This window comes from Oreochromis aureus, linkage group 19, assembly GCF_013358895.1.
Source record: "Oreochromis aureus strain Israel breed Guangdong linkage group 19, ZZ_aureus, whole genome shotgun sequence".
Classification (NCBI taxonomy): Eukaryota; Metazoa; Chordata; class Actinopteri; order Cichliformes; family Cichlidae; genus Oreochromis; species Oreochromis aureus.
The window spans coordinates 19787899-19909794 of record NC_052960.1 but is presented as its reverse complement, the minus strand read 5'-3'; the positions used below and the strand labels follow the sequence as shown (position 1 = coordinate 19909794).

Genomic DNA, 121896 nt, shown 5'->3' with positions numbered 1-121896 from the left:
TTGTTCTGAAAATCTTATCTCACACAGGTTTATAGACCCACTGTGCAAATAGGAAAACACAGTTTAGCTGCTATTTGTCCTTGGGGCCCTCATGGAGCCAAAATGAAAGGGATGACAAACAGAAGACAGGTCAGTGTACTTCAAAAGGATCGATTAGGTTTGACCTTTTACAATTCTTCCCTAAAACTGCTTTTGTTTTGTTTTATTCCATTAGTTTGAGCATGCAAGCAGCGGTCATTTAGGGAAAGCAGAAAAGTTTCAAACTGCTTTGCATTTGGACACTGCTTCACCTCCACACACCCATACACAGAAACACAAAAACTTTTCCTGGTAGTACAAACATTAACCTTTTTGAAGTTGACACACTCTAAGAGTACTAAAATAGTACCACACAAAGTGCTTTACTCCAGTAACTACTTTGATAGTGATATGAAATGTGCATCTGCAGCTTTATAATAGAAAAAGATCAGTTTCAAGCTGGTTTGACCCTGAAGATTTTTAGTGTGGCTTCAGGGATTTTACTGTAATAATATGAAATGACAACTTATGTTGTATACACATAACTACAAGGTTATAAGGCTACATACCATATTTTATGTAACTATTATTTAGGTATTACAAACGCCACCCTCACAAATGTATTCTACACTCAAGAGACACAGTATATTTCAACAACTTTATTGCAAACCGTTAAGTAACAACGTAAGTTAAATCGCCAGCATGATACATGTTGTAACGCAGGAACAGGAAAAGGGAGTCAGAGTGTCATTGTACTCGCAATATTGGTTGCTATGGTTATAATTCATAATTAAATCATAACCGTATCAGCCAAATAAAATATTTCCATATAAAGATATGAACTGCCTATATGAAAAGCGAGAAGACCACATATATGGGATGGGTACACGGTGTCAGGAGACTGTCCACATAAAGAGTTTACATTTAGGTCATTCTTTACCTTTTCTACAGAATTCTTCACTGCGTAGAATTTGTGGATCAGCTTAAATAAAAATTCCTTGAACAAGGACCAAAACTTTATTACTGTCATTACTGCTAAAAGAGACACGTGCAGAACACGCCCACCTCATTGACGTCAGAGTGCGCGATGCGGCAAAATTGAGGACTCCGAGAAGTTGAAGAGTTTAAGTGGGTGGGGAAATTAAAAGATAACGGTAACAATGCGTCCCTCCTCTGTTTACTAAGCCGTTTTAGCTACGATGAAAGCCGCTTTCCGTGTATAAAGGCAGACGAGGCTCATGTAATCCTGCTAACACTAAAGAAACCCGGGTTTTGAACACTTTTCTTAGCTACCGTATTTAAAGAGACAGCGCCGGGGCTTTCGAAAAGCATCATGGCGGACTCCAGCGCCAATGGCCTCACATCTCTCGCCCGGGCTTTGTCACAACCATCTCTGGATCTGATAGAAGTGAATGATGTTTCCCCTCCACGAAGTCTTCAGCTTCATCCAGGACGAAGGAGAAAGTTGTCCAGTTGCAACTCGATTGAGAACGCCGACCTGATAACCTCACCCTGCGCCGCGGAGGCGCGGGTCCTCGTTATCAATACTGGAGGAACTATCGGCATGACTCTTCATGACGACGGTAGCTATGGCAATCATTGTCATCAATTATTCATTATTGTTCTCTGTAGCAGTTAGCTAGCATAGCCGGTGGCTTCCTCTTATTGCATGTTTGCATGTAGGTCTGAACACGAGGGGTGACAATCTGCACGTGCATCCGAAAATAGACTTGGGGAAAACAGCTTACCCTACACAGCGGATGCCATGTGCGACTGGCGACCTAAATAAACTACACCGGTGTACGCATGAGCAGACTTTCTTGGTCTCGGTCTTGTGAATGAACATGAAAATGAAGATGCTAAATGAAGCTTGGTTTTAGTGAAATGCAGAGACGAAAGTTGAGAACAGAAGTATGTCTTTACTCTATCTGCGCATGATTCAGCGTTTTATAACAGACTTCAGTTTCAAAACAGGAGAGTAGCCAATGCAAATTGTACTACAATGAAAACAGGTTCTCTCAATGAATAACTGGATGTTGACATTAGTCACTGTGTAACATGGGGTATTCGGACTTCGCCACCTGTCCCTATTTTTCAATCCATAATAAGCGACCTACTCATGTTTGTGGTTTATTCATTGCTTTGACATTTGCAATACAACTAAATATTCTTATATGTTATGGCTTTTCTAAATAAGCTGAAATTGCCTTAACTATATTTGGACAAATACTTTTCATAACTTTGTACACAATAGAGTAGATATGAGAATGATACAAGGCCATGCATGTTCTGGTAGCAAAGACAAGAAAAAAAGCAGCCATAAAGCCATTTAGGCGAGGGTCATCATCCACACTTGTATTATACATATATTATACTTATAACTAAATAGAGCCCAACAATCAGAGAGAACTCATAAAACAGAGCGCTAGATCAGTCGCAATGTACAGTAGATCAAGGTGGTTTGTTGACCAACTGAGATATTGACAAGTGATCACAGGATTTATACCAGAGCAGAAAGATCTTTTCCTCATCTAATCTCTCCCCACACCCTGGCGTTCTCCCAGCTCAGGCTTCATCAATATTCATGTCACTAACACCCCAAACCAGTTTTTCTTCAGTTTTTCAACAGATAAACAAAAGTTAAATTAAATACACTCTTTAGACATTACAATTAAGAATAAAATTGTTTTATAGATTTTATATGACACTGTTATACTTACATCAAATAATATAACTATCCTTCATTGTAGCATAGTAAATGACTGAACTGTTTTCAGTGCCATCACACTGCTTTCATTGTGTTGTTTTGCTCGGCTCATGCTTCCAAGCCTTCTCCATCACTCTAATTCTAGCCTTTCTATTTTGAACCCAGTGAATAGTTTGGAGCTTGTGATGAAGGTCTTCCGAGGTCTTCTCTTAATGGCTGACTTGGATAATGATATGCTTGCCTTCTGGAGAGTCTTTTTCATTTACATGGATTTTCTGAAGTGTTTTTCTTTGTCATGGAAAAGATGCTGTGACCATACACACCTATGGTGATCTGTGGGGGGTCCAGGCCTTTTTATTATTTACAGAGCTGACCAGTGTATCCTTTTTTCTTAGGATGTCCCACACTTTTGATTTGGCCACTTATAATATCCCCATTGTCTCTATGATGTTTTTTTTGTTTTTTGCAGCCTAAGGATGGTATGGTTTTTGAATCGAGAGCTTCTTTGATTATATATTGTGGGTTTTATAGCAACTGCTTCCAAATACATTATGCCGTTAGAGCCGTAATTACTGTACTCTTCCTACAGTTTGGATGTAAACAGCCTCAAATTAAAGCTGAAGGTATTACTTTAGTCATATTTTAAGCCCATATTGGTTGTAATTGTAACTTGAATATGTTTTGATAAAAGGCTCAAATAACAAAAATTGCATGGACTTAACTGTAGGTCAGCTCCCTTAATATACAGTCTTATGAAAAAGAGTTTTCACATGACTTCTTTACAGCCCTGTGATAATGTAACGGCACCCTTGTTGCTTCTGTACAATTTAGAGGGAAACTAGGAGCCAGCCACTGCTGACAAATTGCACTTGATTAATTGATCATCATGAAGTGCTGGTGTGGAGGATTAAGTTTGTGTTAACACAATATGAATGATCTTAGAGAAGAAATCTGTTGCTGCCCATCATTCAATCGGTCCATCATTCTATAGTAAGAAAGATTATTCACAAGTGGAAAACATTCAAGACAGATGCCTGGTTCCCCAGCAAATTCAATCCAAAGTCAGACTGTGCAAGAGAGAAATTGCAAAAAACCCAAGAGCTACCTCTCAGATGCTACAGGTCTTAGTTAGTGTGTTCAATTTTAAGTTTGTTAAGTTCTGTGCAGTATAAAAAGGCTGAACAAATATGGCTTTTTTGGAAGGGTTTCCAGAAAAAGAACATGGCAGTATAGCGTAGGTTTGTCAAATTCAATCTGAACAAGCCACACGACCTCTGGAACGATGTCCTTTGGACAAACCAAACCAAACTGGAGATGTTTGGCCATAATCCAGAGCGTCACATTTGGTGAAAACCAAACAAAGCACATCAACCCAAACACCTTACCAACCGTTAAGCACAGTGGTGGAGGGGTGATGATTTGGGCTTGTTGTTCACTCACAGTACGTAGGCAACCTTTCAGTCATTGGGACAATCAGGAACTACTCTTTATACTAAAGTATACTAAAATCAAATGTGAGGCCATGTGCCGGACAGAAATGGTTGTTAACTGAAATAGGATAATCATCACTTATTCAGATTGCCAGTTTAAAGCTGTATTATGTGTGTGAGTTCAGTGTATGTGTTTATTTTGCTTGACAGTTAAGATTGCATGTCCATATTATATTCTGTCTCCTAACCTTTGTGTTATTGTTTCTAATAGTACATTTAATGTTGTCCTTATATGTTAAACTCAAGAAGATCATGTGTTTTTAAAAGTGTGCTTCAAGTGTATTTCCAGCCGTAATGTTATTTTTTACAGTAACCACTAGGGTTCAGTATGAGAGTGTTGTTGTGGTGTTGAGATGCCAGTATATCCACTGTGCTCGCTTTCTATTAATAGTAATCCCACTAAAAGCAAACTGTTAAACATTAAAAATCTCTGTTGTTTTTCTGCTCTTTAACCCACAGTTCTTGCCCCACAAGCCAATGCTTTTGTGAAGAGCCTGCGTAAGCTGCCCATCGTCCATGATGAAACGTATGCTCAGCAGACCCGCATGTATGAGTACTATGGATCTGACACCTTGGTCCTGCCGTAAGTGCACCCATTAGTCAACATGTAGATATATATATTTGTATTTAACAAAAAGAAACCACATGCTGTACTATTGGTTGCCATATGTATCAGAGGAAGACTACATGCTTAACTGTGTTTGTAATATTTTAAACATGTTTCCTTATACTTATTTGGAAACAGAAAATTAACAGTATTTTCTGTTGTCACAGCCATGAGGCATGAGATTGTTTAGCTCATATTTTGTCTTCAATATTAGCATCTTGTGAGGCCTGTGTTACTGACAGAGCAAAAGTAGGTCGACAACAAAGAAAAGATCACTTGTAAATTTGTAATGTTGCTTATTTTGAACTAAAAGTTTGAAATCCTGTGTGTTTTTTTTCCCTTATACCTAATTTATTACATTAATTATGTCGTTCATTTAACTCGAGACCGTGCAATGTACAGTGCTTTTCCTGAATGGCTAAACCTGACCGCTATTTGGATCTTTATAGATCCAAACTTTGTGTTTATAGTATGTGCAGACCATCCTCAGGACAATGAGATATAATGTATTTCAGGTGTTTTTGCAAGAGCATTCGTTATGCAGGCTAAATCGCCTCACATCTTGTATCTGCTCAAGATGGTAACTGCACACAGTGCAAGATATGTTTCTTATCTGGAAAAGCAGAGACTGAAAATAAAACAACTCACATTCCTGTTAAGAGATGCACTTATTTTTATTACCCTTAACTGCTTTTGTCACTTTAACAGGAAGCCAGCGCCACATCCCGACCTGCAGTTTCACGGGTGTTGTAGTACTGGTTGCATTGTGTTTGACTTCTCCCTGCTTGAGATTGGTTTGACGTCTCTGCTGTCCTTAACACCACATGCTTGGGTGTGCTTCCCTGATGGGAAGTGCATGCCCACGTGTCTTTCGGCAGTTGGAAAAAATGTTGCCTGAAGTAATTCTGTGTCTCTTACTCCGGCTAATTTTGAACTCTGTAACTAACAAGGCAGCTGTACAGCGTCTCGTTCCTGATATAAACAAAAGATAGATTGCAGTGTTGCGTGTTTAACTTTATTTCGTCTTGTTTTCTGATGCTTGTGTGCAGTTAAGTGAATTGGGCTCTGAGCCCACTGACATGCCCTTTAGGGTCTTCATCGTAAGTAAAAGTAGCCTTTTCCAGAGACACTAATTTCCTCACTGCCCTCATGTTGACTGCTATTATGAAAGTGGGTTTAGTCCTATATTATAGTAAAGATATCAAGGTATATATGGCCCTTCAAATGGTAAGTATTTTCTAAAGATAGGTTGTTAGAACTCCCTCTTATTTTATTATCTGTGAGATATATATACATATATAAGCCATCTTCTTATGTTTTTCATTAATATTCTACTGATTGAGTGTTTTTAGGTGTTCAGCACGTCTTAACACTTGCTCATCCTTGAGTTTGTAGTGTTCATATCAACTGAATTAAACTCACATGCAAATTTAATAGGCATACTGTTGATCCTATGCAATAGCTGATCCTACGTTATTTCAGAGGGGAATTGGTTTATTGATTAACTGAAAAGCTTTATTCATGTGATGTTGAGAGGCAATGCCACAGGGCTGTTTGCTTCCACCTCCAACCTCCTTCCATGCATTTATTATTCTGAGCATATAAAGTGTCTTAGCATGGGTATGGTAATGTGTGGCTTTGCTAAACCTTAGGGCACACTGCCAGATATATGAATAATTGGTGATTTGAATAGTGGGTTTTTTTGAGGCACTTTTCTTCTAGAAGATCGACAACATATGTTCTTGGGTCATGTGTCGACTTGAGGCTAATTAGAAGAGTGTCTATAGGACCCCTGCTTGGATGGACTGGGGCTCACCCGCTCTTCCCCCTGCTGTTCCATTCACCTCCTATCTCTATGTTATAAGACTGCCCTATGGTAATGTGGGGGGGTGTTCTATGGTGTTTCTTTAAAAGGGAGATTAAAAAGAAAATCACTTCATGGCCTTTTAGTCAGTCACGCTGCCTTACATGGAGCATGGCAGGTGGGGCTGTGGGACGCCTGGGTTAAACTCCACTTACAGGCAGCATAAATATGTATGCAAGACTCCTTCCCTATTATTTGTAATGAAAAATAAATACAGGCTTTTGCTCATACATGATACAAGTCACCAAAAAACCTTCAAAATATATCAGATAAGCTATCTTGTATCCATAAATGTATTTGAAGTGTTCAGTCATGTAGCTGTGCAGAAAAGTAGGACTGTGCTAAACAAAAATGCTTAACTTTAAAGTGCTGCACTGTTTAACTTATGTGACTTTGCCCCTCCCTTTTACTCTTCGAAAATTCTTTGTGTGTGTAAACCTAAAACAGGTTTTGGCGCCCTGTTGCTCAGACAGAAGGCCCAGCTAAACAGACTTTGAAGTCAGCGTTTTTAACATTCCCTTACGCTTCTTTAAGCTCACATTTCTCCTTTAATCAGAACCTGATCCAACTTTTATTAAATGTGCACCACAATACATAATACGTAATGATTTGTCCGAGTAAAGTCTTTAATCGCTTGTTAACTGCGTGAACTTTTGGAGTTGAATATTTGCTCTTGGAACGACTAACACCGCTGCTTTAGTATTGGCTGTATAATCTGTCACTGTTTAGCTTTGTGTAAATTTCATATAGAGGATGCAGCTCATAGATAAACTGGACTGTTTTCTCTTCCAGACTGAGTAAACAAAATAAGAGGATAGTCTACACTATCTTGGAGTATAATCCTTTATTGGACTCTTCCAATATGACCACAGATGACTGGGGTAGAATTGGAAAGGACATTGAGGTACTTGCTACTCTTTTTAATTTGTTGTTGTGGCTTTTATATTACTTAAATCCTGCTTTTAAAACCTATCTGGCCATTTGAAATTATCTCCATTATGATCATTTTTTTTTCTTATTTCACCCCAGAGAAACTATGAAAGCTACGATGGTTTTGTGATTCTTCATGGCACAGACACTATGGCTTACACAGCCTCTGCCCTGTCCTTTATGTGTGAGCATTTGGGCAAACCGATCATTCTCACAGGCTCACAGGTAAGAGCTGCTATCCTCAAGACACTAACTAACCAGCAAATAAACAAGTGTTTACTGCTTTGTTAAAATGAGACACTTTCTGTCTTCAGGTACCCATCTATGAGATGAGGAATGATGGCAGAGACAATCTACTTGGGGCATTGCTAATTGCTGGACAATTTGTCATTCCTGAGGTGAGATAAAGAAGATGGCTTATAGCTGCTAATTGACTGCAAACCTTATTAGAAATGCTGCATTGTAAGAGAGAAACTGACTGAATGTAATACCCTGATTACCAGTTGTTGCTTTGTTTTCTCTTAGTTCTGTTATATGTTAGTGAATGTTAGTGAATTAATGAATCAAGAAGTAAATAATGAAGGTCATCTTATGAACATGCATTTGTTAGGTGTGCCTGTATTTCTACAACAAACTCTACAGAGGGAATCGAGTGACCAAAGTGGATGCTGGGAGTTTCAACGCGTTCTCATCTCCTAACTTGCCCCCCTTGGCCACTGCTGAAGTGGATATTGCAAGTAAGTAACCAATAAACTTCTTATGTAGAAAATAAATCACTTTTTTGTTTCTAAAGGATTATTTTTTAATGGAGTTTCTTCAACTTTCCACCAGTCAACTGGGATACAGTGTGGAGGGCAAACACCACAGCAAAGTTTCAAGTCAAGACTGAGCTGAACCGCAACGTAGGCCTGCTTAGGCTATTCCCAGGAATCACTGCGTCTACTGTAAGTTTCAGGGAAATATAGTCTATTTAACTTTTTATGAAAGTGGTATAAAATGTCCTTTTTGTTTAGTGCTACTGGTGTAGCCTGTGAAGTGGACCATGGTTGTAATTTTGGAATATTTACCAGATGTTCTGAAGCTACCGCTTGTCATTAGGCTTATTTGGATAGAAGAATAAAAATTATAAAAACTAAACAGCTTGCTCCATAGAGTGCCTCACTAATCACTCAGAGCGGCCGCCCCGACAGTTGTGTATAACTTTAAGTCTTAAATGCAACCTTGTACAACCTTACAGCTAAGGTCACAAAAAATATTAAAACACTCATAGCACCATAAACAAACAGCTAGCTTCATGTAACGCAGCAGTCGTATTGTCTCCTCCGATGTTGTCCTTTTAAGCATGAAAGTCTGTTTTCTCACATTTTGAGACAGCCTCATATGGCTGCTTGAGGAACTGCAGCATTTGGACTCGAGCCTTGGCTTCATTTCTAAGCCTCAGAGGTTCCAGCTTGCTTACGCTGTTTCCAATTAAAACCAAATGACATGCAGTCAAGTGATGAAATGAGTATGTTAAAATTGCCAGCATGCTGCAAATCTTTAAGCCGAGAAAGTTGTAATTGCCTGCTTTTTTTCTGTTGTACTAAAATGTAGTTGAGATCACCTGTTCTTCAAAGGTAACAGACTGTTGTTTTGTCTGCAATAAAATATAGTTAACTTCAATTTAATTGCGCTATTAGCCTTCTTCTGTTACTTTCCCAGTCATGTAAGCTGCCATCAAAGCTCAAGCCAGAGAAAGATGAGACGGAGTTATGGGCCATGTCCAATCACCCTGTAAAGAGGGAGGGTTGCTACAGATACTGTAACATTTAGCTGCACCTCCCCCTGCAGCGCCTGCTGGGGGAGCGACTTTACTGTCTCAATCTGCTCCCACTGCCCAACTCTGCTATCAAGGCTTTCTTACAGCCTTTAACTGCTTTTACGAGGCACCGTTTTGATTAGGCACTTGGCTCTCGTGTGTCCGCACTCTGCAGTACGGGAGCTTCATTGGTAATCTGCGTCACACCTTTCTTGTCAAACTGCTTATCGCATCAAAAAATACTGAGTGAACCTGGAACTTTTAATGTCACCTTCTTCTCGCATTTTACGGTAACGGCCACGAACTTGCCAAGTGACTTTATGCTTGCTAACACCTTCAGATTAATTGCTCTCCTTTCTGCCATTTGAGTCATCTGCCATTCTAGTCATATGCCATGGCTAATGATGTGGTATAGGGCTTCCCAGTGCCAACCAGCCAACCAGTGACTGAGATACTCTGGTTGCAGAGATGGCACCAGATGGGCTTTTAGGGGAGTGAATGGGTTGCATGGAGTTAAAGGGGCTGCAGGAAAAATAACACGGAATACTAATTTCTCATCTTGATTCTGCACAGTTGAGTAGCCAGTTAAGATGGCCATAAATTTTGGGTGTTTATAACCTGAAACTGCGCTCATCTTTGTCCAGGTAAAGGCTTTCCTGCAGCCACCCATGGAAGGAGTGGTCCTGGAAACCTACGGCAGCGGAAATGCCCCCGATAACCGCCCTGACCTCCTGGAACAGTTAAAGAAAGCCACTGATGCCGGTGTCATCATCATCAACTGCACGCAGTGTCTGAGGGGGTCGGTGTCTACATCCTACGCCACTGGCAAGGTAGTTCATGACACTTGGTACAGTTTTGTTAATATGTTCAGTTTAGTTGAGTTGGAGAGAGAATGAATGAATGAATCAAGTCACTTATTCCTGTGATTTATACTACAGGTCTTGATAGAAGCCGGCCTGATAGCTGGAGGTGACATGACTCCAGAGGCTGCGCTGTCAAAACTGTCCTACGTATTGGCCAAGAAGGAGCTTGATCTGGAGGCGAAGAAAAAGGCTGGTGGCGCTTTCAACACTTTCTTTTCTATAATGTGGAAGTTTTTAAAGTAACAAAGTGCTAAAAGATTATTATGTTTTTGTGACTCTGTCCAGATGATGGCAGAGAACTTGCGAGGTGAAATGATCGCTGACTTGGCAGGAGCCAAACTGTGCCTGAGTGACAGCCGTTTCATCCAAGTCATTGCCAAGTCTCTAAGCGTCAGCTGCAAAGAGGTAAGAGTAGCAGTACATTTCCGCAGACTTTCAGCTCTGGGGCTAACTTTAGGTTATTAGGAGCTTGTCATTTTGCCATACTTGATACTTTTCATATTCAGAGAAATTGCGGTTTTTAAAATTCTTGGAATCTGGTTTCAAAAGGAGCTGGAAGCCATCCGAGATGCTCTGACTCCCACGCTGGCATGCGCCGCTGCTAAGATTGGTGACATTGAGGCCTTAAAAGCTCTAAAAGAAATGGTAAGCAATCCTACGACCTTCACCACATGCTGTAAAGTTAATCATTATTTCCTGTTTTTGAGATCTCCAAAAACATTTTACCCATTTCTTTCCTGGCCATGTTTGGCTGTAAGGTCATTGAACTTCGGTAAACCTTTCCCACTGGTAGATTTTCAAAACATTTTCAGGGTCACACTTCCATTTTGTATTAGAGCAGTGTAGTAAACACGGAGGCCCTCAGACAAGCAGAACTAGAGGACAGACTGGTAAGGCAAGCCTAGAGTTGTCTCCACAGTCGCATGTACATGTCTGTATGTGGATTGACTGATATGCAACTGCTGCCTAGATTACCTTGCAGTTATCAAAAATATATTCAGCCCTTACATAAGGGCATTGGCTTCTTTTCACTCATTTTCGGTCCCATTCTTGTTTATTTTTATTTTTTGTATATTTGTTAAGCCACTTAACACTGACCCATGAATCATTCAAGCATAAAAAACCAGCAGATGAACAGTATTGGAAAGTCATGTCCTTAAAAAATAGTAAAGAAAATCCAGCAAAAACCTTTCAGTTGATGATCCCTCTAATGTTCACTGAAGGCTCTGCAGAAATGGTCTCAGTAGAAGGGTGGCTGTCAAGCAGTCATTCTCAAGGAAAGTAAGCAGAGAAAAAGGACTGAGATATACCACATTAGACAAGAAATTGAGTAAAAATCGGTAACAGCAGGTCTTATGAAGTGATCAAATTGAAATCTTTGGTTCAAATCATTGTCGGTATCTATAGAGGAGATCAGGAGAGAGCTACAGCAGTGAGTGAATATAGCCATCTATATAACATGGTGGATGGTGACGTTGTCAAAATTGATGCAGTTATAAACACAGAAATGTACTGTCAAATTTTGATCCGATGTAATACTATCTGGAAAGCATCAGATTGGCAACGGCTTCATTTTTTCAGCATGACGGTGATCCCAAACACACTGTCAAAGTAAAAGCATACATGGATAAAGACAAACAAAAAAACAGTGGAATGCTACCAGGCATGGGCTGGCCCTCTCAGAGCCCAGACATCAACATTACTGAAGCAGTGTGGGATCATCCTCACAAAGAATGGAACAAAAAGCAGCAAACATCCAGAGAAGAGCTTTGAATGTCCTTCAAGAAGCCTGGAGAAGTATTCTTGAAGACTACTACTCAAACAGTTTGTCACTTTAGATCCTCAGATGAGTGGAAAAAAAATCAGCCACAGATTTGGCATCGCCCAGTGCAGTGGTGTAAGGCTTTTGGATCATTCTAGTTGTACACTCAAGTTTTAGTCTTTTTCATGAGATTTGTTATTATTATTTTTGTAATTTTGTTAGGCTGTCTGAAACAGGTTTCTCTTGTGATTGAGCAATTGAGTCTCACTGGGATTACCTTTTATAAATAAAAACAAATAAACAAAAAGAACAAATATAGATTAGAAATAAAATCAATACATAATCTCACCACACTAACTTTTAAACCACCAGCACATACACTGATTATTTTCCCTTTCCACAGGGCAGTAACTTATGTCTGGGGGACTACGATGGACGCACACCCCTTCATGTTGCTGCCTGTGAGGGCCACCTCAAAATGGTGCAGTACCTACTGAGTCATGGAGCTTCAGTCCACGCTAAAGATCGCTATGGCGACACACCCCTATGCAATGCTGTGCGTTTCAGGTAAGACTTGTCTTGTTTCGAAACAGTAAGGGCCAGTGTGTCTGTCTTTATCTGGCTGTTAAAGTAATATTGTCATTTATGAATTTGCTAACACAACAATTTAGATTCCCCCTCTTGGCCATAAGACATCTGAGGATCTCCTGCAAATATGTTTAATAGCTGCTACAGAGAGGACTTCATTACATGAGCTGCTGATAGGTTCTGCTCAAATGGCAAGAAAGCAGCAGCAGCTGGGGGGAGGGTGAAACCAGGAAGGGGCTCATAATGGAGTTTAGAGGCCAGGCAATAATTATAAACTAATTAGGCTAATTGTCATCTGACAATTTAGGCAGTGTTTATTTTTACCAAAGCTGTATTTTTAATTTTGTGTCATTCACTGAGGTTGCTCTAAACGTCTGTCAGGGAATAGCCAGGCGTAATATTTCAGGGCTATGTTGAGCCTCAGGGTGAAAACGTTGTATGTGTCAGAGCTGCGACAAATGGCTTGTCTCTTTCAACGGTTGGTGCTGCAAGTGTGGACTTGTTTCCTTTGTGATGGCAGAGGGATGCACTGGAGCGCAGACACCTGTTGTTACACTTCCTGTAATGTGCTGCACAGCTTGGGTAGCTATTCCCCTTCCTGATATTTTCACTGAAATGACAATAAGTAATAAAAATGGAGTTTTAAGTTGCTGTCAGGGATGTGTGAGCACATTGTGAGCCACATTTCATACTGTAGTAAGAGCCTCATGCCCATATAAGGAGAGGCAGAGAGGACAGAGAGAGAAACCTGAAAGAAATGTGGGGAGTGCCCTCTGAACCAGTCCTACCAGCTTGCTCCCTGGTTCACTGATGAGAGTTACTGGCTTCTTTATGCTCCGCAGGAAGTTCCTAATAGCTTCTCTGGCTGTTGCTCTCCATACAGCTAAACAATTAGGCATAAAATTGAGCTCTTAGTGGCTTACTCTGTCGCTTTGTCGCACAGTTCTTATTCAGAAAGTCTGCGGGTCAGTTGTGGAAACTTTTCGGCCTTTGCTTTTAATTCACATTTCTTGTCACAGTGAAAATCACTGCAGGTGACTCCTGCGTGGGCGGCTCTTTGCAGGGGACAACAAACTTGTTCGTACTTGCCAAACGATGACTACTGCCACACTGACTCTTTCGCTCCAAGTCTAAATTACAGTGTCAATGAAAATGTTGTTTAAAATTAGCATTATATCTTTCCCCTGAACTGTTAATTACACTTAACAGGTAATTATGTCTGTTTGTTCTGATTCAAACGAATATGCTTATTAAACATAAGCCCTTTTTAAATGAGATATAGGCTCTCTGGCATCTCGCTAAGTGAGGGAGATGGAGTGCCCGAGCATTATTTGGTTCACGTGCAAAGGACTTGTCACACTTGTTGTAACAGAGATTATCATCATTACTTCTCGTGAAGTCTAGCCAAACTTCTGAGTATTTCGGCCCGTCATTAATAGCAGGGTCTATGTGCGTGCGCTGCAGCAGCTGCTCTCGATTGGACACAAGCACCGAGAGGGGAAGATCTGACTTTTCAATTGGGAATAGCAAAAATGCACCATAATCTAATGAGAGATTTATAGTCACAATGTTGTGTTATGTCATTACATTCCTTGAAACTTGTGCCATGTGGAATATGTTACTAGCTCTGTCGTTTAAGGTTTGCAAACATTACAGAAAAGTGATCAGTTGTGATGCCCTTTTATTAATAGAAAAAAGTGCATGTGTGAAAGGTGATATACAGTAACAATAACTCTCTGATTACATGCTCTCTAACTTAGACGCAAGGAAGTTGTGAAGCTGCTGAGAAAGACTGGAGCCCATTTCTCCAGACATGAGTTGGAGGAAGCAGGAACTGAAATGTGCAGGTCAGACACATTAAAAAAAAAGGAAGTATTGAAACAATTGTACACAGCCACAAAGTTCTTCATCGCTCCACCGTCACTAATGACCCATCCTACATAGCTGACACAGGTACAACCAGTTGTCCCACTCTTACACAAACTGTAGGAATGCTCCCTAACAGCATAGCTTTTTCTGTTCTCTGTCTGTAGTGTCAGTGAGTACGTGTCACACTGGCTGGCCCAAGTTGTTGGGTATTTTTTTCCTTTCTTCCTTTTTTTTTTTAATCTGCCCGAGACACTAAACAGGTTTTGTTAAGACCGTTCCAATTTCCAGTTTCAGGAACACACCTTTCATATGATAAGCATTGCATGTGTCACCTTGAAGATAAACCTCAAGCTCCTGTGGCTCCTGTGGCTCAGTAATACTGTATGTTCCACTGATATGCTTTTGCAGTCTTTCCACAAATTTCCTTTACACAAGCTGTTCTTTGCCCAGTGTACATTATATTAATACTGATTTTGGAGAAATGAACCCCATTGCTGTAATAATGCTTTTACTTTGTGTGCGTCAGCCTGGCAGCCAATGGTGACATGGATGGTCTGGAAATCTGGAGCCTTGCCGGAGCAGACTTAAATCAACCAGGCTATGACGGGCAGACTGCAATTCAAGTGGTGGGTTTGTAGTAAGGCATCTTTCTATTTTATTAACACTTAGCAGTTCACAAAGTTACAAAAAACCTCTCCATCATTGCCTGTCACAGGCCCAAGCTATCGGCAAAAAGGATGTGGTAGCATTTTTGCTCCGACTCATGAGCAAAAAATCAAAGGTATGCTCTGTTTTCTCCATTTTTCAGCTTTACTCTTCTGCAGGGCCCGCTTGGTTTCTCTGTCTATAATTTTCTCTCAATTACTTTGTTTAATTCCAGAAAGTATTGGGTGAATTTAATGATGATGATGATGATGATGATGAGGAGGAGGAGGTAAATAAGATGTAGCCCAAGTGTGTGTGTTTCCCTGTGTCTACATTCTCCATACTCAGCATGAGATCAAACCCTGTGCATGACTGCATTTGCTCCCTTTTTTCTTTGTCTACAATACCTTTTGCTTATTATCCATCACGACCTGTTGGCACTGGGTTGTGTGTCCCAGTGCAAAGTGCTAAAGAGGAATTGCATACACTTGGAATGGTCAGCAAATTGGGTGGGAATAACGTGCCGAATCTACAGAGAAGTGGCTCTGATCTGGAAAGCCATTGGCTAGCATGCTGATTGAAAACCTGGGGGAAGCAGGCTTTTTTTTGTGGGTCTGGGTTTCTGGTGTAACCAGGACATCCAACAGAAGTATATTTTAATAATTCCATACTTCCTGTTCAGTTGTAGTTTACAAATAGATTCCTTTTGAAAATCAAATTAAAGCCCTAAATTTATGTCAGGTTATAGGCGATTATGTCCACATAGCATTTTGGTCAGTGCACTCACTCTTTGGGTCTTCACACACCTTGTTCACCTGCATGTACCCACCCCTGCTCAGATCCCATTGGTTGAACTGACACACAAGCTCCTAGTGCCAAAAATATATTATATTATAACCAGGTTGACTGTGGCTCAGGACATAGAGTAGGTCATCTGCCAACTGGAAGGTTGGTGGTTAGATCCAGTCTGCATGTCAGATTAACCTTGGGCAAAAATGAGCCGTGCGTTTGATTCATCCATGAGAGTGTGAGTGTTAGGCAATGTGTTTAGGTATAGAGAAAAGCACTGTGTGAATGTGTGTGTGATTAAGTGCATATGGCTTGTAGTAAGAAAGCGCTTTGAGTGCTCACTTAGACTAGAAAAGCAGTATATAGGGAGTAGTCCATTTACCAGTTCTATTATTTTTTTATATATATATATATATATATATATATATATATATATATATATATATATATATATATATATATATATATATATATATATATGTAGAGAGAGAGAGAGAGAGAGATATAGATATATAGAGATATAGATATATAGAGATATATATATAAAACGCCAATAATTACAATTTGTAATACAAAAAGAAAAACAAAAACCCACAGCACAGATAAAATGCACAACCCTGAAAAAAGAAAATCTCTTCAAAGGGTTAGGCAGCTGGATAGCCTTTGGAGCAGAGGATCGCAAGTTCGATTCCTGCCTGTATCCAGTAAGGGTCCTAAGGCTAGACCCCCTATGCTAAGCGAGCCTACCGCAGATATGAGCGAGACAGATAAATATGAAGGCATGCCGGCTCGGACGTCGCCCGGATCAACAAGGTCCGCGTCAGGTGTTGAGGAACCAGGGCACCCTGACGAGAAGTGGGCTACTGGAACAAGAAGGCATCGGTGGGCAAGAGACGAAAACAGGGCATTGTTGGAATGCTACTACGCAAGTAACCCTGGCGGAAGGGGCTACATGAATAGGATGAGGGAACTGTGGATTCTTCGATACCCAACATCCACAATGACGACGAAACAACTAGTAGCTCAGTGTTCCAACATTCGAAAGAAGGGACTGCTCTCACAGCTAGAGATTGACGAGGTACAACATAAATGCTACGGCAAGGGGGAGCCAGGACGCCAGGTCAGGGGGGAGATATCATCACCCCCACCCGAGATTGGGTACCAAGCCCCAAGTGCGATAGGAGAAGGATTGTTGAGTGCGAGAGGAACTGACCTGAAAGATAGGATCATGGCCAAGCTTGAAACCTGGACCCCCCGTAGCTGGTTACCAAGATTACGTGAAGTACCCTCATAAGGTCTGCTAGATGACGTTAATGCAGCACTATGGACGATACCTACAGCCACGATTAGCGAGACTAACAAGCTGATCTACAATACGGCAGCAGTGATCAGTGAGATGCTTGGCTACAAGTTGAACAGCCACAAGGGGCAGTACCCTCCATGGAGAAGGAGGCTAGAGGCTAAAATCAAGGCAGCACGGAGGGAGGTCAGCCAACTATCGGAGTTGCAGAAAGGCACAATGAAGAAGGTGCCTAAGAAGCACAGCAAGCTGTCCATACCTGAGGCCTTGGAAACTGCCAAGCAAAGACTCACAGCCTTGGCCAGCCGCTTGAGGAGGTACACCAGAGAGATAGAAGGCAGGAGAATAAACCAGCTGTTCTCCACAGAACCAGCAAAGGTGTACTCTCAGTGGCAAGGGAACAATAACAGAACAGCACCACCAAGGCTGGAGACGGAGCAATACTGGAAGAGCATATGGGAGAAGGACGCAACCCATAACGGCAATGCTCAGTGGCTAGTGGATCTGAGGGCAGACCATAGCAACCTCCCTGAACAGGGTCCAGTAACCATCACAGTGGCAGATATCCAAGAAAGGGTCTCTAGTATGAAGAGTTGGACAGCACCAGGCCCCGACATGGTTCACGCCTACTGGCTGAAGAAGCTGACTGCACAAATGAACCAGCTGCTAGTTGACGAGAGACACCCGGAATGGCTAACCGAAGGTCGGATGGTCCTGATCCCCAAGGACCCCAAGAAGGGACCGGTCCCATCCAACTACCGATCCAACTCCTCAGTACTACATGGAAGCTCCTGTCAGGCATCATATCGGCTAAGATGAACAGACACATGGGTCAATACATGAGCGGGGCACAGAAAGGGATTGGCAAGAATACCAGAGGCGCAAAACACCAGCTACTGGTAGACAGAACAGTCAGCCGAGACTGCAAGACCAGGCTGACCAACCTGTGCACTGCCTGGATTGATTACAAGAAGGCCTATGACTCAATGCCCCACAGCTGGATACTGGAATGCCTAGAATTGTACAAGATCAACAGGACCCTAAGAGCCTTCATCAGGAACTCAATGGGGATGTGGCGTACAACACTAGAGGCCAACCCAAGCCCATAGCACAAGTCACCATCAAGTGCGGGATCTACCAAGGAGATGCTCTGTCCCCACTGCTGTTCTGCATAGGCCTGAACCCCTCAGTGAGATCATTAACAAGACTGGCTACGGATACCGACTACGGAATGGAGCAGTTGTCAGCCACCTCCTGTACATGGATGACATCAAGCTGTATGCCAAGAGTGAACGAGACATCGATTCACTGATCCACACTACCAGGATATACAGCAATGACATCGGGATGTCATTCGGGCTGGAGAAGTGTAGTCGGATGATAACAAAGAGAGGGAAGGTAGTCAGAACTGAGGGGATCGAGCTACCAGAAGGCAACATTGCAGACATAGAGGACAGCTACAAGTACCTGGGGATCCCGCAGGCGAATGGGAACCATGAAGAGGCCGCTAGGAAAGCTGCAACCACCAAGTACCTGCAGAGGGTCAGGCAAGTCCTGAGGAGTCAGCTGAACGGTAAGAACAAGATCCGGGCTATCAACACCTTCGCCCTGCCCATGATCAGGTACCCAGCTGGTATAATAAGTTGGCCAAAGGAAGAGATAGAAGCCACTGACATAAAGACAAGAAAGCTCCTTACCATGCATGGAGGGTTTCACCCCAAGTCCAGCACCCTGAGGCTGTACGCTAAGCGGAAGGAAGGGGCCGGGGACTGGTGAGTGTCAGCACCACAGTCCAGGATGAGACAACGAACATCCAAGAATACATTGGGAAGATGGCCCCAACTGACCGAGTGCTCAGTGAATACCTCAGGCAGCAGAAACCCAAGAAAGAGGAGGGAGACGAGGAACCATCATGGAAGGACAGGCCCCTGCACGGTATGTACCACCGGCAGATAGAGGAGGTGGCTGATATCCAGAAATCCTACCAGTGGCTGGACAAAGCTGGACTGAAAGACAGCACAGAGGCACTAATCATGGCAGCACAAGAACAAGCTCTGAGCACAAGATCCATAGAGGCTGGGGTCTATCACACCAGGCAAGACCCCAGGTGCAGGCTGTGTAAAGATGCCCCTGAGACAATCCAGCACATAACAGCAGGGTGCAAGATGCTAGCAGGCAGGGCATACATGGAACGCCATAACCAAGTGGCCGGCATAGTATACAGAAACATCTGTGCCGAATATGGCCTGGAAGTTCCGAGGTCAAAATGGGAGACGCCCCCAAGGGTGATGGAGAATGACTGAGCTAAGATCCTGTGGGACATCCAGATACAGACGGACAAAATGGTGGTGGCTAACCAACCGGACATAGTGGTGGTAGACAAACAGAAGAAGACGGCCGTAGTGATCGATGTAGCAGTTCCTAATTACAGCAACATCAGAAAGAAGGAACACGAGAAGCTAGAGAAATACCAAGGGCTCAGAGAAGAGCTCGAGAGGATGTGGAGGGTGAAGGTAACGGTGGTCCCCGTGGTAATCGGAGCACTAGGTGCGGTGACTCCCAAGCTAGGCGAGTGGCTCCAGCAGATCCCGGGAACAACATCGGAGATCTCTGTCCAGAAGAGCGCAGTCCTGGGAACCGCTAAGATACTGCATGAGGACCCTCAAGCTCCCAGGCCTCTGGTAGAGGACCCGAGCTTGAAGGATAAAAACCGCCCGCAGGGGCGTGCTGGGTGTTTTTGTTTTTTTTTGTGTGTATATATATATATATATATATATATATATATATATATATATATATATATATATATATATATATATATATATATATATATATGTGTGTGTGTGTGTGTGTGTGTGTGTGTGTGTGTATGTATATATATATATATATATGAGAGAGAGAGAGTAAAATGACACATTTGAAAATCATTTAATCATTAATAGAAGTAATCAGGAAAAATGTTCATGAGGATAACCTGCTTCCTTACAGAGAAGACTTTTCCCTCTGGCTCTGAGAAACTATAACTGGCAGCTTTACCAGACTAAATAATAACTTAATCATTGATTAAAACGAGCTAATTGCCAGCTTAATTTGTAATCTGCTCACTTTATAAAACAACTATTGCATGAATTTGAGCCAAACGTGTGTCAGACCCGTTTATCACCAGAGATACATCAGATAACATCTGATCATCTGTGTGTGTAATTGTGGTTGGAGATGAAGCGTTTTATTGAATTCTGCTGAAACGCCAGCCACCCTTGCATATTAATCCTGTCTCTGTTTGTCCCCGTGGCAGAGCGGAGTGATCCAATTCAAGGCTACCCCACCGGCACTGTGAGCTGACGCTACCTGAACCAACAAGAACTGTCCTCTGTTGGCATCCATTTAACTGCCGAGGCGTTCTCTGCACAATGTCCAGCTAATTTTCACAAAATTGCTCTCTTCTTGAATGTCATCTGATTGCATGTGTTCTTCAAAGCCATCGCTGCTGCAGTTTTCCTCTCCAAAAATATTAATAACACAAAAGATTGTGTAACCGCTGAGGGCATGGTGCCCAGAGAAAACAAGTGGATGTATGTACATGAAGTTGTTGCAGACTTGTCTGTGTATAAGGAAACTGGTTACAGTGCTGATTGTTTTAATGAAATGTTTTATTTCTATGTATGTAGTAAATATGATGTCCAATCAGGGAATTATGCCATTTGAGCAGAACCTATATATACACACGAACATTACAATATAAAGTAGTATTTTCTCCTTATGTAGCAATATATGTGTCATAGCATAATATCTGGATATACAGGGTACATTCACAGATTTTTATGCTGTTTCTTTTATAGTGACATGCTGCAAAGTCTCAGTTCAAATGATTCTGGGGATTTTATTTTATTTTATTTTATCTTGGATGGTGTCCAATTGTACTACCCATGCATTTCAGCCAAAGTATACCTCTGCTCCCAGAGCTTTTCATTTCCTCCTGCTACAACAGGTATTTCAGAAACCTGCAGTTTACCTTTGCAACTCATCCAGCGTGTTTCTTGTTCCGATTGTTGAGCCTGAAGTGTCACATATCTCTTTCTTTAAGATGGAAAGGGGAAATCCAGAGTATTGTGTGAGACATAAATGCTTTAAAGTGTCACGGTTTCTGTTTTCCTTAATGTGTTTTAAATGTCTTTTCGCATTCTTTACATTTGTGATCACAAATGAATAACATTTACTTATTCGTTACTTTAGTTAAACATGAGGAAATGTTAAACATTGCTACTCCTGTTTGGTATTAACTTTACTGAAAACCAATCTGGGTAAAAGTCGTTCACATGTAAATGCTTTGTGATTACATGTGTGTGCATATACATCTTAGTTACTTTAAATGTATCCTGTTGTTTCCAGTGCTGCTGTTGCCTCTGCTGTCCGCTGCTGCAAATCAGAAACTCTGGGAGATTTAGTTTGTTCTATGGATGAAAAAAGAGGCAGAAATAAATTTCTTCTTTCAGAGAAATGTCTCCTGTGATCGCTCCCATGTTGCACAAAAAAGAAAAAGAAAAATAATACAAAAAAACACATGCACTGCTCCATGCCTGATTCTTGAGTAGTTATGACTTTTACATGATTCTTTTGTATGTATTCATGCTGGGCCTTTGTTGTATACTACACACGAAATGTGACATGACCAATAATTAGGCTTCACAAAGCAGGGCGGATAACTCTGAATGTCAAATCTCACACCACTGAAACAATAAAATATTTTAAAAACTTAAAAATGAAATTACAAAACAATAAAAAAAAAAAAAGGCTGGAAAGTAAATGATTTTAAAAGGCAAGGTTTAGTAAAAGCCTCATCTAAAAACATAGTGGGGTTTTTCCCCCTATTTTTTTTTTTTTTTTAAAGAAAAGTCAAGTGAAACAGAGTCCCTCTGAAATGCAGTGCCTATGAAACTCCCATCTATAATTTATCTCGTGCAGGCCATTCAGTGATTTAAAAGCTAGTAATACAATCTTAAAACTGACAGGTAGCCAGAGTATCTGCTCAAAATAGGTGTTACATGACATGAAACCCAAAGACAGCCCTTAAGCTCACACAATGTAAGACTTTGTGAGATAATTGATAGTTTCATCAGAAATTAAACAAACTACAAAGACAAAGATAACATGAAATTCCTCATGTTCATATGATAGCAGTTGCTATCTTTGTCTTGAGCGTGGCTGCCCCGTCGTGCTCCTACTGGTGGAACCCAGCTCATCCGGTTGGACCTGCACGGGCCTCATTCCTGTCTGAATGTGAGGCTTGTACGAACCAAGCCCCAAAACGCTATATAAAGAGCTCTTAACCCTGCAGTTAGTCAGTCTGGACTGGGATGACACAAAGTAACACCACCGCGAGGAAAGAAGTATCTCTAGGTGAGTCTTCTCGGCGCACTTTGGCTGAAACCCCTTGTTAGTTTTTGCGTATTTGCTCTCCATCAGGCCCAGTGTGAAATCTGCTGTCGTGATGTGTTTGACTTGAGCCTTAACTGAAGGATTAACAGAATCTTACTCTGTCTGTTGTTGTTTTTTTCTTTCACTAGTGAGATCAACAGTTTAGATGACGGACCTTGCTATGAAGACGTGCGTAGTCTCTCTGATTAAGTGGTTCTCAACAGTTCAACAGTTCTTTAACAAAATTGTGAAATGTTTAGGACCACTTGACCAGTACGACAAATGCTCCCACCTTTGGAAAAGAAGCTGCACTGTTCTCGAGTGACTCTATACCAGAAAGGCCTAACGTTTGACTTTTTTTTTTTTTAACAACAGAGTGAATTGCTCTGCTTTTCTTCTTCCTTAATGCATGCCTTTGTCTCCTACTCTCATTGTGCCCCCTTGTGTTGCAATCACACCTGCAATCCAGGAGCTGCGGGGAGCTGTAAAAATCTTCAGGGTTCAGTAATTTCATTCTGCTGGCGCACATACAAATTTTTTAACAGCTCTGCTGCTCCTGCTGCTGTAACACCCGTCTTTTTCACTGCTTTACTGTTGCTGCTGTTCAGAAGTCAATAAAGAACCATTTGTCTCTGATGGGTCTGCGTGGGATTGTGTACTTTACGTCTGGAGGGATGGTCGCTGTCCAAAGTACTGAAAATTGCAACTGTGGTAAATATGGAAAAATCACATCTGTTGCTATCTAATTTGCCAAAACAGAGAAAAATAATTGCTGGTAAGACATTTTAATCAATGCGGATAAATAGTTAAGCGTGGGGCAGCTATTTCCACATTTTACTTGGTTTCAGATCATTTTTCCTGGGCTGTTGTTTTCCCCTCTGTATTATACTGATTAAATAATTTATTAGTCTAGATTAGTTTTTAAAAAAAAAGCCTCTAAACTCAGATAGACTTAATTAAAGCCACAGGTTTGCATTCAGGTCTCTTATCTGCTTAAAAGTTTGATGAGAAAACCAAAGCTAAGGACTCACAATCTGACACAAGTAAATCCAAATGCTTTTTCCCAGGGAAGGGAACAGGCTACTCTACATTGCATAAATCATTCATGAAACCACTGTGCACCATTTATTCCCCCTCTCCTTTTTAGACAGCCCCCTTCCTTTTTTTTCTTTTGATCTCCTCCATGCGCCAAGAACTATCAATATTTGCTAAACGTTTCTCACAAAGCCTGTCCGTGCACCGGGAGAAGCTGCAGATCGAGGTCTCACAGTCAGAGGATAAGACATAGGAGAGGACTTAATGAGATGCCCAGAGCGATTTCCCTGTACGTGCGCAAGGGCAGCAGATGTAGCAGCACACGAAGTCCCAGGGGATCCCGTCTTTGGAATTTCATCAGCGGCCAGAGGAGACTCAACCCAGACCTCCTCCAGAGGGGAGGGCTGGGTGACGGACGTGGTAAATCATCTTTACTATGAATTGCAATTATTGCTTTTCTCACAACCCCTGTCTCTCCATCACACAAAAGAAGGTGTCTGTGTTTGCTTGCGTGCATGCGTGCGTGCGCAACAGCGGGTGTGATGAGTTGCGTTGTTTTGGGGATAAAACAAATGATTAACCCCCCTCTGCTTTGCTGTCAAGTCATAATTGTTGCACCAGAGTCACTCTTGATCTTCTCTGCCCTCCTGAAAGACAAAGAAAAACTTTACTCCAGCCGCCGCTCTCTCCCGGTGACCTTGCAACTTTCCAGTAGTCAGATCAAATACGTCACACTTACACTTACCGCCACTGTGAATAAAAGTTTACAGCATTTGGGCTCTGATACTAATGAGCTAAACTAATAAAACGATTAAAGGTAAAGATAAATTTCACCCCAAGATATGATTTCCCCTCAGCTATTTCATTTGTTAAGTTAAAGGAACAATTCACAGATTTCAACCTCAGCCAACAGGTGTACTGCTGTTTCCAGTGGCTTTGAAGGCACCTTTTAAAACTCAGAACTAAATAAAGCTAATCATGTCTTATACCACGGAGCCCAAAATACCGCATACCACACCAGCCTGTGGTGTTTCTTAATTTAAACTGCACTCTCAAGTGCAACATATAGCCTATCAAATATTTGTTTCTGCTCTTACGGGCTTAGGTGGAGACACTTAACCCCATTATATCAATTTAATCCAAAAGAAATAATGCGGATTCTTACAGCTGTAACATTCAAAAAAACATACTTTGTCAATTTGAATTCAGTTTTCAACAACAGATAGAAATGCGAGCCAGTGTTTCGGTGAAACCACCACGGGTGCCGCGTTTCACAGTGACACGTTGCTCACCGAGGAGCGGCTCCATGTGCATGACATCATCACTACAGTTTGTTTCCGTGCAGTCCAGTCTGAGAAGAAAAACTGGTTTATAGTCATAAATTAAACCCGGGCAGGACAACGCTCTGATTATTCTGTTTTAACGCCTGTTTTCATTCTAAAAACGAATCGTCTCTAAATTGTTTTTACTTTTGTTTCTAAAAGACAACTCATTACTTTTATAATAGGTCCGCTGGATCACAGGGAAATCACCCACTGGCCTCATTCTTAATCTCACTATCTTATCCGCAGCTTGCTCGAAGAGTTGAGGCTATTCGCTGAATATTGATTGGCAATGCGATCTTACTCAGTTATAACTGTTAGTTCCATTTTTAAGCAGCAAACACCTTAAATTATCAGGAATTTCAGACAGCACTCGAGAGATTTTTCCGCCTTGGACATCTCACAGGAAATTTGAGCTGATCTGATTTCGATACAGACTGTAATAAAGTAAAATCAATCAAGAGCTGATCTGTTTCAATCCAAACAAAATTGGCTATCGCTGCAGATAACCGTCATCACAGTAAACAAATCAAGTGCCTCATATTTGATTATATCCCAGACTGGCTTCTACAGCAACACTTTAACCACAGAGCCGCGGTACATTCTGCTGCAGGAAGATTATAGGAACATTATATATGTATATAAGACAAACATATAACATAGAAGCTTTGATTGGGTCGTTACTGCAAGCCCCTACATGAATAATACAGGAATATTACAGGGGGTCTGTCGTTAGGGGTTATAGCCGGATTGTCATTGTGTTTTACGTGTTCGTCCAGGAGGATGACAACGACGCACCAGCAAATCGGCTATGAGAACAGGTCATCTCTATCTGAGGGGAACAGAGAGAGAGAGAGAGATGGAGAGAGAGGGAGGCTGAGTGAGGGGGAGAGAGGAAGGGAGGGAGGGGGAAAGGAGATGAGATGAGAGCGCAGCAGATGCACAAGGTGCTCCTTCTCTCTCAGACCTGCAACAGCACTCAAAGATCATGGATAATCTTCCTCAGGATGGCTAAAAAAGTGTTTCAGTGGATATAAACACCTTTTTGCGCACCGGATGGATTGCAGTGCTTGTTTCCCTTCCTCTTATTGGGCTGCTGGAAGTCGTGGCTATTTTACGCACACGTGCGAGCGCTCAGCTTGAATGACTGAATGTCCGGATTAAAAAACCCTTTGGATCTTTTTAGGGGGTACAAGACATATGAAATAGATGGCTGTAAGAATCAAATAGGTTTTCCAGGGAGTGGAATATTTTCTAGGGTACACTTGCAGCCCACATGGCTTTACCAAACTCACCGGGGTCTCCCGAAGCTGGGAAGCCCAACCCCAGTGTCATAGACCTGGGGACATTCTTCGTCGACTCGGACATTATATTTGGGTTTACAAGTCACCTGCTGAAGAGAAAAACAAAGGTAAGAGTTTTCTCAAGGGATGTTTGAAACAAACGCTATCTCAAAGAGCATGTTCTTGCTGGAGCGCTGTTTGCACAAGTGGGAAACAGTGACGAGCCAGACAAATGATGCGCGTTTGACGGCTCCTGTCCGCTATTCAGGACCGTGAACAGCACCTCGTAGCATCTGCGATCCCTGTTAACCTCCAGCTTCATTCACTGATTTCAAGAATCTCCAGTTTTCCGTATCAATGCTTTCTTCGACATTTTGCAGCAAATAAAAGTGCCTTAACTTTAATTCTCTTTAACTGCTGTTAAAGTAAAGGAGGAAAAATATAAGGCTTGGCAGACAATTCAATGACCACTCACTAACATATTTAAATATGACTTATAAGCTGGTGTGGAAAAAATGTTTATTACACGGTGTATTGTTTAATTTAAGTCTTAATTTTCAAATAATAAATCTTCCAGTGTCTTTTGACAAGCCCCTTTCAGCCCCGAGAAATGTTGCAGCCGACGATAAAAACATATATTGGAGGTTATATTTACGTTTAAAACGTCACCTTTGGCTGATATGACTTGTGAAAAAAAAGTGGAAGAGAAAAAAGTGAAATAAATTAAAATCTTTTTATGGGGAGAGCAAAAAGAGAAACCGTTTCTTATGTACAGGACAGCAGGGCATGTGGCCACTGTCGCTTACATCACCCGCATGAAATATTCAAAGTTTACCAATTAAATATTTAACCGTGGAGAGCCCACCCTCTTCAGTTTGAGAGATGGTGTTCTGTATTTCTGACGGAGGATGGCGCCAGAGTAACATCAGCGACACGCATCTCTGCTCCCGGACAGGCAACAGTTGACGGTGCACCCTGAAAGTGAATACAGCACAAAATCCTACAAGAAGATTCATATTATCATTATCATTCATGTAAGATGTTGTTTTTGAAAGCGCGTAGTTTAATTAAGCTCCAATTTATAGATTTATATAGCCCTAACTACCAATTTTACTTTGTTATGTGACAAAATCCCCCCAAATAACAGACTGGGTGCTTTAAAGTGATTAAGGCATCTAGTGTTATATTTTTTATATATAATATCTTTATATCTCTTAAGATACTTTTACATTTAACACAGTTGTAAAACTTTAAAACCGTACTCTGGGGTATGGATATTTAAATCCGCGTATGATAAACTGAAGAGAGCAAGCTGAGAGAGCAACTACTGAGATTTTCAATAAAGAAATAGTGGAAACGTTTTAAATTAGTATAATATTCGATCACGGTTTACTTCACAGACAGCTCATATGCCGCATGAGCAGGAAAGTTTCTTTATCCCTCCCATTCGGAGAGTAACACCGCCTCCTGCGCACGGCTGAGTGCCCTCCTGTACCAAAACTCCTCCACAACTTTGGAGCTTCATGGGGCGCACTCACAAGTTGCCTTCGCTCAGCCGCCGCCGGTCCGGTGCGATGTGACAGATGACTGATAACCTTCAGTCCGGTCTTCGGTGCAGCCTATGGCTCGGTCTCGCATTTTTCAGCCACAGTATCCGTGAGTTTCAAGACGTTCTCCTGAAGGTGCAACCTTGAGTTGGGAGAATGAGCTCCCCTTGGGGCAGTTCAGCTTTTGATGGTGGAGACCATGACAACCGCTTGTTCACTGTAAGTGTCTCCCTGCACAGGGTTACGTGTAAAAAAACTAATTTGCTTATTCTTTAATACAGTTTGCATTGTTTTTATTTACATCTGCTTTGTGAGGTGCGCACTTGAGCAGGTGCTCTGTATTCAAACGGGTTGTCAAGGTACAGGCAAAACAGTTTCACCGTCACAGTTGGACGCTTTTTAAGTGCAAACTGCTCTTTTTTGAAACCTCAAAAGTTAACAAAACCTTTGCTTGTTCCGAAGGTGGAGGGATGTCCGGGTGGAGAGTCTCCCGCGACCCCCAGGAAAAGACTTCACTCCGCGGAGGAAGCGCAATGCAGCAGCCGACCTCCTCCTGAGGGCGCCGGGTCGGTTCCCATCTCCGAGTCGGAGGAGAAGGGAGGCTTTTGCCAACAATGCCAGAAGAAAGTCTCAGAGCTGAAGAAACAAGCGCTAGCTCTGGCTGACCAGAATTCACTGAAGGTTGGTGTTATAATTTGTAATCTTTGCAATCTTTTAGCCCATTCTGTTGCTCATATTTTAACTTTTTTTTCGTTTGCATTGAAAAGTACTGTGATCACCTAAGTTGCACTAATGCTTTACAGTAATTCATGGTAAAATTTTCATAAAAAGCTATCAAGCAAGCAAATTATAGTAACTATTACCACAGAATAGTGATAAGAGCTCTGTAGTGATGCTTGTGTCCACCTGCACCTGCTCTTCACATTGAAACATGAACAGTGAAATTAGATCCAGCTAATGTTTCTGACTGCACCAAGAAAGCTCTCACAGTCCACTTGCAAAGTTGTTTATTGCTATACTTGACTTCAAAATGCTGGCTCTGGATGTGAAAATGGAAGCTTTTGAGACTTTGAAAGTGGCCTATTGTTTGGCTAAACAATGCTTATCTTTTTATTTTGCTGCTGGGTGTGGGGGGGTCGAAGGGGCCGAAACAAGCAGGCCCCGCTCACGTTGGAGACTGAGGAGGAAGTTAAGTCCCAGTCGACCTTCGCTGTGCATTGAAAGTGTTCCTGTGCTGCTGCTCCCACAATTCCCACCGCTGTTAAATATAGGCCCTGAGACCACTGTTGTTGTGGCGCGCTGGTTTTGCCCCAGGGTCGGTTCTCCTTTGTTGTACCATTTTAGAGGGAAAGTCTCAAAGTTAGATTGGATTACTGCTCTTCAAGGTTCACCCTGAATATGCCTGCACCTGATGTTCATACAGGAACAGAATACATAAGGGAGAAAGAGACATTTGGACAGCACCTGTGCTCCAGTTTGAACCACCTGTATGTGTGGTCTAATCTTTAAAGGTGGTTTTGAGTGTATCAGATCTATAGTCAGATCTATTATTATCTGCCCTGGGAACTGACCCCCCCTCTTTTAGTGTGGGACCCTCCAGCAGTACTTTGTGGCCTTCAACAGGTGCTCTGGGCTGAAGAAAGAGACGGAGACTTCCTCTCTGCCCCGTATTTTGCACTTGTTGATGGCTAAATTGCGCCTTAATTCCGGGGTGGCAAACAGTGATGGCAGGGTGCTGTTATTGTACCAGCGTTATGGTATGGGTTTCCCCTAGGTGAAGGATAATAAAGCCATTGTCTTTGTGAGTTTGAGCTGCTCACCTGTTGGGCCTCATAGGATGGATGCAGTTATGGATGATCGCTTCCAAATTACTTCCTCCATGGAGGGAAGAAGGTCAACACGGTTATTCAGGTGGCCTGCTGGGATACCTGCTAGAGTTCAGCCAGTGTTGTGTCTGCGGTCGTCATGGGAAAAATGAGTGCGGAGACTGTTTACTGAGGTCACACTTCCCCTCCCTCCCCATCCGCCCGCCGTCCCGTTTTTGAGAGGAGGAAGTCAGCTTGGTCCCCAGGCATCCCTCCCCCCCCCCTTCTCTGCCGTAGACTTATTGTTTGAATACAGTAGTAGTAGTGAGTAGATAAAAATTCAAGGAAAAGTTTTTGGGTCAAGTGAATGTGCTTTCAGACATGAAGCCACTGGAGGGAAAGTTGACTTTTCACACACAGTGAAGTCCAGACAGCTTTTGCATTTTCCTGTTTGGGTCTAAAGGAACAAGAAACTCAGGGAAGTAAAGCCCTTCTCCCCTCCACGCCGTTGTTTATTGTGGCTCTGTGGAGCCCAGTGGTGTAAGTGGACAACTGCAGCAATGCAGATGTTTTTGTGCACAGTCTACTTGCTTTCAATGTTCAGCAGCAGAAGCAGCAGCAGCAGCGATTTTTGCATAACATTTACAATGAATTTCTGATTATAACCATTTTATGACATCACGCTAAGGGGGTCAAGCCTAAATTAACTTTTCTGAAATTGGGTCCTCGAGCTACTACCCCTACATTTTAACTGCCTTGACACATTTTATGTTATTCAGAGAGAAGATAATGAAAAGTCTCGTGGAAAAGTGCCCTTTCCTGAAAGGACAGGTAAAAAAGAAGAGACACTGACAACCACCAGACTTTATTTAATCAAGGCACTTCACCTGCTTAATTTGCATAATTAAAACCTACAATAATGAATGCCTTGACTAGAGAACAGCAGAGTCTGGATTCGCTAATTCTAGCATGCTTATTGTGGCCGGACACAGCAGTTAGGTGAGGTATGACACAAAGTAAAACGATTGCTTGAATCTCAGTTTCAAAGAAACCTGTTAATTTCTTACTGTAAGCTAAATTAGCCAGCTTTCGGCCAAAGCTTAGCACCATATGGAGAGGTGAGGTGTCAATTTCCATCTAGCTTTCAGCAAGAAAGTAACTAAGTGCATCTGCAAAACCATTAAACTATTTTTAAGATCAAATATAAAAACTGTTATTTGCAAATGATGTCTATGACTTTTGTACTTTTACTGATAATATAAATTTTGAGTCGTGGACGTACTTTAAATATTTCCATTTTCCAAACCATTGCACTGAGGTTTCACTGCAGGTCAGTGCTGACAGACAATCATAAATACAGATGCCTATGAATGTAAAAACCAGCCTTGGACCTTGTGGAGTGCACAAGTGTGCTGACTGCTTAACAGAGAATGTCCTGCAGGCCTGTGAGGGTTTGAAGATTTGGATTAAGATGAACTGTTGGTGGCTATTATTGCAGCCAGGCCTCACCTCTGCCATGAGGGAACTGAGACACTGACCTCTGCCTCGGCCACCATACAGATCAAAGTATAATGAGCAAGTGAATCAAGTTAAATCTTGTTGATAGAGAGCAAACCACAAGCTAATCAAGAATACAATGCACTGCTGATATATGCACAATGTGTTCCAGCCTATTTTGGATAGGGTGAGTGAATGTGACTATGAATGTGGCTGCACAAATTAATTTGAACCACGAGGCCTTTTTGCCAGGTTTTTCATGATGAATTCATAAATTACAGGAACGGTAATTTTCACAAATGACTCACTGGGATTCATGTTTGATTTGTTCCTGCTTTGCTCTCTATTTGACCCTCGATCCATTTAAAGTGCAGCCTCGTTAGTGAATCCATATAACTGTCTCGGATCAGGTTTTATTTCCTGAAACACTGCAGAAAGGAAATTAATCAACCTTATGTCATCCAACAAATGTTTCCAGACCAAACAGTCACTGGCATAGCATGTTCTGAGCATGCTTGTCTTTGATTTGTGATGACCAGAGATAGGTGAGGCAGAATACACAGCTAAGGAGTCAGGAATGATATTTTGCTATTTTGCACAAACGAGCATGTGTTTAAAAGTGTCCAAAACATATAGGCGAGAAATGGGTAAATGACTGCAGCTCTGCAGGCCTGGCTCCCGTTACCTCTCCTTTGTTGACTGCCCTCTGACCTTTCTGTCACTTCTCCCAGCTTTTATGGTGGGTTAAGGTTTCAAGGAGCTGACCTGTGCAGGAACAAGAGCACGCTGCAGCTTCGCTGTAGGAGGGCAGACGACAGATGACAGAGTGAAAACCCAAACTGACGTAGACTTAAGACAGAGCAGGGCCATATTATTCTATTCACCTCTAAGCACCTGAGCCCCCGAGGCCCTCGCTGATACGTGTACGTGTGTGCCTGTGCGGCTGCTCAGCAGTGCGAGCACTGCAACGGGCCTGGGAGGAGATGAGAGACGAGGCTGGAGAATAGAGGAGACTGAGCTGAGCTGTGCTCTTGTTTTATCCCTGCATGCGGTGTGACTTCTGCTTTATGGCATGTGGCTGTATTAAACTGTAGGGCAATAATCTGGTGTCAAGTGGTGCAGAGACCATAGACATCAGTCATGCTGGTACCATGCTGTACTATATATGGGAGCCTCAGCAGCATGCAGTTGTGTACTGCCACTTTACCCAGTCCCCACAGCTTCATTTATCCAGTGCTGGGTGTTGCGGGAATGGCAATACTTTTTCAGTATAGACCGAAATTTGTCTGAGACACAGAGTATTGACAGGCGCCTTTTTCTTTTCTCAGTGGAATAAAGCACAACATTAGTACTGTGAGCACTGCAGGAATTTAATTGCCTTGAAAAAAACTCCCAAAACCTTCATCTCCATTATTTTTCAGCCTGTTATTCATCTTCATCTATACTTCTGAACTGCCCAGTGCTCCCAGAGCCCTTTAAATTTGAACAGTGGAACAACTCTGTCAGTAGTTAAGGGAGTGTAAAGAATTTCTCATTCACTTTCTTGCTTCCAGATTTTCACAGCTGGTCCTGCTTTCAGAGCACTTTTACTGGCCACAAACCTTATTTTTTAACCTCCAGGCAACTCTGGAATGAAGGCCACATCTTCACTGTGTCTGCTGCAGTTTCATTTTACATCTTTAATTTAGTGAGCTGAAAGTGAATTGACCCCAATTGTCGCTGGCCAGTCTACCACTTATCACAATTGCAAGGGTAAATTGGTATGAGGCAGAGAGCAGGAAATGGGTTCAAGGTGCACAGATTCAAAGTCTGATGGGTCTGGATGGAAAGTGAGCTGCAGTGAGGCTGATGTTCATCACCTTTCATCAGGAGGAGACCGCAGGAATCTGTTGGAGGAGGTTGCGGAATTCTCCACCTGGAACTTCCATTCCTCAAGTCTGCATGTCACTCCTTGCTCAGAGGAGCAAGATGAAACAGGAGCTGACTGAGGCTCCCCAGCAGATGCCCACTAACACACATACACGCATAATGTATGCACACAAGCAGGCACATGCACATATTTGCTTGAATGTGTCCTCCTTTGGCCATCTGGCCCTTTCTGCTGCTACTGCATGTCATTGCAGTGTCTACAGAGAGCTGTGCAGATGTTCCCACAGTTACCTGTCAAGGTGAGCAAAGCTATTTAGAGCTGTTTAGATGTGGGGATTTACCCTGCTGCTTCCAGTTATCTCTTTCCATCTTAGATCTTCACTGTAAATATACACTCCCAATAAGTGGGCTTTGCATTTAGAAAGAGATAGAAATGTAGACAAGAACAGCTCTGTTTAATAAATGACCTGAATCTTTTGGTTTCTAACCCATCTTCTGTATGAGTAAAAGCAACTACCAAGCTTCTGCAGCTGTAAAATCATTATCGGCAGGGGAATATGCGTTATTAACAGTAACAAGACTTAATTTAAAAATAATTGCACGCCTCTATTAGAGGCATTTCATTTGTCATGTTTTGGCTGGCCATAGTTTTGTCACTATTTAGAAAAGATCACCTTAAATGACTCAAAAAGAGCTTTCTCTGGCTGTGGCTTACCTGGAAACGAAGAATCGCAGCACCGTCAGTTTTGACCTTTGGGCCTGGCCTCACTAGATAGTGACTTTTTTGTCCTAACATGAATCTTGTGCCCTTAATCATGGGCTAATATGCTGACTAAATACAAATTCTCTTTTTTAATAAAAAGCAGGAAATCTCACTTTTCCTGACACTTCTTAATTTATTATCTTGCAAGGAGTTAAAGGTGAATGTACCCTTCTTATGACTGACATGTTAGATATAAAGCTGCAAACCGTTTGCATCGTGGCATAACACACCACCTGAAAATAGGAGGTGATAAATGAGCATGCATCTCATTTGTTTTATCTGCAAGAAAGGAACAGTGTAAAAAATGACAAGGCAATGTTTGACAGGAGTAACAATTTCTAAAAACTGGATAGAATTATAGCTGTTTCCACCTGCTCCAGTCGCTTTGCCAAGCTAACCTGTCTGTAGTGGCATGAGTAATTGAAATTAATGAGAGGGAAACAGAGATGCTCTTTATATCCCAAAAAATGTGAATAAACATATGTCCCCTGGAATCTAAATACTTTGTACCGCTCTGTGTTCTTGATTGGATGTTAATTAAGTGCAGTAATATTTAAAATGTCTGTCAACAGTTGTTCACAGATACATGTTTACTTTACTACGCTAGTATCCAATTTTTTTATGATCAGTCATCTTTACAGGATTAAGCTGAATCAAAGCACCCTGTAATGCTCCGACTCTGACAACACCTATATCCCGTGTCGGCTTCTTATTCTTAGTGGGTTTGAAAAATAATTGCCATACATAATAACATGTGTCTGAATGGGTTTGCTGCTATTTGGTGAAGGATCATGTGTTACACTGAGCCAGACTGAAATGAAACAATGGATTTGCAGTCTAGGCTGACAGGCCAATGTGTTACGGCACGGCACAGGTCTGCAGAGCATGAGAACAGAACAACAAAGGCAGAAATGTCAGTGAACAACGAACACAAATGCAACAAGAAGTCTAACCAGTGGGAATTAATCAGTTTGACTTGTTCATTTAGGGTGAGGGGCGCGTGCGTAAATATGAGCGTGAAAAAAAAAATGCACGTGTGTGTTTGTTTCACGCGCTCTTGGTACTCCGGGCGCTTGGATCCATATGTCATGTTGAAGTGAGATGTACACAATCCGGGCAGACTGCACTCCATTATTGAGTCTGATTCAGAGTATTGGGGGGGAGAAAAAACATAGTTGTTGAGATAAATTTTCAACATGGTACACAGACACTGAGGAGCACTGAGTTGGAGGTAATCTCCTGCTGGCTCCATAAAACGCACTCAATTGACAGAAGGCCTTGTGGTAGCAGACAAATCGCCTGGCTTATAGCAATGTGCTGAAAGAGAATGCCAGCACTGTGTATCCTTGCCAAGATGGATGTGCAGACAGCAAACTCGGGGCTGTTTTGGGCGTGGCTCTCTTGCTGACAGCAAACAGTGGATCAGTTGAGTATGGTGCCTGAGTTAGACTTGACATTGCCTTGTTTGTTTTCCTCTTTGCAAGATGTTAATGGAGCATCTACTTCTCACCTTCCAGTTCAGAAAGTTGCCAGTGTGTGGCCTCTTTGGGAATATTGAGCCACTCAAAGAGTTAGATGCTACAGAAGCAAGTGAATAAGAAGATTAGAGATCACTAATCAGGACGTGTCACTTTACATATTACAATTTTTTGAAAAAAAACAAAACAGGTAATTTTTATCCACAATTGGCTTGTTCAGAGAATTTAAAGCAATCCTAAAAGACTTTTCTGCACCTCCAAGCAAAGTAATTACTCTCTGCAACATGCCTACAATCATGTTTGTTGTTTGGACAATGTAATATTTCTTTCTTTTTATTCCCAGAGGAGCTCCTGAGTGGCCAAGAGTAGTAAACTGTGGCTGCGGTTTGCAGCTGCTCCATAAGTGCACCAGTCTGCTTTCATGTCATATTTCTCCATATGTGTCAGAGCGATAGCGTGCATGCATCTCTCTCTGATTCTATTTGTGTTTGTGTAATAGCAGATGGATGGCGACGAGTTGTGTTGTGATTGGTAGATGGCTTGTGTTAACTCATCTCCCCCGGACTCCCCAGCTATGCTTTAGGCTATTCTTTATTGTCAGGAGCTCATTCAGATACGTATATAGTGCTCCATAAATCCTGGCGCGGTATAAAAAAAAAAGATGCCAGTCAAAGTTCACGCTGCTCATGTTCATTTCATGCTTGAGTGTCCCGCTCCATGTGTGAGGATGAGCGTGGGTATTGATGATGTGTGAATGTGCGTGAAAGTACCAGAGGAAAAAAAGATAGAGATGAAGCACATTCAGAGTCCCTCCATTCTTTCCAGTTTGCTGCTGAATGCATCCATCTTTCTGATCTTAACCACTACCAATTTATGATTGCTTTATTACTGTTGGCATTTTATCTTCACAGGCCTGGTGGTGGTCATGGAGAAGGTGACCATCCAGTAGCATTACTCTAGTACTTGCTGGGGTTAGTTATGATGAGCTTTCTTTACCCCTTGTGTTTTATCACTAGCTTATATATCGGGGTCTAAAATGCCATTAAGCATCTAAGTATTATTATGTATATGAATATCAATAATGTCAGCTTAGCATCAAAGCAGGTAAACCTTCTGTAGTGAGAGGAAGCTAAAGTAAAGGAGAAATGTGTTTCAATTTGGACTTTTCTCTCATTATCAAATGACCTGACTTGGCAATTTGTCTGCTGACATTTGAAAGGAAATGGCATAGCCCTGCGTTCGACAAATGGCATCAAAGTTGCTTTTATTCCAATGGAAAATTGTTGTCGCTGAATTTTTCAACAGGCAGAACAACGAAAAGGTCAACCGCAGCTGTATGGATTTTCATAATGGATTTTCAACTGAAAAAGTCATAAAATAGCTGTGTTGTTTGTCTGTGATTGGCAGCTGGAGTCCTTTTCCTTAGACTTTTATACTTTGGGAAAATGTGAAAAAAAAAAAGTTTTATTGATTTTGTTTTGTAAAATCAACATTAATATAAGACAATGATGTTTTGCTGCTAGACAAACTTACAAAAGTGTGATTGCAGACCTTTTTTTTTTTAAGCTCTGTGACCCTGCTGATGATTCTTCCTGATGAGCCACAAAAAAATGATAAAAAAGATAAAGAAAAAAGTGCTTGAAATCTGTAGCAGTGTGTTTTGAACAGGCTGCAAAGTGAAAAGAGTAAGAGCTAATGTATAAGCTACAGTGTATCACGATAACAATCACTTTAGAGGTCACTGGTTGGAAAAAAGAAAAGAAAATGAAGGGTAATTAGATTTATATTCAGATCAGCAGATATGTACTGTCTTGATAAACTGTGCCACCTCGAGCTTGTCATTACTCCCAAGCAGCAGATGCTCGTGGAGTAAACCTTCCCCTGCCTCTCTCCTATGAACCATCTCTCCCATTAATAGATCCGTCCTTTATGCTTCCCCTCTTGTTACGGCCGCTCTATTTTATGATGTCACTCTCTTTGCTGAAGAGCTCTGGGCTGTTTTATCTCCTTCGTGTGTGTCGGGCACTTAAACTTAAACCTCTCTGTTTACGAGTCCCAAACTGCCTCTCCATCCTCTGCGTTTGCTGCTCAGTATCAGTTCAGTACCACCTATAAAAGCAGAGCCGTCCTGGCTGTTCTGGGAACTTGCCGGGGAGGCCTCACAGTGCAGACTCAAAGCTAAGTGCCCAGCTACCATGTTCAAGTGAGTGTTTGTATATGTGTGTAGATTTACCGATAGCATTGTGTCTTTGCCACATTCTCAGTTGACAGCAGCTTCTACCCCTGATTACTGCTCTGTGGCTTAATTAGAAAAAAAATCACTTTCATTCAGAGATGCTTTCAGTTTATATTTTGTTCCTACATGCTGTTGTTTTGTTGCCCGAAATTGTCATCATTAACGTGCCGTCTTTTAGGTACTCAGCTGTATTCGCTTTGCCAGTGGCTGTTTTGGCAGTGTTCACTCCCGGTGCCTCTATCAGGCACCTCTAAATCAACATGATAGATGGCAGCTTTTTGTTTACCGCTCTAAATTTATGCATCAAACAGAAAAAACATTGCTGGAATACCTTTGAACATGTCTGTGCGACGCGGAAATGCTGTCCCTCCTCAGATGAAAAGGAGGGAAGCTCCTGGGGAGAACACCTGCACTTGTAGCCTTGGCAAATTCCTGCCAAGTTTTACTGTTCGGAGCAGGAGTGGATGCTGTAGTTGTGTTTCGCGCTCTGATCCTTTGCTCTGTTCAGCTCAACCCTCCCCTGTGTCTTTCAGGAGATGCAACAAGGAGATCATAAACGCCAGAACTCACAGTGCAGGATCACGCTTTAATATCATTCAAAGTCAGCCAGAGGGGCTGCTATATGGTGTTAAACACTACATTTTATTGTTTATTTACAATTTTTGCCATCTTTAGTTTCACATTTAAGCAATCCTGTTTAAGCTATGCTGACCTGACCTCAAACGCATCTCTTTTTACAAATTTAATTTGGCTATGAATGATAGTTTGAACTTCTCTCTCCATTTTTTCTTTTTCATGTGCTTTTTCTGACCTCTCTGCACCTGTTCACCACCACGTGAATGCATTCCTTCCTACACAAAATCCACTCTTCTACTCTTTATTTACTGTGAGCAATCTTCCACAAACTCCTTTGCTGCCACACGGTCATTACCACATCTATGTAGTGAGACGGTGCCCTCCTCCTGCTTTTTCTGTCCAGCCACTGAACCCTTAACCTCACTGTCCCACGCTGGGCGTTTATGTCTTCATCCCTTTTGTGCGAGAGGATCTGTTTGGGTTGTGATGTCCAGGGGAGAGGTGAAATTGGGGTACACTTGAACTCCCAAAGAAGCAGTAACATTTGAACTGAATTTGACCTGTGGGACTACACGTGATGTGTCTGTTTTCCTCTCTTTTATGCATTTTCTCTTTTTCAGCTATTGCCAGGCATTCAGGCACACAACATATGCATATAGAGTTTGGTTCCCACACTAGATTGCAGTTTAGAAAGTGGTTTATACGTTAGTGGTTATGTTATTAGGGGTGTTGTAAAAGCCCTACAGTAACCATTCAAAGTCATCATGGTGCTATAGGGATGGGGGGGACTCGAGGTTCCTGCCGCAGTTGAACAATGCTTAATTAGCTCGTAAACAAAGGCTACAGGGGAATCAGAAAGGGCAATCAAAGTGTCCTGCGCCTTTGAGCTTCTCACACCATCAACAAAGCCTTCTCTAATGGCCCCATCACTCCACTTGTTGTGTCTCACCGCAGTGTGCTTCCTGACAACATAAAAGGCACACATTCCAAAAAGAGCCTCGGACAGGAGACGCTACTCATCTTCACCTCCCTTTGCCTTCAAAGCTACCCTGCTGACGCCAGTGCCACTCCCCTCCCTACCCTTTCCCCCCCTGCCAGATATTGACATTGCTCCTCTGCTCACGTCCTCCGTGTATGTTTGGTTCCCCGTGGCGACCACCGCAGCTTTCATCTTTCCTCTTTCAGTCTTGTGTCCGTGACTTTGGTGGTCTGTTTTATTGCAGCTCTTTGTGTGACGCTGTGCTGGCACGCCGCTGGGATCCTGTGAGGAAGTGCTCAGCGCACAGAAGACACCGTGCCAGGCTTTGGAAAGGTTACTCAGGCTTGATGTAAAGACAGGTGTGAATTTGATGTGTGTGTCAGGTGTGCCTGCGCGAAAGCCCGTGCGTCACGGCGGCCTCATGCTCACGCTCGCGCGCCAGACAGCGAGTGCATGTTTTCCTATGTTCGGACACGAGGCCCTTTAAAGAAAACAGACATTCGCTGCCACACGAGGACAGCACGGCAGCAGGTCGGAGGCAATCTCTGCTTGTTTGTGCGACTATGTTATCATCTCCTGTTTCCTGTCAAAACAGGAAAAGAGAGGGGCGAAAATGGAGGCTTGGAAAGTGCCGCCTTGATGTGTGTTGGCTGGAGGTCCAGCTCTGTCTGACAGTGACCCTCCCGGCCAGGAAAAACAGACCCGTTCTGGGCGTAACCCACAGTGGGGTACTTCAGTGTTATTTTTATCACTTTCGCAAAGCAGGGATGCTTTTCCCAGCTGTTGACACAGGTCTGGGTCATTTTTGTCTCTCAAACAGTGCAGCACAGGAGAGAGGGAGACGTCCCATCTGGTTGTGTCCTTTTGGCTATTGGCCTCACATGATTGTAATGTCTGTTTAAGAAGGGAAATCCTTTTCGACATTCTGTTAATCATGAAAGCGAGACGCTCTTTTTTTGTTTTTTTTGTTTTGTATGATCCCTAGACCTCAATCACAATGGCTTTTTCATCAGGCAGGGCTCGTCAAGTGATTTATCCATCCGTCACACTTATTTGTTAATTCTTTTCAAAAGGATGACAAACACACGCGTGCACACACACACACAGCAACTATGGGTACATTCCAGCAGATTCACTGTGGTTCAGGCTGCGGCTTACTGCTGATTGCATGGCAGGTAAAAGCTCCAGTGCATGCATCAATATTGCTTAATAAGAAGGTATGGACAGGCGTACTGCACAAACACCTGATTAGGGAGCGAGCTAATTATTGACTGGTGAAAAATGATAATCATCTCTCTCTACTTTGATGAGTCACTGTGTAAAACTGAGAGTTGCCCTTGTGGCATTCCAAGAGTTTGAAGGCAGGGCTAAGTTTAGCTCTTTATGGCGTTTCTAAAAGCGAAACAGCTCCATGCACAGGAATCCTATTGTTACACCGAGTGGGTTTTTCTGCTTTTGTTTTCCTGCAATTTGTGTGCACGATCAGGCCAGTGGAACCACAATAATTCTTTAAGTTATACATGAAGGAACGCACCAGAGTGCTTCCTTATTGAAAAAAAGAAACACAAAGCATCAGCAGTAGCGCCCTTGTCACGTCACATCTGGATCAGCGGCAGCCGTCTGACCCTGTCTCCGAGACCCAGATTAAGATGTGGCGTGTGCTCGCTGGCTGGGGTCGATGTCATCAGCAGTGGGGGTCGGAGTTCATTTGTCTTTCTTGACAGACCTTCAGGTGGTGTTCCAGTGCTTTGGCAGGAGGCCACACCAATGCTGACCTCCATGAGTCGCGCAATTAGTTACCCTTTGACCCCTCAGCCCTGCAATCAAACCCCGAGCATGGACCGGGCATGCTTCTGCATCCCCAGACCCACTTATGTGGGAGCGTGTGTTTCTGTGTGTTTGTAGCTCAAACACACACTGGCGTAACAGCTGATTCAGTCTTAAATGATGTAATTGCCAAGTCCCACTACCGGTTTCAGTTTACTTCACAAAATGAAAATAAACTTGCATGAATTTTGCACCATGAATTGAGTGTATCTGACTCTTTTGCATTCTCCTCCATTCATAAATATTTTCATTTTTCAATGGAAGCGAATGAAAAAGGGTCAGATACATTCATTCTGCCGTAGACTGTATAACTCCTCCCGCCTCGCTTAGTGTCTTTGGAAACAGACGGACTCAGATCTATGCCATTGTGCCCTTGAGCCAAAAACACACGGACTGTGCCGACTCTCCCACTGTTCCTTTAAGGATCGTGAGCGTCTCAGTCAAGCTGAATTCCAAAGCTTTTACTGAGATTTGCAGTGTTGTGACATTTCATACAAAAAACACCCCTAAAAATGTGAAGAGCACAATTTTAGAGACATAGTGAGAATTCAAAAAAGTTCCCAGCAACTCAAAAGTTTATCCACTGATTTCATTATGTGAAGTGACAGCAGCGATATCCTTGTCCGCCCATGCTGACATCCCAGACATGATAATAGGGACAGTTTTGTAACTTGTTTTGTCCCTGGTTATGCAGACAAAAGGCTAGATTGGCACCAAGCTAAGCCATTCAGTCCAGACAATTTCAGGAGAATCGTTTTGGCATTATGTGAACTTGCTTTTCCTTAAACATACCACACAGCAAAAGATTCTCTGTGTTTGATGTGGTCCTACTAACTGGAATTACTGCATTTGGTTTAGGTAAGGGGCGACACCTGTGTAGATGATGCAGGAGGCCCTCTTATTGCTGTGAATTCTCGGGAAATTTAGCTGCACCGTTCATACGCGGGCACAATCGTGTGTTATGGTGTCCTAGGGAGACATTTACATTCAGTTCCTCTGTGCAATGTTTAGAAAATTAGGCTGCAGTACATGTGTGAAAATAGCTTGTGTATTACTTTCAAATTGCTCCACTATTTCCTGCATCTGCAAGTCTTGTTTCAATTTAACTTCACTGCATCTCAAAGGATTACAGAGTTCATCTTAACATAATGTTAAATCTGTGTTTTGACTCAAATGGATACTATAAAATTGAAAAAAAGGTTGAAAAATAATTTAAAATCGCCTTTCACTTCAACTAGTCCTCACCGGCTCATTTGAATATTAAGTGAAACTGCCGGAGTAGCTTAGTGTTGTAGGCCATAAGGCCATTTGCAGGATGCTATTGTTCCTGAAAAACAAAGTGGCAAAATGTGCATGTGAAAGAATTTTGATAAGCTAAGCATTTTCGAGGCTTGTGAATGAAAATCCTTCAGACTCAATAAGTGGATTAGTATGCGCTACGCTCCTCCGAGATAGTTCCGCCTACCTCCTTATCTTGCTGAGATTCAACTGAATGTGTCTAGACATCTCAATTAGCAAGAACCCCCCCCCCAAAACAAAACAGATACTGGTTAGTGCTTATCTTTGTGTTTTCTTCTATCAGTGCTCTCACCAATGTCTAGTTTGGTGTCTAGTTCTCATAAACACAACAGTTTTCCATTAACACACCACTTCCTGTCTGAAAGCCCTGCGCTGATGTTTAAATTTCTATTATTAGCGATGATTGTGCTCTCTGAGAAGTCATTGGCATGGTAATGACATCTTTCATGATAAATTAGTATTCCCCCCCTCTCTCTCTGTGCCGTACCTACACGAGGCTGTTGCGCCAGACTGATTCCGCCTCTCGCATCTCTGCTGCTCCATTGTTCCTCCGACACACAGCAGTTTTGTGAAAACACAAAGCGTGTCACTCTCTGAGATAATGCTCTGCAGACTGGGGAGCGGATGGGACAGGAATGCTCAGCACTGCTCACCTTGGTTCAGGATTTGTTCTTCACGAGGCAAAAATGTCGGCCTCACCTTTACCTCTTTTTATACTCCCTGCACATTTGTGATGTTAATCGGTTAGCCTGTTGCTCACAAAATCCTGCACTGGCTGAGAATTTAGATATCTGCCAAACGCAAAAGTGCCACGCTCATCAGTAACCAGTTACTGCGGCTCAATACAAAGATACAGAATCCGTCTATGAGGAGACAGAGAGGGGGAGGGAGACCGAAACTCACAAACACTCAGGAACGGAAAAATGAATAATAATTATCCACATGGCAGCCTGCCAGCATAATTACTGTACAGTCCGTTCTAAGGGGAAAGTGGGCAGAATTATTGTTGGAGGATGCTCAACATTTCACCTTGTCATCACTCCCCGTCACTTTCTTTTTATATCACTAGGAGTATGTATAGCTTTGCATTTTCTCCAAAGGGGAGGGACGAACTATTGCAATGAGGACATAAGATGAGGTGCAGAGAGACCTTGTAGATCCATATGTTATACCTCATGCATTCTAAATGTGCTGCTTGGCATGAAAAAAACTACTTAAATGTTGATCTGAAAATGATTAATTTTAATTATGTTGTTGATGTTTAGGCCCAGAGTTTTTCCATTATGCGATCTGGAGGATGTTGATCAAATGCTGTGTGCAATTACTTCTGTTTGAGCATGAGCAACTCCCTTTGCATTTTTTCTTTGATAATTAACTACTCATATGCGCACTCCACGCGTCTGGCTGTTCGCTGCTGTCACACTTTACCCCTCCGGTGGAGATTAGTTGCCGTGAGCTTTTAGCAGCGGTTTGTTTTTCTCTCTAAATAAACTGCGGGGACCTGGGAGTGCTCGTTTTCCAGTCGAAATGAAAATGTTCCCCCCGTAGAACATAACTGCAGCGACTGCAGCTCTCTTGGTGTGACAGTTCAGACAGAGGAGAAGCAGGTGGCTGTCATCGCTGCGTTTAGACTGAAAAAATGTTTTTAAAAAAAGGATTTTGAAGTGAAGTACAAGTGAAGTAGCGGTTTGGACTGTTGGAGAGAACTATTGTATCAGGATCATGTGCTCTGTGGTGAGAGTTTGGAGTAGGTACTTGGACAAAAATAGATCTTACAACGAGCTTTAGTGGACCGTTAGGAATACTGATTAGAAGTTCAGACCTGCACACTGTTGAGGACTTTACAAATGCATGGAATAAATTCAAATTTCCACTCTTTTTTAAATGTATAAGAGTTATATGCCTCATGCTGTAATCTACTGGTGAATGTGGCCCTTTTAGCATTTTTCTCAACATCTTACTTACAAGAATTAAATACAAATCAGATAAGCATCGATTATACAGTGTATAAGTGTATTCAGTATATAAAACAAAGATTGGAGGCAGTAGGATATTCCTTCCTATGCATTTTCCTTTTTTTCCCATATGGAGAAAATGGTAGAGTATATACTTTTCATTATCCCTGCAGTCCGTGTAGCTGCCAGACTATTTTAACCCTCTTCCCCTCCCTCTAATCTCACCTTCCTCCCTTCTGTCCTTGCTTTCACCTGCAGTTTACAGCAACACCTGGCTTCTGCCTTTACAGCTTGCCTGTTGAATTTTTCATTACACACTCATTTTGGCAAGTCTGGTTGGGGGAAAAGAGGAACTACCTTGAGAGCATCTCTGAGCCAAAAAAATCAGCCATTTTAATTAGAAGTGCACAATCGCTTGTGCAGGTATACGTAAACACAATTCACTGTGTCTCTGGCGAGGACAGCATAGCAAGCAGCCCTGCTGCCGCCGCCGCCGCTGCCAGACAGCCTCTGCTGTAGCACTGGGCAGGGGAGTGAGAAATATAATGTTTTATCCTGCTAAATTGAAAAATACTTTTTCCACAAATGCGAAACCTTCAGAGGTCGATGTTGTTCTCGCTGTGCAGTGCATCAGCACTCAGATCAGTTGCCGCTGAGTTTAAGCAGTGATCATTCACTACCGGATGTCTTATGGAGACCTGTTAAAGTCTCTCACTGCAGTGCTGCTGGATTCAGTTTGACCCTCCCGGCACTCTGACCCGGCCAAAGCTGATGAAAGCTTGACGGATCTTGGGCAGTGAAGGCTGCCTTGTGTCCACAGAGGAGAGAGGAAGAAAAAGATGTTGGAAAGGGGGCGGCGAGGGAGAATGAAGTCTGTCCAAACAGTCTGAAAGGGGCTTGTTTTCTTTATGTGCGTGAGTGAACAGGAAAAGGTAATTAACTGGCCAAGTGGCGAAAGGCTGGAGTGATGGATGGGTGTGGTGTAAAGAGACACACAAGGGGCAGCAAACATAGACACACACACACATCGACTGACAGTTTTCACCCATTTCTCCTTCTTATGTAAAGACGGGGTTAGTGAACCTTTTATGATATTACACGTCTATAAATGGGACGAACATATGGAGGAGTGACATATCATTATATGGCATCATTAATGGTTACAGGGTGGTTTGGAATACACAGTCATGAATGATTACATCTCACTCTATCTGTTTGTAACCTCTGGGTCAATGTGTGGTCCTTTTTATTACTGATTGACAGCAACATCTGGTTTTGTGGATGACAGAGAATCTGTAGGATGCGATGTAGTGTACAACGAGCTGTATCGTGCTCCGAGTAATCCCCAAACAAAGCAAAAAATCCACCCAGACCTCCACGATCTCAAAAAACTGCATTTTATAGGCTGTCTTGTGGCAGGTTATTTGCCATCTTGGGTTCGTTCATCAAAGAGTCTATCTCTGTGATATTGTGGACAGGTGGTGCTGAAAGTGTCACTAAGGGGGAAAGCCTATTTGCATTTTCTGTTAGCAGTGCACTGACGGTTCAAGGCAGGAAAGGACTAAATCACACAGGGCAGGCAGACTGACATCAGTCTCCTCCTCACATAAGCTCTTCTTGAACAGATGCGCAATACAGGAAATTTTGGCTGCGCTGAAGATCAAAAATTGGATGCACTTTTCAAAACAAGGTAATCTTTTTAATTTTTATAGGGAGACATTTGTTCATTGTAATTTTATTTTTGGCATTGTTATAAGCAGTTTTTCATCATGATAGCTGGAGAATTATGTAAAGCTGTCTTTTTTTTCTCAGCAGAATGCAAGAATGAAACGACTTTTTGCAACATCACATTTAAAAGACCGTAATTTAGAACATAAATAATACCGGACTTTCAAGATATCTTAATTGGTATTCATTCCTTTGGCATTTTACATTAATAAAACCACAGGGCGTTCTTGTGATTTATAGAAGTTATTCAGCTTAAAATATGGGATAATCCCAGGAGAGTAGGAGGCAAAGAGAAAGGGGAGCGGTGAGACCCCGGCTTCGGAAAGGCAAGAGCAGAATCGATTTTGTAACCGCATCTCTCACAAAAAGCTTAAACTCAGATAATGAGATATGTGCCTAAATGTAGCCGCGCTTAGACAAAAGCCAGATTTCGCATGAGAAATGCTGGAGATCTACCAGAGATATTTCATCATCATTTCATGGAATCCTATTGTGCTCCAATAAAATCCCAGAAGAGCGGCTGAAAAATGAAGCATTCAGAGTTTTTCACACAGCCACAGAGGATGAATGACTTCATTACTGTATTGGTGTATGCTTTTGTGTGTGTGTGTGTGTGTCTGAGGTGGTATTATCAGGTAGGTAATGACAGTGTACTTTTGTTGCTGGAGATACTGTTGCCTTGTTTGGGGGAAAAGCCTTATTACAGGTTTGTTTAATCTTGTCGAGTCAGCAGACGGGGACAAGCATCTGTTTGATGTGATTTGTTGAACCGTCCCATTTTGTGTTCTACCAAAGGCATTCCCACAGAGTTAAATAGCATGCTAGTGTGACATCCTGAGTCATTGTCTTCTCTGCCTCCGAGCAGGCAGTGGTTAAATTTAATGGTCTGTATCCTAGATATGCTGTGGCACTAAAAGCTCTACCTGATATCTAATCAGAGTTGCAGGCCTTCCGGGTCTCCGCTCCTTCAGGGGATGTGAGTAGAGTCGTAGAAGTGGAGGTGGTGGGGATAGTTGAGAAGGAGCGGAGGGGAGGGCGAGAAAGGGATTACACCACTGTGGTTGCTTTTATCCTGGGAATGTAATCTGCCTTAATGCCCAGTGCTCACTCGGGGCAAGGCCAGCAGCTGTGCTCGTTTTTCTCCGACATGGCTGTCAGATTGAGCCGTGCTACCTGTGGGAAAGCGGGCTTGGTGGAAGCTCTCGTCCTCAACCTGGGATCTGAAGCGGGCTCCTGTGGTTTATTGGGGGGGCAATCTGTTTCAGGAGGCCATGTATGGTTTAGGTCAACACTATCTCAGGCTGGGTAAACAGAAGTGGCTCTGTCACATCCTTACAGAGAAGGAGAGGAAGGGAAAGTCAGGAGTTGAAAGGGCATTAGATTTGGCAGCTGCTGTGTGGTCTTGATTTTACAAGAAAGTCAGTAGGAAGTACTTAAGAATTGTGATGTGTAAATAGGACTGGTGCCGGTGAGAGGACAGATATAAAGCAGCACGACATTGTACTGACTCGTATTTAGGAATGCTTCCAGTGTTCACAGGATAATAAAATAAAAACCTGAAAGAACAAGGTAGAAATCTTAAACTGAATTTAAGAGTTAACCTGGCAGGTCTTTCAGTTTAATGGATGCTTGAGGTGAGCACACAAAGGACTTCGGAGTAGTGAAGGACTTCACAGATGTTACGAGTATGAAAGCAAATCACCGACAGCAGAGTGCTGGCTGCTCTAAAACTGCTCAGATATGAGCTGACAGGCAGCTGGCAGTCGCATGTCAGAACTTTCCACTTTATTTTTCCCATCATCGATACATGTTGGTACGATTTTGCTTTGTTTTTATTCTGCCGGAGCTGCAGAGGGTCACGGGGTGCTTTTATGTCTGGGAAATATCTGTTGAGCTCAACTGGAATAGAAAATATGGTTTCCCAGAGTATTTTACTTTCAATGGAGCGTGCCTAAAAGTGTCTCGGCTAGCGAGGGGCCTCATGCATTTCAAATCACTGTGACCTTCCCTTGATTTAAGTCAGCCTGCAATATCTGGCCTCAGCGCTGCACATGAGAAGCACATCAGAGACAGAATGCGGAAACCGTTAGATGGCAGTTTTCCTTTGTCTGGTTAGAGTGAAGGCGCTCTGACAAGGCAAGGTAAATGAGGTGTGATTTGAGGAAAAACCTATGTGTGACTTTGACCAGTTCTGCTTCTACCCTGAGGACACACAGGAGTGAAATCATGCACATCTTTCTCCCTGTCGCCTCATCCATAAGTGGTTACGGCTGAGCTTGTTTCCATCAGCCTCTGGGCATGGGATGTCTGTGATGACACTCTCCATCAACCCAGAGAGCTAGTCAGCCGGGTGGCTCATCGCTCCTGCTGCTGCTATCCTGCTTTTCATCACAGTTAGTGTGAGGGACAAAGACAAACTTATGTCTCTAAGGGCTGTGAAAGGTTGAATCCACAAGCAGGGCTTCTCTCTAGTGTGCTCACCACAGCTCCTTTCCATAATAAGGCTGCAGCATCTGTCCCCAGAGTTTAATAAAGATCCATGCTGTCAGGCAGTAAACCAACACAGCCACCCACAAGCCTCCGGGCTAGGGCCACAACCCTGGCCTACCTCCTCCCACTCCTCACTGTCTTTTTATCCTTGCTTGTGCTGCTTAATTTTTCAGTGGACAGGCCTTGGGTTGAAAAACCAAAACCGTCTCCCACAGTAACAACGGCCAAGAGGTAACAGCCCCAAAGTAGCTTCCATGCCTCTTCTCCAACCAGAATGATTTGAGCGTTTGAGTTGTGTTGATGCAGAGCGTTGCAGACTTCTCTGCAGCAGCGCTACTCCTCGCTGCCACTTGCACCTGTCAGTAATAGATCAAATGGATAATAAAAGAAACAATATGGCTTTGGGGGTGGGTGTGCTCATGTATCATACATTTCATGTTTTCTCTGATATACTTATCCACAAGCTCTCACAGGGAGTTTGCCTAAATGTGAAGGTACAAACCTGTAGGTGAAATAATTCGATGACTAACTATGGCCACTTTTAAGCTAACTTGAGATATTTTTACATCCAAACCTGCATTCTGATCTGTGTGTGAAATATGTACCACATAAATATGGATTTGGCCTTGTGTTTCCACATACCCACATCATTCTCTTCCATATACCCATCATCATCATCTGTGCCATCAACCTCATAAGCCTTCTGGCCCTGACCCTTTATTCACTCCAACGAGCATACGTAAAGCTTACAGACAGCTTTACAGGAGAAGCCTGCTCTCTAACCTCCAGAATCCTAACTGAATAGCAGATGGGCTCAGCTTTGTGTGTCATTTTATTAGCTCCCCTAAATCAACAGCTAACAATGCACGCTGAGAGAGAGAGAAAGAGAGAGATGGGGGGGTGGTGTTGATTTCTTCGATGTACCAGCGCCCTGAGGTGGGTAAGGAGTGGTTGAAAGGTAAAAGGGTTAAGGGGTGGAGTTGGTTTGTTATGACTTTGGTTCAATTTCCTGTCTAAGAAGCATATACATGAACTCAGACTAGACTGTGGAAACGGCAGCCAGCGGTGCTTTCTCTCGCTCTGTTTCATATTTCACTCCAATTTGTCGTAGACCGTTTGATCTTATTTCAGCAGAACTGTCCTGTCTTGTGCATAAATATCCTGTCTGAGCATAACAGCCGGGATTGTTCACGTGTCAGGATCAAAGAGCATTAGATATCATTTTTAAAGCTCTATCGTATTTCATATATCTTAAGCTTCTTACATTTAAATCTTTTCCTCATTGGGATGTACACCAGCATCAACAGCCATTTGATAGACAGCTGATCAACCATAGACAGTTGTCACCCCAGAGTTCTCATTTAGAGTCGGATTTATGGGATTTTCTGACTGCATTTCTTAGCCGTGCTTGCATCCTGCACACGTTTGTCCATGTGTAAAGTAAGTAGCCAATATAGCAGATCATTAACCAGAATGGTTCGGTTAACATTAGCCCAGTCCAACTGTCGTCCCTTTGCATGATTGTGCTTTAGGTAAAGAATAAAGCAAAAAATAGATTGAGCGTGACTTAAACTATATTGCTTTTTGTGTATTTATGAGATGAGAGGAAATATATGGCATAAAAGAGTCTGTTTTTATTTGTAAGGCTGCAGAAGGTTCCCTTGGAACGTTGCGTGATCATACTATTAATGCTGTTTGCAGGGAAAGGTAATCTAAAAGTCCGTGTATTGAGTGGCTTTCATAGGGAGGAGATTTAGAGTCCCTCTGCCTGCCTCTTTGGTCTCTGGGCCCATCTTGGGTTAGCTGTATTAAGTGGCACTGCATTAGAGCAGTGGATTGTTGTTTCCCCACAGCTTCACTCCTCCTGATCACCTCCGAGGTTCTAAGGAGCAAAGGTCTCATAAACATTTATGTAGGGGCTGTGAGCTCCTGTCTTAGGCCACGACTCCTCTGGGCAGAATCCTATAGTGCCTCTTTATGCCTCTTAAGAGACTCTCTCTAGTTCTGTGTGTGTAGGTGTGTGTGTATATTTCTGTGAAGGTTAGTTTCACTAAAACAGACAGAAAGTTATATTCTTTCCCCTCTTATGCCTTTACTTATGATAGGTCTGTATGCTTCCAGCTTCCTGGAGAGTAGCTTGTCATATGTTTTCACAATGGGACACTTATTATATGTAAATTTTATAGCTTTAGGCGCAGAGTCCCCAAGGCTGTTTTATACTTTTGTTAGTTCTCACAAGCAGCGATGGAAACCGTAGGAAGCCTTCTTAGAGAGGAAGTGAGAGGACAAAGCTCTACTGGACACCATCTCTAAAAGCAGTAATAAGCTGAAGTCTGTATGGTGTTCTCTTTTAAAACTGCAGAAAGTAAATAGCAGCCACATTTCACTTGTTTTTTTAATGCGAGGAATGTCTCTGTGGGATGCTCGGCTAATCCCTCTGAGCATTATAGAGTGCTGCAGGGATAATGTATATTTTTTCAGGCCAACATGTTAACAAATACTTTCTCTGGGACAAGTACAAACTTCAGAATTCAAATATTTGACTTTGAATTCATGTTGAGAAGCAAGAATGTGAAAATGCATAGAGCTGATGCATTATTTCATGCATCTAACAAGTTTTTAACAAGTAGAAAATGTTAACTAATTTCTCAGTTTAGCACTAATTTCTGCAAACTCTACTTGATGTCTGATTTATTTTGGGGGGATCAGCAGTTTTAAGTTGCATGCAGGCTGGGCATCAAAACTAGAATGACCTTGCAGAGGGTGCAATCATCCACCAAAGGTTGATGCCTTATCTTGCAGTTTTAAAGGTGATTTGGATAAGCAGCACAATTTAATGGGTTCTTCCTTTCCCCATGCTGTGCCTCTTCACCAAGTCTCAGGAAGTTCAGCCTGGTAGTATTTGTGTAGCCCTAATCTCGCTGACAGAGAAACAAACAAATGGTACTGAAAACACACCTCTACCTTAGCTCTCTGCACCGAGGCCACTCAGAGAACAAACAATCATCCAAGAGAGGGAGTCGGCAAAAGCTTAGTGAGGGTCTCAGAGGGCAGTCAGGGACTGCTAGCAGACCACTGAGACAACAGGAAATAGATATATACAGAAAATTGTAATGTGGTTATGCTTTGGAAAAAACATGTTTCCTTCAAAGTGTTTCTGTTTCGAATGTTGTGCTTTGAGCTAAAGCTCATTTCTTGTTTTTCTCTGCAGGACCCCGGATATGCAACCTTCCTGTTCGAGCAGCTCCAAACTCCTGGGAATCATGAACCTGGATGCTGCCAAGTTTGCTCTACACCTCTCCACCAACTGAGGCAGGAGGCCTTGCAGACACTCCATGCTCCTGTCCTGGCCTTCAGCTCCAACATGGCTGCCTTGCCCAAAACATCTTTTATACCACAGCCTTCTAGATTCACTGTGTCGTCCTCCAGCATCCAAACAAAACAACTCTCGAAAAGTCAGCCCTCTCCCCACTCTGTCCTGCCAGTAGGGGAGCGCCATGGGGTACCAAGCTGGTCCCAGAACGCAGCTAGCACTGGGCCAAAGACCAGTGTCCAGGTGACAGTGGCAGAAGGGCAGCTCACTGGATCTCTGAACACCGTCACCATCCAGGCCCAGCAGTACCTCGAGGGCATGTGGAGCATATCCAGGGTCAACAACTTTCTCCCTCAACCCAAGTTGGTATGTGTTCACTTTGACCTTTTTTTCCCTCATGCAACTAGCATTTAAAAGCAACTTTAGAAATAGTATAGACCGTTAGAAGAGATGAAGCCCTGGGGGAAATTTGTGCCGTAGAACTGGAGCGCTGACCTCTTATTCCTCAGAAGTCACAGAGCCTGAGCGATCTCCTGACGTCTTCCTCAAGGGCATTTTAAATTATCACAACACAGAGTCACCATAACTCCTCTCTCATTTTAGCTAATCAGTGCTTTAATCTGTTTTGTTTATGCATGGAAGACATGCAGCAAACCAAACATTTTCAGGAGCTTTACCTTAAAAGGTAAATGCTGAGGTTTCTATGTGCACGTTGTAAGTGATACGAGGGCATCTTCCTGTGATGACGACCTAAGTGACAAACCTCTGTGACATTCTACACCAGGCGGGTTCAGTGTACAAAGCAAACAGCATGTGCTAACATCATCTAGTCCTTGCACTTTAATATTTTCCATCTGCTTCATAAGCTGTAAATTGTGCCATTTCTGTTTTAGCTGCGCTGATAACTGCAGTCTATTGCAGGTCTTGGCAGTGTTATTCCTTCTTCCTGCTTGAAAAATTAAAGACAGATTTTCACTCCTCCCCTTAATGTCAACAAGTGCCTCTAGAGATGGTTTATGGGAGGCCATCAAAAGCTTTTAACTGCATGTACGCAATCTAGGGCAAATCAAACAGCCTGGCACTGAAGGGAGAGGCGGGCTTGTGTTCTCCATCTATGTGTCTAAAAGCAATTAGCGGCCCTTGGAGCCAGGATGAGTTGCTCGGTTTCTGTAGCTGTGGCTGAAGCCTTCCCTGGACAGAGAGAAATGTCCCTTCAGGACATTAAGTTACAAACACAGCAGAAATGGTGTTATTTTCTCAAGCTGGGTTCTTTCATTAAAACCAGATCCTTGAGAATGACAAAAACCCACACACGCTCTCGAGGATTGGAGGTTACACAGTGCCGAAAGGCACAAGCTTTAATTCATGATTCCTTCTTGGTTTCTTTGTGAGGAAAGCGTGCAAGAAGCAGAGATGGACTGTGTGTGTTAGACAGAAATTCTTCAGAAAGTGTCAAGCCTGAGGCACTCCCACACACAGACCATTATAGAGCACCTTGACACTCCCATTTGGGAAAAGGCTCTGGTTAACATCTGAAGCTATGTTTGTGGTTGTCTATTGAATTGAAAACTATGTGGCTCCATCTTTATAATTGGCTGGCAGTGGTTCCTGTGAATGTAGTTGCCTCGAACTGGGCAAATGAGAAACATGTGCATTTTCTGAAAGAGTCTATTGCAAGTCTAAGAGTCGGATACAAAAACCAAAGTTGACATGCTCCAGCTTCACAGTTACTCATGTAATCCTCACTGTTATTGGCAGTTTGAATAAAGATCTTAAAGTAGTTAAGATAATCTGTGAAATCACATTACGAGGAATGTGATGCTGCTGCTGCTAACTGCAAAAATTGATTGATCCAAATCTGCATTTCTTCCCTTTGCTCACTTAAATCCACAACCACATGTGCACTAATCTGCAAAAACCAAGTGTTCTTGACTCATGAGGGTTTCCGTTGTTGGCCCGGTGGTTGCCTGCTGCCATGGTGTGCTCCATTGCCACCAATTTGAAGCCCAGCAGATGATCTTGGCTTCGGCTGCTTCGGTGCAGCTGGGCTCTGATGGCAATGCGCCACAGAATGAGAGAATGACAAGAGAAGAAAATGATACAGAAATGAAGGGGAAGGAAATCCCCACTCTTCACAGATTAGGAAAGAATTTGAATGCTGTGCTGTTACACTATATTTTCTGAAAGACGCTAGAGAACTTTTAATTATACCGGCACTAAATGAGAAGGTGTGGTATGTTAGTCCTACATGGTAAGAACTCAGCTTTCACCTCAGTTGGTTTCTGGTGGTTACAGAAGCCAGCCAGGCACGAAAGCCAGATTAACGCAAGGCCTATTTCGCCTCAGCAGTAATCGTCTGTTGACTGCTGGGATCAAAGGTCACAGAGGAGTCCTAGTAGTCTAGGGTGGAGAAAGAGCTGTCCTACTCTGCTCACTTCACATTTCATAGGAAGCATTCTCCCAAACCCTTTTCACTCTTGTGATTCTTCACTTTTTTCCATTATGGTTACTTGCTTTGTCTCATTCCCCCCTTCCCTTTTCTTCCTTTTCTTTCCAAGGCAAAAGGATCAGGGAGGGCTAGGGGTTAAAGGGTGTAAGGCCAGCTCATTACTGACTTTGGGTGCAAACGGCTGAACACACATGGCTCCAGTGACACAGCCTAATTACTTGACCAGGGGATAGATTGTACTTTTCAGCCAGAATCAGGGCCAGTGCAGCCAGTGCAGGTCCAAGGCTACAGAGAGCAGCTTGGCTGTGGAGCTTAAGTCCTCAGTTTTAATACCGAGGGGAATACTATTTGAAAGGCACTGTGCTAAGCTTGAGTGTGTGTGTACGAATGTACATGTCCATTTCAAGGACACGCTGAAACCCCACCTGTGACCAGCTGTCCTTGTGTGCTCCTGAAACTGTCTGCCACTTGATTTTTAAACCGGCACTGCACCTACTCAGTCAGCGACAGATTTGATAAGCTGTACACATCTGCTTCCTGTATGGCTGTGCGTGAAGTGCTCTAGTCATACATGACAAAGTGCAGCAGGTCTACTTTGCTGGTATGCACCAAGCTAACACCAGCAGTGCGCGGCCTACTGCTGTGGTTTGCTTTCAGTGTGCTGCCTGGTTTTCAAAACTTTTGAACGCCGCAGCTTGATATCTGACTTAGCCTCTATGATGAAGCCCCAAGAGAGCAAAAGTAGACCTTTAAAGCAAGGCTATGGCTCTAAAATCTGATAACAAGCTCAAAAGGAAGAAAAGGGAAAGTGGGAATTCATGAAGACCAAACACCACAAGGCTACTGTTTGACAAATGGTCAGTGGAGCGTTTCCGGGAAAAGATAATGCAGCCCTGCTTTAATATAGCAGCACATTGTACTGCATGTAAAGCTAACAGTAGCAGGAGTCCAAGCAAGAGCCAAGCCTGTCATATATGAATGTAACTATGTCCTCACATCCTGATGTATGGCATTCTCATGTCAGGCTTGGCATATAAATAGTGCAGCTGTCAGTGTGTGTAGACAAATGGCAAATGGTGGAAGGCCACACACTTTATAAAAAAGATTGTAAGGGGTGTTATTTTTGTTGCCAAACATGAGTCTAGGGCAAACCCCGATGTGGTAAATATGCAGAGGGCCTGAACTGTGTTTATAATACACTTCCTGTCAAATGGCACTGATGCTGCTGCCCTGTGTTGGGCTGAATTCAAGGTCGGTGCTGATTACAAAGTGTCGTGTGTCAGTTTCATAAATGTTTTTATGAAAAGCTTCAGCCTGTCTTTAATTTCTGATGCTAAAACCTCATAGAATGGGTTCTCGTCAGCTAGGATAAACGTGAGGCTTCAGTGAGGATTAACCTTTTGTTTGCATGGTGACTCCAGCTCCAGTGTCGTCTCAGAGTCAGCTTTTGACTTGCATAATTAGCTCTCTGCACTCCATGGCTTGGTGTAACCAAAATAAGTGGATCAGTGAAGGCTCCAGAGCTCCTGCTCACCATTTCTGCGCTCCAGCTTTCCAAAAATCCTGCAGTATTCCCCTCAACTTTAAAAATGAACTTAAAACCTGAATTCTGAGAGCTAAAAGGTAATACTGCATGTATTTCATTTTTGTTACATGATGCATCTCAAACTTTGTGTGAAACCTTTTTCTTACACAATAAACCAATGCCAGTGCCATTAGATATAGCTAATGTTATTTTTCACAGCTTTATGTTGCAACAATTTTCACAAAAATCTCGTCAAAACTTCTTCAATCTATTGTTAATTTATTACGCTGTAGACGCACTTAAACTGCAACTGGTTTTACTGCAGAATGTCTTGCTGCAGAAAATATTTTAAAAAATATGAAGACACACAGGTGCTATATCAAGTTTAGCTTTCTATCTTTAATAGATTTGGCATGAGTCGTCAAAGCCGAAGGGTTGAAAGAGATGCGGCTTGTCTCAGTTTTGTCCTTTTCGTTTCCAGGGTAAGGTGAGTCATTTAAGCACAGCTCACATGCCTCATAAACATTTAAGCTATGGAAAAAATGCCACCTGTACACCACCTGTTGTTACTCCCTGTGAAACTCTCTCAGATAGCTTTACTGAGTCTGCAGGATGAAACGTTCCTCATTCCTGAGGAGTGAAGTGCTAAACTTGCAGGTATAGATATAATCAGGAGCAAAGTGAGGTAAATCGCTAGTGATTTAATTACTAATTAAATGTGGGTTACCACTTAATTACAGTAGACTGCAGCCAGAGGAACCTTGTAAAGTGTTGCCAGAATCAATGAATGGTCCCGCATCCTTGCTGTTCTGTGGGGAGCTATCTTTGGATATTGCTGACTCCCACTAACTGGTACTGGCTGCAGCAGCTGCCCATCCATCTGTGGCAGAGGGGGAGTAAATAAAGTGGAAGGAAGGTGAGCTGGAGTGGTAAAACCATTAAGTGGCGGTTGTGGTCTTATCTCTGTATCTGTGTGTACACAGGCCCATGGGTTGATGGGAAATGCAGACAGGGATGTCACAGCCCTGGAGGCCCCCGTCACCACCATGACCAGCACCAGCGGCAGCACCTTGACGCCCTGCAGACTGAGGAGCTCCAGTCAAGCGGGACTCCCAGCGCCCGTTACCAGTACATCAACCTCCCCGTCTCCTTCCTCATCTGCAGCAGCCTCCTTCTTCATTAGGTAAGCACCTCCCCCATGCTGTCAAGTCACTGCATGGTTAATTGAAATGTGTTTGCATACACACCTGCACGCATTCAGTCTTCAGAGAGCTGAAGAGGAGATATGCACAGACTCGCGTGGTCTCATGGTTTTAACCTCCATGTGGGGCACTTATTCACTGGAGATGTTGTTCTTGCCATGCTTGAATTATAGCATGCCTTGGGATACACATCATGGAACTAAATGAACCTTTTAGTTGCAGGCACCAGTGCCCATGAATAGAAAACAGAATTGCATAATTTGATATGAGGAAGGAGTGCCTCACAAAAGGGGTTTAGGTTAAAGCTAGGTATTGTCCTGAGGTATTTTATGTTTAGTTATTTTTTTCTTTGTTTTGCCTCGCCAATTTAAAACGGATCTTGCAATTTTCCAGCCATAGACTTACTGGATGCTCCCACAGGTGTAGCGCAGGATGTATTTTTTGTAAAAGCGTTTTGGTCCCTGTGTATCCAAGGCTGAAGAAGCCTGTTTTTAAAGCAGTGCTTGGCTTTGGTATTGTCGTTGCCCTGGAGAAGACTTCACCCTCTCTGTGCGGGAGCATGGTTGGGGAAATATATATTGTCAATGACAGATTCCCTGGCAGGCCAGTGCATACATTCCCTGCCTCATCTCTCCAAAGAGTGCTGTGTTGTAATGAGCGTTTCTGAAAGGGAAGCTGGCTAAGAATGATGCATAGGACCATTGACGCTCTGCACCACAGGAGACAGAGAAAACCGGTGAAGGGGCTTGTGGAGTGTGACAGGAAGCCCATGGGGGATCAGTATGTGGCTTAGCTTTTCTACAAGCACCCCAAATGGAGTTTGTGTTGCCAGCTTTTACAGGGTCCAAGTATATCAGTGGGACCATGAGGTCTTTCCTTTGACTAAGGGGATGTTCCAAATCCTCCACCTAATATGCAACTTCCTGTGTATCTTGCTTCCTGTTGCAGGAGCACGAGGTTTAAACAACAGTGAGGCATGACCTTCTGCTAGACAGGTTTAATTCCTGACATTGATTTATTAGCTCTCATGTTTTCTTTGGACTTGAGCTAAAAGAAAAAGAGAAGCATAAAGAGCTGCGTCTAGCCATTCAGTGTGGACAGGAAAAAAGAGGAAGGTGGACTTGTTCTTTTCCCTGCAACAGGGCCTGGTGGAGCACACGGGGTGTAGAGAGTGCGCTCCACCACCACCTTTTATTTTATCCAAAAGATAATTTGCTGCCAAGAATGTTTTGTTTGACTTGGCCCGCAGAAATACGATAATGATAGACCAGCCTCAAACAGCATTGGGTTCTGCAGATAGAAAAAAATAGGGTGGAGGAGATGCACTGTTCTCCATTTGAAGCACACCCACTTCCTGACCCTCTGCAGCTATTATCCCTGCAACAGGGATGATCAACATCATCGTGAAATCGTTGCTGCTCATTTTTTTAAACATCATTGCTGATTGAAACATAAAAGAGTCAAAACGAATTGACTCATTCAACAATATTTCCCATTTGCTCTGGTAGTGCTGTAGCTGCAAAAAAAAAGCAGATGAAATTATCGTCCCTCATGTTTTAGACATGATTGAAAACTCAGATCTGATTAGTATTCTTTTTTTGTTCTCCGTAGATACAATTAGTGAGATGCACGTGCAAATCCTAAGAGCCCAGGGTGTAGGAGCAGAATAACCAAACAGCAGTTTTTTTTTTTACCCCAGTGGCGTGGAGACAGCTCCTTGGACACTTGTCTGACATTCACTAACACTATTCCATTCACAGATGAAATTTTAATTAGAATGCAATTAGCCGGAGTCTAGGTGTTCTCGCTAGGCTGTTGGTGAGAGGAAAAGGAAAGCGATTAACAATGTTTAATTTTGCAGCGGAAAAATAAGTCAACCATTCAACTAGTTAAAGAAGCATTTAGTTTAAATATGTCTGGTAAAAACACTGGTTTGATAACGACACAGCATTTGCATCTCCTTAGATGAATTATTTGTGCCTGTGAATTGACTAATTGTGCCTTCAATGTTTTATTATTTTAATTTATTCTAATAGTGTCAAGTTTACAACAAGTAAACTTTGATATTTTTATGGTTAGATTGTTCTAAGAGCAACAGCTTTGCCTCAGATTTCTAGTATATTTGGGGATTTTAAATGTTAAATTCAGTCTCTTCTCGCCACATCCCTAAGACTTATTTAAGTATTTAATGAAATTTATGGACAGATCATTTATTTGATAGATTATGGAAAAGAAGCTACTCATTAATTTAAGAGACCAAATGACTCATTTGTTCACATGAATTTATTTGATTAACAGCATTACAGAGATGCCTTCCAGGCTGTGTAGACAAATGCAACTAAAAAAAAAAAAATCCAAGTGTAGCTTTTATTCTCTGAATTTTCCCATTCCAAGTCCATCAGCCTTTTATATTATCTTGATGCTTCTTTTTCTTCCACTTCCAGAAAATAGGAAAAGTCTTTGATCATCTAATGAATGCTTCTTTCAGGCTTATGTGAAATTCCAGCTCAAAAACAGTTCTTTTGCCCCACTTCCTGTTTCTGGTAATCTTAGGAAATAGCTTGAAACCAAAAGATGACCCCGGGGCCAGTAACGACCAGTTAGCAATTAGACTGACTTTACAGTTGCAGAGACAGGAAGAGTCAGGGGTCAAACTCTGACTGGATGGTGTGTGTGTGTGTGTGTGTGCATATCATTATGTGTGTTTGGCTACGTCAGTGTGTTACTTGGGGTAATGAATTTAGAGTCATGTGTTCAGCTGACTAGCACGTTAACCACTGATTGCCTTGTGACAGAGCATATGATTAGTGTATTGACACAGCGCTGTGTAATGAAACCAGGCGACGCTCACAGCAGGGGCTAGACAGTGCGGCTAACTGCTGCCTCGCACAACCTTCTCCCCATCTTTCTCTTCCATTAACACCTGCTGATTGTGGCAGTGTGTCTATTACACACCAGGCCCATGAGATGAGAGGAGCTGGCTGCTCAGTTTGCAGCCAACTTTGATCAGCGGGCACATTTTGTGTATAGCAGTATGAGATAGTGTTGTCTTACATTGTTGGGCCACTTTTAAGTTTGTCCATCTACCGTCTCTTATCATACCCCAGAGATGGACAATGAAGTCACTCTTAAGATGCAAGGAGATAATGAATAGAGCAGTATAGAGGACCTCAGAGACACAACAGTCGGTGGATGCAGACTTTAGAAGTGGCACGCAGGATGACGGGTCGGGATTTGCAGGGGTTGGGCGGACAGCTGTTTGCTGGAATGCGAAGGAGGAAGTGGTTTCATGGTCATCCACCGGTGCCTATAGCTGCTGCCCAGGTGAGTGTTTGTGCACTAATGACTGTGATTGTGCAGAAGGAATCCTCCTGTAATTGTGGCAGCAGGGCCATTTAGCCTCGGCTCTCCTGCACACACACACAAGACCGTGCCTTTGTGTCAGGAACGCTCACTCTGCCCTTCATCCCCCTGGCTGCTCTGAGTAACCATAGAAACAAGTCATTAGCTTGTGGGAATAAAATGTAACTGATTTTTCTTTCAAAAGTGAAGATTGGAAATCAGGAAGTTGAAACAGCCCTCTCTACTCCACTGGACTATAATTTAGTCAGATGGAGGGAAGAGCATCTCTTCAGTAATGAGTCCTGCATGCTGCAAAGTGGAAGCGCAGCAGGATGGCAAGTAGCTGTTCTTGCTCTGAATAACAGATGACTTGCTGAAGGCCAGTGTCCAGTTATGTTTATTCTGGAGTTTGCGCGAGAAACTGTGCCGGCCTATTCGGTTTGCTTGTAAAGGAGACAGTAATGCAGTCGTATGGCATCTATAGAGAGGCTCAGAGCAGACAAAGCAGCTCACTGCTGGCTTTGGTTGGCTGTGCTGTGATCGACAGCAGGGATCTCAGTGAATGACAAATAGGCAGGATAGATTATGTGAAGCAGAGGGGTGCACCGAGCACAGCTGATCTGGCCCACATGGCAGGGAGGATAAAGAGTGGGGCAGTAGCAGCTCAGGATGAATGTCCTTATAAATGTTGTCATTCAGACGATGTGCTCGGGCTGATGCTCCTTTCTGACAGCACCAAGAGCAGGAGGCCTGTACCTGTGGAGAAGAATATTGGATTCACTACCATGAGAGTGAAGTAAGCTATTTTGTGCACAGACATCATTGAGCGCACTTGGATATGTGATATTTGTATGTGTTTGTGTGAGAGAGGTGGCCTGTTTTCTTTCTCTTCCCCTCCCCTCTCACCCCTTTCTCTCTCTTTCTCTTTCTCTCGCTCTCCCTCTCAATTTATCTTTCTTTGTGTGGCACGTGCTCTTTTCCGCTCTGTGGAATGTGCAGTTTTGTGCAGTTGGAGTTGGACTGTCTGATCCCTGGAGGTGAGAGGCTAATGGTTTTGTTGTCAAGCCAGAGCGAGATGGATTCCACCACGAGAGCAAGAGTGTGAGTGGAATGTATAGCATGTGTAACATACTGTAGAAACCTTGGCTCCATTTTGAGAAAGTAGCCACAGTGGAGCTGAAATGTTAATACTACCTCTGTCTCCAGAGCCTGACAAATGAGAATTGATTCATATCAATCTGTTGAATCTGAGCAACACATGCCCAGGGCAGCGAATGGCTCATCAGAAGTATTGAGTGGGTGGTAGCTGGGATGGTTGAGCTGCTCTCTGGTATTTGTCTTTGTTTACTGTTGGATAAAACACCAGCTGGTATTTTCCTGCCATAATCTGGCTGATGGGACTAATGGCTGCCTCTGTGCAGCGGCGGACCCAGTGGCAGCTGAGGCCACAAAAGGGCTGGGGCTCAGTAGATAAACCCAGGTGTGAACCTGTGAACCAAGGCCTGTCGGGCACCGTCAAGGCTGAGGTGTTGATGGAGATCCTGCCTGGCCTCGGAGCCTCGGGCATCTGTGTCGGGTAGATACATCTCACTACCCACATCCACCTTTTCATCCACCCGCAAAAAGCAAAATGCCGCTTCACTCTGACTCATAATCCTCCATCGTTCTCAGGTAACAGAAAATTTGTCTTTTGATATAAAGACTGACATAGAGAAAACTGTGTTCAGCCTGGGTGGATATAACAAATAAATAGAAGTACTGATTTGCATTTGCAGAACTGCTCTTGCATTTGCAGATTCCCCCTCACTCTCTGGGCATCTGCATCTTCCCTGGGATATGATAACATGGCGTGATAGTGCTGTGCCCCCTGCAGCAGCAGACCGATGTGCTGTGGTGTGATGGGCAACATAGAGTCACTTGTGCCTGTCATTATGAATGGCAAACAGCTCCACTGAAAGAAAAGCAGAGGGTTTGTCCCAGCCTTCGTGATAGCCTGATGCCTTTTCCCCCCCGGTACGCCAAATAAATCCCTGAGTCAGGAAGTCTGTCTGGCCCACTCACATAGCCTGCAGGGGGGCAGTTAAAGTGGGAGGGGGGTGACAAACAAAGAGCTGAAGTGCTGACTCAAGTCTGTGTGCTCACCCTGGGTCCACGTGTCCTAAGCCCTGGGGGAGAGGGGAAAGCGCTGCCATCCTCGCCTGACAGATTGATAACATACATGAATAAATGTGGAGCATAGACCTCTGTCCTGCAGGCTTCTCACTTAACACAGGGCTGCTTTTGTCACTCAGGATGGTGACAGAGACAATAAATAAGGTTTAATTGTTTGCGATTGCTTCACGTGGGCAGGGCGAGGTCACGCTCCCAGCATCAATCCATTTCCGGCTCTGTTTGCCTGCCCACGTCCAGCATTCCCCATTTAACGGCATAATGTTTCTGATAACTGCCCACTGGGCTCCGTGATCAGCGCATTAGCGTTTAGTTATCGCGTTAGACTAAATTCTCTCAGCCCCAGCCTGTTGAATGGATATTATGCATCATGCCTGTAGGGGCTGAGGGATGCCATCTAAACCTCTTTAGTGCACCTCAGTGAAAAGTGTCATGCAAATGGAGTCTATTATCTCTGTCATTACAGCCACTTCCTCTTTAACATTGTGGGTGTGAGACACTGTGTGAAAGTATAGAGGAATAAGAAAGAGTAAACTGCAATAGCTGGTGGCAGGGAATATGTGTTGAGGAATTTTATGACCTATTGTGTGCAGTTGTAGAGTGACGCCCGTGGCCTCGTGAGCTCCCACGAGTGCCTTTTTTTGCCTCAGAATCCAAGGAAACAAGGATGGCTCCTAGTGGGGCTTCTCAGGCATCACTGCTCCTCAATGCTCAGCCACGCCACAGACTTCTATTCAACATGAATAACTAATATCTGCCTAAACACTGGTTGTAGGCTGATTTCCCCATGTGCTAGAGCTTTATTTTGTTGTGAAACACATAAATATACATATGCACAGCACCACCTTGCACCCGCTGTCCTTCGATAAGTCAATTGTGAGGCGCTAGCTTTCCATGGATGTAGCTCGGATTACCACTGAGGATAAGGGCATTGTTAGGACAGGTTTCCCTCATTACCCACAGCCATAGTAGCTGAATCATTTCATTCAGATAACACTGTCTTTTTTATTTTAATCTCCATCTATATGTAGCTTGGCTCCAGGAGGTTGAAAGGGTTCACACGGGTTGATGGTAGCTGTGGGGAATTTAAAACAAGTAATCACAGGGCTTGTAAGGAAAATTAAACATAAAAAATATTGCTGACAGTTTATTATCAGAACATTTTCAGTATTAACTTCTGGCTTCACTACAGTCTGCAGCAGTTAATGCAAAATAAGCTACATTAAAACAGGATGGTCCTTCTAGTACATTGTCCATGTCTTATTTGCACCACAGTCTACTTCTTAGTGGAGAATTATGAAGATTAAGAGTAATTGTATAGGATATTGTGCCCCACCTTTTCATGTCCACTTATGTATGAGACAAGCGAGCGGCTTGGACGTGCAAAACCACCGTATCAAATTAAAAGCTGCGAGGACGGTTGATCTCCCCTGTGTTTCTGTCACTGTTTTCTACATGCACGTCGTCTTGAATGGAGAGGATTATAGCCTATAATCGGTTCACGACCCAGCGCATGAGAGCCAGCTGTGGTGTGCTAAAATCCCCTTTTCCCCATACGCTCTATGAGAACCAGCGAGTGTAGCTGTGTGTGTTTCGGTGACTCAGTTTATCAGTATGTGATACAGGATAAACTGCTTAATTTGAATAATGTGGCTACAGTCGCTGGCATCTTGGTGACTTTTCTCAGCCATGCGGTTTCTTTGCTTTCCCAGCTTTGATTTTCAGATTGGTCTCCACTTTTCATTTGATTTACGTCGTCTTTCGTGACAGTACAGCCAATTTCACCTGATTTGGACGTTTTCTGGTTTTAGTTGGGTTACCGGTTGACCAGAATATAGATGAAAGATTAGGAAACACATGTAAGACCTCCCCTCCCCCTGCTTTCTGTCTCACCAGGCCGCCCACTGATTAATCACTCCCAAATGTTCTCATCAGCCTGTGGGCCTGTTTGTTGTGATAGCCTCTGTGTGGGAAAGTGCAAATAAATAATAGCTAGGTGTCTTACTCAGGCAGCAAATGATTAATGAAGTGGAGAAGTGATCCAGAAGTATTCGGACTTTTCCCCCCGTTGCCTGTCTCTCCTAAAGTTATCACGCTCTCACGTTAGTTTCCCCTCTGACAGCGTTACGCTACAGGGGCGTTATATTTGATTGAGGAATTGTCTCCTAATTGTCTGATAGCAGACCTCATTTGTTGCTTGTCTATCAAATATCCTGCTTCTATAAAAGCACCGAAGCGATTTCCGAGACAGGAAACGTCACTCAGTCAGTGATAACTTCATGTGTGTTCCAAAAGTTGTGTTTGTGTGCCCTGAGTGCAACAGCCTACCTGATGTTTTGAAGGCAAGACGTGGGTGGGATGACGGGTGAATCGCAGTTCAACATATGAAAATATGGAGTTATTCCAGATTCTCTGCAGCCTGGGAGAGGAGCATAGCAAAATACCTGGAGCGGTGTCTGAGGAGCAGAGAGAAAATGCTCTGGAAGAGATGAAAGCAGCTGTTAATCTTTGTCAGCAGTGCCAGAGGTGGGGAGACTGCAGTCGGCGGAGCAGGGAAGAACATGTCTTCATTATCATCTGTCACCCATCAGCTGAAAAGCGAATGTTCTTCCAAAGACTTTTACTTTTGCTGCATGAACCAATTTTGACACATTAGCGGAGCATTTTACTGACGCTGCATTTTTGGAAAACTCTTGTAAACAATTTAGAGTCAATTGTTAGAGATTTCTGTTGGATGACCTTTGAATTTCAATGCAGTTATTTCCAGTTATTTTCACAAAGGAGTTTAATTGGCCCATTTATCAAACAGGTCAATTTAACAAACAGGTCCTGCAGAGCTAAAACCCCGTGCTTTCTTCACCTCGTCATGGCCCAGTGTTCAAGCTAGTTAAGGCCATATTTGCAAGACTTGATCCTCAATGTTAGAAGGAACAATAAAGTGAAAGTAAATGCAACAATACCCTACCATTTTCCTTCCTTTGCTCATCTTAAGCCTTCCTTAAGACCCTAGCTTGGCAGCAGAGTTTTGCGGCCTTTCACTCCGGGGTTGAGGTGAATTAGTGGGTGTGTGACTGTGCAGGGTGTCTGGAGACACAATGCTTAATATTCAGCGTGTTAAACACAAAAACCCTGTGTGTTTGTCTGCCAAAAATATTCCCACCTCTCTTTAACCTTATTGGCAATGGCACAGAGCGCCTTCTCTGTACCGCAGTGGGATAGTGAGGGTCTACTGGCATGAGCCAGTTCTTCTTGATCTGACATCCAAAAGCACAGGAGACAAATCAGCCTTACGTAGTTTCTTTGATTTTTCTCAACAAAATCAGAGTAAAACCAACAAAGAAGTTCTTTTTACATCTGCGCTGGTAGAAGCCACTTCTTAAATTTGTGTTGTTTACCCTCATGTACTGAATCACCAAACCAGGTTTTCTTGAATATTGATGAGTTTTTTTCACTTTCTGGGCCAACTGTTCCATTTATTCTTGGCCGACTGGGAATTCCCGTCTTTGGGAATAAAGTAATTCCAAGATGGCTGTGGCATACCCCCACCAATCATTTTTTTCCCTGTTTCTTTCTCAGGCAGAAAATGATTTACCTCCTCATGGACAGCGCTTCACTGGCACAGAGCCAGGCCCACTGATCGAAGAGAGGACTTGGCTCTACAGCCTGCTGCTCCCTCCCTCGCTCTCCGTCTTTCTTTCTTCCTTCCTTACGCTTCCTCTGCAGCTTTCTCTTACTTACTATCCCCTCAATTCATTTTTTAATGCCTTCCTCACCTCTACAGTGCTTTTCCCTCCATTTACCACTCACAATTCTTCTCTTCCCCCATGTTCCAAATGATCCCCTGTTATTCAAGCAATTCTCCAGAGGATACCCTAATCCCTTGTTTTCCAGCTCAGTCCACAGACCGGTTGAAAAGAGTTCTAAGGAGATTGCAACAAAACAGGTTTACAACCTCCAGGAAGAATTTGGGATTTTATTTACGGAAAGCTGCACTCTTTTTTCTTCTTCTGACAGGAAACCTCCCTGAATCCACATTATGATACAAATGCGACAAGTCAATTGCAAAAAGGCGACATCAGTTTTTGTGCGGAATCCTTTCTTTTCTGTGATGACGCATTGTATCCACAGATGTTACATGAATGCATTTGGCCTTACTTAATTGGCTGCGGATTGGTGCAGTGAAGATGCGCAGCCTTGGGCCGTCAGCAGTCAGCACACAAATAATGATCCATTTGATATTCTGTGTCCAAGGCCAGACGCTAAGCAGGAACAAAAGGCTTGTTGAACACCTTGTTGGAACAAAGAGCTTTCCTGAAAAGCCTCGGTCCGATGTGTTTGGAGCGTGCTGTGCAGGGTATCGCTCAGCTAACTGGACATTGCATTCATTGCCGTCTGGTTTTGCCGGGATTCGTTTATCTATTTCTGAGGATTTATAGAAAGTCTATAAATCTTAGCCTGGAGGTGTTTGGCCACTTCCAGCAAACTGCTGCTGTGTAAGCCAATACAGCACAGAGGAGCTCTACCTTCAGTATACTATTAAAACAGCCAAGCAGGAGAAAGCAGCCTCGCAGTCAGTTGAAAGCTTCAGAGCTTTGGATTGATAAGATTTAACTGACAGCCCGATAAGCCTGATAGGTCTCTCTTCCATTTTAATGTATCTGGGGCTGCCAAAGGAGAGAGGAAACACATTTTTCAAAACTACTGGAAAGATCTTGGTTTGGAATGATGCTCATCTGAATCTGAATCTGAACGATAAGATAACCATGCTGAACAGAGGAGAATGTCTGTTTCCGTAGCTCCAGGTGGGAGCTTTATTTTTTTTTTTTTTAGCAGCGTCTGTAAAATAAAATTGCATATTTCTGTGCTTCAGTTACATTTTTTTAAAACCATATTCGGCATTAATTTCAGTGTCCATGCTGCTGTAGCCTCAGGCAGTTGTTTTGAGTGATTTAGGATAAGAGGGAGGAAGTGAGAAAAACTAAATGAATGTTTATAGCAGAGGTCTTTTAATTGCAGGGAGACTTTCGAAAGAAAATGGGCTCATTATCAGACTAAACGTCTGTGCCACACAGGAGGCTTTGTCATCTCTTCAACAGCCAGCTCTAAAGCATTCTCCCCATATGTTCAGTGCTGCGTCTCAGGTAACCCAACTATGTCTCTGTGGGGCAGCTGTGACTCAGGGAGTGGAGCGGGTTATCCACTAATCAGAGGCTGGTGCTGCATTTATTGGCTTTTCCGCGTCCTTTGGTGTGTCTTTGCACAAGATACTGATTCCCCAAAATGGTCCCTTAGTTACATATTTATGTAAAGTACAAGTGCTATATGTATGAATGATGCTTGCAATGCTTTAAGTATTCAGCAAGGCTAGAAAAGGGGTGTATAAATAAAGTTCATTGACCATTTCTCTGGTTAGTTTAAGAACCTACCTTATGTGACCACCGGAGCTTTTAGTGTTAGGTTAATGCATATGTTTATACTCTATCATCTGAACGATGGTGACACTTACAGCTTCACAGGGCAGTCAAAGGGTCTTTTCTAATCCTCTGAAATACAGCTACAACGGATGAACTCTCAGGAAGCTTTTATGGCATGGAAGCATTTGTCTCATTTAATGATCGGCATCCTGACCTTGTTAGCAAATCTTGTCTGGGTGGGCCTTCTCGCTGCCAGCGCTGGTTGGCAGAGTATGACATCACCTCCTCTCGTCTGCACACCGTATGAATGTGTGTGTATGCATGTGTGTGTGTTCACAGGCTGATGTCATGGTCACTTAATCACTGCCGAAGCTTAACGAAGGCTGGGTCAGGCTGTGGGTGACCTGGGACCGCGACCAATGAGGCCAGTGCAGAGATGCAGATTTGCTTTAATCCTACCTAAATGTCTGCCTGCACACAAAACTTCGGTCTGGTGCTCTTGTTTTAACACAACTAAGTCTGTATTTCTCCTACAGACAGTAGATTTATGTTATACCCCCACACCTTTGGGGCAGAGAGCTGTTTGATCATGTCAAGGGCAGCCCATCAATAAGACAGCCTGTACTGATTTTAGCTCTGGGGAGGTTTCCTAATGATTATCTTTTGACTCAAAAACACAGTACCTGCTCTGATATAGATCAACAGACATCCAGCGCAGTCAATCATGACCATCTGCTGATTTGGCATTTATGGCGAGGGCAAAATACTCAGTATATACAACAGCAACATGGCTATGCCGGCTTCAACTAAAGAGAAAGTCTCACGAATGCCGTCACTGGTTTGGGGTAAATTCTCAGTGTCTCTAGCAACCAGTGAGCGAGTGAACTCATTGTGCCGTAGTCATTATCCCTGCATGGTGTTGAAGCTGGCTGTAGCCCCAGTACTCCCATCTCCCATTCGTGAAGAGCTATGCCAGCCTGCTAATCAGCAGCAGTGGGAGACTCGCTGTGGGTGGGGTGGCGCGGGTAAAGCACTCTCATATCAGCCTGAGTGATCTGATCCGCGCATGAATGGTCAGAGCGGCCTTATCTTGTCTGCAGAGGGGAAAAAAGGAGATTCACAGAAAGGAAGTGTCAAGGATAGTAAATGCAGCCAACATGGTAATTAACCACAGAAAAGAGGTACCTAAAGAGCTGTATAGCTGGCGTGGAGAACAGAGACAAATTTGTACAAACAAGCTAATGGGCGCACCAACTAATGTCTCTCTGGGTCAGAGGAATTTCTCTTGTTAATTTGACAAAGCAAAGAAAAAGGGCTGGGAACGTTATTGACAGGCTACAGTGAAGCTTTGAATCTAGTCAGAAAATACAGCCTAACCATTCTTTCTCTGTCGTACCACCATTGACCACCTCCGCTCCTCCCTCGCTCTCACTCCCTCCTTAGGTAAAGGATGAAATCTACATGTCCTTTCTCGAACAAAGGCACCGGGAGACCTTTTCATTTAAAGGGTTCTTGATTTTACATCTGTCTTGCTTCAGCTCATTTATATATATTACTCTGATTATCTGTCCCTAAGGTCTGTTCATAAGAAGACAGTGATGGAGCTGAAAGACTATCAGGACAGTTCCAACTGTGGCTGTCCCCTATTTTTATGTCAGTTTGATGTATAACAGTGAAAAGCACACTGGTGGTAGCAGCAGTAGGGATGAGAATAATTACCGGTTGCACTGTCAGAGTGACCAATGCCGACATTAGTATTGTCTTTTACTCATCATCTGTTGCCAATCATTGCTCAAAGGGATTCGATGGTGGTGAAGCTGTTAGGAGACAGTCCTGGCACTTTAAAATAAGCCCACCTCAGAAAAGCAAACACTGCAGAAAAGCAAAGGTAACCATGCTATGGAAGGGCAAAAAGGGAAGAAGGAAAAGGTTATGTGATATATCAAACAGCTTTATTACTGTACGAAAAATGTAGGTGGTGTTGGTTTTATTGTTTGCCTTCAAATTTAATCCAGCAGAGTTCATATAAGGGGCACTGTGTCAGAAGGAGAGGAGCCGATAGAGCTTTGTGCTGCATGTACTTTCATCTGGCAAGTCTCACACCCACTCTGTTTGCCGATATGTTGTAGTAGGCACTCTGCAGCCAAAGTAGCAGCCTTTCAAACAAGACTGGCTGGTTGGGGGGGCTGAGAGGGCTTACTGGTAAATTGGCAGCCCGGGGAATACAGGGTACTCTCACCCCAGCGCTCACCCACTCACATGCTTTCATTCCCCTTTTTACCCTTGACCATTGACTGACTGTATTCTCTCTCAGTGGCCAGCATAAATCTGCCTTTCTAAGATGTCATCTGTTCATTGTCTGTCCTCTTTTTTTTGTTTTGTTTTTTTAAAATCTCCCTCAGCTTTCCAGTTGAGTCAGAGCATCACTCATTGAAGAAATCCATTTTTCTCCTCTTAAGTACATCCTTCCTTATCCTGTCTCGCTCCTTATGATTAATACCGCTCTCATTCTTCCGGCTAATTACATCTGTTAGCAACGACAAAAAAATAAATAAAATAATACAAATATGTAGTGTACACATGCTACTCCAAAAAACACAGGAACACACATGCACACTCGTGCTCATGGATGCATACACTGTAGGCATACTAACCAAATCTGTTTGAAGTGTGGGACCCTAAAAGAAGAGAGGGCTCCTGCATGCATTAACTATTCATGTGACGTGTGGTGGGGTGCATGCATGTGTGTTTGTGCAGAAGGCTGAATGAGACAGTGAGTGTGTGTGTGTGTGTGTGTGTGTGTGTGTGTGTGTGGGTAGAGAAAGAGAGAGAGGGAGAAAGAGAGCACTCGCAAATTGCGCCGCAAGCAGCCAGCAATCGAGCGCTGACACCTCGTCTGGCAGTCGGAGGGAAAAGGGGCTGGGCTGAGGAAAGAAAGGGAGAGAGAGAGGGAGAGGTGGGAGGCAGGGAGAGAAGAGGGAGTGTGTGTGTGTGGATGTGTGTGTGTGTTAGAGAGAGAGAGCCAGGGAGAGAGAAATAGAGAGAGACACGGCAGGACAGCTGCCAGAATTTCTCCGATTGCAGGAGAAGGACCAAGAGGTGGAACAGGAGCAGGAATTCTTCTCATTCTCAGCTACTCAAGGAAATCTTGCAGCCCAGCCAGGAGCGCTGATTATTTTCCCTGCCTTCTGCCTGTAAGCAGCAGAGCGTCTGGGAAGGACCGAGGCATAAGGATCTGTAACCACTCACAGCAGACAAGTACGGTGGATTAACTGGATGAGGGAAAAAAAGCAGCCTGTGGGATGACTGAAGAATTGGATGCGAAGAAAAAGTAAAACTGAGTTGGAGGACAGGCCAGGTTTCTGCGGTTTCTGAACTGCATCTGAACTTTTGCAGGTGGAAGAGACACGCAAGGAGTTAGAGATGCTTTCGTAGTGCATGAACACAGGAGGTGCACATCCTCATCCTAACCTCGTCCTCACCTTCTCTTAAGAAACTCTCTGGATTACACCTTCACTGCGCACCTACTGGTTTTCCTGAAGGGCACTCATCCTGCCTGCCCACCTCCACCCAGCCCCACCTGCCACTTTTTCCATTCAGTTACTATGACGCCCACGCCTCCCGCTCGTCGCTCTCCCTCTGCCCCCCGAGCTTCACGCAAGCCTCTGTGAAATTAAGTGGAACGTTGATGACTGTGATCGTAGCGAAAAGGACCTCTGTGCCTGGAGTAGCGAGCAACCCCACCTCGCTGTGTAATTGCTGAGTGTGCCGGCGTAGCAAATGTGCAAATAATGGAGAAAAGTGACAACACGGACAAGGACAGCAAAGTTGAACTCTATCAGTTGCCTGTTTTTTGACTATGAGCATAAACTAGATAATGGATTGGAAAGAGCTGTAAGTACCTCACTATGTGTGCATGTCGGGGGGTGGGGGGTGAAGCTTTGGCTCACTTTTCTAACATTCAACAGAATTCATAAAGCATGAGTGTATGTTCAAGTGTTTTCGGGCTTCGCTTCCTCATCCATATAGAGTCTCCTTTGAGCATTTTAGAGAAAGTTGTGAAGGAAAACAGCTTCATTAGCATAGAGATTGAGTGAACAGGTGGACAAGCTGTTGTGGGCAAAGAAATCTGAGCCTCTCTCTCTTTTTTTTTTCCAATGACTGATCATATAGTTGTGTAAGGAGAGGAGAGAGAAAGAGTGTAGGAGAGAACGTGGGAGGGAGAGGTGGGGAGAGACAAGCAGTTAATTTACCTGTGTACGTGTGACTGTGTTGAAAAAAACAAAGCCCTAGCATAATCATCCCTCACCTTCCATTCATGAACATGTGCACTGATTGTCATTGTGTTGCATGAATTAAAGCTCAAGGTTACAATCGCAGCTTTGGGCTGTGAACGCTACTCGCTGGTCAAAACAATTACAAATGAAGTGGAGTGGCTTTTTTTCTATGCAACTCTATGGGTGCTGCATGATTTATGTCTAAACTGAAAGAGAAGAGAGAATGAGGTGAGGGGTGAGAGAGGGAGAGAGGTAGAGAGAGACAGAGAGACAGGGTAGATTTATCTTGAATGAATGTGCTGCGGATACCTCTCATAAATGCGCGTGCACACTCGCAGACTCGCGCAGCCACGTGTACTCTGCTATAGTTTCCCCTTTCTTTCTCTCCATCTCGCATTCATCTATTCCATCTCACTCCGTGTCACACGATCCGTCTCGCATGCTATCACACATAGGCAGCTCCCCGGGGAGCGGCTTCTCCTGTAGTCTTCTTGGATGCAATAATTATTCCATCAGCAAGCAGTGTGTTCGCTGATTGTGCTCTTGGGCTGTCACTGCAGGGGGTGTACAGTGGAGAGGGGAGGGGGTGGAGAAGAGGAAGCGGGGTGGGTTGTCACTCCAGGACACAAGGAGATAGGGACGAGAGGGGGGTTCTGTTTTTGGCAGCAGCCCACCCAGTCCTGTCCAGAGGAGCCCAGAACACGGCTAATGAGCTCAGGCTGGCCTTTTAGAAAAATGCTACTCACCAGGACATGGATCTGTTCCTTTTTGTATTCCAGATTTCCTCTTTTCTCCTTTTCATGTTCTCTATGTATTCTACCTCGCCTCAAAAGCCTTGCTCTGCAGATTTTTCACATTCTATTCTCCACTTCAGGTCTTCCTTAATTCTCCGCGCCACACTTTCCTTCATGTTGACAACCGCCCCTTTGTCTTCCCCGTACTTCTCTGAAATCTGACTGCTTAAATGAAACCCATTTGAGTGCATTTGAATTACCTTTGGGTATTACTTTCCTTGCTGACCTTGAATTACTGCCTGAGGTGTGTGTTAACTGTTCTAGGGCAAAGCAAAAACTAGAACCACTTGGACCGGGGTCCCTGCAGGCCAGGCAAAGATTTTGGTGTTGCCTATAAAGTTGAAGAAGTTTGCACAAAAAAGAATGACTCCTTCTGATTGTTCTATGGAGATCTTCTCCTTGACTTTGAAAAGAGACCAGAATGACAGTGGAGTTTAAACTGTGAAAAAGCTCAATTCACTTACAGAACTGGGCTCTGTTTGGTATCAGCAGAACTGTCATGTGACTATCTAGATATCACTAAACTAACATCTGATTATCGAGGTTGTTTACAACTCCCAAAATACATAATTGTTTCAGGTTTGTCTCAAATATTAAAACGACTGGGTCTTATATTGCGCTTTACTAATGCTTTTCTAGCTAACAACTACACATCAGGAGAAACTCAGTGCTCAGTATCTTGCCCAAGGGTACTTTGGGATACAGCCAGCGATTGAACCACAACTTCTTATTAGTAGATCATCTGCTCTACCTTCTGAGTCACAGCCACCCAAATGATACTGTCATCATTGCTTAGCTGCTATGATTAGCAGAGAAGGACACGAGTATGTACTAGAGGGAAGTGTTTCAACAGTCCTCAGCTGTCATATCCACAACAGTTTTTCTGCTGTGTTTGATCAAAATAAGTGCATGTATTTCCTGTGGCTTTCTGCTATGTCTCTACAGTCTGCGTCTGGTCCCTTTGAGCAAAGAACCTGGTGATCATTTGTCTTAGAGAGCTGTTCTGTATAAAAACATAAAGGTGTAAGAGAATTCCACCTTTAGTTAAAGTCGAGAGCTGAAACATTATCCTTCTTGGTATGGGAGTATGAGTTGGGAGTTGAGGGAAAAGCATTTTTCGAGTGGAGAAGGGTTGGGAGTGGTGGCATAGTGTAACTCACCTCCTGACTTTGTTTACTTTGGCAGACTAAGAGCAGATTGTTGACCTTTATGTTAAAGTGTTAGTGTGTGGTTTTTGTCAAGGTAGACATTTAAAATCAATAACCTCTTGGTAGGGTACCTCCCCAAGAAAACATTACCTGAGAGAGAGAAAGAAAAAGGATTTGCTTAACTTTACAGCTTGGTAGTTTTCTAAGTATAGCTTTACTTTCAAGGTTTTTTTTTCTTCCCACCTCCAGGGCAGCTCAGAAGCTGAATCTTTCCTCCAAGCGGAAGAAAAACCTGCCTTCCCTGCTTCACCCGCAAGAACCCTCCATCTACCCGACCAACTTCAGCGGTATCCTGCAGGTCTCGCCACCCCCTGCCCCGCCATGTCTGCTACGTGCTGTTTCCAAAGTGAAGGAAAATCCAGGGATGGGAAAGGTGAGAAAAGACACACACAGAGGCACCAAAGACAGAATGCTTTTAATGCACAACAGCTATACAACACGTGCTCTCACAAGCCACCGTTCCCTTCCTCCCCTGCAGAACTGCATGCGCCAACATTTATGGATACACACAAACCCCTATTTGGAGGGTTGAATGCAGAGTGGCGACAGACTGGTCTGCAGGCAGCGTGCTGTCTGGTCCAGTCCATGCAGATGCAGCCAGATAAGCCTGCTGGAATGTCATGAATTCGCTCAGTTTGTGTGACGAGCATTCCTCTCTGTGAACACAGAAAAGACAGTAAAAACTGTAATTCACCAATCTGTGGTCACGTTAGCGTCAAGACTCCTAATTCCATTTTAGGTGCAGTGTGCAGTGTTGAAAGTCAGGCTGCCAGCGATAGGGCAGTCATTAAACAAAGCTGTATAAACACATCTCTCTTCCTTTGTGGTTTATTGGGTATTGTTTGTCTGAGCTGGCGTCCTGTATTTATAAAGCAGAAGAAGTCCCCTAACAAGATTAGATCCCACCTGGACAGGAAGTGCTCGCTTCTGTTGCCAGGTATCCAGACGGTTGAAATTTTGCCACATATTGTAAATCTCCCATTGACACGCGGACTTCATAAAAAACCTGTGCTATTAACAAGCCTCCTCAAGCTCACACCTGATGTATATGATCCATCTGTGCTGTTTAAGCAGCTGGTTTTCAACGGGAGATCAGGATTTATGATATTTTATGATATTGTTCCAAGTCTGCTTGAACAGATTTTCAGGTTTTCTTATAGTAAAGTAAACAGATCCGTGTGCTTTCCGGGTCCCTTTGTGTCTGCCTCTCTTCCACCTGTGGAATTGCACGTGAAATAACACTTTCAGTCACTTTCACGGCTTCCCCGGATCTGTTTCATACGAATTCAATCAATGTTTCCAATCAGGTGTAGGTGGGTCACTTCCACTTCTCCACTTTTGACCTAGACACAGTTCTTTCAAGTGTAAGGAGCTGAGTGGATGGAGTCATGCCAAGCCTCACTAATGGATTTTTTGGGGGATCAAGGGACAAGGAACCAGGGGCCATTAGCACGGAGTCCGAGGTGTGAAAATACTACAGCCAATCCTCTGTGGCCTCCACTATCTGATCTCTGCCAACGTAAATAAAACAGAGACATTAGCTCACTTGGTAGCCTCTGTCTGGTGGACAGACATGTGGTTGTCATATATGGAAGCCCAGTTTAAATGACATAGCAAATATAATTCACTCAACATATGCACTTGTCAGTCACAACAAGAGCCCCCTGTGGAGTATAAAGAGTGCTTGCACTTGGCCTGTGGTATCCACGATGAATTCACTCACTGAAAGAAAGGGTTTTCCAGCCACATTGTTTGTGCATGCTGGAGTCTAGATCTGTAGCAATATTAATATACGAGTCAGGGAAGAATGGTCCTTTTGTGTAGGCGTGAAGATGGTGGAGAGTCCTGAGCTGAGCAAAGCAGCCTTATGTCAAAAAGGGAAGAGAGTTGGTTGTATTTTAAGGGTTTTATTTCAGTGCCTGAGAGGCACCATAGGTACTTTTTCAACAAGCTTTAAAATGACTCTGGATTGAGTTCCCTGTCATGTATACTATAGGACAGAAGCGATTCAGCTGATGTAATGTTAGGCGCAGCACTAAATACTCTGGGAGTTGACAGGGACTCTAAAGACTGCTAAACATATCCAAAGAGCCATTTCTGTTCCCTGTCAGTCACAGATATATTTTCCAGAGAGCCTTTGGAGAAATAGAAGTGGCGCTATCTGACCATCAGATTGTAAAGCAATATAGAGATGTCAGAATTTCTAAAGAGGTGTCATATAGCCTGACACATAAGCACATCCACACAAACCACAAACTGTGCATCTATGCATTAGAGACATAGATTGTCTGTAAGAGGTCCTACCACAAGGCATGAATGGGCATGTTAATGAATCAACATCTTTAGATGCAAGATGCGATCATGTTTAGTGTACCATGTTGGCATCAAGAACTATATGTTGACCTGTGGAAGACTCTACGCTCATTTTATAAATATAATAAGTCTCAGAATGTAGCAGGGTGGGTCGCTTGACGGCCAGTCGTTTTGCAGGCAATAGAGGGAAAGGAAAGAAAAAGGAGAGTTAGGAGGTGGAACAACAGGCAGGGAGGGCATATGCTCCTGCACTCCCACGCTGGTGAGCTGTTCCTGGTCCAGAAAAAACAATCTCTAGTGGGATAATCCCCCAGCAGGGAGCTGCACACACACCAATTTCCAACATTTTCAGCTGTGACTTTCAATACTCACCTTGCTGCCTTTTACTAACACCATTAGCCAATGTGTTGACCCAGGGAGAGTTTCCATGGTAACTTTCAGTGTCCATCAGCTCTGACAAAGTGAACGTGATCTTAATGCATAAACGCTGAGGGACCTTCAGTTTGCAACTTTTATATTGAATGCCTGCCATATGTTTTTCCTGTCTCTTCGCTTAGTGCACAATAATCAAAATGTCTGTCTTTTTGTTGTGTTTTTGTGCCATCTCAATTTCTAATGCACTGCTGTTTTCTCTTTTTGCTTATTTGATGTTGCTTTAGGTGAAAGTGATGATGCGTATCTGTCCATCTCTGGAGGCTGCAGACTCCTCAGAGTCTCAGTCTTTCTTGAAAGTAGACAGCAGGAAGAAGCAGCTGACCCTCTACGATCCCGCGTCCAGCCCACACTCTAGTTCAGGGCACAGGAGATCCGCCACTGTGGCCGTCCCAAAGATATTTGCCTTCGATGCTGTTTTTACCCAGGATGCTTCACAAGTAAGGGCCAGTGTTTGTGTGTGTGTGTGTGTGTGTGTGTGTGTGTGTGTGTGTGTGTGTGTGTGTGTGTGTGTGTGTATTAGAGCAAGAGAGCTATTTTTCTATGTGTTATCAGGGAATTCAGCCTCTCAAGGGCAAAGGGACGTCTTTATACTTGCAGGGTGTGACCAGAGGCTTAGAGAAAAAAATGCCTTTCTTGGGTCAAGGGGCATTCTTAGCAACATGGGCCTAACAGCTGGGCTTTTAAGCCCTCTAAGGAATGATTTGAATCCACTCCACTTATATCTAACCACTCCTTTCATAGGACAGCTATATCTAACCTCAGCCATTTGGAAGACACAGCAGGCATAAGCCTGAGATCAAAGTCAAAGGTCAGATATACAGTATGTTTAGTACATGTGACTTAGGAGCGGATCAGATTTGCTCTCTTCTCAGATTAAGACAAACACCATAGTCTTTTAAGAGAATGACTCAATCTGTTTTTGCTCAAAGACAAAATCAACAGAAAATCTAAGGTAATCTGAAGTATTGTTTGCATGTCGCCATGGTGCAGCGAACTCTAAATAACTATGACAGCAGAGTGTAAGATGTCATCACCTGTGTAGGATACCCAGAAAAACCTCAGATTTTGTAGCATGCTACCTACTTTGAGCAATTTTTTTTAAATTAAGTAAGCTGCTGATGGCTAAAGACTAAATGTTTCTGCTACATAGTTGAGGCCAAGCTGCTAGATTGTGCTGCTGGGACGGCACTGCTGGTGGCTAACAGAGCTGTTCTGCTGTTAGAGGTCTTGTTTGCTGTGTGATGTATGGGAAGGGGCCTTTGCTGCTGAAGCCTTGCCCCAGAGGACCTCTGCTGAAACAGATTGCAGAAATAAGCCTCGACATGCAAGACATGGAAACAGACATTAACAAACAAACACACACACACACACACACACACACACACACACACACACACACACACACACACACACACACACACACACACACACTTGTGTCATGAAAAATACTGAAACTAATAACATGAATTGGTGTAAGCAATGCCAAATGCTCACTGTGCCTGTTTTACAGTGTTCCTCGAATTGCAAACTGACTGTGAAGGCCCTGTCTCTTTGTGTTTTTCCACAGGCTGAGGTGTGCTCAGGGACAGTAGCTGAGGTCATCCAATCTGTGGTGAATGGTGCAGACGGCTGCATCTTCTGCTTTGGCCAAGTAAAGCTCGGTAAGCTTCTCCACTGGCAACAGATTAGAGAAGTGCCTTTGTTAGCCAAAGAAAACTCTCATTGCTCTTTGTTAGCTACACTTGATGTCCACAATTGGCTTAGCGGTGCACTGGGGTGAGTCAAGGAATGGGTGATTGAAGGAAAAGGAATGGATAGTGAGTCTGGTGTGGGGGTGAGGGGTAAAGTGCTGCATTCAGGCTTCAGGGCTCAGTCTGTAATTAAAATCTTAGTAATTGGCCTGGCCAGTGTTCTTAGGCTGAAGGGCCTGCTTTTCTCATGCAGCTGTTTCCAGTTTCTGTAATTCTGTGCAGAGTGGCTGTGTCTGGAACAGGTCCTTGGATTAGCATTTGATTTAAAGGAAAAAAAGGTATTATTATTTTATTTTTGCCTTTCCGAATATTACCTCAAATCCTCCACATCTGCTGTTATTAATTTTTTCAGCACCATTTGTTTAGCAGAATAACCCTTCAGAAAATATCCAATGCCAGCGCCTATTTCTTTGTGAACTTCAGGCCTATTTCAGACAGGTTGATAAAAGAAGCAATTTTATTTTGAACATATAGTGAGTGCAGCTGGCTTCCAGACACAAGGCAATATTTTCATTTCCACCCCCCCTCCTCCTTTCTTACATCCTCAGGCAAGACATACACCATGATTGGCAAAGACAGCTCCACTCAAAGCCTAGGCATTGTGCCCTGTGCCATTTCTTGGCTCTTCAAGCTCATCAACGAGCGCAAGGAGAAGACGGGCACGCGCTTCTCAGTCCGCGTGTCTGCCGTGGAAATCTTTGGAAAAGATGAGGAGCTAAAGGACTTGCTGTCTGAGGTGTCGGCAGGCAGCCTGCAGGAAGGCCAATCCCCGGGAATCCACCTGAGAGAGGATCCCATCTGTGGCACTCAGGTGAGAAGTGTTCCATCTCTCCACTTTTTCTTTGTTCACTGATCCTTTCATTCTCTCTGTGGGTTATAAAATATTAGTCTGACTGAGTATTGATCTTTTACTGTCTAGGCTCTAGCTCTTTTTTTTCCTCAAAGATGTTTAAAGTTCTTCGAGTGCAGTGTGTGTATACATATATATGTGTGTGTGTTTTTATCTCCCGTGACTTCCTACCCTACCTGCTCTTAAAACCCTTGCTTTATATTTCTACCCAACCCTTCTGTGGTATTGATGGCTTTCTTCTTACCTTTGTATTGACTCTTCTGTCAGCATCCGTCAGCATCTATTACTGATGTATTAGTGTCAGCCCTCTATAACACCATAGAAGTATTACTGGGTGTGTGTGTGTGTGTGGTGGGAGTGGGAATAGCAGAGGGGGGTTGTGACTGTATGTTTGAAGGCTCTCACAGGTGTTGCTGTCAGATGTTGTTTTTGGTGGATATGCATGGACTCTAACTTCAAAGGGTGTGCAGTACTATGAATCTCCCTCTTGCGCTTCCTTCAGCAGCTATGTGTGCCTTCTCTCTTCCGCCTCCTCCTTCCTTTCCTTCTGTATCCCACCACTGCCATCATCACATCATGTTGAGGTGAAGAGCCCCTGCCTCCTGCTCCACTATTACCTCTCCTAATCCTCCTCCCACTGTGTGCATATCTGCTGTTTTAATAGCCCCTGAGACCCAATCTAATGGGCAAGAAATGCGTGGCAGAGTCCAATTAACTGGTTACCTTCTCTTTCTCGTTTCTCTCTCTCTCTTTTCTCTTTTAAACATCAGTCCTTTTTCGGATACCCTGACCTTATTCTCTGGTTTTCCTTTCCACCCTTCAGCTTCAAAACCAGAGTGAGCTTCGTGCCCCAACTGCTGAGAAAGCCGCCTTCTTCTTGGATGCAGCCATTGCTGCCCGGAGCACCAGCAGACCGAATGTTGATGAGGACGAGCGACGGAACTCCCACATGCTGTTCACACTGCACATTTACCAGTACCGCATGGAGAAGACTGGAAAAGGGGGAAGTTAGTATTATTGCATTACTACTGCCCTGCAGCATAGGACCAGAAAGTTGTGCCTACAAATTTATAGTAGAAAATTATAGAGTGAACCATGCGCAAGCAGCCAGATTAGTGAATGAAGTCCACACTTGCTCCAAAATGTACTAAAATACAAGCTAATCTAGATTAACAGGTTCCTCCATTTAGTTATTGCTAATTGTTGTTGGGTTTTTTTTTTAAAACATAAGCTCTTTAGATGGCTAAGTGGATTTGATCGCACTTTAGCTTTTAATGGAAAATCGCAGGCTCTTTTTTGCAATTGATGAATTAATTCTGGTCTCTGCAAAACAGAAATGTATTTGCATGCTTGTAATACATTGTGGTTAAGAGTAAGTAAAGCCTGCTGGTGTATGAACAACATCAATCACCAACAGGAAAATGTGTAGCTCTGTGATTTACAAGGACAGACGCTGGCATTCGCCCTGTCTGCATTTTTAAATTATTAGATGGGGGACTGTGTTTCTAATTGTCAGTAGATTCTCTCGTTTTACGTGTCTCACCAAAGGAGACTCCTTGTTGCCATGAGTTACACATCTGGTGGAGGTTTAGCAGTCTGGCTGCAGTCTTACTCATAAATAATCCAGACAGCTCAAACACAGCTATGCCACTCCTGTCATCGGGGCACTTTGTACAGGCAACTTACTCCACATAGGGAGTGTCTGTTTCGCTCACCTGGTTCTTCTTCTGCCGTTGGCAGTGTCGGGTGGACGGAGCAGGCTGCACCTTATCGACTTGGGGAGCTGCGAAAAGGTCCTGAGTAAAAGCAGAGATGGAGGAGGAGGCTTGTGTCTTTCCCTGAATGCACTGGGAAACGTCATAATGGCTTTAACAAATGGAGCGAAGCATGTACCCTACAGGTGAGAACACCAACATGAGGTTTTAGAGTCGGCTGCGTTTTAGCTTCCAAGAAACTGTATCTATATGTTAATTGTTTCAGGCAAGTCACCGCATGTGTTGTCAACCTTGCAGCTTTTTCTGTGCGACTGTTTAGTTTGTTTAGTTAGCTGCACAACAGCTTTCACTGGGGTTGCACAAGATTATATTGTAGTTACTCAAGTATGAAAAGATTAATGACTTGTCATTTGGGAGTGTTTTTCAGCTCGGAGGATTTAACGTGCCCGCCCCAGTGAAATATTACTGGGCTGTTTGCTAATAACAATGTAAATGCTCCCTGTAGAGACAGCAAACTGACAATGCTGCTGAGGGAGTCCCTTGGCAACATCAACTGCAGAACAACTATGATTGCCCACATCTCAGATTCCCCAGCCAACTATGCTGATTCGCTCACCACTATCCAGCTGGCATCCCGGATCCACCGAATGAGAAAGAAGAAATCTAAGGTACCGTCTGTAAACATGTGCAGTAACACACTGATAAACCGATGAACAAGCAATATGAAATTCCAGTGACACCACTAACGATGCATTTGTATAATTTAGGAACTTATTATAATCCTTATAAATCTTAATAAAGCTCCATTTAATGTTGCTCATTGTTTATAAATGATAAATGAAGAGTAATCGTTATTAAACATTATTTCATCATTAAGTGTTGCTATTGTAGCAATTACATTCCTAATGTGCATGCGTAATTTTAATTACCTTCATCATAAATCACGGCATTATTAAAGTCCTTAAATTTGTCTTCCTCGTGTAATTTTGGAGCTATTACGCAAATGAATGTGTTAATGCTCCCACAAATGAAATATTATTAGTGCAGTAAGTCAGAGCTAGTTTCTCTCAGCTCCTCAGCACATAATCATGTAATCAATACCACTGCCTAAGGAAGTGTGTAATGTATTCCCTTAGATTAGGGAAATATATGCTCCAGATAATTAGGTGAAATGACAGCATATATTTATTTAGTCCCCGTTATGATTATAATACAGGCCGCAGACAACAATTTGCATTATTGACATTAGCTTCTGTGGGGCTATTGATGTGCACTTTTAACCTCTAGATAAATATTGACCGGTAATATTATAGGAATTAAAATATGCTCTGAAATGGATTTTGCTGCAAACTAGTAAGATATGAATCTGCTCTAAATTATAAGAATTAAAGTGATTTTGTAAATTGCAAAGTCTGTTATGTTAATTTTCCTTCCATCATTTTGTGAGATCATTTCCAAATCTCTACTCTGTTCTAACTTGGTTTTGCAGTATGCATCTAGTTCATCTGGAGGTGAAAGCTCGTGTGAGGAAGGGAGGATCCGGAGGCCCCCCCACCTCAGGCCTTTTCACCCTCGGACAGTAGCCCTGGACCCAGACCTGCCCTGTTTGCTCAGTGACCCAGAATACTCCTCTAGTAGTGAGCAGTCTTGTGATACTGTTATTTATGTGGGCCCTGGGGGAACTGCAATCTCAGACAGGGAGCTTAGTGACAATGAAGGCCCACCTGCCTTTGTTCCAATTATCCCTTCTCTGAACAAGAAGAAGTCTGCAAAAGAGGGCCCTCTGGACAGAGACCATTTCTTTAAATGCAACACATTTGCTGAACTGCAAGAGAGGCTTGAGTGCATAGATGGCAGTGAGGAACCTACTGCTTTTGTTGGAGAGGGAAAACGATCCCAGGCTAGCCCCAAGATGGACAAATCTAAAGAGAGCCAAAGCTCTGTTTCACCAAAGACTGTAGCAAATATTTCTTACAACCAAGAGGGTATCTCACCCAAACAATCTCCTAAATTGGTCCCCCCGCAGCCATCTTGCAGTCCCAGTGCCAAATCTAAAGTTGACAGTGCCAAGAGGCAATGCATGCCTGTGGAAAGGGTACCATCAGAGAGTGTTCAAAATGTTTGCAGGACCAGGGCTGATGGTGAGAAGGCCTTGGTTTCAGAAAACAAGGTTAGTGCAAACAAACTGGCACCTGCCGCTACCCCACCTACTGAACCTGTGGTGAGGGAGAAGATTTACTCCAGCAAGAAATCCTTGCCAAAGCCAGCCCCGCCTCCTTCACAGCAGAGAGAAAATACTGACAATGAGGAAAGATCAAGCACCAGAATGCCACCTGTGGGAATGAGCCACCAAGCTGCGAAAAGAAGGGATCCGTGCACTTCGCCTTTACTTAGAGCTCCGGTGGAGGTGTGCCAGGTACGCTCGACGTTGAGGGAAAGATGTCTGGACCGGGACATCCTTAGAGCGACCGTCACCCTGCAGCAGCCTGTGGAGCTGAACGGAGAGGATGAGCTGGTGTTCACTGTGGTGGAGGAGCTATCTATAGGCAGTATAGTAGATCAAGGCCGGCCATCGAGCATTATTAGCTTTAACAGTGACTGCTCTCTTCAGGCCCTGGCCTCTGGTTCTCGACCTGTCAGCATCATCAGTAGCATCAATGATGAATTCGATGCCTACACATCAGCCGCTGGAGGGTCAGAGGTGAACATTTCAGTGGTCACAGCCCCTCAGGAAGGAGGGATGGCGTGTATAGACAGCAGAGGTTCATCTATCAGTTCTTGGCTGAGTGAGGTTAGTGTCTGCACCTTGGAAAGCGAAGGGGCTCATTCCACAGACGTCTTCCTTCCACAGGCCAAACACATGGGCCCAGAGGCCACCGTTTACTTTGACTCCTTGGACATGTTTAATTGTGTCTCCTCGCCTAGAAATGCCAAGAACTCCCTAAATGACAGCGGATTTAGTTTTTCTGAACTAGACAGTGATAGCGCCGCCTCGAGCAAGCTATCACTGACAAAGTGCCCCCCGTCACCGGAATCAGCAAAAGGCTCCCTAAAATTTACATCCAAAATAACTAAAGCTCACTCGCTTAGCTCCTCCCCACAGGGCCCAACTATAGTCCACTCCAGTCTTCCCAGGAAGATTAAACCTACCTCATCTATCTCTCATAGCAGCAGCAGTAGCAGCAGCAGCAGTAGAGAGCCACTAAGGCAAGAGGTTAAACAGGAAGATCCTTGGAAGTGCATTGACAACCACTCTGAACCTCAGTTTTCTGACTCCAGCAACACCAGCAGATTTCTCAGAAATCCCCCCAGTGGCATCCCTTCCAGCAAAACGTCCAGCAACACCAACAGTGTACCTCGCTCTCCCAATGTGCAGGGGTCTACCTCATCCCAAAGGGTGGTTGATGGCTGTGAGAAATCAGCCAGCAGGAATCCACCCAGCAAAATGCCTCAGCTGAGACGAGGTGCCACCACCCTGGGAACAGTGCCCGTCATTCATTCCAACGCGGACTACAAGGGAAGCCAAGATATTGTTGCATCTGCCACAAGCCTTAAATTTTCCTCTCTGGGGAAAAACAAGGCCAACTCACAGAAAGCGAGCAATTCCGCTAAACCCGACTGCACCATGCCTCCTCCCCCTCCAGTGAGAAAATCCAGTCTTGACCATAAGACGAAGACACTGCTGCCCCAAAGTGCCTTAAAGACAGCATATGGGGAGGCAGGAAGGACCTATGGAGCGAGGGCGGCTGTATCAGAAGATGAGCTTGAGGTATGCCACAGAGTAGACAGTTTCAAAACCTCCAGCCTCAACACGGCCAAAGTTACCTCCAGCTTGAAGGCCAAAGGGCCTAGAGGAGAGGCTGGGCAGCACTATGGCAGTCAGATATCCCTGGAAAGGTGTGAAAGTCTGTCCTTATCAGGTTCCAGAGCTGCGCTTAGTAGAGAGAACAGCGGGGCAAGTCTTGGCAGCAGTAGTAGCAAATCAAACAAGTCCATTTCGCGATTCGGTATTCCCAATTCATCCAGCGCTCCTATTGCTTCCTGTCCATCCTCCCCAAGTGGAGGAAATGTCAGCAAACCTGGACAGGTAAAAGCTTCTGTAAATCCCAGATCATTGGGAGCTGTTAATGGTTCTAAGGCACGTTCACTATCAGCCAACAGCTCCAAGGGCTTAAGCTCCTCCACAAAATCTTTGGCCGCCCCGTCTACCAGAAACACTAATGCCAACCTCCCTCCTTCTGGACGGACATCGGCTCCTCGGACCACCGCTGCAGTCACCAGCAAGCCTGGAAGAGGCACTATCATGGGCACAAAGCAGGCCATTAGAGCTGCAAATAGCCGTGTGAGTGAACTGGCAACAGGCAACATATCAGGAAAACACGTGAAAGCTTCAGCAGACTCAGACAGCGGGAATGACAGCGGGGTGAATGTGAGTGATGACAAATCCCCAGTAGCCATGCTGCCTTCTCCATACAGTAAAATCACAGCACCCAGGCGGCCTCAGCGCTACAGCAGTGGCCACGGCAGTGACAACAGCAGCGTGTTGAGCGGGGAGCTGCCTCCGGCGATGGGACGCACAGCTCTGTTCTACCACAGCGGTGGCAGCAGCGGATATGAAAGCATGATCCGTGACAGTGAAGCCACAGGCAGCGCTTCCTCTGCCCACGACTCTATGAGCGAGAGCGGCTTTTCAACTTCAGGGAGAGCAAAGAGCTCCAAGTATCCCAAGAAGAGAGCAAACGGTGAGAAACTAATTTGGGTTTTGGGGGTTTTACACATAATCTAGAAATGGGTAATATTCACAAATATTGTGATATACATATCGTGGCGCACACCCGAGTAATAAATATGTGCTGTCTCAGAGGAAATCAACCATAAATTTGTGGATCCATTGTTATTACAACCACAAATGGGCATTTCATCGGATTTTGTTTCCTTCTGAATCAGCAGCATGCATAATTCATACGCAGAGTAAATGCGAAAAACGTTAATGAATGTTTCAGACAAGGCATCTTTGATCTGTGTATTGATCAAATAAGAGTTGAACATGGGGATTTTTATGTAGGCCATTGCCTCGTGTTTAACTATTTCAATTCATGTGAGATAAACCAACCTTTTGAATCCACATATCTCATGAAACTCTTATAAGTATGCAGTCGCCACAGCTCAGCCAACCACTGTAAAGCCTGGCATCACTTTATATCTCAGAGTGGGATTTATATATATTTTCCTATAGATCCTAGCAAATGCTGCTGTTGTATGTTAGCAATCTAATTGGTGCCTGTCTGCCTGGTGCTTTAGGCTTCCAAAGAAGACGGCTAATCCCAGCACCCCTGCCAGACACAGCATCTCTGGGGAAGAAGGTGAGCACAGCAGGTCAGTGGGTGGACTTGCCTCCTATGTCTGGACCACTGAAGGAACCCTTTGAGATCAAGGTGTATGAGATCGACGATGTGGAACGGCTCCAAAGGCGGCGTCAGGAGGAAACCGCAGAGGTGAGCAGACACAGGTCACAGCTGGCTTGTTTTGCTGGTTTAGTGGTTCATCTTTCTGAACCCTGTTTTGGGTAATGTGAAGTCTGGGTTGAGGCCATGTAAATCCCACTTGCTAAGCCTTAGCAGCATTTTGCATCTGCAACATCGATGCCATACATCCTTTAAGATACAATCACATTGACTTGCAGTGTGGGAATGTCTTAGCTCCCTTCTCCCCAGCTTCTTTTTAAAGAACAGGACAGGAATAATATGTCCCAGACGTCTGACCTTCAGCCAGCTCGGTGGCAAATCCTGGAGTTAAAATGTCTGCGTCTCCAGATTCCCAGTGCTTGGTATTTTGGCAGCACTGCTTGGGAATGTCAAGAGTTCAGGAGGCAATTACCAATGAGGGTTAATTGGTCTGAGTATGACTGATGACTCGCCTCACTGCTGAATGTGGTGGTGATACGGTGGGGTGTAAAAATGAAAAAGAAGACTGCGGTGAAAAGATTGGTCAGAGAATGTGCGATGATTGCGAGGACACCTGACACCAACCCAAATCAGCTCAATGACAGCAGTCATCACTGAGCAGTTTGCATAGCTGACTCCTCCTGGGTCATTAACTGCTTCCATGAAGTGCAGCTGGAGGGGGATTTTTCTAAACTTATACATATGAAATCAACGACAGGTGGTAGTCTGATTTACTTTTCTCCTCATCATCAATGTCAGTTTAGTTCTTTTACTGTTTTTTGCACCTATTACAAAATTCCAATTAAAATCCATTGCAAACAGAATATGTTTTAATATACAACACACTAACTAGTTTTATTTGTTTTATTTTTTCCAATCCTGTGTTCAGCAACCATTCCAAGACGTTGACAAGGTGAGCTCATTTTTCAGAGAAACTGATGTTTAATTAAAAGCAGCACAGACTGTATTACCAGCGAGTAGTGTATTATCTGTTTGACTTTATTTCACGTTTATCGATGAAGTTTACTGATAGCTTCTCTTTTTTATCTAATGCAACTTTTTGAACTTTTTAACTGCATTTTTGATAGTTACTTAAATCAGTATAATCTGTCTTTTTCCCCTCAGGGCCTGCTGTATTTTAACAGTAAGCTGAAGATGCTTGAGAGAAGGCAACAGCAAGTGAAGGAAGTGAGGGCAAAGCATCAAGTGTTATTGGAGGAGCTGGAAGACACGAAGGCCAGACTGATGATGGACCCCAGCAAGTGGACAGGAGAGTGTAAGTCACTTCCTTTGAGAGTAAGATGACAAATAAACTTTGGTAGCAGACAATGTAACTAAATCCTGCTTTCCTCATTCCAACAGTTGAGGTGGACCAAAATTTGGATAAAGAATCTCCAGAGTACCTGGAGGCCTTGACACAGGCCACAGAGGAGCTGGAGTTCTGCGTCAACCTGTGCAAGGCCCATGTCATGATGGTGACGTGCTTTGACATCAGCATGTCAACACCTGGCACTCAGGAGGGGCTGCGTGAAGTCGAAGTCTGAGGACAAAAGTAAGTAGGAGCGGGAAAGGAAAAGGAAGTGAGAAGAAAAAGAAAGATGAAATGTAGCAGTCAGTGTGAAGAAGAGCAAAAGACAGAAGTGAGATGAGAGTGGATCTTAACATGTAAACAGAGGAAATCTTGACCACCTAGCTACAGTGCCTCGTTACCAGGACACGGCAGAGGAATGACACGTGAGCACAAACGCTGTTGCCTCTATGGCAAAGCAGTGGCCATCACCTACTCAAGAGTCAATGAACAACACCTGGAAGTGCCTTTTTTATTGTTTTGTTTCGAGTCGTTATTTTTCCTATGGCGCAGGTATCTTAAGCGTACCTACTCCCTGAACATATGGCTTTTAAGAAAAATATTTTATATTCCATTGTATAGTGTATTAAATGAATATGTGATGTGTACAAATGTCCTTTTTATGGGGAAAAATAAAGTAAAAAGAAAAAAGCAATAAGCTAATGTTATTGCTCTCCCAGACTGCCTTTTCTCTTGTTTCAAACCTCAGTCAGCATTTTATCCATGATCATTCAGCCTCCTGCGCCTTATGTTAACTCTCTGGTTCTGTAGTTTTCTAAATTTTCAAACTGGACTATGTTATTTCATCAAGGACTGTATTTGCTGTCATCACTCACCTCCTGCCAGCTGGCCTGTGAAAGCTGCTTGCAGTGCAGAGTGAATGTTTTTTTTCCTCCAGTTGCCTTGTTCAAAATGGGTCTCAGTGGATGCACTTAGGTAGAGCAGCAGTTTTGTTGTGGGAAGGAGAGTTTATTCAAGCTGTGCTTGCCCATGTTTATCTCACTAAAATAAAAGTTTAAGCCAAAACATATCAATCAGAGGGGCACTGTGATGGACGATAAGTGATTGTTCTTGATTCAGCCATTCTTTCTGGTGCCTCAGTATGTGGTCATGCAACGTAACCTTCCCTCCACTCACCTACGATGATCATATGACTGGTTACACTTCTACCGGTGCCCATCAGTGAGCCCACTATTTCTCTAAATGGGCTTTGACTGGGGGCTTTTTATATACTGTAAAATAAAAAGGAGCACTGATGAGCACAAGTCAGCCAGTCTGTTAGACACTACTTTTTTTTAAGTGCTACCAAGCCTCAGCTCTATGCATTCCAATACATTTACTGCAACTACTATAAGAACCTCATTACCGAGTAAGGGCAACCACATAGTTTGTTCTCTTTTGTCCCAAAATCTACTCTACTAATCTTCTAATTATTGACGTTGATCTAATGTCTCAAATGAAGACTCTAGAATTTGTCCATGAGATGATTCAGTAAAAAGCGGCATTATTTAGCAAAATCAATCATGGCATCAGCTCTTCATGGCTGCCAGAATGTGCTTATGAATCAAACAGCTGACACGGAGACAACAAAGATGATTGGTGAAAATGATTGTTCAGAAAAACAGACTGGCTTTGACGTATCTTGCTGTGTTTGACTTCTATATCTATGACAAATACGACTTTGTTTTCTTTGTTTTACAAAGATGGACTATCTCAGGCCCTCTCTGAAGATGCTGCATGAGATTTTTTAATCACTTTTAAGAATGATTTCTACTCCATTTTTTACCATTCTAATTTTTTACAATAATTTCTGTGTGTTCACTAATGTGGGGTTAGCTCATGAATTAAAGAACTATTACCAAACCAAGACCTTTTTTCCAAGAAATTATTATATGTAAGGTCATATTTCATATCAAAACCCATATTTTCTAATACCTTTGTTTTTGTATAGGATTTTCAGACCCTGTGTATAAATGTACAATATGGCAGCTTGTGTTTTACTTTTACAGTACTTGTGAATAAAATGTTCCTTCTTACCGATGATTCAGAGTTGACTTTTTTCACCCATTCACGTGTTTAATACTATTTATTCTACAATTATTTTCACACAACTCCAAATAAATACTTTTATTTTATTTATGTTTGTTTATTCAGCATCTTCTCTTTTAAAATGAATGCGTGTAGAAAAAAGTGTTTGTGTGAATGAGCAAGTTGTTACTCTATGGAAGCCCGTTTCCGCCACTAAAAAAAAAAAAAGTATCCGTAACTCGAAATTTCGAGAAAAGCAACTTGAAATTTTGACTTATTAACTCAAAATTTTGAGAAAAGTAACTCGAAATTTCGAGTTAGCGCTGCCAATCAGTAATCTACGTGAATGACGTCATTTCCTTGTTACCTGGAAGCTGAAGCCCTCAGCTACAAGTGCTACAGCTAAACTACCGGTATTACAGCCAGTCATGAATGCACAAATTGAGTATTTTCAGCGTGGCTTCACAAATGATGAAATCCTTGTGTTATTAGCTGAATCACATGGCGTTACTATCAGCAAACGTACTCTCGAAAGCGCCAATTTGTTGCACATTCCTCTGCGCAATATCCTTCCCGGTAACAAGAAAATTACGTCATTCACGTAGATTACTGATTGGCAGAGCTAACTCGAAATTTTGAGGAAAAATAACTCAAAATTTCGAGTTAGCTCTGCCAATCAGTGAATAACTGATTACTGTCAGTGAATAACTCGAAATTTCGCCTCAGCTCAATTTGAGCTAAGTAAGCTTTGAGCTTTTTTTTTTTTTTTGTGGCGGAAATGGGCTTCCATATTACTCAGATGTATTCAGAGTATAAAAGCACTATACATGAACCAGTCCATTTACCAGTATGGATCCATATACTTTTACGTTCACATTGCAAATGTCTGTTTTCTGTTTTTAAGAGCTTTGTAAAATCATTCTTAGCTTTAGGCTGTATGGTACTGTATGCAGTAAACATACAGGTATAACAGTTACATATTAAGTTGATTTTCTTCCACAAAATAAAAACGGGGCTGTGATTATAAAAAATAAAAAATCACACAACAGACTGTATTGTCCTTGTCTAATGAAAGCATTGATATTATTGTAACATCACCAAAGCACAGAATTTATAGCGCAAAGGACTGAGGCAGATCTGAAGACAGAAGGGGATGTAACTAATAAAGTGGCTCCAGTGAATCTAGATTTACTTTATAGAAACATCTATTTATAAGTAGCAACCCTGATAATATTCAACATCTTCTTTCTCATGAAATCCTTATCAATTAAGCAAAAGTCCATTATGCTGTTCCCTGAAGATTACAAACCGCTGTTATTTCCCCCCTTTTGGTTGACAGGTAACTTAGCCGACTCTGCACTGAAATCATTTTCAGCAAAGGTCTAATTAGCCTGGAGATGAGAATACCTGAGCAGATCATAAAACTGGTTCAATTAAATAGGAAGCAAGATGCTTAATGTCAGATTACAAGTGTGTTCTCACAGCAGCCAATTCAGTGTCCTTTTTTCCTACAAGGACATTATTGTTACCTCCCAAACAAATTATGAATTGGTAATTTGGCTCAGTTTCCCTCTCGCTTATCACCATGTTTGCACTTTGCTTATGTGTTTGCCGCAAAAAAAACTAAGTGAAATGAGAGACATTGACATACATGGACTTGCTGATTCAATGCAGCTACATTAATAGCAGCTACATGATACAACTGTCAAAATGTTGAATATTAGGGAGCGGGGTAAAAAGAGAATGTGGAGGACTACAGCGATTAATTACTATCAGGAGAGCCCTCGGCTCAGTGTGAAGTCCTGTTGAGTAATATGCTGTTGCTGTGTGGATGGAGAGCCAAACCGGACCCTGCTGTGCAGTAACATCTTGTCTCCCCCTTGTTAATTCTGTTTTGATCAAACACACGAGGAGTTGGTTTAGCTGATTGGCAAAGAGCAGCTGGTCACTGTGTTTATAATCAAATTCTGCGAATGACCCATGTGTGGGGTTTTGACACATTTCCACACCTTGTAAAGTTCACTGTATGGAAGAACCACATCAAATGCGCCACACTCAATGGAGGCATATAAAATGTAGGAAATTGTATCCTTTAAAAAAATCTCAAGTTATTCTTTAGCCAGCAGTGATTTGGCAGAAAGTAAAAGCCTTCTGACAAATCACTCAAAAGCCTGTCAGCTCTGTACCTTGTTGCTCTTGGGAAGCGTGTGTCTGAGTGGAAACATTCGGCCAAGGCTGCTGCAGACGTCTGATGGCCCCTGAGCACAGTCAGCCCCGTATATCCCAGCCTACTTGCCTGGGGGCTCTGATCATAAGGAGGGGAGCTGGATGTTGTGTGAGAATAAAAATGAGTTCACTGAGAAGTCAAGAGTCCCCCTCTCCTTCACCCCAACTTGGCACTGACCCTGTGAAGAATATATACTGACATTTTTATTTGATATTTTTTCATCAAGCACAATTCCAGTCTACTCAAATTTGAGTCCATTTTATATTCCTTTCTGTCTTCTTTGTTCTGTTATCTTGACTTCAGTACTCGGAGCGGTTTCTTCTGTCAAACTGTTTCAGAAACTATTTTGTAATTGGGTTTTTTTTTTTCTCGCTATTTCAACACTTAGAAGTTTAAATCCCCCAAATGTCAGCCTAAATCCTTAAAAGACACTTCCATTTAGATTAAGGAAAAACTCTAATTGTATTTAATTGTATTTTGTCAATCTAACTGTATTTTTCATTTTAGGTGGCCTCGCGTTTGCTGAAAGAATGTGGATTATTACTAAAGCAGGCTTATTGAACCCTCACTCCCCCTGCACCCCTGTTAGGCTGTCTGAATGTGCCCAGGGCATTGTTAGTGTGGGTAGTTGCTCAGTTTTGGATTTACAGCCCTGCAGTTCCACAGATTGGTCTGCCTAAACCAAGCCTGCTCTTTGAAGAAGACCCATAAACCTGACCACATGCTGCCACTTATTCACAGTAATTAAAACAAGCTGGCGTGGAGAAAAGTCCTTAAATTACCAGAGCCTAGGCAAGATGTAAGCCTCACACACAGTCGCTGGTCATGCTTCAGGGAAGTCGTAACTATTGACATCTCCATCCCTAAAATGGATTGCATGTGTGAGCAGTTTTGCACCGAGACAGAAACCTTAAGAATCCTGAAAGCTTCGCCCCATACTCTAGATTTTTTCAGGATGGGTGGCCATACAAATCCAGTAATTTGGCACTGAGCTTAGTTGATGCTAAAGGGAGAAAATCTAACAAAAGCAATCAGTTGTGTGAAAATGAATTCTCACTTTATAGTCAGAGTTAAACACATTTGCTCAGTGATTTTGCCAAACATTGGGGCTAGGCTGGCTAGAATGGCCGTCATCATTATAAGTTGTGTAGTGTGGGGCTAATAATTTAACATATTGGTACAAATTGAAATGTGAATAAGGTAGCTTGTGTCACTATCACTGGACTTCCTGAGTCTGCATTCGAGTTGCCTGGTTTGGATAATAATGAGGAACTGGAGTTCAAACGGGCTGTGAGCTGAAATGGTAATGAGTGTTTTGGCGATGATGCATACACAGTCACACCTACATAACCTGATGCGGTCTGACTGTGAGCTGGCAGCTTTTTCCTATTCATTATGCGGTCTGAAAAAGTAAGTAGAGAGGAATAAATAGGGATAGCAGGGTGGGAAATTTCATATTTTTTGGCAAAAACATGTGTTCCTGCTCAGGTAATTTTCTCTGTCTTTGCGCAGGGACTGAATAAATGTGACTACAGTGCATAAGATATTTTTATTATATCTTTTTTAACATGCTTGTTATTCATTCAGCAGTCTATCCCTTATCATGGTTGGTCAGTACATGCAGTACATGATGCACTGACCTTGTCAAAGCATGATAAGGAGAACTACTCCTCCCCACCACGTGCACTCACCTTGTTTTATCTGTGGTCTTGTAGTCCCTTGGTCCAGATTGCTTGTAGATAACCAGTGATTTACATAAAGGCTTTGTTTGGAAACACTGTTTTAAAATGCTTTAAGAATACTGATGTGAGCAGTCAGTGTGTAATGAATATTCATTATTTGGGGAAAATAGGTTCTACACAGTTAAGCAGAAAAAATAAACTATAAAGTCATTGATTACAATGTTTTTTGGACATGTTGCAGCACGCTACCGCGAGGTTAATCACTTACATGCTTATCAAAGCGTTTGCTGTTTTTCTTTTTAAAGTTTCAGGACTCATATAAGCCTGCAAATTGCACTCAGGAGATTAGTGATCATAAAACATTTCATTATTCCTACAGAAGAGGTGAAAGTATTTGATTAAAAAAAAAAGCTCACTGAGATATTGTTGTTAATTGCATAGAGAAACAGCCATTCCATCAGGTTGTGCTCTTAACAGATGGGTAGGCGTGGCGAAAAAGACCTTTTTTAATTAGTCTGTCTGAAGACATTTCTTCATAACAGACAGCCCCCTCTGTGTTAAGTCTGAGTGGCCACCAGGAAGGCTCTTAGCTGGCTCCCAGTAGCAACCATCTGGTGTACAGCAGAACCGGGGCTACAGGGTGGATCCTCACTCCACTGAGCCACCACATCGCCCAAGGACGCAAGCAAAGGCTCATCCTGTAAGGTCTTTAGTCCGTTTAATCCAGTACCTCTTTGCGCTGTGTGGTGATCAGGGGTCAAGCTATCAATCTACGCAGCAAGATATGTACTGTAGAGATGGATCAGGCATAATGCAATCTTTGCAAGTGTTCTGTGTTAAGTATCTATTTATCTATTTCATGCTAATAAATCAAAGATTAGCACGAAATAGACAGATAAATAGGCTTACATTTATTATTCTTCAGAGATCATTTAAAATTGTTTTTCAGTTACGCCTTTCTGAAAGGTAATACTCATCATCGTTCTGCAAAAAAACCCCAAACATTTTGTTCAGTATGATCAACTGTTTCTTTTTGTTACGTAGCTCAGCACATTTCAGTTGTAAGTGCATTAAATGCTCCATCTAGTTCTAGATTAACTGTAACTCACAAAATGCAAAAGCAAACATGCTTCAGGCATTTGTGAAGTGTACTGATAAGATAAATTGGATTTCCTGCCCTTGCCTGGCACAATACGGTTCTTTTTACTAAAAAGATAAAGTTATTATATATGCTGTTTAATAAGACCTCTTTTTTTTAACCTCTGGATGCCTTCTGCCTTCTTCTTGCATTGACTCAAGCTCTCTGGCTACAAACCTTCAATTGTGAATTAAAAATCTTATCAGTGTATACTCTTTGATTTTTGCACTTAGCTGTAAGTGCAAATACCAAGTTATAGTTTCGTGTGCCTGCCTTAAAAACAGTACACTTTGGCAGGTCAAAAGGTACATATGTAACCTCAGTTGTTTCCGTAAGATCATGTAAAACAATCTAATTTCATGACATTTGGAGGTTAAAAGAAATGGATCCAGTATCGACACCCTTATGATGTCGAGTAAACCATAGTTTAAAAACAAAAATACTGAGGACTTTATTTGTTTCAGAGGAAGAAATGTTGGCATAATATACTCCCACTCTCTTTGTCATTTTTTGGCATTTGCTTTCCTCTGTTTGATAATTTTTTGTATTGCATTCACATTTTGCAATTCTGCCTTAACTAAAAGAATGCAATCAAAAGACACGGTCCAATATTCAGGTTCATTTCAATCACTCATAGCCATGCTCTATCTATCATGCTTTCACCTGGCAGTCACTCACTCGTTTAACGTGGGCTGTTTTCATTTACACATGTAGATGATGATTATATCTCTGAGGCTTTTTTTTCTCTTCAGGTGTTTCCATTGCAGTGAGGGCCCATTCATTGTAATCATGGAGATGGAGCGCATTGTCTTGTCAGACGGTCCCAGAGGCACCATACTGGTGACAACCCAAACAGGTCTTTGTGTTCCCTCTCTGTCTCCCACATTAGAGTGTGAATGGTGCAGGTTGATGGCAGGAGCCTGTCAGCCATTGCAGTGTCTGAAGTGGAATACGTGCAAGTAAAGGGTTAATCAAACAAAATGCAAGACCTTTCTTTGCCACACCGTTCATACTGTAACCAATCACATCCCAGGCGCACACTAATCAAACATAGACTGGCAGCTCTGCGCCGCGGCAACAGTTGCTCTGATGGCGGCTTGTCTGGCAGGGTGCGTATGTCCTGCTGTTTGCCTGTTGGAGTTGTTTGGCAGACCAGTGCGGTCCCTCTTTTCTTTAGCTCATATTCATTCACAGCCAAAAGAAGGCGGGCAAATAATGTGTTCTCTGAATTACTGACACACTGAATCATTCCTACTAGTGTGTGGTTTGTGTAAAAATAGAAATAATTTTGTCCAATGTTTAATAAAGATTAAAGGAGTCCACAGATTTCAGTTACAGCACCTCAGTGTATATATATATATATACATATATATATATATATATATTCCAACAACGCCCTGTTTTCGTCTCTTGCCCACCGATGCCTTCTTGTTCCAGTAGCCCACTTGTCATCAGGGTGCCCTGGTTCCTCAACACCTGACGCGGACCTTGTTGATCCAGGCGACGTCCGAGCCGGCATGCCTTCATATTTATCTGTCTCGCTCATGTCTGCGGTAGGCTCGCTTAGCATAGGGGATCTAGCCTTAGGACCCTTACTGGATACAGACGCCCCAGGCAGGAATCGAACTTGCGATCTTCTGCTCCAAAGGCGTGTAGTTTAACCACTACGCTATCCAGCTGAACAGGCACATGGGTCAATACATGAGCGGGGCACAGAAAGGGATTGGCAAGAATACCAGAGGCGCAAAACACCAGCTACTGGTAGACAGAACAGTCAGCCGAGACTGCAAGACCAGGCTGACCAACCTGTGCACTGCCTGGATTGATTACAAGAAGGCCTATGACTCAATGCCCCACAGCTGGATACTGGAATGCCTAGAATTGTACAAGATCAACAGGACCCTAAGAGCCTTCATCAGGAACTCAATGGGGATGTGGCGTACAACACTAGAGGCCAACTCCAAGCCCATAGCACAAGTCACCATCAAGTGCGGGATCTACCAAGGAGATGCTCTGTCCCCACTGCTGTTCTGCATAGGCCTGAACCCCCTCAGTGAGATCATTAACAAGACTGGCTACGGATACCGACTACGAAACGGAGCGGTTGTCAGCCACCTCCTGTACATGGATGACATCAAGCTGTATGCCAAGAGTGAACGAGACATCGATTCACTGATCCACACTACCAGGCTATACAGCAATGACATTGGGATGTCATTCGGGCTGGAGAAGTGTAGTCGGATGGTAACAAAAAGAGGGAAGGTAGTCAGAACTGAGGGGATTGAACTACCAGAAGGCAACATTGCAGACATAGAGGACAGCTACAAGTACCTGGGGATCCCGCAAGCGAATGGGAACCATGAAGAGGGCGCTAGGAAAGCTGCAACCACCAAGTACCTGCAGAGGGTCAGGCAAGTCCTGAGGAGTCAGCTGAACGGTAAGAACAAGATCCGGGCCATCAACACCTACGCCCTGCCCGTGATCAGGTACCCTGCTGGGGTAATAGGCTGGCCAAAGGAGGAGATAGAAGCCACTGACATAAAGACAAGAAATCCGTCGTAATCGGAGCACTAGGTGCGGTGACTCCCAAGCTAGGCGAGTGGCTCCAGCAGATCCCAGGAACAACATCGGAGATCTCTGTCCAGAAGAGCGCAGTCCTGGGAACAGCTAAGATACTGCGCAGGACCCTCAAGCTCCCAGGCCTCTGGTAGAGGACCCGAGCTTGAAGGATAAACTGCCCGCAGGGGCGTGCTGGGTGTTTATATATATATATATATATATATATATATATATATATATATATATATATATATATATATATATATATATATATATATATATATATATATATATATATATATATATATATATATATATATATATATATATATATATATATATATATATATATATATATATATATATATATATATATACACTCATGTAAAGGTCTGCTAAAACAGTTCACATGCACATGCATTGTTTTCATGCAGGTTTTCCAGTGTACTATTCTTACTTGTTGGTTTCACATCTATCTGAAACTTTCCACAGTTGCCGATTGTCTCCCCACATTACATTTTGGATGTGGCTCTGTTAGCATGCTGTCAGTGCTAACTGTAATTTCCTATTGTAGTATGGCAATAAAAAAAGGCAATTCATTGGGTGTTGCGTGCAAGAATACTTAGGCTGACTCTTCAGAAAAGTGACAGAAAATTTGGTGTGCTTTGCTTGTGGCTGAGACCTTTTAGAGTTTCAGAAGCAGCTGACTTAAATGCAATACAACTCTATAAAATACTAAGCACATAGCTTATAAAAAGTTCACAGTGCTACGTCTTGACCCTCTAAGTTGTTTCCTAGTTTTCTTCTGCTTTCTACAGACCATCTTTAAGCTGAGCCCTCCATATATGCTGACATCGACTCTCATCCAAAGCTTCAAATTTGGAAAATAAATGCCAGCAACACTGTCACTGCTGCCTGAACTGATACCTATATTGATATAGTTTCCTTTTAAATGACCTCCTTGACCTATCAGTTTCACACATACAGCCCACTCTTGTCACACCATCATTACACCGTCACTATTGCAGCAGTAAACAGAGGTGTTCAAACACAGGGTACAGGCTTTGAATGACAGTGATAGTTTGTGAGAAACCCTGGAGAAAACATAAATTTGTGAAATTGTAGAAGGATATACGTGGGTGACTGTTATAGCGAAATAAATTGTTATGAAGTGATGAATAGCTTATAATGATCTCTCGAAATCAGAAGATCTATTGACGCCCTTTATTCTTCAGGAAGACTTGCTAATTATTTTTTATATGATTGTGTTGCTATATAGAGCTCCAGATAGTACAGTTACGCAGATTCCCAGAGGGATTAAAATCAGAGTAGAAAGCATTTTTACGATTGTTTTTGCGGTTGGTATCATACATACTAATTCTGTTTGGTTAGCTGTAATATAGTACGAATTGTTTTTACAACAAGGTTTATTTCGAAATGTGGTACAAGAAAGTAATTTGACTTTAGCTCTCTAAGAAAAAAGAAATAAACTGGATGAAAATCCGCTGAGGATAAAACAAAACATAATGTCCTTGAAAGTGCTCAGCCTCTTTCTCTTCCAGACGAGGAACATTGTTCAAAACAGCAGTTGCGAGATTATTTTTGGTGCCAATTTCCACAAGGTAGTGTTCATTGTGTTTTACTATATGTTGTTCCATAGCAACCGAGATGAAATGGTTTTATTGATTTTTCTTGGGAGCAAATTAGGCCTCATGTGGGAGTAACCATGCAGTTCACTCTGCTTTGCCTCTGTTGTGGTATGAGCAACCTTCAGCAGATATTTCTTCCTTCTCTTTAATTACTTCTGGTTACTTGAATGGCAAAATCTGCCCTCGTGATTAGCTGTCAGCTGTTTTAAGGCACAGTGCATTGATTACATCATGATCGCTAATAGAAGGTGAAATCTTCTCTATTGATATAGAAGACAATGAATGGAGGTTTTAAATCAACACGACACCACACATAAGCGTATAAAATGAAGCAACAGCAATGAAATAGAAAAATGTGTTATATGACCACATAGGTAGGTCATTTTTCATCACCATGTCTGAATTATTACCCCTGATTATCTGCTGTATGCACATCATATCTAGATTAATAAAATCAACCAAAGCTGTGAGGTCTACCTGCCAGATCTTTTTAGCCTGAATTAAATATAAATAGATATAAAAAGCTGCAAAATAAATAATTTAACCTTAATTTAAACTGACATAACAAACACTCTGAGCCTTTTCTCTGTTAACATGAGTTTTCATATTCAGCTTTGATTAGGTGGAGCTACTGCGGGAGCTGGAGGCACGTGCCACTGACTGCCCGATCGACAGTACATTAAATATTAAACAGACATTGGCTGAACATCCTGCCACAGACAAGTTAGAGCACCGTTTATAGATGTTATTCTTTGTTTATATGAGTCCATCTGAGGATTTGAAAAGTTTATTCTAGGCTTTTGGCTGCCTTAAAATAGAACTATAGTGCTGTACTGTTTTTTAAGAACAGTTTTCCAGCCTTTTATCTGGCCACCCTTATTGTTGGTTGTCTAAGTATTACTATTTCAGATCATTTGGACACTGAACGTCTCCAGTTTTCTACATCTTGTTTTTTTGATCATTTGTAATCATTGATCCTCTCTATGGGAATGCGACTTGCCTGCTTGGACAGGTGTGTCTATGCCTTCTGGCACACGAACTCAAAGCCTCTGAAGCTCCACCATCCAGACTTTTTGCTTGGGAGACTTTTGGCGCTCGTATGGTGGTCCCTCCTTCCATCGCCGCAGCTCCTCAAACACAGTTGTTCATGAATATGGATGCAAGCAAGGCTCCCTGGCATCATTAATGTGCCACAAGCCCATATAAATCACATCACCATAAAACCTCCAAATGCTCTGTTAGAGAAGGTAACAAGAAGACAAATAATTCTCGAAGAGAAAAAAAACCCCAGTCTGCTTTTATTTCTCATCCTTGTTTTGTGTTGTCTCAACATTACTTTACAGTTGTGAAGTAGTGTGCACGGCCTCAGACATCATGTGACATGGATGAATGCAGTAACAGACAGTATATCATGGCTGAAATGTTGAGGGGCACTCCTGCACTGCTGCAGCTGATTTGAACCATTAGAGGGAAAAAAGCTCTCCATTTCACTTTGAAAAATGAGCGCACATCTTCAGCTCTCAGTACCACTTCTGTGACAATCCTGTACTAGTTTTTTTTTTCATATGATGGTCAGATTTTGCAGTAATATGTGATTAGTATTATGGGACTCGATGGGAGCCCCATAATACTAATATGGGGGGAAAAAAGGTCTATCCTGACCAGAAGGGATGTCCTGACCCTTTGCAGTGTGTCTGTGATGTATGTTGGCTTTCCTCCAGTTTCAAAAACGGCCACGAAATTTGACTCTTTATGAGAGGATTTAAAGAATTCACATTATCGCTCTTTCTCTTTGCAGAATGGCAGTACTTGGCTACATGAAGCAGGTTATATTTCCAGCAAGTGGAACGAGAGTGGGCAGGTTAGGTAAGCAGGTGAGTCTCAGGCAGGCTTTCGAGCAGAGGAGAACACAGGTGAGATTTAACTCGAGCAAACCGATCAGAAACTAAAGGTCTGGGAAAGCTATCATATGAGCAGGTTAACAATCTGGTGAGGAGTAGTGGGGAAGACCAAGTTTAAATGCCGTGTTGATTGCAGGTGGATGACGTGTGTCTGCCTGGGATTCCTAGAAGACCACGCCCACCACTAGAAGAGAGAGAGGTTAATAGCCATTCATGGCAAAACAAGTACAGGTGTATATAGTCGCTTGTTAAGACCTACTAACCTGAATCTGTAGTGTTCTGGAATGGGATCATTTTGACTTTGGTCTATGTGTGTGTTCCACTTAGAAATTTAATATGTATTTGACAGACAGTTTCTGTACAAAGCTGCTTACTTTCCCTTTAGTGGCAAGGGGATGATTTAAAATAACTAAATAAATAACTGAAGGTGTTTCCATCAAAAGCGGCTGCCACACACTTTTGCCACACTGCAGTGCAACATCATCCATTTATGGGTTTAGGTTATTAGTGGAGGGGAAAAAATCCACTTGACCTGTCTTATGTTTATTTCACAACTGTTGGATTTTAAAGTCCTTCTGTGGAGCTTTTCTTTCAGCTTTTGAACGGAACCTTTTCTGGTTTATATTTCAGTTTCAGCTATATGGACTGATTCTCTGCACCACAAAAGAGAACACAGCGATATGCCTCGTATGTTTTTTTCTTTTCCTTTTCTTCCATGACAGTGCCACCCACCCCCCTGCAAACATCAGATAAGCCCCCATTTCCAAAAAAGAGTGCTTGGACTTTAACTTTTGCTCTCTTTCACTGAGCCTTCCCCATTTGAAATCCACACATGAATATGAAGTAGCATGGCCTGGATGAGGCAGGCAGGCATCTTCTCTCTTCTCTGTGAAACTTCAGAGGAGGTTCCTTGCGGGGGGTCTGGACTGGATGGTGGGGGAAGGGAGGTGCCAGTGCCAGCCTCCTTCAGAAACCTGGCACTTTTGTCTTTGGAGAGAAGCCATGCAAAATTCATTGTTTTCACCCTCCAAAGACAAACGGTGGATAAATATTTTTGAAGCATATGTATAAGAAGAAGAGAAGGAGTGATGCCCTAACTTTGTGCTGAAGCATATTTATTCTGTGGGTGTAGACATTTTTACATTTGGGGTTTATGTCATCTTTTTAAAACAGAAATAGGAGATCTTTAAATCCCTTTTTATTATATAATTAACCAGGACTTAGTTTATTGCATTGATGAAATATCACACATGGTGGATTTTCATCGTGTTGCGCAGGCTTACTCGACATAGAATTGATCCTTCAAACTTTCTTCACTTTAATAAAGTATGCATTGCTCATTATTCATGCAATGTGTTGTACAGTAAAGCAGCTGTAAAACAACAGTGATTAATGTATTATTTTGATGCATTGGTTCTTTTGTCACTTATGTTTTACGTCTGATTAAGCTGTGATTTCCTCGGGGATGATCCACACAAGCGAATCATCCTTTTAGAGATGTGGAAATCCCAACAAATTTGCTGAAAATGATACCCCGTAAGTGAATTAAGACAACTTTAGAGCAGTGCCCACCTACTTCACAGCAAATTGGATTAACAGTAGGCGAATGCTGATTTTAACCAAGTGATGTAATTACAACTACAGGTTGGGTGCTAACGCAATTATCAAGCTGAGTGAATATTCCCAGATCCGATTACGATGGTGAACTTCAACCCCCTTCAGAATGAATAAGACATAATTTATCTGTAAAGAGCAGTGCTGCACCTCCATTCGTCTTTGGCTTGTCTTTCATAGGACGACTGATACTTTTGATTTCTTTAAATGTAACCTTCCTCTTAAGTTGCAATTAATCTAATAAGTTATTTTGATTTTTCAGATAGTTCCAACACAGCTACATGGAGCAGATTTGGGAAATATTTGACTCACTGCTAAGAAGAGCCGAATATAGGGAAAAGGCATAGCAGGGAAACCAAATGAAGTGTTTAATATTTGCAATTTACTTCCCCTAAATCATAACCCATCCTACGAGAAGAGGTGACTAGACTTGTTTTCTGTGTTAAGGGGTAGGGGTGGGGTGGGGTATCTCCTTGGACACAGGTCATTATTATTGCCTTAGGTCAGGATTATAGAAAAGCTAACAACAAGATATGCAGTGGGGTGAAGATGTACATGGAGCAAGGTTGAGCACGGATTGACTCCTTAATGTAATTACACCTACTCAGGGGAGAGGAGGAGACAGAAGTGGGCTGCGGATTTGGGAGAGTGATGTGACAGCCTCACAATAGAGAGCAAAGGAGTGTCAGCAGACTTGTCTTCCAGGGTGAGGGTCGGCCTGGTGGCCTTAGGCCACACACAAGTGATTAAAATATCCTGGCCCTAGGGCCTGGAAACAGCACACACAAACGCACAGCCCAGGACCTGAAATTTGAATAATGGGACATGAGTGCAGTGCATACAACCCATTGTTATCTCAGTGCTCTTCCTTCAAGCTCATCCAAAGGACTTGACTTGCATACAAATTCCTGAGCTTGAGTTTGTGTGCACAAAATTTAAGATAAATTGTGCAAGTGTGTGATTGATACCTATGTTTAGCAAGAATTCTTGCAAAGCACATTATTTGCGTCAGGTGTTATTTCCTGTGCAGATAATTTAGCTTTTGCTGCCTGACATGCAGTCGCAGAATGGATGCCCACTCTGGGGTTGGCACTCCCTCACACACTGAGAGAGAAAAAGCGGGAAAGAAAGGCCCTTTGATGAAAGGACAGAACCCAGCCCCCCACTTGCACTCCTTTCCTCCCTCCTTCTTCTCCTTGCCCTGTGGAGCTAATCTGACAAAGAGGAGGCAGCATCAGCCAATTTACACTAGCAGCAGCTTTTCTTGTGCTGCGCCGTCTTTCAGTAGCCTTGCCTGTGTCTCTACCGCCGTGCACCTCTCCCCACCCCCCCTTCTTTGTGTATATACTTGTTTACAGTGTTTGTGTGTGCACAGTTGTTGCTATGCATGCAGTGGTGGAATAATGTCATGTACAGTAACATGAAAGACGGTCCAAGCCCTGGGGCTGGCAACACCTGCTTCATACCAGCTAAGGTATTGCCACCTTCACTCGTGTGCCCCCAGTTATTGTGCAGTCTGTCTCTGGTACACACGTAGCGTAATTTTCCATTATGTCTTTGAATGTGCCTCTGAACAAAGAAAACAGATTAAGAGTCCTCCATGATTGAGCTCCACCCTCCCACCTGCCCACCATTTTGCTCAGCCTCACTCTGGTGTCAAATGATCATCCCTTTTGGATGCCTGTGCATATCAGTAACTCAAGAAAGATGAAAAGTGGACAACACACCTTTTAGTTATCAAGAGGACGTTTATACAGTAAAAAAAAATCTGCATGTCTTGTCCACATGGTAGATGAACATAATGCTTTCTCAGTGTAAACAGTAATTACTTAAACACGAGCTATTGTTGTACTGTTTATAGTGGCTTCAGGCATGCTGGTAAGAGATCCCTGATTCTGCTTTGTGTTGTTATCTCAAATAAATCCTTCAGATACAGTGACTCTCTCTCAGTTTAAAGCAAATGCAAGCATCATGGTCCATCAATTTTTCTCCACCAGACTTGCCCATACCAATTAAATCAAAGTTCATCTCAGCCAGACATTAATTATTAAATGAATGGCATCTGGACCTGGTGTGGCAGTGTATGCATCTGAGCTCAAACGGGAAAGAAAGCTAAACTGGTATAGTCTTTTTTAGTTCCTCCCTCTCATTACCATTTCTAAGTAATATGTCTTCCTCTCTAACAAGGATATATCAGCTTTGTTATCTGTGATATTAGTTGTATTAGAAGGTTTTGGATAAATTCCACAGCCAACAGTGGTTGCTCAGAAAATCCTGAATTGTTGTTAATGTATGCCATTTCTTTCCTTGTACCAGTGACAAGTGTAAGCTGTTGGGTGTCAGTGGTAAGGCATTTTGGATATAATAATACTGCAATTAAGAATCAGAATGCTCTGTTCCTCTGAATTTTTTTTGCCTAGTTTCTCATAAGATGCTGGTCAAAGGTGAAGGATCCCAGACTCATCCTCATTTACACAATGATGCATCAGCACTTTGTCTGCGCCGGGTCAATAGAAGTCTCCCAGCATCCAGTGCAGCCTGTCAGAGTCAATAGACTGACTGACATGACATGTCCTGCACCACTGATTGAATTAGTGGCCATTTGTCTGCCATGATTGTCTTTCTGTCATATCATTGTTAATCTTGTAGTGGGTGTGGTCTATTGTAGCTTCATGAGATTTGACAAAGCAGAGAAGAACACATTGGATTTTTCTTAATCATATGGATGCCACATATTACTGTTAAACCTATTTAAGTTCCTCGGTATCTTCATTACTTGAACAAATTACTTGAGAAACTTGAATATCTGTCTACTTTGTAAACATTTGACTTTTTGTTTAGCAGAAATAAGAAAAAAAAGACACCCACAAACCTCAAAATAACATATTTATAGAATAGAATAGCCCTTTGTTGGTCTGAGTAGAGTCTGTGTGAGTGGCCTGAGTGATGAGGGTTACTCAGACCATACAATTTATTAATTAAAAGCAATGCTCACTAGAGACAAGTTAGGTTTTTATTTTTCTGCAGGATGTTATTCAAAATGCATTAACTGTAAAGTTAGACTTCTGTAACAATGGTGGCATCAAGATGCAGGTGCATGTCCTTGTAAAGCCTTCATCATAATGATGGGCAAATGCGCTGCCTTCCACCATACTCGCCTCACTGCTGAAGCTGTCTTGCAGCTCTGCAGCAAGGTGGGCTGGGCAGCATGCATGCTGCAGTGTGTATATATATATATGTATATATTTGTATCACTTTACATCTTCAGTATATATGTAAGAGAAATGTTCATGTGTTCTAGCTGCTGCACCACACTTTCAGTGAATTAATTGCCACCAGTGTGCAGTATGTAGTAATTACTGTGCTGAAAGAGTGTGTGTGTTCTGAATTGTGATTAGTGTGTGTAAATAAATAGTCACTGATTGTGTCAGCTGGAAGGAATGCTCCTCCAGTAGCTGACATTTACAGTATAATGGGTGTTGGCCTGAGATCAGCAAGAATATTGAGTATTTTATGGTTTGTTTGTTTTTTAGTATGTAAGCTGATATAAAATTGTTGTCCATAAACAAGTTGTTTCTAAAATGTATTTATATTTTCAAACCAAATATATTTGAATTCCTCCAAATACCTCTTGTTGAGAATTTAAATTCACATTACTGCCAGCAGCCAATGTTGCCTTTGTCCTCTCACAGTCCTGACATTACGCTCCAATAGTGAGACAAACCATAGAATTGTTAATAATTCAGACTTAGCGGAATATGCATGCCTATTCTCTTGCAGACTGCTTAAGATGCACAGACTGGGTCTCTTCAAATATTGATTTTCTCTCTCACTCCAATAGTGTTTTTATGCAGAGAACCTGTGATTTAGCCTTTCCTGTGACACGTGAAACAAAGGAGTCTGTTTGCTCTCTAGCTTTCCTCCAGTTTCTTTCCATGCATGAGTTCTGGATTCGAATGTGTACATAAAACTGTAATTTTGTAGCTACCTCTGTAACATAAAAAAATTAAATGGAAGAAAGAGATTTAGTGGCTCTCTAATCTAATCACAGTGAATGCCTTTTAATGTAAATTTTCTTTTGACAGCCCAGAGCCAAACGCAGACACTGGCACAACTTTAGAGGAACTCTATGATGGCAGTAACTCATCTGCTGCAGTTTTCAAATCCTCATAGCTCACCTTGCTCCTGTGATCTGCACCCAGACTGGCACGTATTATTTAACAGTGAGATGAATGGCCGATCGGGTGTTGCTCGAGCGTCATGGCGTAAGTCGTGATAAATAACACGAGATGGCTGACAGGCGGCCGGACAGTAAAGAGTAGAGATATCAACATCAACACAGGCTCAACCAACCGCAGTGTAATTTTGCAAGTCGTTAAATCACTGCCAGAGAAATATGAGTCCAAGGTTATTGGGCGCTGCGTGAGTGATGGAGGCTTGGAGTGGTTCACAAGGCTCAAGTTGCTGCGGAAATGAGATTTAACACTGTGTCATCTCATAGACCTTAGCTAAGCAGAGGAGGGGAAAAATCAGAGTGGAACTGAATTTTATTTGTTGGTGTAATGCTGGAGATGTTTAGTGCATTATACTGTTGAAATGGACTGAAACTTTATCTGAAATTAATCGACACAGTGATGCTTCACCAGCGCTCTATTTCCTACCACTGGGCTTTTCTCTTTTTCTTCTTTTTAATTCACAAGGATGTTGTGTGTGTGTTCTGATGGACAGCATCTATCTACTACATAATGGAGGAGGAGAAAAGCAAGAAAGAGTGAGGTGATAGGGGTTGAAGATTTGAGGCAGGGGGAAGGAGGTAGAACACACTATCCAATTTGTGGTGGACCAGATGCTGTACCCTCAAGCGAAGTATTTTACCCCAAACGCTACCTGTAAAACTCCATCTGTTGAAATGGGCTCTGGAATATGTCAGCACTAGCTGAAGGCTCTCTTGAAGCACTCAAGCTGGCTCTCTGGCTCTGAGGATCATGTGTTGTCAGCGCTACCCCATGGGTAGAGAGAGAGGGGGGGAGAGAGAGCGAGAGACAGAGATGCTGTTGTGGCTGTCTGGCAGCAAGGTTGTGGCAGCCAGAGCCTGTAGTAGTGGGGCAGAGGGAGAAAGAGAGGGGGATTCTATCATCAGTGAAACCAATGTTGTTGAATGTCAATTTGGTTGAGGAGACTGCAATCTCCTTTTTATTCTGAATGTCAGGAAATGTGCCATATGCATACAGCTGCAACATTTGCTCACTTGGATAAAAATAATGGCCGGCAAGCTTCTACACGTTTGTCACCAGGTGTTTACTTCTCTGATGTCAGAGGAAAGCAAAGCCAATAGGTCAGTCCATGTGAGTTTTACAGGGCAAAACTGTTTATATACATACATGTCAGTATGTATTAAAATGAGCCTATAGGTTTGTACTTATTTGCAGTTCTCTTAAACGTGCACGTTCCCTGTGCTTATATGCTTACAATAATTCAGAGAGCACAAGCCCCGCAGGGTGCTCAAAGGAACCCTGAGGCACAGTCTCATATTGTATAAGGATATGAGTGCTTGTAAACCATGCAGTAAGTGGAAGTACAGTAAATCCCTGCTTGCAACAATAATCCACTGCAGATACTTTTTGTACCTGTGCACTGTCCTGAAAAAACAGTTTCCCTTGGGGTGGTATTTGTTTGTTTCTTCTCTATGTTTGAGTCTGAAACAGGAAGCAGAGTTTCAATATCTGATTAACTGCTATTAAATAAAATCGCCTTTCCGTTAGGGTGGGGCGTCATTCCAACGTATGCTATTCAGCTCTTAATACTGCCGGTTCAGACTGCATAAAACCTTAAGGTGAGGCTGAAACCAGAAAGTTTTCTTTTTTTTCTCAGTAATTCCACATTCAGGAAGTAGAGTTGAGAAAGAGTTGAATAAGTGGAGTAAATGCAGTTATAAACAGATATTCTGTTGCTGTAGTTGTGCTGCAGTTTGCTTTCACCTGCTGTGATCTGAGCCTAAAACTGTAGCGATAGCCAGAGAACTGTTTCCTGTCTCAGCGCACACATTTAGACCCCCACTAGGAGAGTGTTTCAAATAAGGTCAGTCGTTTTAATTAGACTCACACACAACATAATGTCTATATTTTGCTTTCATTTTGTCATAGTAAAGATTTAGCTTTCCCACAATTTTAAAAATTTGTCATAGAGCTAGTTTTACACCAACAGCGGAGCGTGCCTGTGTGTGTGTAAATAATCAATCCCCATAGCAGTAATCAATGGAGGGAGAAGTATGCAGTAATTTTGTTAATTAAAAGCTGGGGGGCATCAGACATGACTGCGTGTTGGAACTCCATTTTAGAGGTGGCATAATTAGGTGCCATACTTTGTAAAATGGCTGATAGGGATTCCCTGTCTGGGCAAGAGAGCTCTGAATATTCATCAGGAATTGTTAAATGTCGTTTGTAGACTTATTACCACTTCAGGAGATTTACCCTTGCTCTTTAGTCATTCTTCCAAAGAAGCATTAGCAGAAAGCAATTGTATGAACTGCAGTGTTTAAGTCCAGGTTATGGCTTTTAGAACTGTTCGGGCTAACCATAGTGTGCGCAGTTAACGCCTGAACAGTACTTGTACTTGCTGTAGCAAGACAACAAACAAGACAACATCATAGATGCTCAAGCTATGTGCCAACCGTCCTGGAAAGGAAAAAAAACACCAATTAGCAGTAATATGTTGAGACTAAGTGGGCTTGGAGTGAAAGCCCAAATCAAATAGGAACACAAGGGATGAATTCTCTCTAATTTGAAGCCATTTTGATGGGAAACCTGAGCATGATGGAGCATATGGCAGACAATTCAGCCGTGTTTTGATAGTGTTCATAAACGGGGACCATCACCATGCCTCATTTCAACCCAAGTGCACTTTGCTAAAGATAAATGCAGCATTGGAACATGAGGGGGTGTAAATTGGTGCGTAATTGCATTTCCCAGAGAAAAACCTGCACGCACATCTTGTCCCATATGCATTTGCAGTGTAACACCTACAAATATGTGCAAGTTATTTGCATTTGAGCAAATTCATGCAAATGTCTGTTAATCTTTCTCACCTCTTAAGGTTAGTTTAATTCTAAGGAACAAAATTAAATCTTTAAAATCCTTTGCTCAGATATTACGGAGGTTGTGTTGACTGAACGTGATTTCTGCCCTGACTTTCCCACCGACCACAGAAATAGCAGTGTGATTTCAGGAGGCTCTCATGTTGTTTGTATACATAAACTGCTTGAACTTTCTTATACAAGCCGTCTTGTAATTTCTTGAAGTAGTCTTCAGGAGTAGTTCTCCTTCTTTAAAGACATTCAAAGCTCTTCTTTGGATGTTGGCAGCCTTTTGTTCCATCCTGTCAAGATGATCCCACACTGCTTCAGTAACGTTGAGTTCCACACTCTGGGGAGGCCAATCCATGACTGATAGTTTCATTGTGTGTTCTTCTATCCAGGTAGGCTTTTATTGCATTGGCAGCGTGTTTGGGGTCATTGTCACGTCTGATTGTGAGGTGCTGTCCAGTTGATACTGCATGGTGAACCAAAATCTGACCGTACTTTTCAGCGCTGATAGTTCTATCAGTTGTTATAAGATCCCCAACACCACTGGCTGAGCCTCCACTGTGTTATACTGATGGCAGAAACCCCGGGACAGCATGTTGACCATCCCTGACATATTGTATTTATATCCATATATGACCTTTATAACAACAAGCATATACATGATCAAAGCATGTTGCTACTCTACAGGAGGAGCAGAGAGCCGCAGGGCACACTGTGACTCCACATGTAGTCATCAGTTTGTATCAAATGTACATAAAGCATGATTAGTTGTTTCTTTTGTCCCACCATAGGATGGCAGGTGATTACATCTAAAGTCTGCAAAACTTTGTTAAAAAAATAAAGCTGACTTATATTTTCAAAATAAATCCCATGATTTATCTTGATTCACTCTGCTGCCTGCAAATGTCTTGTTTGTTTTTCTGTTCCAAGTTGTTTTTGCTGAGACAGCTGGACCACGAGTCTTATCTCCACGTCCTCACTTCCCCTGCAGCGAACTGCTTGTATCATGTCCACTCTTATCAAATCTCTCTCGCGGCAGGCCCTTAGGATACTTGCAGGTTGATGCTGGGCTCAACCTGCCTCTTTAATTGAAAGGGAAGCGTTACGCACAAAGATACAGTACAAGTACAATGTTTTAATTAAATGACCTGCTCCAGAGGAGGGAGGCTCAGGGAGTAAGAGGTGGACCATAAGGTGAGAGACATCTGCCCTCACACGCACAAAGACAGATGGACACCTTCATGGGGTCCTTTAATGCTAATGAATATGAAGATGAGAATGTTTTAGCTGTGACCAAAGTATGAAAGTATTATATGCCCAGTTCAACATAAATGCACAATAAACTTTTAAGCAATAAATTGCACAAAAATCCAGATTTTGCAATTTGATATCTTCTTTTCTTGTCATTCTTGAAATTGTCATTAGGATCAAAAGTTTGAATTTTCTGGTAGTTATTTGATGGTTCAGGCTTTCCAGGGTTAAGTGATTCTTGTTGGTTACCTTGAGCCTAATCTGCCTCAGAGGAATAGAGTTTTGTGGTATTGGATTAAAACACGGTGATGGCTGCACCTCACCGGAATTTGGAAGGCTTTCAATTTTAACAACTCATACAAATAACTTTGATTTTAGAAGAAACGCTTAACAAGTCTTAAACGATTTTGCTTAACCCCCCTACTTATTTTCATTTCAGTCAGATATTATGCATGGGGTGTCCTTTTCCATTCAGAATACTCTTCTTCTGAGGAAATAGCACAATAATGGTGATAATCGTGTTTTTCCCAGTTTTAATGTAAAACATATATGTTTCTATTACCTTATTTCTAATTCATGAGATCTTCAGATGAATAATAGATGATGTCCTTTGAGACCAGTGCCCTTGTGCCTGCACTCATTATTAAGAGAATTCCAGATCATATCAGGCCGGCACGTTTACTTTGATGTCCTTCTGGAAAGCCCTTTTTGAAACTGACCGCTGATACATCATGCTGCCTTGGTATTGCACATAACATACATCATCATGTATCATATTGTGTATTTTTTAACACGTTTTCTATACTTTTTGTTGCTGCTCACTCTTGAATTTGCCTTTAAGAAGGGGAGAGCAGGAACTACATTTGCCCCAAAGCAAGAATTAATTTAGAGGTTCTCTCAGTGCGACGAAGCACGATCTTGAGAAACATTTCACTAGTTCAACATGGAAATTGCTAAGGAAACAATTACTCTTAGCCTGAATGAAATGTGTGATTATCTTGTTTGTTAATGTTTGAATGATATACTCTACATTACGTTCTGCAGTGTTTAAAATGGCAGTAATTAAACATTTCGCCGCCACATTTCAATTATTTCCACTTGTGGGTAGGAACGGCCCTGAGCAAACTGGAGGCCGTGTCCTTTGCATCTTGGGTATGAGATCCTGAATAATTGAGATAATTATCTCCCTCAGCAACAGGGTTTTTTTTCTAAAAAAGAATTACCATATAACATTGCTAATTTTAATTAGAGACCTAATGCAACTCAAATAATTATAGGAAGAGAGGAGAGAGAAGCAGGGGGAATCTTGACTCATTCACCCTGATTTAGAGGATGAAGAGGGGAGGAGATGGTTTATATAATGGTTTATATATAAAATGTTAGGGTCAGGTCTGTTGTGACGAATTGATTCTGCTGAATTGATGTTTAGATGCTTAGCAGGTGAAATAAGTTGGCGAGCGATCAGCCATGTGATGATTATCTCTAATTTATTTAATTAAAAAATTTATTGTCTTTTGTGACGAAACTGTGCAATTTGAAAAATTGGTACACTGAGTTTTTCATCTTCTACACACACAGAACCTCTCACATGGCCAAAAAGGTCAAGGAATTAATCTAACCGTAAACCATAATAAATTACAAAGACCAGTTTTACAGAATAATCCATATTAATACCACTGCAAGGGAGCCAGGCTGTAAATACAGAGACTAGATGTTGTGATGCATGGCTGCTGAAGACTGGTGGAAATAATCTCTTCCTGGTGTCTCTTAGTGAAGGGATTAAATTCAGTTTCTCAGGGTCAAGTTCTCATTTCATCATCTCTTTTTTGCTTTCACTTGGTTGCAGCTGATTTGTTGGCTTTGCTAGCCTCTTTTGTGACACGTCATGTGAAGTTCTTCCTTTTTGTTTTCCCTTCTGTCGCCGCTTTCAAGTGCTCGAGGCGATAACGACAATAGAAGTAAGCTGAAAACAGTGGATGCTTTCACCCCGAGGAAAGAAAAAAATGTGTCAGCCTCAGAGGGATACTGATTTTACATGTCACCCTCTTTCAACACGCTTGCCATATTTTCTAAAGATTTTACAATAAAAACTACTCATTACTGTTTTTCGGAGATCAAAAGTGTTTCAGAGAACTGTTTTAACCCAGTCACTCATCACTGACGGACCTGATCTTCAATGAGTTTTGAGTTGCGTAGGAGAGACGCTCCCAAAGGCGTTAGTTCCAGCGCTCGGTGTACAATATCACTTCACCCCTTAATGAAGCAGCTGTAATCGCACTTATACAGAAATGTCGTCTCTCATTAGCAATGCAGTTGGAGAGATGCTCTGCAACTCTTTGATGTTGTCAAAGATTCTCACCAGTGCGTTCAGAACAAAGGCAGCCTTCCTCTAAGATAAGGGGAGGAGTATGCCTCCCTCTGTTATGCCAAAGATGTCAGGAAACTGTGTGAGTTAGGAAACCCTTTGTTTTGATTCCGAAACAAATTACATACACACACACACAAAACCCCCCTGACTATTAATGCTATTTTTTCTAGTGTTTGCTCTCTCCAATAAACTAGTCAACTGTGCGGCTTGTCTACCTTCCTGTTGCCCAGTTTATGCTAGCGAAGTGTCTAGCCCCACTGATACTAAATGGAATAAGCTGTAAATGGATGATAAAAGGATGGATGAAAAGGCAGCGGCCCACAGATCTCTAAAGCACTTGTATGGCAAGATGTTGATGTTTCTGAACCTGTTTGAGACATCAGAGACATACCTGGCATTTGATAAGGCTCCACTCCTCGGCTGCATTTGAGACGGGATCTTGTGTTTTCCACACTTTGGCTGTCACTGCCAAGGCTGCTGTCTGTAGATAACGCTAAGGGAAGAGTCACCAACCAAATGCTACAGAGTAATGGGAGGAAAACAGGAGAAGGAAAGCAACGTGATTGCACAGGAGTATGGGAAAAAGCGAGGGACTTACATTTTTTTTTCTTCACTCATTTGATTGTCTCGAGGGGTTTTGGTCACACATGGGAACCTCCTACATTGATGCTGATTAAAAGGCACCACCACTCTCCTGCCTTCAGCAGAATGACTGCAGGGAATAATACCAAACAGAGTGCCTTTTCTAATTGTTTGCATACCTGTAGGGCAGTGGAACTTACTCAGCTTGCCATGCACTGTTTACTATGCATGAAAGAAAACAATTAAAATAGGCAAAAATCTGTTAAATAGATCTCAGCATTGAAGATTGGCATGCAGCCTACTGCCTACTACAAGTGGTGGGAAGCTTTTATAAAGGTCTTAGTTAATGTTTGGAAAAGGGGGAAGAATTTTCAAGTCTATTTTAAAGTCTATATGATTTTGGTGTATGCATTAGTTCAGCTTCCCAGATTTACCTTCACCTTGCCAATCAGAGTCATGCCTGGGTTTGTAACGGGGGGTTCTGAACGGCCATGAACCAGGGGCAGCTCCAGGATTATTTAAATGGCGGCACAGAGGGGGACCAGGACATAGACTCGCAATTAAATTCTATTGCATTATCATTTTTGTGTGAAAAAATGATAATGCAAAAGAATTTAATCACAATCTTGTTTTGGTTAATTCCTTTGCAAAGTGGAAAAATGTATTTAGGCTTTTTCTTAAAAGTAAAAGTTTTAATCCTACTTAACAGTCCACATGTTACATAATCAAAATGTAATTTAAATACCTAGTAATTCATTAAATATAATGATACTTTTCACTGGGTCATAATGATTTATTTTTTAATGTGCATATCTCTTAAATTATGCAGTTTTTTAATTACTTATATATTGTTTGCTGCCTTGATCTATTGTAATACAATTCATCTACTGGTAAATTATTTAAAATGTTTATATATATATTTTTTTATTAATTAAACCAAACCAAAGTGTAACAATAACAATTACTGCAAGCAACTTTAAAATGAGAAAAACAAGGTTCAAAACAACAAATTGGGGCAATTGCTTATTACAATTAACTACTACAGAACTCACCAATGTAAGTTTTAAATAAGGAATGCCAAGTTTCTTCAAAGAATAAGTAATTTTAATCCAGATCATTTGCAGTATGATCAATTAAATGTCATCCTGTCCAAGTCCAGGTTAAATATTTTCACACAGAGACCAGCAGGAACCAGCCATTAGTTTGGTTTAGTGTCAAGTACTAAATCTAATGCCTAGAAGTGTAAATTGTAAACTCTCTAAAATGAATAATAGACATAGATTAACTTCCCCTCATTAGGATATTAAGCTCACAGTGACTATGCATTACAGGGTCTAAGATGCCTCATGCTGATCTAAACCAAGGCAATGATTATTCTGGGCTATGACGGTCAAGGATCACTGCTTTCAGGATAGACTGTCGTCCAGTGACCAAACACATCAAGTGCACACTTTAGACCAGCATAATTATACCAGGAGGAAATCAACTCTCAGTTGAGGGAAATCAAGGTTTTAATTTAATTAAGCTATGACTGCACACAGATTGCAATGTGTAGGTCTTTAGGACTTTACAAGCTGGTGGCTCAGGCTTGGCAGCTCTCTAGAGGAAAATTAAACACTGACTGCTCTACTGTTAACATGGAGAGCTATGGACTGTGCCACATAGTTATAGCGTCACCATTCACCAGCATTACAGTGTTCAATGACTAACTGTCTTTAAATGATCACATAGAGGATTTGGAGTGAGATTTATGCAGAACTATATCCCCTTTGTTAAATCTGCCTCTAGAATACCGACTCAAAATAGCTCCATTGACAGATGGTAGGCCTTAGACCTGCACTGAACAGAAACAATCGTTATATCCCAGTGGAGAGAAAAAGTCTAAATTCAATCTTTTTGCACTCTCCCTCCTGCTGTGCTGCACTCAGGCAGAAATGCATTAAACACACATTCGCAAAAGCGCACACACAAAGCAAAAACCCATGTTAGTGTTTGTATTGATTGTTTCACACCCACTGATGTCTGTTATTTAGCAGTATAATTTAGAGCCTTGCTGATTGAAATATCAAAATTCCAACGATACCTTTGTATCAACATTTTTTATATCCTCGCCATCTGTTTAATAGCCGGAAAGACACATCTTATATGTATATGCTGAATTAATGATGGTAATAGCAGAAGGGAATCTTCAGTCGCTGCTATAACTGCAGCTTTCTGCTGCTTAAGTAGAAGCAGAGTGTAGCTCTGGGCTTTACAGCTCTCAGGTGAAAAGCCGGCTATCGACAGAAAACAGGAGACTCTCCTGAATCCTGATTACAGCCACTTTGTGACACCTGGGGGACAGAGAAAGATGTCTTTTAAACCTGTCATAAATATTCACAGCAACTTAATTGTGCGTGCAGAAGTGATATAAAGACCCACCACTGTTGCACTTCTGGGAAATTGATGCCATAGAACAAAGTACTTTGGCACCTCGCACAGACTTGACTTGAGAAATTCACAGGAACAACACGTCTCAAATCGTGGTGTCATGAAAAATTCCCAATTTGCTGCTCGGGCTGTCACAAATTCTGCCCCACCATTGTGCCTCCGGCTTGTATTAGCTTCTTATGCAGTCAAGTTTCATAAGACTCCACCTCTCACTTCCTGGCAATTCCCTTCCATCAAGGGTAACTCCCCCATCCTTTTTATTGACTGTTTCGCTAATTGTAGCCTGCATAAACAAAGCGTGGAGGACTTGGCAGTATAAAATGCTCAGATAATTAGTTTTGCAGGGGGGGAAGACTGTGTCTGTGGACATTGATCTGATGGTTTGCTGTATTGAATGGGTGAGGGAGGTACCCCTGTGACTGTCGTCAATACTTCTTCTCCTCTTCAGTGGTCTGGTGTGAAGCATTTCTTAGAATGACACAGGTGCCAATTGATTCTGGGTATTGCTGGGGAGGCATCTGTTATAATTTACCTCATTATTCTGCTGTTTATTCATTCACTTTCCATTCTTTTTTCTTTTGCTTAGCTTGCATCATGACTTCATTATTGAAACTGGAGCAGCTTTTGAGCCAAGACTGGAAAAACGCATCTATAAGCTGATCATCTACAGGAGTTTTGTTTTTGCACTGTTATTTTGTGTGGTGTGACATACACCAACAGAATCTAAATGGCTATTTTCTCCTCTGCTAACATGTGTCTGCATCGTGCTGTGTGCTAGGTGCAGCGGGAATAAAGATGGTGATAATGGGAGTGTTGGGGTGCAGCTGCACCATGCACAGGGGAGGTGACCTTGGCCATGGTGGCTACCACAGAGAGGAGCCAGCCATCTGTCTTGGGCCATGAGGAGGTGACCGAGCATCATTGTTTAGTCCAATGGAGTACACTGGGGTCACTGGGAGTGCTGACCTCCCGGGTGTGGAATAGAATAGGGTGTCTATGCTTTATCAACACTGAGTTTAACAAGAATACAGATGCCGACTAAGTGTGCAGAATAAATTATGTCTTTTTTATGCTCAAACAAGCTGTTATTTTGGGAGACTGCAGTGTAAAATATAGCAACTGAGTATTTCCCCCTGCGACTGCTATCTAATCAGATTCTTTTTTCATACCAGCAAAGTAGCCCTTATCCTAAGTATTCTGCCCCTAGAGCCCCTTAACAATTTGCAACAATTACTACAAGAACCAAGAGGAGATGCAATTTGGACATAGTTTGACCCCCAGCTAATTTCTAAACGGCATTTAATCTGTATTTTATAGGAAGAGTTCACCAAAAACATTTTATTTATATGTTCACTTTAGCACTCTTTTAGCACATAATGCTGGTAGAAAACCACAGTTGCACCTGCTTGTTGAAGATAAGTTGATACTTGTGGTGGTTAAAAATCTAAAAAGGTTGCTAGGAAACCATTTAATAACAGCAAAACAATATTTTAAAAATGGGTGTGTACAACAAGAGACCTACAAACCTACATTTTCTCTATATTCCTAATTCTTGCACCAATTGATGATCTGGACTTTCACAACAAATTTAACTTTCTGCTTGTTAAGAAACAATGCAAATACTCACACACAATTATGTTGCCATTTACATAGTCCTCATAGTCAGCAAAAATCAAAACACAGGCAAACATGGCGGCAGACTGGTAGTACTGTAAGTCAACCCAGTATCAAAAAATGTAACAGGCATGCTAGTGTCTATTACAGTGTCCATTTCACACTTTGCCTCTCTAAAACGTGAAATGGATACCCATGCAGAAGTTGTATTACTGCATGCAGAAACTGCATTACCAGCAGGGGGCGATGATATATTTAAAGGCACGCAGACTATTCCAGGGTCCTTAATTGTCAGAATCGATTAAGCTAGGTGGCTAATATGTATATAATGTTGGTTTAAATGCTTTCCCATGATTATTTTCATGTCGGCTGGAAATAAAATACTTCCCCTTGTTGTTAATGCAGATTACTGCAACTTCTGCATGCGTGTGCATTTTACGTTTTGGAGAGGCAAAGCGTGAAATGGACACAGTGGACAGACGTGTCTGTTACACGCTTTGTCGTGATATCGGGTGTAAGCAATGATTAAGATGCTAGTCGTGTTCAATACATTCCCATTTTATTTATATAGTGCCAAATCACAACAATAGGACCCTGCAACCCCCCTGTGAGCAAGCATTTGGCAACAGTGAGAAGGAAGAACTCCCTTTTAACAGGAAGAGCCAGAGATTAATAAAAATGTATTTGTGTGGTCACACTTTGTCCAGTCTGCAAACTAGCCAGAAAACAGAACAAACCTATCAATATTGTAAGCCTGTTGGCGAAAACTCAAGCTGCATGAAAGTGCTAATCTATAGAAGAGACTTATCACACCGAGCAGTCCATTACACTTACTTTCCAATGCTACTTCATAAAGTAATACTTAAAATAAAAATTACATAATGTTTTATCACATTAAGGAACAACATGTGAAACAATCTTGTAGTGTTATTTAGCAAATACTCGGTGAATAAAACTATGATATTAAATGTTAGTGGACTAAAAATATGACTTTTCAAGTGTAAATAGAACCAAAACCACAAATAGCATGCTAATGTCAACATTTAATGTGAAGCATTAACACTCTTGTGATGACAGTGACTGACTGATGTTTAGCAGACATAATACTTCCCATGTTTAAAATCTTCCCCCATCATTTAGCTTAGCAAGCGTTTGATAAATGGCACAAATGCATCTGGGTGATAGAAATGGCAAAGATTAGAAGGCGAAAGAAAGCCTCTGACAAAATGAAATTTTGACCTAATGGTAACACCACAGCAAGAGCTGGAGGATCACCAAATTTATCAATTTAATTGTTCCTGTCTTACATAGCAAAACCTTCTTAAACATGATATATAATTCAGTCTAGACCAAACACCAGCCCAAAACACTGACAGTGGTATTCATAAAGCTGTGCTCCTTTGTATCTAAAGGTATTACAGAAATGTTATTGCCCCTGTGCTCAAGTGTTTATGAAATCCTTGTAATGAGATGAGGTAATTTAATTTAATATCTATTTGAATGTCTGCATGGGTTTATATATTACAGCCCTATAATCAAAGTATCTATAAAGGATATACTCTTGTAAATTTAGCTGTTTTTTTAAATAAATCTGTATGGTTTCATAAAAATATTGTACGTTTTGGACAATTGCTTTGTCAATTTTCTGACTTTTTGTGATCTGGGCACAGACTTAATGGAGTACCCAAACCAGACAAAGGCCTTCTGATGAAGCAGTCAGCCTGACAGAGACGTGACAGACATGCAATCAAGGTGTTAAATGATAGGAAGGTCATAATGTCTGTCCTTTCAGTATAATCACAGCCCCATAGCTCAAGTTTTACCCCACACTTTCAATCACCCTCCCAGCTCCTTTCACATATGGCTTGACCCTCTCAGCTTGTTCCTCATATTCTTCACTCTAATGAGAAGTTTCACTTCTCACCTCATGCTCATTAGTCACCTTTCTAAAGTACTAACACCACTGCAGCAGGGTTTTATAAATTCATAGGGACACGACTACATAAATGAGTAGCTTTTTTTAAAAAAGGCTGTCAAATAGAATCAGCTCCACCAGTGTGAATATGACCATACAACAGTTGTTAAGCTGTTGAAGAACTGGGTCGGTTTAGTTAAAAGAAATGTAGAAATGTGTTATTATGTGTGAATCACACTCTGCTTCAAAGGCTGAGCTTTCAACTTCATGGACTCCAGCTGGACTCGATTTCAAAGACAGAGCTCGCAAACAGCAAATGAGTGAGATCAGAGGTCGTGGTCAAGCTGTGGTCTGTTAAGAGGATAAAGTGACATAATAGAAGGAGCCTTATGAAAGTAACCATAAAGTGGGTTTACAGCTTTCCATAGTAAAACTGCCCCTTTCACATCTCTTTACTCTGCAGCATAATGACACTAAATGCTGCAATGCTAACACACACCTACATGAGAACAGACGAGAGAGTGAACAGCCCTGCCTGGCTGGGATGACTAAGCATGGCTCGTTCCCATCACATCCTCTGTTTTACAGGAAAACTTTCTAGTTAATTGGTTCTGTGGCTCTTTAACTCTGTACTCTTTATTGAGTTTGCAGTAATGTGGCCTTTCTTTGACCCATAGCATAGATTTAATCAAAAGACAATTGTTTTCCCTGAATTGTATTACACAATTCAGCACTTTGACTTATTATATAAGTTAAAATGCTTTGAGGGACATCAAGGGCTGTTTATGAAAACTAAAGGAAGCAAACATGAGTAAAAGGCTTCTTTCTTCCAACCTACAGTAGACATTTTTAACTTCTATAATTCAAATAAGTCTACACATTATATTGCACATCCTAAATTGTTCAAGGAGAAAAAGATGTTCAAACAACCCTCCTGTATTGGCGGAAGACCTTTTTTTTCTGGGTGAAAAATGGATAAAAACAAACAAACAAACAGTTAAATTAGAGTGAACAGCTGCAGCTATGGTATAAAATCTAATGATTCATTTTTATTGCCAAGTACTGTATGTTTTCATTGGGGTTTAGCGCAGCTGGAATGTGCAGCCTTCCAGTTGTGTTGAGCTGCACTCGTTGAGCTGACATGTCTCTGAGGTAGTTAATTTCATGGTTGGCACAGTGCGCCATCCCGCTATTTATTGAGTGAGGGTTAAGCCCGTATAAATGCATAGGTTTCTTGAACAGCACATACCTTGACATTCATTCTGACTGCTCTGAGGCCATGTGTGAAATGGTGTGTGGTGAATCCCACTTCTGATTCTTTTAGTGTGGCTAGCACCCCTTTAGATTTCATAGGCTCCATTACTCTTCAGTCTGGACCATACTAAAGGACAAAATGTATGTGGTGGCTGCCAGCATTATGAGTATAGAGTGCCAGCGAATGCGGTGTTGCAGAACTTTAGCCAAAAGAGAAAAAAAACATGTAAATCATAAAAATAACAAGTTTTTCTTTCATCAAAATCTCTATTGAAAATATAATTATGGTGCATTTAAAAGGGGGGTCCCCTACATGGTAACCATGTGGTCTTGGTTGGATGGTTTTATGTCTCGGATTGAAATTTATGACTGCATGAAATACCACATTGCAATGCAAGGCAGTGGTTGTAAGCCGCTCGTGGAGAAGTGCGCTGTAGCTATCAAATAAATTTCAAAGTGTCTTGTCCATGACCCTCACAGCCAGCTCACAGATGGAGATTCTTTCAAAACATGCTGTGTCCAGTGACTGTAATCTTGACTCTTGACCAGTGTCACTGAACTTGACAGAGTCCTGACCTCCTGGAAGATGGAATAAGGAAGAGATGAGGCTCACGATGGCTCTGGCTTTTAGCCAAAGTGTTTTATATATGCACATGCTCCCGACACTGACAGATGAAGACCGTCCTTTTCTTTAGGGAGAAGCGCAACAATTAGAGTAAG

The 121896-nt window shown here is 42.5% G+C and overlaps 2 protein-coding genes and 1 long non-coding RNA gene across 8 annotated transcripts; all 3 read left to right on the top strand.

Annotated features, from left to right (window-relative positions):
* Positions 1–1049: 1049 nt before the first annotated feature.
* On the top strand, positions 1050–21728 carry aspg (asparaginase homolog (S. cerevisiae)). 4 transcript variants are annotated; one of them, XM_039603419.1, is made up of 17 exons: positions 1050–1601; positions 4675–4798; positions 7479–7590; positions 7716–7841; positions 7931–8014; positions 8227–8353; positions 8448–8560; positions 10059–10244; positions 10353–10466; positions 10563–10682; positions 10827–10922; positions 12443–12606; positions 14388–14474; positions 15023–15122; positions 15212–15277; positions 15377–15427; positions 20526–21728. In XM_039603419.1, exons 1-17 carry the CDS (start codon positions 1352–1354, stop codon positions 20565–20567), a joined length of 1962 nt encoding a protein of 653 aa, XP_039459353.1. In that variant the 5' UTR covers positions 1050–1351; the 3' UTR covers positions 20568–21728. The 4 variants fall into 4 exon arrangements, with proteins under 4 accessions (XP_039459353.1, XP_039459352.1, XP_031615470.2 ...); XM_039603418.1 differs by having other exon boundaries at positions 1051–1601; positions 15377–15430; XM_031759610.2 differs by lacking the exon at positions 15377–15427 and having other exon boundaries at positions 1054–1601.
* An 855-nt stretch (positions 21729–22583) lies between these two features.
* LOC120435008 lies at positions 22584–23281 on the top strand. Its single transcript, XR_005609460.1, has 2 exons — positions 22584–22627; positions 22795–23281. It is a non-coding gene; the product is annotated as an uncharacterized LOC120435008 (long non-coding RNA).
* A 2736-nt stretch (positions 23282–26017) lies between these two features.
* On the top strand, positions 26018–89919 carry kif26ab (kinesin family member 26Ab). 3 transcript variants are annotated; one of them, XM_039603513.1, is made up of 16 exons: positions 26018–26413; positions 28295–28513; positions 51546–52013; positions 56605–56804; positions 74217–74400; positions 77000–77212; positions 78343–78436; positions 79075–79337; positions 80200–80383; positions 81117–81276; positions 81597–81759; positions 82581–85833; positions 86393–86586; positions 87425–87448; positions 87661–87811; positions 87898–89919. In XM_039603513.1, the coding sequence occupies exons 1-16, from the start codon at positions 26279–26281 to the stop codon at positions 88077–88079; spliced, it is 6087 nt and encodes a 2028-aa protein (XP_039459447.1). In that variant the 5' UTR covers positions 26018–26278; the 3' UTR covers positions 88080–89919. The 3 variants fall into 3 exon arrangements, with proteins under 3 accessions (XP_039459447.1, XP_039459448.1, XP_039459449.1); XM_039603514.1 differs by lacking the exon at positions 26018–26413 and adding an exon at positions 27800–28051; XM_039603515.1 differs by lacking the exons at positions 26018–26413; positions 28295–28513; positions 51546–52013; positions 56605–56804 and adding an exon at positions 70788–71642.
* Positions 89920–121896: the final 31977 nt, after the last annotated feature.

Bases quoted from the DNA above. Each gene is read 5' to 3' on its own strand.
- aspg (XM_039603418.1), top strand. From the start codon at position 1,352: ATGGCGGACTCCAGCGCCAATGGCCTCACATCTCTCGCCCGGGCTTTG. The intron at 10,245-10,352 runs GTAGTTCATGAC...TTTATACTACAG, and splicing joins CATCCTACGCCACTGGCAAG to GTCTTGATAGAAGCCGGCCT. The intron at 10,923-12,442 runs GTAAGCAATCCT...CCCTTTCCACAG, and splicing joins TAAAAGCTCTAAAAGAAATG to GGCAGTAACTTATGTCTGGG.
- kif26ab (XM_039603513.1), top strand. From the start codon at position 26,279: ATGGCTTTACCAAACTCACCGGGGTCTCCCGAAGCTGGGAAGCCCAAC. The intron at 26,414-28,294 runs GTAAGAGTTTTC...CTTGTTCCGAAG, and splicing joins TGCTGAAGAGAAAAACAAAG to GTGGAGGGATGTCCGGGTGG. The intron at 87,812-87,897 runs GTAAGTCACTTC...TCATTCCAACAG, and splicing joins CAGCAAGTGGACAGGAGAGT to TTGAGGTGGACCAAAATTTG.